The sequence below is a fragment of the Oreochromis niloticus genome, linkage group LG18 (genome assembly GCF_001858045.2).
Source record: "Oreochromis niloticus isolate F11D_XX linkage group LG18, O_niloticus_UMD_NMBU, whole genome shotgun sequence".
In the NCBI taxonomy this organism is placed as follows: domain Eukaryota; kingdom Metazoa; phylum Chordata; class Actinopteri; order Cichliformes; family Cichlidae; genus Oreochromis; species Oreochromis niloticus.
In genome coordinates, this window is record NC_031982.2 from 14,443,290 (window position 1) to 14,585,229 (window position 141,940).

Consider the following 141,940-nt stretch of genomic DNA (forward strand, 5'->3'; position numbering starts at 1 on the left):
CACGTCCATCCCTTTATGACCACAGCGTACCCATCTTCTGATCGCTGCTTCCAGCAGGATAACGCACCAGGCCACAAAGCTTAGATCATCTGAAACTGATCTCGTCAACATGACAATGAGCTTATTGTACTCAAATCGCAACCACTGTCACCAGATCTCAATTCAACAGAGCACCTTTAGGATGTAGCGGAACAAGAGATTCACGATATGGATGTGCAGCCATCAAATCTGCAGCAACTGTGTGATGCTCTCATGTCAGCATGGACCATCTCTGAGCAATGGTTCGAGCAGTTTCTTGCCATGAAGAATTAAAGCAGTTCTGAAGGCAAAAGAGGGCCGATCCTAATCCTCGTAAAGTGTACCTAATAAAATATATAATCACACAATATATAAATACAAAGAAAGGTTACAGTTGTTTAACATGGAAAATAATAGTAGGAAAGCTTAAGAGGTGCAGCTAATGATTGTTTATACTGTAAATCAATATTTTATTGATATGTATAAAAATCCAAAAGCACTGAAAAATATGCTTGACAGATTCACTGACATCCTTAAATCACTTGCTTTGTGTGACCAACACAAAGCAACAAAACTGAAAGATCCCATTTGCACATCCCACTGAATCCCACGGACTTTCACTGCGAGTTCCTTTCAAATCGCTGTAAAATGTAAATAAAAGCGCAATGCACTAATTTGCAAATCATTTAAACACTGTTATATGTGCAAATAGTACAAAGACAAGCTCTAAAATGTTGCACATACATATACGTATATATGTGTGTGTGTGTGTGTGTTAGTTAAGTGATAGAAGTGACAAAAAACTGGAAAAGCTGTGCGTTGCTAAAAGACTCTGAGAATCTGGAAAAAAAAAGAAACCTCCGCACGTGCATCAGTGATGGAAACAATTATTGAATGGCTGTTATTTTCAGGCCCGCAGGAGGCACTGCATTTTAATACAGAACATTCTGCAGCAGAAGCGACATGTTCTGAAATCCATCACCAGTGATTGTGGTAGGAGTATGGATGCCAAACCTGGCCTTCCTTTAGTCCAGACAAAACATCTGGCAGCATATAAAATAATATATGACAAAGTTGGCACTTAACTGCTTAATTCTTATATCAAGCAAGCACGATGAAACATTTTGTCTTCTCTGGTTGCCAAACACTTAAAAGTGTTAAAAAAAAAAAAGGAGGTGATGCAACACAGTCACAACTTTTTTGCAACCAGCTGGCATCAAATTCCAAGTGGAAAATTATTGTTTTATCCACATAAAATTCAAATTCTGTTTCACTTGTCTTTGCTTTACTTTTAATTTACATTTTTTTTTTTTTTAAATGATTAGCAAATCATAGCATCATGTTCTTATTTACATTTTACAGCTCATCCTATACCCCTTTACGTGCACCACTACACAGTTCATATGTTATCAGTGATTTGTAATTATCAGTTGGTTGCTTATGGATTAATCAACTACCTGTTTCAGCCCTAAAGTTGTTTACAGTGAGAGTCAGATTGAAAACACCCCGAAAGTATAACGCATATACACATCCTCAGCACAGACGGGCACAGCACACAGCGTTACGTAAAATCTGTTTTGTATTACAAGTCTTCCAAACTGACAGCTGGATTGGCAGAATTGTCCAAAGAGAGAAATACAATTATGGTAAGTCAAAGAATATCACATTTTAGAAAGGGAAAAAAAACAAAACAGCTAGATAATACATACAGACATGGCTTCCATTCACTGAACCAGAATCGCAGTGAGTAAAGTTATTCTGTTGTTCTTCTTGGAGTAGTACCTCAAGAAACGGCCTGAATCTGACCCTTTGGACAGCAGGTCAAGGACAAGCGAAGCTTCCTTACAGTAAATTAGGAAGAAGCGCCTCTCATTCTCAGCACAAGTGAAACTAGACTGTAAATTGAAAACTGCTAGAAAAGTTCTGATTGCCATCATGACGCACTGCAGAGGAAGTAGGGCTCATGAGTTGGCACAGTCACAGATTTCTTAGAAAGGCACTTGACATGGGGTCACGGCGTCCCCCATGCAGCGACAGCAATGCACTAAGGTCCTCGTTTGTGCACACTGGGGAGGGACACCGTCAGCTAAGTGCAAGTTCCACGGTAAATCCACTTTCACCAAACCAGAGACGAGGGGGGGGCGGGGAGAAAACAAATAAGAATTTGCTGGCAAAAGAACTCCACCACAGTCCACGGCTTCAGTATTAGCGGGTGGGTCTGTGCCTCTGGGATCACGCTTTACTGCCTGGAGAGATAACGTGACATTGATTTGAGCAACCTGTCCAAGGCTTGAGTGGTGACTGATAATTTAATCAGATTTGTCATTTTTTTTAAACACTTTCAGGCCTTCCAAAAAGCCAAAAGACCCTAAAGGTAAACAATCCCATTTAAGCCTAGGGATTTGGTGTAATAGCCCCAAAACACAAGAACAACCAGTCTCCAAGACAGAAGAACCCAGCCCAGAAGATATAAACAGTACAACCGAAAAGAAGAAAAAACACACAAAAATAACCAGAAATCACGTGTCTCTTAGGTTTCACAATAAGACATCCCCACTGAGGCACATTTCCAGAGAAGTGTCATATACAAAGCTATAAAAAAATCCCCAAACATTCAAGTACTTTGTCATGTAAACACTTTTCCAGAATATGATACATATTTGATTGTTGTCATGGATTTTGTGTGTGTGTCTGTGTGTGTTTGTGTGCAACAATAAGACAACAGTGTGAGGAGAGAGAATACTTTTGCAAAAACAAAACAAAAAGGAAAGCCTGCAGGACAACTTTGAAAGCTCAAACAGCCCGGATGCACAGTTTCTGTTTGTTTGTTTGTCTTTTAGAGCACGACACATGAACAGCACTTGTCTCCACCGCTGGGGACATTTGTATAGTTCATCTGTCTGACTATCTCTGCAAACAGTTCGTCGACTGATCCTTTATTTTTGGCTGAAGTTTCCATAAACGGGCAGTTCCACTCTTGGGCCAGAGCCTTGCCCTCCCCGGAAGACACCTCTCTCTCCCCCTCCAGGTCCACCTTGTTTCCCACCAGGATCATGGGCACCCTCTCGTACCTCTTCACCCGGATGATCTGGTCTCTCATGGGCTTGATGTCCTGAAAGCTCTGCTGGTTCACCAGGCTGTAGACCAGAATAAAGCCCTGGCCGTTCTTGATGTACAGGTCTCGCATGGAGGCGAACTGCTCGGTCCCCGCCGTGTCCAGGATCTCCAGCACCGACGGGGACGAGTCCACCTCGATCTCCTTCCTGTAGAAATCCTCTATGGTGGGGTCGTACTTTTCGATGAAGGAGCCCGTCACGAACTGGACCGTGAGCGCGGATTTGCCGACTCCGCCCGACCCCAAAACAACCACTTTGTACTCCCTCATGGCCGCGGAGAGGTATATGTATATAAATTCTTAAAAAAGAAAAGGCAGACACCTCCTTTTCCGCGACGAAGCCTCCTCTCTCTGCCACCCGCTGGCCAGCCCCGATGTTTTCAAGCCGAGCAGGCTGAGAAGGCTGCCCTCTGGCTCGGATAGGACTCAAATCCCACGCCGGCAAATCGCCCTCTCGTGCGCTGTAAGGGCCGCGGAGCACGGATCCGGGGAGAATGGCCGCTCCTGGGCATCAGCGGGCTCAATTAAGACACATTTTTGATAGCGCTATATTGTGCAACGGCAGCCGTGAAGCGTGATCGCTTCACTGCTCTTGCATGGCGTTTCCTGCCCACATCCTGAGCAGCGTCAAAAGCCGAGGCTTCAGTTCCGTTTTCTTAAAGGAGCCGACACCCTTCAGTCACAGCAATCAGATGACCAGACAGAGCGATACTGCAGGCGTATGCACGTCTGTGGCCTGATCGGCTTGACCTCTGCCCTCATATTCATATTCACGGTCACTGCTCGCAACTGTAGACTCTGTAATTATGTGTCTGGTAATGGGATTATCCAGTTAGTCGGTAATCGGTGCGCATATGTCAGTGTGCGCCACATGGGCATAGATACATAGTTAACTGATCACAAAGGAAATCCAGTAGCTTGCAAAGCACGAAATCTGAAACATAACAGGGCAGCAGTGAAGTGACGGAGTCACATCACTCAGCGCTGGCCCAGGGTGTTTGCATTGTATGCTTTGTGTGTTAAGTGTAGGTATTGCAAAGGGTGTAATTATACACCAACAAGCAGTATGCACAATGCAAGAGTTGTAACCACTTTGCATAGTTTATAGGGAAACGCTGGCACTGTAATCACACAAAGCTCTACTAAAATAAAATGTCAATCCACATATGCATGGGGCTGCTAATGTGCTGCAATCACAGTTATGCTGAAAAGTCAGTGTCTTTGTGTCCCCGCCCATTCTGTGATGCACTGCAGAGCTTTGTGGCTTTTCTGTGCACTTTAAACTTCCCACATTTGCTTCCAGTCCTGTTTAAATAAATGCAAATGCAGGTGAATTATGGGTCATTTGTTGTTCCTCATCAGCTGCTATAACCTGAAAAGATCACGTCATGAGGATGTACAGTCATAGGAAGTACAAATCACACAACACTGTTTTTAAAGCCTAAATCAACATAAATAAGACACATATGTTCAGATAGAAACCCTTAGACTGTCCACAGTTACATAAAAAAAACCCCCTTGCTCTCTGCTGGGGAGCTTATGTAATGTGAAACTGTTTTGGGCTCCTATTGGTACCAGTTCCTCCTGCTGTCTGCCTCTGAGTGTACAATGACCCTTGGACAAATTCAGGGAACACCGACTTACACGCTGGCTAAAGTAGTGCAGGTCTTAGTGGGGTTTCCTGGATAATTTGCACAGAAACCAAAAAACTGATACCTCTTATCCACCAATAAGGTGTCTGTGAGCTCAAAGTTGGAACCTCTGGCTGCATCAGTGGCTAAGGGGCTACTACAAGTCCACCATTGATAGATAGATGGAGCTCACAGAACCTATCCACATCCAACTTCCCCTATTTGCTTTCAAACCTGTCCAAATGCAGGCTACTTCTTTAGAAAGGCTCAGAGGAAGCAGGAAAGCTGTGCACCAGCTCTGTTGGAGCTGCAAGGTATCTGACATGCGGAACGCAGCAGGGCTAACTATGGTGAGATTTAAATTATAAAGTGTGCAAACATCTTCCTGTTAGGTGCTTGTGGCGTGCAATTTACACACACTCACTCTCCCTAGGAAGGGAACTACATGCACTAGGAAGCACAGGTCTTTATGTGAGATTATATAGGCATCATTCAAAAGCACCACTATCATTTCTGACCCAGATAATACACGCAATCTCATGAAAATCGCCGTGAGCACAATTAATGTAACCTTCAACATGTCATATATTGCTCTCCACGGAGCTGCTCCAGAATTGTTATCTTGATGGCCCCGAACCCTTGAGGAGAAGACAGCTGTAATGACTATAAGCTGTCCTCTTCACCTAAGAAATCCCTGTTAAAAGTGAAATCAGATGATGAGGTGATTTGATTTTGCATCACTTGAAATTTCCACCTTTGTGGCATTCACTCACATCGATGCAGAGAACCACACGGACGGTTTGCGTGAGCAAATCAAATATTGTTTTATTCAGATTTTTTTTTTTCATCCATACAGCAAGAGTCAATTAACAATAAAATGTGCATAAACAAATATGAAGACAGAATAGTACATTATTGTGTGGCAACTGTTAGCAAATACATAACTGGGTGGGTGCACTTACAAGTAAAAAGCAGTCAAAGCGTACATGTGCGCCCAGCAGGGAAGCGAGACCTCGGTTGCAGCCTGAAGACTGAACGTGTGGTTTGGAGAAAATGGTGCTTTGGTTCTGTAGCAACTATACAAAGCAGCCTCGAGTCAGAAACACGTCTGATGTTGTCTGGCGACTGTTACATTCATTTTTTTAAAGACTAAATTTGCCAAATAAGCATTTGGTGTGATGAGCCTTCACCTGCTGAGTGCACAGCTATAAGAGCAGGAACAACTGCCCCGTGAGTCAGCGTGGACTGTAATTATACGGCTATGAGAATGTATCCGGGGGGTGGATGAGTGCTAATGTTTTCTCATTCTTTAAATAACAAGTTTGCTTGGAAAATATTTTATTTTAATCACACAAGAGTAAGATGACTTGTTCTAAAGTATCACTTCGTCCCACTGTGGATGTTATCTACTGCATGGATAATTTGAAAAACAAAGAACAAATGTTGTGTATTCTGTAGTCTGAAGGTGTAATCTTATTACCTTACATATCTATCTTTTGTTTACGTGTTTGTACTTTTACATGCAGTCAAATCAAACTATAATAGAATACACATTTTTGACAGGTTCATGTATCAACTGTACCATGGGAGCAGCAATACTGTGTGACCAAGTCCAACAAATGGTTTATGGATATTACTGGATATGTCATCCTACAAGAGGGGTGGAGTTAGCATGACATGGGGGTATCTACTCCCCTACAACATTCCCTGGCAATACTAGCCACTTATAAAATAAGACAAAAAGCGCATAGCTTTCTCTGAATGCATTGGCCAAGAAACTAGTGCCCTTCTTTGCAAGCATTTTTTTTCTTTTAGCTGGTCTTCTAATTTAAGAATTTAAATTAATCTAACAAAATTCCTTATAATTATAGATCTTTTTTTATTCAAAATAATATCTCAATATGATACACATTTTTTTCTCTGTTCATTTGACTATATACAGAAGTGCAAAAAGACAACCTTCGTCCCTTAGGTTCGAACTCATAATCTGCAGCATTTCTGATTCCTCTGGAAAACAGACGCCTCTGCTTCCTCGCTCCTAATCCCGCTATCTACCGAACATCCGAACACCCGTCAAATCTCAATGCTCATTTTGGCCTGACATTCAGGGCAAACTTAAGAAATATTCAAACAAAAACAAAATTACATATCTCTTTGAAATGGATACAGTAGAAAATAATTTTTACTCTAAAACATGGACAGTCTGAATTTCAGTACAATATAGTATTTTCAAACATGATCTCGACATGTTACAAGGAAAAATTTAAGTTGGTTAAAATAGTTTTTTGTGTGTGTGTTTGATTTTTTTGTTGTTTTTTTTCTTGTTAAACTCAGAGACCACTGCTGTGCAGCAAATCAATTGATCTCGTTCCTCGTATCAAAAAGTCTTCTCATCAACAACAACAACAAAAAAATTAACTGACAATGTAACACAACTGAAAAAGACATCCAGCTATATGAATGAAGTGAATATTTAAAACTAACACATTATCATTTATATGGTTTGAAAAAAGTTATGAATGTCATACTACCTCAACATCTACAACGGCTATATCAATGTTGTCAAGTAATATATAGTAAGGCAAAAACAAAACAACAAAAAAAAAAGAAAAATAATCTAAACCTACATACATCAAATAGATTCAAATTCTTAAGTAGTACATAACACATAAGTTCGATGAAATTTAAGAGAGTAATTGTTATTGTTACAGAGAGAGAAAAAAAGATCATAAGCGGCATGTGAGAGAACTATAAAACATCATTGGTGTTCTTTACCTGCACGGTGATTGAGAGTACATTTGATTGGGCGAGGACCCATTAACTGTAATCTAAGGCTTTGTTAGGTACATTACAATCGGTAAAGACACGCTGCTGTGAAAAACATAAACCAAGACACATGAATGAAAGATGATAAACCTTTTTCCTTAATTGTTTCAGCCTCTGCAGAGATGTCTCTGTATTCACCCACTGTGGATACGTTTGAGAGAAAAAAAAGAACTGTGCTTTGGTTTCCATAGTCAGATCTATGCGTGGATGAAAACCTTTGTGTTTTTGCATGAGATACAAGGCAAACGTTTGAACGTGTTGTACTTCCTCAGAAAATCAAAAATGAAAGTTCACTTGGGATGGGATGTGAAATTAAAATATGGCGACTGGACAAATAATCGTTCAAGTGCACATGTGGTTTAAATGACCTACTAGACCTTTGGGCTTGTTGTTTAAAGTTCGCATCCACAGATGGCTCAACAGTGCTTCTTGGGAGACACAGTTTAAGAGCTGCTCCTCTTTACAAGAGGGGGAAACACGGTAACGCAATGTCAATTGAAGCTACACCCTCTACTTCGCCAGGCTTTAGAGTCAATGGACTTAATTCCAAGAAGGAAAAACAACACTAGTCTATGAAAAAGAGGTATGACAAACTTTAGAAAAACCCTCCATTACTGATTCTAAACAAACAAAAAGGAACAAAAAAATATCAAATACCAAACAAATTGATTTGGCAAGAAACCCACTTCTAAAACTGATTAATTTGAGAAAAGAAAAAGTTAAAAAACACTCACAATGGAGATTTTTAAAAACAAAACAATACAAAAAAAGGAAAAAAAAGAGCCATACAAAACTTTTACCTTCGGTAAACAAATAACACTGCTGAGATAACACTCTGGTTTTAGCTGTATGGCCTTTATAGCACATAACGAGGTGAGAAAAGCTAGTCTGGCTGTGCTTTCAAGGTACACAGGTATGTTGGTTTACCCAGAACATTCATATGTCCAAGACCCTCATGTCAACATCTAGTTTCACTAGTAGCTGTAAAAACACAATACTGTACATGCCTAATTCATTTGGTGAATAAAATCCTGTTAAAATCATTGTGCCTTTCAGATTTCAATTCAAATTCAAGGTGCATGTTTGCATTACTCTTGTAAACGCTGAAATATGGCTATCAATTAAAAAAAACAAAATAAAATAATAATAATAAAGCAGAACAAATAAAAAAGGAAAGGAAATCTTGGTCTACTATTGTACCAGCACTTGATGTCGTCTCATGTAACAACGCTCTTGACCTTCTGTGCATGCGGTAATAATAATAATAACTAGAAGAAACTGAGTGCTATGATTCAATCCGACACAGAGGTATCATGTGAACGTTTCCCCCGCCGAGGGGGGGAGAGAGACACGCCGACCCTGGCACCAAGATATGCTCTTCTCTCAGCTGGATGTTGAATTTGACAGCAAATTCTTCTTGACATTGATATGTGGGAAGATGGCACAGATCATGTGTTGTACCCTTGATGTTTTCACGTGTGATGAGACGTGGCAGACCCTCCTTGTCCCACTGCTTGACATTCTGAAGGTTATGTACATAAAGGCTGAACTCTTTTGTTTTTGGCTTGGACGGTGCCAGCACACATTCATTTGATCTGCAAGAGACGGTGGATTTAGCTTAAATCAAACTGATGGTAAAGTGTGGTTAGAAGCTCTGTGTGCATACAAATTCAGGGAAACTTGAAGCAGATAATATGAGTCACACAAATGGAGAAAAAAAACCAAACAACTTGTGATGAATAGAGAGAATGTGAGGGTTGAAATAGGAACTCACTGTTCTTGAGAGGAACTACATCTGAGTCAAGTACTTGTGACTACTCAGATGATCTGCAGATATTATTGGAATCTGGGGATAGAAAACAGACAAGAGATCAAATGAAGGATGCTGACGCAAAAACGGACAAAGCTGACGCTGGCCGACGCAAATAAGTACAGATCAACACATTTTAACATCATCTCCTCGCATTAAGATGAAGTTATTGCTGGAAAAAACAAAGAGACAAAAATGACAAGCTGGGGGAAAAAAAAGCAATTTGGCTACAGTTGTGGCACAACTGATGCAGACACTTCTGGATAGCAGGGAGAGAGGAGGGTTGAAAGGAAGGGAGACACGAGGTGGGAGTCTGGGGCGGGGCAGGTGGATGGGAAACTGTCAGTAAGGTGGCTTCCCCCATGCAAATCTAAGTCCTCCATGTTGTTGACCTGCACGCCTCGATAAAATGCATAAAACTAGTCCAGGATGAAGAACAGCTGCATAATGATTCATCTCGACTGTTCATCAGTCCTGTTTAATGGAAACCTACGATTATGCAATGCAGCTTGCTGCTTACAAAAAAACGCCTCCAACAGAACTGAACTTAAACACGCAGCAAGTCATCTTACAGACTGATTTTATAACTTTTTTTCTGACAATAATAATGAGTATGTCCAGCTTTTTAACACAAAGAATATGGTAAAGCTTTGCTTTACGTGCTGGAAGAAGCAGCAGAAAAAAAAGAGAGGGGAAAAAAAAAGCAAAGCACCAAAGGGCACAGATAGCGACTATTGCACAAGCTGTGCAAATGGCTCTAAAAATGTGGGAAAAAACACTGCCTCATACATACCAATTGCATGTATTCGTTGGAAGTCAACTTTGATAAGGAAGAGTCCTCAAAATGGGAAAGGACAAAAATCGAGGTTACAATGAGGACACACATTAGGATACAATACAGAATGTTTTTGTTGTTGTTGATGTTGTTTTTGTTTGCTCTTTTTAAACACAGGTATGTAATCTAAGAAAAAAAGTTATAGTTAAAGTGGACAAGTACTACTAGTTTATAGCACTGCTTGTGTTCACAAAACTTTATGTTGGACTGTAGTGTAGGCCAACAAGAGGGAGTACTGCTGTTTACCCAACCCTTGCATTAACACACAAGCATTCCCAGATTATCCATGTGCACTGAGATAGATCGATAGAGAGAGAGAGAGAGAGAGAGAGAGAGAGAGAGAGAGAGAGAGAGAGAGAGAGACTGAGGAGGTAGAGGTGCAAACCTGATTGGTGGAGGCAGTTGCGAAGGGAACGCTTGTGGCAGATGTGGTGGCTGCAGACACAGTGGCTGGATTACCACCGTGCATCATGGGAACTTTTTTGGAGGGAAAATCATGTAAGCAAAAAATATACAGGAGGAGCAGTGTAGCCACATACACACCAGGCAAATGAGGGAAGGAGAAGGAGAGAGAGAGGAGGTCAGAGAGGGGTTCGATTTAACTGGTTCCCTTTCTTCCCTCTGCCAGCACTGATAAGGATCAAACAGTCTGAGATCGCAGTCTGGCAGCAGCAACTTACTTCCATATTTGTGTGTAATAATAGTAAACTGCTGCTGCTGCTGTACTCTTCCAGTAAAGAAAACAAAAACTAGAATGTGGCAGAGGGAGACAAAGGTCACCACTCTAACAAACCCCCCTCAGTTTTGTTTAATGTTTTCAAAGGGTTTCTACAGGTGTCAGGTTAAACCAGCCAAAAGCCAAGTTTAGAACGAGCATGAGGACAAGTGTGGTCGAGCAATATATACGGCAGAGAGGTCAAAATAACGAAACTCAGTTAAACCATGAGGATGTTTTTATACATGTAATAAACAACATTTATATAAAACATTATTTGCCTTTGCCTCAAATCACAAAAGGTTTCCTCACGTAACCAAAAGAGTGACTCTCGGGTCACCAAACAAAAATGATTACAAATTGTCTATGAACACAACAAAGTACATTTCACTAAAAGTGCGACTCAAAGACATGAAGTTACAAACAACTAAAGAAGGAAAGCCGGGACCTACCAACGCTGGCTGCAGGTGTCATGCACAATATTGAGCCTGTCCATCATGCAGTGCAACAGGAAGTGGATTGGATAGGGAAGAGAAATCAAAACAGCCCATCACAAGGTTCGTTAGAGTGAAGGGAGAGATAACGTGGGGGAAAAAAAAGGTTAATATCTCTTGGACACAGACATCAGTGATTGGAAAAGGCGAAGAGGTGAACTCATCATCAGAAAACCAGTTAATTAAGTGAATCTACAGTTTCATCTTTGGTGTGAATGACAGAGTGAGAGCAGGGCTATGAGTGTAACTACTGAGCATTAAACATTACGTACATACTCTAAAAAGAAGTGAGAGGAACAGCAGATGTGTGCAGAAGCCAGACTCTTCAAACTGCTGTTTGTTACCAGATACCATTACCCAGCCCCATTCATCCCAGCCCAAGCCCAAGCCCCTCATCGAAATATGAGTGATCAAACCGTGAAAAGTCTAACAACCTACTAAAAAAACAACTAAACTAATACAAATTATTTGGATTACCAGTATTCATACCTATCATCCTGGGCCTGCATTTAATATGGGGTGAAGGTAGCTATAAAGAATTATATTAAGGCAATTAGTTGACAGATTGAAATAGTGACCCATTCTAATACCTACTGGCCATGCAAAGCCGGACAAAGCATAAAGCACATTTTTTCAAAGCTCTCTTTTAACACTGAAATACACACATGCAATCCCTGCAAGCCTAGATTAAAATCTAGAGTTATCGATTGCCTATTTATTTTTTTATTTCCCTCTTTATAAAACAAAAACAAAATCTGCTCTGTACTGCAATCTGCCACTCTGTCCGACCCCAGCCAAGCAGGAGCCAGGTTAGACTGATCCAGGCATCCACTCAGTTGGTAAGAGCACTCGTGGTAGTCGCTTTGGGAGCCATACCTGATGGGAGGAAAGCAGCCTGCTGCTGAAACTGCATGCTGGCCAGGGCCTGTTGGTACTGGAGCATGCCGGTGTTAAACACGGCAGAGGCCCCGTTGGCCTTCTCCAGGGCTGCCCGCTTTGGCAGGGGAGCCATGACACTAGGGGCGATGCCCTGCCCATCCAGAAGGAGGGAGGTCAGTGAAAAGGAAAATAAAATAGCCAGAGAGAGACAGAGGTAAAAAAAAAAAAGAGGAAAAAGTAAGAGAGAGAGAGAGAGAAAGAGAGAGAGAGAGGGTGTGTTGAAAGAGGCAAAAACAGGAAAGAAAACAAAAGAAGGTACATACGTTAGAGGACATCCGAGGAGCACTGTCACAACATCCTTGTGTGTACAACAATAACAATATCATCATATCATCAGTAGCAAGCAAGCAGCAGTCTGACACAAGTACTACACAAGCAGGAGCATGGTGCCTACTGGAGCTACTAGCTAACAAGCATTCATATGTTCATTACATTGGATTGTTAACTCTGCAGTCTTAAGGCTGACTAAGTGCAACATAAGCAAGCATTAACTATTAAAACAATAGGGCTGCTAACAAGTGGTGTAACAGGTAAGAAGCACAGAGAAAAGGGAGGCTGCACTGCTAGCTCCATGATAAACTGTGTAAGCATGTTTAAGTGATGGTTCACTCGCAGACAAAAACGTCAAAAATGGTCTTAGGCCAAGGGACGTAACTCAGAAAGCGGATCCCTGCTGTTTAAAAACCATGAGCGCTCTCGCGTGCGGGCTTCATCTTGGCTTGAGGCCATTCTTGAGGTCTGAATATCCGTGACAACATTTGGTGATGGAGTGAACTATCATTTGAACTGTAATAATCTGTTACGGTGGGATCACTCCTGTATGGTTTTAAAGGCTTTCCCTCTTAGCCCGCCCACCACCACCACCACCATCACCACCACCCCCACCCTTATCCATCTGACATGCACTAGCGACACAGACATGCACACATTTGATTGAGCTGCTCCACAACACTGAACACTGACTTAAGACGTTACACTGAAGCCATGCCACCGTTTATAGAAATTCTACTTCCTTAGCCCTCACTGACTGTTGTTAGAAAAGCTACGGGTGATGAACTGATTGTGGCTCCGAGAAAAATGACACATTTAGACTTGGTGCTTGAGGTGATCTCTACAAGAAGAAAAGCTGTTTTCGATGTGACCGTTGTTTTTTTTGTAACCCCGGAAAGCCACAATCACTTTATCACAGCCAATCATGACAGATCAACAAGAGGAAAAGACAGACATTGCACTGAGACAACGACAACAGAAATAGCTAGGTATCATTGGTTAAAACACTGCTCTACACAAAGCCACATGCCAAGCTAAAAGGTGAAAGGTCATAGTACCAGGTCAAAGGTTGCGTCGAGGGGTCGCTTCAGTGATTTGACAGCCGACTGAGTCTTAATTAGCAGGCAGCGAGCACATGATGGCAATGGGCCAATGGGGTTCAAGCGCATTAACATAAACCAGCAAGCAGAGGTGCATCATGGGGGCAGCAGTGCAGTTTGGGTATAGGTGAGAAAAACAAAAACAAATAAAAAAACAAATCATTGGAATGCAAATATACAAGGGGATAACAGGACTAAGGCATGCACAGTGTGGACACTAGCTCTACTGCTCGACAGTTAAATGATCATCAGGAATCGATGACAGCTACTCATCTACATTAGTCATTGTCACACAGAGATGGATGAATATAGCGAGGAGAAAAATTATTCAACCATTACTGTAAGCGATTCTCAGTGACTGAACAGGAAATCATATGGAAGCACATATTCACAGGTTTCCATTTCACTGTGCACATCATAGTCAGGTTCACATTGCAACGGTTCACCCCGAGCTTTCTGTTTCGCTACGTCAATAAAAGCATGTAGAAAACACTTTGATCAGCACGCACTATTATTCACCCGTGCTGTTACTGTAAGACAGGACTGAAAGCACAATGAATCCTTTATAATAATGTCAAGAGGAAGAGAAGTTATAGGTAAGGAAGCACAGAAACAATGGAGTCACAATTAAGGCCAGGCCATCAGAGACAGAGAGAGAGGGGAACTGGACTCTCTACTCGTGTTCTGCGCTGATAGAAAAAAGGAACAACAATCAAAAAAAAGGCTTAGCATGGGAATAACGAAGCTACTAATGCACTATTGTCCGATCCTTCTTCTTATCATCCGGATATGAGCAGGTTTTACCTACATGAACATGCAGACCTTTAAAGTTGGCCTGGCAAAAGCAGAACTGAAAACGCTACATTATACCAACCAGGAAGGTAAAGCAAGTTGAGTATGAAACACAGAACACATCTGCTCTACAGTCGCTAACCCTAGCGTAAATATAAAGCCTGTTGTGTGGGTTGTAAATGAGTGTGCGCACGCTTCTGCAGACTGCTCACCATGGCTGCGGCGGCTGTGGCCTGGTTCACCTGGTGCTGGGCAGCCTTTATTTTGGCCTGCAGGTGAGCCGGCGGGTGGAAGTACTTGCACTTTTCTCGGGAGCACCGACCCTTGATGTAGTCCATGCATACAGTGACGGTGTTGTCGTTGGTGTCGATCATAGTGCTGTCTGCGGGGTGAGCGAAGCGACAGTCGTTCTCCCCCCGAGAGCAGTTGCCCCTTTGATACTCCCGACAGACCTACAGACAAATGGGATGAGGTGAATGATAACGTGCAGGCTCCACGTCCAAATTCAGCACCGCGTGAGAACAGTTTGTGCAGAATATTTACATGAGATTTCTTTATTTCTTTTTAATTTAACCCGTATTTAACCAGGAAAAAGAAAAATAAGACCTTTGAGATAAAAAATCTATTTTTTAAGAGTGTCCCAGCTAAGAAAAGGCTCAGTCCAATAATAAGTCGCATAAATAACTAACACACACACACACATCTGTCAAATCCACCCAGGCAAAAAATAAAACTAAAACACAAAAACAACCAAAATCTATCAAGTTCACTGTCAATAAAAATGACGACCGTAGTAAAAGTAATAGTCTATGTCCAGTTCACTTAAAATTGCCTTAAATTCAGATTTGCAAAGAACACAGAAAAAAAATGCTGATTTGTGTACTCGTATCTCAAATATTAATATTATAATACAAATGGAAGTGATTTTATTTAAACCAGTTAACCTGTGAAAGCCTTTACAAATCCTTTCAGCCTGTGCTGAGCCTTCCTCTATCCAACATAACAAGATCTATCTGGATACTTCCTGTTCAACTATTAGTGAGATCCTGTAATGCATTCAGGAAGGTCCACGCTATGTTGAACCATTTCCACATTAACACAAATACGTATAATCTCATAATACATTTTATCCCCTATACACAGCTATGTGTTGCATCTCAGACATTTGTAAGTACGAGAGACACCAGAGGGCAGCACTTTCTTTTAAATTAGGCACACATAACGGCTGTTGCTTTCCTGACATCAACTCTGCCTTACTCCTGTGAGCGTTTCAGCAGTGTATGAGTGAACATGCTTCATACCGCGCTATGCTACTTTTGTGACATGATGCTATTAAACACACAAAACCGCTATTTTAAATGGTGGCCGTGTGGTATTGACACATAAAAGGTGCTATTTAACGACAAAGTGATAAAAGTGTAATTTTAGTGCGGTTTGTATACGTTGAGCGCTGATTATAGCTTCAGCACTCTTCTAAATAACACGGCTCTGTTGTTATGCTCGTCTTGTGCCATTTTGTGAAACGCAACGAGCGAAAGCACCATCTCCACGGGAACTTAATTGAGATGCAGTTCATCAGGATTACACGAGTGATAAACCGATGACATTTCATCACAGTTTATCAACCTGTTTTTTATTTTCTTTCAGTTTGGTTTCTACTTTGCATAATTGCACCAGCTATTATAATTCAATTCCGTTTCAGAAACTGTTTATGCAAATCAAGTAAGGGCGCCATTATTCTTATGCTTGTTAAGCTGCTTGCCATCAATATCTGTCTTGTTTACAGGCTCATTATCATTGAGGTTAACTCTACTCTGACTAACAAAGAGATACACCACGAGGAAGAGTTTGTAATGGAGTTTGAAAGTTTTTCGGAGAAGAGATGACATCACAGTCTGTCAGTTTGTGTCTTACCTCAAGTCTGTCTGTTCTCAGCAGTTTCTGGGCTGCAGCGGCAGCGTTGGGGACTTGGCTGACTGCAGGGCTGGAGGCCATGAGGACAGGGGTGCTGGGTAGGATCTCTGGAGGCATCAGGCTTGGTGACACAGGGCTTAAGTAGGGATTAAAGGCTGCAGCTGCAGCTGCTGCTGCGCTTGCGTTGGTGGCCAGGCCTGGTGTCACCGAGAACATGGGCTGGAGCAAAACAAAATAAAGGCAGAGGAATTAAAGGACAGCGGGGAGCGCAAACTGCGAGCTTTCCGTAAAGACACGCACTGACATGAAGGGGACTCGAAAGACGGGAAAGAGCCACGCAGACAAGAAGGAGCCGTATATGTGCGAGCTTTTACATGTACGTAATCTCACCGTGGGCAGTAGCTGTGGTGTGTTCATACGTGTGTGTCCTCTCACCATAGGTGGTAGCTGCGTGCCAGGCATCATGGCATTGGCGAGCTGCATCTGCTGGGCGAGCATGGCCATATTCTTCTGCTGGATCAGATTGTTCCTGCCGTTGATCTCCAGCTGGGTCTTTAGATGGGGAGGAGGGTGCAGGTACTTGCAATTCTCCCTGGAACAACGGCCCTGAGAGGGGTGGAGAGAAATCACAGCATTTAACGCCAGATTTAGAAAGACGCTTATATGGCAACAGGGTGGAGACAAACATTATTGACTTTATATTGACTTTGAATTGATCAGCTTGAGAAGTTTGCCTGTGCTCTGTCAAAAATTTTGGCAGGTTTTAGCGTTTTAAGGTTTATGGCAATGTTCTTTTATTGGACTTGATGCTGATTTACATCAACAGTTATTAGTGTCTAATGTCTTGGCAGCTACCAAACTGGTCGCTATAAAATTTGTATAGACATCCATAGTCTTGAGTAACAACTATGAGGATCGCCAGCTCGTATACGATCATCACGATGCCAAGGTTTACCCAGTTAATTGGCCTAACAACCAAATACCTGCTAAACTAATGTCATTCCGAACAGTCTCAGCTTGGTGAGGGTGGTAAACATTATATCAGCATTGCTTCAAGGCTTGGACCACTAAAAAAAACAAAAAACCTCTCATTATTCACAAGGGGTCACCACAGCAGCACGGTGTGTTTGATTTGGCAGATTTTTCCAATCCAGACACCCTAAAGGGATTTGTGTGTCCTCCTAGATCTAAACAAGCTTTCACTTGTAAACCACTACACTGCGCACCACCTTTTGCATGTGACAATAAAATATGAAAAATGAACACATGGTGCATGTTCAGTCATAATCCTAGTGAAATCCTGCATCCTTGTTTATAGCTACTTCAACGTCAGACACTCAGTTTCACATTGGGTCTGGCCTGAGTCTATCACTAATTGTTAACAGCTTGCTATTTCTGCCAGTCCCAGCTGGGACATGTGTGTATGTGTACACTAGCCCCAGGAGGTCAACTGATGCTGCGCTGCTTTTCTCCAGACATCCAGCTTGGCTACATGTCTAAACGGTGCTAAAAATACCATCCACTCATATGATCTGTCTATATTATATCAGCAGTCATCCGGAGGTCACGCTTCAAAACCTCTGAATAATAATCTAAGACAGGGAACCCTTTCTGCTGCCTGTTGCGAGTATCCAATTATATCTTCAGTCTGGAGAGGAGTAGTCTAGGAAAAGGTCTGACACACTCAAGTGCATTCTTGTGCAGGCAAGAATGCATACGCATTAATGCATGCACATTGGGGTCAGGTTCATCTAACAGGTGGCAGATGTATGTCACGCAAACATAAGAGCGCGCACACAAAACACGTCCGCAGTTTAGGAAAGGCGCGTATTTCCTTTCAGCTCTGCGGTACAGCTGATCTGACTGTGCTCTCCCTCACTGACAGAGCTGACCCCACTGGGATTCATGTCTATACTCTGTCATGACTTCATCTCACTTTTTCATCTCCTTTGCTTTCACTGACACTGGAGCACCGGACAGGTGCAAAGGAAACAGGAAGGAGCACTGAGGGGAACTTTAATGGCAGGGGGCCCTTTTTGAAGGTATTTTGTTTTATCCACTTGTCTGAAATTGCGATCTCAAGTTCTACTTGGAGCTCCTTTTAAAATGACAGCAGATTGTGTTGCAGATAGCCGGGTAAGAGCAATTAAGACGGATGCATGGACTATGACTACCTGCACGTCTCCCTTATGCTCTGTGCCTGTTATCTTCTCTTCTGCTTAGATAACAAAATGGAGCGCACAGATAAGGGGCCTGATATTGTCATTGGTCTGTTTTTGTATCAAAACTCTGATGAACAGCTATGAGACAGAAGACAGCACTGTGTCATTCAGAAAATATGTTAAACTTGCTACGAAATTCTAGCAGTGATACCAGATAGTAAAGATTTACTCAAGTTGATTAAAAATGAACATAAGACTCATTTATTTAGTGAGAAGACAAACAGGCACAAAGACAGAGCCATAAAAATGGCTTATGCAGATTAGCTATTCACATTTTATGTCACACAGTGTCAGTGAGTCAAAAAAATGTGTTGCTATTTCCTAATGCGAGGGGTAAAATACATGTTGAATCAGCTTAAAAGTTTCATAGTGATCTAAAACACATTATACTCACCAGTCACCTCAAGGTGTTTTATATTGTAAGACAAAGACTAAACAACCCCTATATGAGCAAGCACTTGGTGACAGTGGGAAGGAAAAAGTCCCTTTTAATAGGGAGAAACCTCCAAAAGGTGAATGAAGAAGGAACACTCAGTGCACCAGCAGCCAAGAACTATTGCAGCATAACTATGGAGGATTCAGGTTACATGATCCAGCCCTACATATATACTATCAAAAAGGAAAGTTTTAAGTTCTTAAAAGTAGTGTCTCCAAAAATCTAAACTGGGATAGGCCTGAAAGCCTCCCATTCTACTTTTAAATGCCCCAGGAACCACAAGTTAACCAGCAGTCTGACAGTGAAACGCTCTATTGGGGTGATATGGTACTATGAGATCTTTAAGATAAGGTCTGAATATTCAAGACCTTAATATGAGGAGAAGGATTTTAAATCTGGCACTAAGGTGTGTGTGTTCAAAAAAGGAGGAGATGAAAGCAGGTTCTAATAGCACTCATCCAGAGAGTGACAACAACATCCAGAGAGGGGAGGGAGAGTATGTGTGTGTGTGTGTGTGTGTGTGTGTGTGTGTGTGTGTGTGTGTGTGTGTGTGTCTGTGTGTCTGTGTGTGTTTGTGAGGGGTAGGTGAAGGGGGGTGGTTGTAAAGGCATAAAAGATCATGTTGCGCTCACCTCACATGACCCCAACCGTCAACTGCTGGATTTATTATTGCAGTTGTGTATATGGACGTGTTTTTGAGTTAAGGAGGGTAAAAAATAAAATGCTGCTTTGATTTTTAGTTCAATCATTTTGAGAAAAGAAAATGTCATCAACCATCACTGGCAGCCATTTTGAATTTTAAAAGCAGGTCACGTAAGAGAAAGCACTCTGATTGCACGGAGAGAGAGAGACGGAGAGCGTAAAATGAAAGTCATGGTGACTCAACAGCTGTATCAGTGAAATCTTAGAAGTTGCAGAAGTGATCAGTTTAGACCATCGCGAGCAGTCCAAAGCAGGGTGGGAAGAAAAAAAAGAAAAGAGATGCAGACAGGGATGAGAGGGAAACGTTGCCCCTCGCGTCGTGTTTTTGTCTGTTACTGTGACATCACCAGCCTCGAGGAGCAGCTACAGATGGTGTCCACGGTAACAGAGCAGTCAGACACTTCTCCTCTAATACACAGTGACTCCTGAATCCGCCTGCTCGCTGCCAGAGAGAGCTCGGCAAAGGAAACGCTACAGATAGAGCTGGCCCTGCAGCCACGACTAGTTAAGGAGCATCTTTCACCGATTGTCTGCGTTTCCATCGCGAAAAAATTCAAACTATGTCGATGAAAGATAGATACATCACCTCCGATAATTCTTATCACTGACCAGCTCTTTCGACTCCACCATGGGATCTCAGTCTGAGCAGGACATTGCACTGTCTCATGATAATGATGGGATTTAAGGATAATTATGCAAATCAAACGTGGGCTGGGCTATGGAAGCTTCAAATCCTTCTTTTTAGGGATTTTTCATAATACCTGATAATGAGAATGGGATTAGTGAATAGATGAGTTTGTCACTGCTTCATGCAAGACATGTAAAAACAATGAAAACTGATTCATCCACATCATTAGCTGTTTCCCTCATTCTGTTTCCCTAGAATCAGTATAGGCATTTGTCTCCATTGTTCAAAGTGTGTTTCAGGAAAGTGTTTCCAAGTTCAGGTGACAGAGCTATGAGGGGGGTTAAACTGCATATTATAGGTCAGAGTCATGATTTAATAGAATAATACGACGTTAATACAGCAGGGTGTTTTCACCAAGCAGCCGCTGCACTACTGAACTTTCCCTGCCTTCTTTAAGTTCAATCCAGGCCATGTTTTATTTTAATAGTGAGAGTCTGCACTTCCCCCGGTGAGCTCAGACTTGCCAAAATCCAGGCCAAACTGGGAACAATAATCCCACTGGCTACTGGGCAGGCTGTTTGATGATAAGTTGCAATAACATGTCCCACCCTGAGCGCACTCTCTTCTAGCTCTCTGTCTCACACTCGTAGACACACACCCAGCTTTGGTGATTGTGTGGGATTTAAACAAACAATGAACCAATGAGTAAAGAATGCTGGGTGGGGCTGTATCCCATCCTTTTAAGGAGCAGACGTGAAGCATGCAGCAAGATGTTGCACTGTGCATGTGCGCCAGCCAGCAAGAAGGAGGGAAACACGAGACAGGTGAAGAAAAACGTCTCTCCCGTGAAGACTATAGTTAAAAGCATTCAGTAAAATGGGGGCTTTTGTATCCATTTGACTTGCAACCCTTAAATATAGTTTGTTATAAAAGTCTGAATGGTTTAAGGCCAAAATACCAGATCATCTCTGAACTGCTGCTACATTACGAACTGTCCACACATGTCTTAGACGAGCCAGTTATTCTTGCATGCGGCACAGCTAAACGGCGATATGCAGCATTCAGTTATAATTGTGCTCTTTTTAGGAAAACGCCTGCAGAAAACAGGTAAACTGTAACTTCAAGGTCTTTTAAACTGAGGCTAAGGAGATTCCTAGCTTTATTGTTTTTGGTTTTATTTTATTTTTATAACATAACATATTCAACATGGTCACTTTTAGATTGTTTCATTTTTACTGTCCTATTTCTGGTATCGAAATTCTGATTTCGTGACAGCCCTACTTGGTATGCGTTTTACATTTTGTATATGTCAACATGCAAACATCAGCTCAACCACTCTGTCTCTTCAGTTTATTAAAATATTTCAAAGAATCCCAAAAAGGTTCAGATTTAATCAATTGAAACTGTGATTCTGTTTGGATTATGTTTAACCCAGACTAACTATATGTTTGCCAGACGCATAGTTTTTGTTCTGTATAGTTGTGTAATTTAAATACATCACAATCACTTGAATTCATTTTGTGACCTTCTGGTATGGTGGCCCTGAGAGGTCAAACGCACTGCAACTTAAGACACCAGAAAATAGAAAAACGCCACTAAAGAACACAAAGCACAATGGACGCGGTTTTGGGGAGACAATTACGTGACTGATGAGCTACAGAAGTGACAGAAACCAAAGCACGTGAAAGACTGCACTGAGACACGTTTCAAAGAAGCAGAGGACTCATCGGAGATGTGTGTTTTAATCACGACTCAGATAATACTGTAGACATGTTTGCTATTAGCCGTTTACTGTTAGCTTGTCACTTGCGCAGCTGTTCGATCAACACTTCTGTTGTATTTGTCCTCTCAGGGCCACTGTATTTTGGCCCCCCTCAAAAAAACTGGAAACTCTGCAGCACAATTTCCCAAGGACATCAATCTGTCCAAACCTTTTACTAAAAAAGAAATACCTAAAAACAAACACACAATATTCTAGTTACTGCAGGCTAACCCATTTGAAGCGTGACCATGGATGTATTTATATCCTGCATATCATAATGTACCGTTAACCTACATCCATTTAAACACACTACAGAGACAGTTACAGTTGATCCAACTTCACTTGCCCTCTTATCTTTGATGCTCCAGCGTTGTGGTGTGATGTTATGGTGTAAGATTCAGTTGTGTTGAGTTGCTGTGAAGCTACTCTGTTCTCTGTACTGCGTTCCACTGACTTCTGTCTAAACATACACAGAGATGAAAGCCCTTTCTCTTCACACACACTCTGAATGAAGCTTTGTTCTGCTGGGGAATAGCACAGACTCAAAGGACCGGACCCAGCAGTTGGTCTCTTTGTCTACCGTGCACCCAAATATGGCATAAAACATAAAATACAGCAAACTCAGTCAATATACTAATGTGCACGTTGACTGGAATTTCCTGGTAAAACAGCAAGCACGCAATTACTGGAAAAAAGAGCGAGCCAGAAATATTCCGATGTGATAGCCTCATCTTATCCCCGCTAAATTTGCAAGCATTAAGTAATTAGCAATTCACAATCAATAACACCCATTTAGAGAAGAGAAAAATTGATTTTCTTTTCTTTTCAGTCACTTAATTTAGCATCAAATTAACAGCAGATTTTGAAGAAAGCGAAGAAGACGGCAGAGGTCTTTGGAGTCTTAGTGATGTAGTGCTGTTTCTTTGCTGAGGCATGCATGTCTATATCAGACCATAAACACGCACTCGTACTCATGCCCACATCTCCTTATTGGGGCTCAATGTACCCAGTAATCTGTGTTGTGAAGATTAGTGGTCAGTGAGTTGATGTGACCAGCAGGCCTTGTGGAGATATGAAGAAAGGAGGGAGTGTCAATCTATGATAATACCCATACTGGTTACGCATCCCCGCCCTCACCCAACAACGACAGAGAGAATGAGGATTACAGGCTAGAATAGAGTTACAACACGGACCACACAGAGTGCGATAAGGTACGTCGTGTGGCTGTGGGAAAAATGTGAGCAGAACGCATCAGCGGATTTTCTGGGTTTTAGGAGAAAAATATTTCGCAAATTGCAGCTGTGGTTCAAATGTAAACACCCACATGCATGTGACACAGTAGCATCCACATAAAACCTAACTATTCATATAGACACAGACAGACACACACACAAAATGCAGGCTGAGCAATGAGTTATTCACACTCGAGAGGGTGTTGGTTCTCAGAAATCCCTCAGGTCAGATGTCACGTACACAGGAGCTCTGGATCCAAACTTAGACCTCCCTCTGTTTTTTTGGGTTTTTTTCACATGCCCCCCTCCTTTCTCTCGCTCTCTCCCTGTCTGCCTCTCTCTCTCTTGCCATCTCTTGAGACACAAACCAACTTTAATGTGACTTTGTTTACATTAAGGTTTCTCTACGGTCCCCCTTTCTCAGTTTAGCGATGCTTCTCCTCCTGCGAGGTCAGTTTCTTGCTTTTCATTATCCGTGATAACAGAACAATCACACGAGTATTGATTTGAGCGGCAGCACTTTATGAAAGCCATCCAGTGCTCGCGACGTAGCCCGCTAACGTTCATTTAATCATCTCCGAGCTCTGCCTCAGAGTGAGAAAGAAGAGTCGCTGAGCAGAAATCGCAAGTCTCAGGCAGCAATGACGCATCAATAGCAACACTGTTTCTGAAATGACTGAGGTGGGCTCTTTTTAATATTGGGCCTTCTGGGTTGAGAAATAAAGACTTTCTTTTATCTAAATGAAACATTTCAAAACTTAAAGCATGAGTAATGCAGTGGGATGCAATATATTCTCACTAAAGAAAATCTAAATGACTAGTAGACTTACAATGCCCCGTATATATACATATTTATTTATTTGTTATAAAATATATAATACAGTCGTGGTGTATAATGAGCTTAGATTACAAAAGCAATCCGGAGACAGACAAAGAAAATGGGGAAGTGATCTTAATACAGAGAAAACAAAGTCACACACAAATAAAGCCCTTAGCCTGGGATGAGCTACGTGTACCAAACTCCTTCCACATTTTTTTGTCTTTCAAGCAAGACTACATCATTATCTCTACCACTTCAGAGTGGCAGCGTTGTGATGCATTTCAACCCTAAGCAAGACCTATAAAAGGAGGAAAAAAAGTTTAAAGGGATATGACTAATCATTTTTCTCTTTTATATACCTTTCTTTGTTCCCAGCTTTCTGCTCTCCCTTTTTTAACCCTCGTCACTCCCACCACCAGACAAGGCTCAGACAACAGGGGAAAAAATCCTCTTCTATCAGTAGCCAAGTAATAACCACGGGGAAAATGATTAGTTTAGTTTGCAGCACTAACAGATTTAATCTGGTATGTATTATGCTAATCTGATCTCACAGTCTGTAATCCTATCCACGGCTCTAATCCCACTGTCAACTGGCCTAATCCTGTTTCTGTGTGTGATTATGTCTTTTGGGCTTGGCACCAGCACGAGGACGATTTCACCCTCTTCCTCTCGTACAGCATTTTATCAAGTGGTTTAGCCTCATACTCTTTCTATTATGGAAGATAATATTCTGATATTCATAAAGTTTGTAAAAACAACAGCTGGAACTAGCAACAGCTAACTTGCAACTTCAGAATTAAATCCAGCCTAAAAGATTTTGCAAGCAAGGCTAAAGCCACAAATGCAAGTCAAATGCAAGACAATGCTGTCTGTGAGCATCATATAAATTAATTAGGGCTAATACTAATTCGTGTTCAGATTGCGCCACTGTTCCAAGTCAAGAAAACAACAACACATGAATAATCCTGCCTAAATTAAGCCTTAATTTGCGAGGGTGTTGACTGTGACTCATTGCTCAATAACATATAATGAAATAAACAAATGCATAATGGAGAATATTTGAAGTTTCAGATTCACCAAATAAGGTAAAAGAAGGTTTTCCTTGCTCAGCAGCGAGCGATGACAATGAAAACTGAATTGAAGACAAGCAGAAAGTGATTAAGACTGTTGCCATGAGTCTGACAGGCCCAGACACTGCGATTCTGAGAAGGAATGCACTTAAAGAAAAACAAGACAGGCACACAGAGAGCAATTGAGAAAGAGAAAAACACATGGACAGCTATCAACTATTTTTTTTCCCCTTTTTGCCTCACAGTCACCACCAGAAAGCATGTGAGTGTGCAGCGCCTGACATAGCCTCCTTAATGTTTCGGCATCGACGGAGAGAAAAGAGGCAGGGTAAACGTGACTGCTGGACCGAGGAGGGGGAGTGGCAGAGTGAAAAGGTGTTAAGAGAATTGAATCTAAGTGAGTGGCTGTGCCCTCAAGCTACGCTCTCACCTGTCTTGTGGGATTGATGATAGCCTAGCTAACAGCAGCATCTGCTAATACTGTTATCAGGAACTATTAATAAGGCTGCAATAATTTTGTTTCTTTGTTATATACTATATAGTGTCAAATAAATGTAAATGAATGAGCACACCTTGCAGCAGTGGCATTACCAACACTAATTATAAAGTATTGTGCCAAAGTCTTGACCCACCTCTCCATTTTTAAAAGATATTTTGCTTCCAAGGAGCCAGAATTTCTTGTAATTTTTTAAAGGTGGACTTGATCAACACTTCTCCAGTGTTTCCAAAGTGCTTTCCAAGTTTCTTTATTTAGACTTTGGCTCATTTTCAGTCCAGTCCTTGTACCTGACCATTTTCAGAGGAATTAAGCCACTTAACACTGACCTATAAATCATTCAAAAATTATAAGGCCGTCTAGTTCAAGGGATGAACCTTGTCTACATGCAAAGGACAATTTTGCAAAAAGCGCTTAAATACTACCTTTGTTACTGCACAAAAACACATAATTTGTTCTTGCTACCTTATTTGAATTTGAATTTGACAGATATGAATTAAAAATACCAAAGATATTTGGTATTTTTAATGACATAAAATAGTAATTTTGCATCAACAAGATGATTCTCAAAGGGCTCACCAGACCCAACACAGAACCTGAGACACAGATGTTTCAGTTGATCCATCTACTGTTCACTGAAGCCTTAACAGAAATGGTCTTAGTGGAAGGCTGGCTATCAAGAAGCCATTCTTAATGAAATCAAGCAGGAAGAAAAGGCTGAGTTATGCCAATTTAAACAACAAGTGGACTGACAATCAGTGGCAACAGTGCTTTATGAAGTTGCTTTGAATCCAAATGTGAATTTCCTGGTTCAAATATTGTCCCTAAGAACAGAGGAAGTCAGGAGAGAGGTGAGTGTCTACAGCCATCTGTAAAACACGGTGGAGGCTCTGTCATGGTTTGGTCCTGAATTTCAGCCAGTGGTGTTGGAGATCTTGCCAATTTGATGGAATTATAAACACAGAAAAGTCGAACCAGATTTTGATACCATCTGGAAAGTATCTGATTGCCAACAGCTTCATATTTTAGTATGACAATAATCCCAAACATACTGTTAATACAGTAAAAGCATACCTGGCCTCCCCAGAGCCCAGGTCTCACATTACTGAAGCAGCGCGGGATCATCTGACAGATAACAGAACAAAACGCAGCCAAGATCCAAAGAATAGCTTTGAATGTCCTTCGAGAAGCCTGGAGAACTATTCCTAAAGACTACTTAAAGAAATTACAAAAAGGTTTGCCAACCAGAGTTCAGGCTGTGTCGAAGAATAAAGGTGGTCACACCAAATATTGACTTTTGAGCTTGTTAGAATTGTACAAACACTTTTTGCCTTATATACTGTGTTTCCATATATGCACACATTTCAATAAATCGCTGCACCTACTTCCCATTTTCCCAACAAAATATAAAGAAATGAGGGTGGACTTAATCGGCTCAGTACAGATTATGTTTTACGAGTTTCGGATAATTTAACGCTTGAATCGTGACTTTGATCTGTCAATATTTGTTACTGGGTGGAGCAAACAAACCCTCGGGCTATTTGTGGCTTTCTGTTAAGTCTGTACGTTAAAGACAGATTCAGAAAGGGCAGCTAGAGAAGTAATCATTGTATCACTGGTGTTATAAATGGGCCCAGTGTGATGCCGGGACAGGGACGGCTGACACTGAGAAGAAAAGACTGTTGTTGCTGATCTTCTGTCACATAAGCTCACAGACAAGATGCATAGATGCGCTGATGTGACAAGGATGCACACACAACCTAAAACAAGCAGGCCAAGGAAAAGGCTCTATGTGGTTTAGTGTGTGCAGCAACCAGGATTAGCGTGGTCCAAGCATGAATGTGACAAAGACTTAAGAATAGGCCCATTGATGCCAGGAGAAAGAAAACTAAAAACGCCTACTTACTGAAATAAAATCCCAGTTATGAGTCTCAGTTTATTTTAATAAGCTAGAGGAAAGACTGAGCACAGCCACGCACAGCATCCATCTAGCAGAAGCTGTATCGTACAGCTGAATAAATCTACCCCTTAAATATATTTAAAGAGGAGAAAGAGCTTTTCTGCATGCAGTCATAGATATCCCATTAGGAATGCAATTAAGATGAAAGGTCTGCAAGAGGAGTTACATCATTCCGGAATCCGACTGAAAATTTGCACCATGCCACTGAAAACAAACCTTGCTGTCTATGGCTTGCACTTTTTGAAAGTCAGTGTATCAAAAGCAAAGTGAGTACGGCTGACCAATGACCGACTTTGGATTCCACGTGCTCATCTGTGGCTGCTGTGTTGGAAAATGGCACATCTGTCTGTCTTTAGTGTGTGTGGTGTGCTTACGTTAACCCTTGCAGTTGATTTAACGTGGCAGAGTGCTCCTCAGGTTATTGTTGGTGAAAAAAAGTGACAGGTATTGAATTCACGTGGCCATATACAGTCAGTCATTGCGGAGACTGGCAGAAAAATTTGTTTGAAATCACAAAAATGCCGTCAGCTAGCAACATGGTTAATATTTACCAGAAAAGTCTGTCTGGTGTGTCTGTGTGTATTTAACCTCACTGTACTGGATCTAAATGTGCTGTCAAAATATGACCAGCGAAATGAGAGGAAAGGCAGATAGAGGAAAGAGAATGAACGGGAGAAAAAGCCAGACAGATGCAGTCCAGACCAGAAGTTGTAAATCAGGTGTAAAATAATGGGTAAAACAAAGTGTCAGGTCGCAGCTTTTATGCATGTTTACATTGACGTAGACAGAGCCATGTGAGGAAATGTAAGCGGCCTAATAAAAAGAATTACCACCAGCGTGAGGGGTTGAAAAGTAGCTGGACAGCAATGCATAAAGTCAAATAAATCAGCATATTTAACAGTTTGTGGAAAATCCTGTGGAGAAAATGACTAATTTAAGTATTCAGTCCCTAGATATTAACACACGATATATGTTCACTGGGGACGCTCCCTCAGCCTTTTACCGCTGCTTGTTGTGGCATCTTTCCGTGTTTAGTCTCAGCAGGGGGAAACCATCTGCAATCAGACTGATATCAGGTGATGCTGGCGCTGTGACTTATGGGCAATTGCTTTTTTCTTTCAGCAACTTTTTTGCTTCATCATTCCTGTAGTTCACTAGTTACTTTTTTGTATATTTTTGAACTGCAATCTGTTTTTTCTGGATTATCGGTTTGCGTGGGAGGTATCATGAACAACAGGGAAACATGTATGCCTACATCCTCTGTCTAGCAGCTTGTTAGGCATTTACATGAGTACTTCTGCTTTTTTTTTTTTTTACAACATTTCTAGCAGCTGACTTTGGCAAACCGATTACCTTTTGTGTACCTCTGATTGATTTTTTCTTTTGTTAACCTCTATTATTGTTTTCTTCAAGTGAAAGGTGAACTCTTAACCCATATTGACAGAAAAATTCACATGAGTCTAATTGCCAACCTCAGTCACACAGTTCCTTTTATACGGATGTAAAGCATACTTGAGACTTGGGCTTTTACAGTAGCACCGGCTTTATGTCGAATTTAATGTGCCGAAGCGAGAAATCAAAGAAAAAACAGTCCCTGCCCAAATAATTGGTGTGCAGATGGTAAACAAGCAAATATTTCTCATTTAACATCCAGCTCTCCTCAAACAGTGCAGCAACACAAACGAAGCGGCTGCAACAGCACCACAAATACCAATGTAACGCACGTGCATGTGCTCAGAAACGTGATGACAGCGGGTGTGTCGGGCTGGCAGGTAGACAAAGCACAAAGTCTATGCTGTGTGAAAGCATGCGTGTGTGTGTATCTTCAAACGGTTCTCTGTGGTAGACGATCACTGCCTCCATTTTTTAACATTTTGGATGCCATCCGGGGTTAAACAAGGACCTGCTCCTGACCTAATTCCACACGGGTTTGTGTTGTACGATACGTGTGTGGTAATAGCTGTGCTAGTAGGGTAGTTATCCAGGTGTAATGTGACCCATCTTGCCCGGGAATGGGTGTGTCCTGATGGAACAGACAGACCGAGCGGAACAGCACAGAAGGCGCTTTTAATGAGCATTAAAAACAAGCAACAACAAGTTCATTTACAGCAGAGAGCAACTTGCCTCATATACTAATGAGGCAAGTTGCGCACTTGTTTCTGCAACCCTAAGCCCCTGTTACACTCCTATCAGCTTTAGTGTACAAGCAGAGAGAACAAGTGGTATCAACTAGAGTGGGTTAAAAGTAGGTTACTACGCTGTACCTCCTCGAAGTAGCGGGTATATTTTAAACATCTGCCTCATCAGTTAATCTGTTGTCTAGATTAGTTTTAGCTATGAGGCGCGTTGTTTATCCAGATTCCAATTTATTACACCTCACCTATCTGCTCTGCAGTTAATCATTGACGGGCAAAGTTACAAAGCTGACTTTAAATCAGGGAGTCCAGGCTACCATTATCCCTCTCTAAATATTTACCCTGCTTCGACATAGCTGAGCTGTCTGTGCTGCACCAACCAGATAGACAGGCAACAGAAACGGCTGCACTCTGGGGTTAAGGCCAAGTGTAAGGCCAGCAAACACCCACACGCATCTTGTTCAAGCACGGACAGATTCAAAAGCACCTCAACTCTGTTACGGGTCTGTGGCCTAGATGGATACGTGGTTCTAATTGATTTTCTAGCTTGAGGGAATGTGGTGCACGTATGATTACTGCCATGAGAAATCATGATTTAACTCCTTTTTGCTATTTCTGGTATCAATGTATTATCTACAATGTCATTTAGTGCCGGACAGATGTTATTCAGTGTGTGAGGCCGCGACTGTATGTGTGCATGTTTGCGTATGTGTGTGTGTGTGCAGCATTAAAAAAAAGAGGCCGAAAAGAGAGCAAGAGTGGCTGTTGGGGAAATGACTGGGTTTGGGTGTGACCTGCTCAGCTATGCACTAGTGATCATGTGAGACCTGTGCTAATTATACACTTCTCAAGAAGAAGGTCGATCCTCTCTCATGGGCAGAAAACATGTGCACATGTGTCCAGGAGGGCGCATTAGTGTCTGCGTGTTGGGGGGGGGCAATGTGGCTTCATGTAACACAACTCATTCGAGAGTTTGTCCTATTTCAACCTCTCAATCTGTGTTAAAGAGAATTAGGGCAGCTGATTTTTCACTCAGTGCTGCTGCGGGTCTGTTTAGAAAGACTAATTTAGAATGTGTGTGTGTGTGTGTGCAAAGCTAGAGGTTTATGCCTTATTATATGGTGCAAACATTTATCTGACAAATCCACAGGTTTTCTTTCTGATATTCCCTCTCTGCTCTTTTGCTCTTTCTCTGTCTTTTTACTTTCTGCTTCTCTTTCCATTGTGGGTTTCAGAGACCTGCTCTGTTTTTCATTACCAGTGGAAAAAATGGGGCGAGTGGTTAAAAAAAAAAAAAGTATTACCCATCTCCATTAATACACATATCCTAGTGGAAAATGAGTCCAAACTACTAAAAAAGGCCTTCAGAGTCCTTCAAAAAGCCACCGTATACTTGCCAGTCACTCCTTTTTAGTGGCAACCTCTACCTCAGTGTGACAATTTAAACATCTGCCTGCAGATAAAAGCACCACTGCTCTCTCAGTCAATATCCTCTCGCAGTCAGTAACACTGAACTCAGGAGTCTGTGACATGTAGGTAACGTTGTGTTATGTCTGTAGCAGTTATGCTGCTGCTCCAGTTTGCTAAAACTTGAATATAACTGGATGCCACCTGTTTTTGTTTTGGCTATTTTAAAATTTTAATCCAAATTATTTTCTGACATCTGGCAACACAGATGTCAGAAAATAATGTGAAGCTGAGTAAATTAAACTGCGTATGATTATTATGACAGTGGCTTATGTTCCCCTTTTGCAAAGTTGCAGTGTTTTGAGAAGATTTCAAGAAATTAAACAATGAAAATATATTAAATTTTCATGTGCACAGGTGAAGAAGCTGCTGGAGAGTCAGCTAGGGCCTGACAATGTTCTTTTGTCCACATCTGGCTGTAACAACTCTTCCCCTGAGTTGCGCTGCGCACACGCTGTCCTCATCCTAACCCTGCTCACACGCAGTCAATGACCACGAGTCACCAGTATCTGCGGGACAATACAAACACGAAAAACATACAGTGCCAAGTCAATGCTGGAAACTTTGGGTTGAGGTCCACCCATCTCCAGAGATCTTGTGCTCCGATAAAAAGAGTCATTGTGAAAGAGTGAGAGAATCGACGAGAGTGAGAGAGAGAGAAAAAAAAGAGGTGTTTGCTTTCCTGCTGCTGCCTAAAAATGGAAAATTACTGCATACAGTTCCCCAACTCTGCTCTAAAGCAGACACACATATAGAAACACACACAAACCCCTTATAACTGCCCTTAGGCCTCTGAACAGGAAGTGGTTTCAGCGAATGAGAGCTACATGATGACGCTATCGCCTTGTTCCCTTCTAGCAGCTGAGCTTTGCTCAGGGCCTCCGTATGAGTTTGTACATCTGGCTATTCATCCGACTGTTCGGCTGCTTTTCTATTCAAACACTGGCACACAGCAAACATGATCACTTCCAGAATAACTGCGCTATTGTAGTAAATTCATGCAACTGTGTTTATGTGCAGTGTAATCAGTCGGAAAAGCAGCTGACTCTTGAATGAATTCCATTTGGAAGTAAACACTACTCAAAACATTTCGGACTGTCCCAGAAAATTCCACAGCTCTGCGTTAAATATGCCGGACTGCTTCACCTAACCCCACCGCCAAAACCCCCCCACCCCCCTCCATTCTGCACCCTTCATCACATGTTCCAGTCACCTGACCAGAAATAGGTCGGACCAAGGAGAGCACATGCTGTGGCCAGATGGTGCACTCCAGTTTGTTATTTCCAGTTTGCAACACCATAAATTCCCTCAAACCGCCTGTCAGACCCAATGTGCTCAGTCTCTTATCCTTATCTCCTTATCGACTCCAGATTTCCTGCACGCCACTTCTACTTTCTTACCTTGAGCGAGTCGAAGCAAGCGATGACCCGTCCGTTGTCCACCTGGCAGCTCTTGGCTGGGTGAGCGAACTTGCACTCCTGGTCGGAGCGCGAGCACGTGCCCCTCTGGAACTCCCGGCATACTTCCAGTGTCAGCCACTTTGTGTCACGGATGTGTGTTATGTTCATCGCCATCTCAAGACGCCGGCAAAAAAAAGTATTCCGAGCGGAGATCTGTTCGAAAACTCTTCGAAATCTGTTCAAATTAAGTACCTATAGTGTTGTTATCCACAATCTTTTTCTTTTTCTGTTTACTTATCAGTGTTGTCACTGTCTGGGATACTTGTCCGTGAAGATGAAATGAAACACTGAAAAAGAAAAGTTCCTACTGATTGACTTGACTCCTTCTCCAAAGTAAAATGTCGCAGGATGGCTGTGGATGTAAGCGGGTTCTTTTCCTGATCAGACAGCAGCTGATAGAGTTATTATATCCAGGGGAGACTACTTAGCTTAACAGTCAAGCTGCCTCTCTTGGTTAGACTTTTCTCTCTCACTTTTTATTGCTTACTGAACTGCGTCATCTATAACATTCCCAGGCGAAGGTGACAGCCGAACTGAGAGCCCTCTGGTTAGGTGCAGTGAAGCAGGCAACAAAGGTGACAGTCTGGGTGTAGCCTGCTACAAGAAGGTTAAGGACACTGAGGACTAAGTGGAGGCTTTAGAGGGTTGAAGGCGAAGGTGAAAGGCAAGGTGATGCTGTGTGGGCCTGGTGGTGTGTTGGGCTGCTGTGGTAAGGCTGGTCAGCTGGTGGATAGTGGCTGGCAGCAGGGCCGTCTTACAGTGAGGAGAGCGGAGTTTGGAGTCAGGCTGCGTGGAGTGGATGATGATGGTACAGTGGATGGGGTCGGAGCGAAGGCTGCGAGGAGGGTGTGGTTGCTGTCCTTGTACTCGTGTTGCTGTGGCAGCAAGCGAGCGAGGCAGGGGGGAGGGTGGAGCTTCAGCTGTAGAAGCAGGTCAAAGCTGCAGCAGACATCAGGGAAGGCACTTCCTCTGGGGAGATAAAGAGAGAGATAGAAGAAAGGGGAAAAAGAAAACGAAAGATTAGTCTGATGCAACACGTTAAAAAAAGAAGATAACAACTGTCATGTTTGTTTTCCCGCTCGTGTGTCTTTCAGAGAAGATTCTGACCTGCAGGATTTTTAAAGTGGTGCCACTGCTGAGCTATGCAGCTGTGGGAGTGAAGAATATGTAAAAATCTCAGAAATGCAGGGGTGTCAGCGAAAACAAATAAAACTTTCACCCGCCCTGCGCTCTAAACACACACAGTGCAAGCACACCTTCATCAGGCCACGCTACGCACAAACAGACACACACACACACACACACACACACACACACACACACAGAGAAACGCACAAAGCAGCCATTCACAGCTTTCCACATCATCTGGACAACGCAGAGAAAAGCACATCAAATCCCGTATCACTTACAGTCCAGTACAGCAAAGCCGGCCATTGCAAATGTGTTTAGAGGTGAAAGAAAGGAAGAGAGTGAAAGCAAGGGGGAAGTTGAGGTTGGGCATGAGGGAGAAGAGTTTAGTCATTTCCTTTCTTGCGAAGCCTTGTGAGAGCGGCGGCCAATGAGAGCTTGCGGAGTTGCAGCAACATTCTGGGCCAAGCGCCAGGTGAGAGCAAGGGGGAGGAGCGAACAGGAGGCTGACCTGCCCGCTTGCTGTTGAAAGACACACAGGCTGAACTGTTTCTGCCTTACAAGATAACCTGTTTCCTTATCAAAACAATAAAATTCATGGAAGAGTCCAGAGATAACGTTATTTTATTTTTAAATAGGAAATACCACCGTTGCAGTAAGGCGATGCATATTGCAACGGTCTCACACAAATGCAAGCTCGCACGCGGTAATTGTGCAGAACACGATTGAACGAAACAGCCTGGTTATATTTCACTGTCAGAATTTTCCCATTTATCACTTTTAAATGAGTTTATAAGTTTAAATGAGTCGTTTTTTGCTTTGCGTTTGTTTTGCTTGTTTGTTTAAATTTTGCATTGCTGCCAGTGGCTTCTATTTTTGGTGAAACCATTGTATGGGGTCTGTTGGGGGAATCTGCATGATTGGGATCCCAGGGGCCCATTCTGCCCTTATCGCTAAGCCAGAGTAAGTCACCACACCCTGAGCAGTGAAATCGCTTTCCCCAGAAAAGCATGTGCACCCTCAGCAATGCCACCAACCAACCACTGCTAACTTTACAACCCTGCAACGCACTATATCAGAGCCCTGCAGTAGTGCAGCGCAGCCCATGATGACCCAGCAACATGGATAAACAGTGTATTTAGAGAAAGAGAGAGAGAGAGAGAGAGTGAATGAGAGGGAAAGAGAGAGCGAGAATGACAAAACATTTCAGTTTCACCTTGGATGACCCTTATGATAGCGAATGTAGCAATGTAGCAATAGAAATGACCTTTGGCGTGTATTTGGAATGCAAATCCTGCAACGACCATACTCGACGACTACACACATACCCAGCCAATTATCTTTCATATCATGCGTTATATGGAGATCAAAATAAATTAACTTTCCAATGAAACACTAACATAAAATATCTATCTTCACTATAACTAGTGCTGTGTCAGCTTTAGGATCGATCCAAATGAATACATACACACGGCCAGTATTGCCGATACCAGTAACGATAACCTATAGTGGGAGTTTATGTAGGGGAAAGCAGTGTGTCATGATTTATGAGCTGAATCATCATCTATTCATATTTTAATAATTTCATCACATTTTAATGACCCCCTAAGTCATTATGATGTTTTACTTTCCACAGTAATTAGTTGATACAACAAAGCACACCTTTCAGCTTTTCATGCATTTTAAAACTGTTTGTTTTTAGAACTGAAATGTAAATGTGCCTTTATCTGAAGCACTTTTGATCAACTTCTGTTGTTTAAATGTGATGTGACACAATTCAGTGGGCTACATATTGAGAGGTTAGAAAAAAAAGTATCACTCCGATACCAACATCAGCGTTGGTATCAATAATAACGATATTTAGATCGATCTGCACACCTCTCTTATCTTAGTAAATGTTGCGCAAGAAGCAGTAGTTTTCCTGCTGGTCTAAAAATTCTTTTATGCCAAAAGACATTTTTGAGTAACAGAACTTAGATTGAATATCTTCGTCAGAGTGCAACTCTTCCAGCATGCTGCATGTCATACTTTTGTTTGTGTGACTGGGGCCATATTTCTGTTCCCATGAACTCTATTCACGTGAAGTCATTCATCAACTTGTGCACACTGCTGCGTAAATGTCAGGTCAGTCGAGAGTAATCTTTATGTGTGTTCATGAATGGTCTGTTATTATCACTAAATGTTGACCTTACATGTACCTATTACAATTGAGTCTGATGAGGCATTTAGTGACACACTTTTACTACGAAGTACACTTTGTGGAGTTCAGCTGAACCAAAGCTATGTTGTCTGGACACTAATGAGGTGGAACAGAGACATCTAATTCAAATTTTTTATTTTTTTTAACTAAAGGCACCTGGAACTGTCTTCAATCAAATGAGAGGGCGTGACGACTTGACGCATTAAAAGCTGACAGCCCCCTGAGTCTGTCGGCCTGCCTAATCAGTTTCTGTGGTTTTGGTCAGATGAGAACACAGCTGTGAGGGAGAAACAATGTAATATGGTGTAAGACGAGCCAGAGTAATAATGAATCCTCATTATGATCCATCATGTCTGGACACGGGCCTCCTTCCCTTATTGATTTCCTCCTCTCTACAGTTTTTTCTGTTGGTGTGCCACTCCCTATATCTAATACCACTTTAACTGTCAGTGCTCTTTGAGTATCCATTTCAAATCAGCGAGTGTTTAACATTATCTTCTTCTCTTCCACAAAATTTATAACAGTAATATAATTTGAACAGGTGGATCTGTGATTTCCTTCCTATTGTTTCGGCCACCTCAACTCCACCCACGTCTCTGCCTTCGTGCCCTCGGTGTGATTATCTGGCCTATGTTCTCGTTCAGCATCCTCGGCAGCCCTCCCTTAGACTCCAAGGTCTTGCAAGCTGGTGCAAGGTCGATCAGAGTGGAGGAAGGGGAGACTGCGAGAGAGCGCAAGCGAGACATTCTTCCTATTGCCCTTTTAGGACACGTGGTGGTAAGACTTTGGGCCGACAAGAAGAGGAAGCGGAAGAAGAATCGGTCCTGTGACAACAGCATACACTTTTATGGCATAAACAGTTTTGAAAACCAAGCCTCCACATCTTTTACTTTCTCTTCCTTTTGAGCCATGAAACAAATCTGTTCTCGCTATGAAAAAAACAGAACACACTGTCAAAATTCACCCTACGTCGAAAGCCCATACAAATCATAAAACCTGGCACTGATGTGCATGGTGAATAGTGCTGAATGGCGGTCGTGCATGAAAACATGCCTCAGCTGACTGAAAAGTGGAATCTACCAAAGACACACGCTAATCTGGCAGCTGGTTTTGGGATTTTGGAGTCCTTATTGCAACCAGAAAACTCAGCAGGACCGAGAAAACAAGAAAGAAGGTGTGGCTCACAGTTATGATAAGACTTCCTGAAAAAATGAGCGACACATTATTAGTTTAGATAAACGTGGCTTGATTTCACAGCCACGAAATACTGAAGGCTCTTTATTGCATAGCCGCATAAAATAGATTAACTAGCGCAGTATTAGCAGAGATTAATCTCAAGAAAAATGCAGGTATGCTACTGGTTATATTGCACCATCTGGTATGGCTACCTAATTAGCAAACCACAGCTTCGAGGCGGAGCTTCTATTTTCAGCTGTGACAGCGGAGAAAGACGCAGTCATCCCTTTTGGTTTGCTGCTGTTCAGCGCAGGGAGTGGTTTCAGCATTTTGCCAGAGGTGGTGTCAGGGTGACAGTGTGCTGATACAGGTCGTCACGCTGTACGAAACACAACACCTCTGGACTTGTTGCTCAGAAGCTAGCATGCCAATACTGCCCTCGCTGACCTTTACACACACTTACACACCGGTGCATATCTGGACACATATTGATACTTTCTTTATCTTTTCTGCATTGATGCACAAATGTAGAGACTAAATGATGCTGCTCTGCCCACCATAGAGCTTACGTGCAACACTGAGTAAGCTGTATTTGCGAGATCTCAGTTGGTTGAGAGACTGCATTCAGTAAGGTAACCAAAAAAAATTGGTGCAAGTGCCAGGTATACAGGACACACTATTTACTTACACTTCATTTATGAGTTTGGTTTAATGTGAGTACAGATCACATGGACAGAGAGCTGTGCAAATATAACATTGCTGTTCTGAGCTGTGCTACATCTGTTACTCTTATCAACTTCATTGGCATGCTCATCCTCATCATAAAGTCATTAACTTGTCTTATTTATTAGTCGCATCAAGTTATGTATTTGACTAAGGTTTCCTGAAAGTAACCCTTTGGCTAGAAACGCAAAACTAACAATGCCTATTGATTCTCTAGAGGAGCAAACCTCTGGAGACAATGACAGCTCTTGTGTGGCACACATGGACAGCGCTAAACACACACACACGCTGACAACATACACAAACGAGAACCTGTGTAAACACACAAACCTCTATCCGACTCGACACTGGGCATTCTTAAACTGTGGTGAATATCTGATTGTGGGCAACACTGCATCTTTGTGCGCACATGTGTGTGTAAGGATGTTGTGAAATCAACGGACAGTGAGGATAATGGCGGGCCTTATGGTTTATAGAGTGGCTCGCTGGCTCGCGTTTACGTCGTCTGTGTCAGTATACAGAGAGACAGGGGCTAATTTCTACTGAAACGCACTAGGACGATTGCGAATAGCCAAAAGTAAAGTAAGATAACAAGTGAACAATTCACAAGTTTCAAAACAAGAGAATCATATGCTCTGACCTTTGCAGTCACCGGATCTCAATCCGACTGAGCAATCGTGGAAGATTCTGGGTGGGTATATGGGAAAATATCCTTTAGAACTGCAGTGTTGATTCCTTTGGGAGTTTAGGAAAGTGTAAAATCTGGGCTATGTTGAACTTATACCATTACTCACTACTTAATAAGACCCTATTTAAGCTGTTATTGAATCCCCAATTATATAAAAGTACTGCTTAACCTACGTGCCTTACACCCATAACAAAAAAATGCATACTTTATTTTGTTTCAGCCGATGATCAGGAAGTGTTGCCGTGACTGTGTGACTTTGCCCAAAAAGACCACAGCATTATTGTTAAAGCTTTTTTTTCCTGCAAAGTAGCACAAACTGTCAGTCTGAAATTTCTCTCCTCATTATTTCCTTTTAAGGTCACAACTCTGCAACTGTCAGCTATATTTTTCATTTACATATTAGCAGAACAAAATTTTAATTCCTGGACAAACACTAAGGCATCTAATCTTGTTTTCCACTACTAATCCCACGCTAAGCACCTATATTTGGCTGCGTTATCTGTGTATTACATGCAAAGACACATTACCAGTCACCAATTTTATCTTCTGCCCTAATCACCAGTGACCACGTCATGCAATGTCTCATGCCTGCATTAACTGAATATTACTGGGGCCCCTTCTCTGCTAGACTGAGGCAAAGGTTGCTAGAAAAAGCCTGAGCGAGAGAATCAGACTAGTGGGACGGCAGCGTTATAAATGTTACAGCCATCTGACACGCTGTCGGAGATGAAGAGGCCTAAGATGTCATGGCTGTCGAGAGAAACAAGTAGAAGCTTGTGTTGACATGTGTACCTTCGGACAGAACAATAATGAAATATCTAGACCCTTATTACTGGCAGCACAAACAGCAGCTTTGACACATCAGTCATCCTACATACTAGCGCTGCTGTGTAGCTCCGATAAAATGGGCACTGCTGCTATCGTGTGATGTCTAAAACAGAAGTCTGAAAATAAGAACAGGAAGAAACATGTATCAAGTCAGGTTAAAACCTCATTTATTACTGGTGTATTACTTTGTTAAGGGCATTTCTTATTTTTAGCTTAGCTTAAAGTGTGTCATGCTCGGGCAAAACTGTGTCAAACTTCCTCAGAGAGGATGAAATGTGGTTGTATCACCAGAAACATACAGAGAAGCCCTCGTGTAATAAAGGCTTAACCTGTCAGCGCACATTCAGCCATGCACCTAATCCTATCTGTAGGGCAGATTCTAAATGATAGGAAGCACACATAAATGCAGAGTAATTTGCACCTGAATGTATGCTCGTATGCGGCTCGACGCAGAGACAGTAATGTGATCTTACGACTTCCTTATCTGCCATAATCGCAGTGACACGTTCCTCGGCCAGACAGAAATTGACAGTCTACCTGCAGCGGACCTATTGTGGAGATTTTTACAAAGTCTCTACTAAGTAATCTGCCACACATCTGTCTTTGTGCGACTGCTCACATGTGTGCACATACTTGGGTGTGTGTGCTACTGTCTGAGCCGCCATGAATCCCTCTAAGTCACAACAACAACATTCCTCATCATTGCCCCAACCACCAACAAGCCACCGAGAGTATACTCAGAGCAGGGGGGGCAGAGATCATGAGGAGAAGGACAAAGACAGGAGAAGGAATGAAGGCGTCAGATACTTTTAAAAATAAAATCGTGACCAGCTGCTGTTCACAAATTGTTTTAAAGCAACAAACAAACAGCGAAATTAATGTAATTGGTGCTGAAAGATATTATTGTATGAATAAAAATGCTTTTCGTTCCTTATAAACTAGTCTGATCTACAAGGACAAACCAGGCTGGTCTGTAATCGCTTGGAAAAAATGTACTACAGTACGCTGCAAGTCACCCAAACAAAGTAAACTCTTAAGTCGACTTACTTTCACTCCCGTTTAAAGATCAACAAGTAAAACCTTCTCCATTTACGCGGTCTCCTTCTCCCATGTTTCTCTGTCCTTCTTTCCACTCTTTCCTTCTCTTTGCAACTTTCTTCCTCTCTCTCTCTCTCTCTCTCTCGGTTACTCCCCCCTCTGTCAGACGCATGCAAACACTTACTTAGAGACACACACACTCCCACAGACAGAGTCACCCCCTCACACACTCTCTCCTCCCGCGACCCGAAATGCTTGGCAAACATTCTAACGTACTGAAATACTGCTTGCCATATAAGGTAGCACCAGCTTCACATGTCACACATAATTTACATACAGCGGGGCGGGAGTTTGCCTTACACAGGGCAAGCATGTTAAGGAAACACGCATGTGGTAGATCCATGCTTTCGCTTTGGGCTGACACAGCAAGAAAGAGGGAAGACGTATAGGAGAGTCAAATGACACCATTCTCCCTGTTAACCAAGCCCTGAAGGATAACTCCAAACATGTCCTATGTTGAGTCAGGCAGAGGGAATGAAAGCTGAGTGGGCGATCTATTGATCCTCTCCACTGCTTCCTGGAACAACCACGGCCCTCTAAACACACACACACACACACACACTCACACACTAGCAAATTTTCTTGCTAACTAGCACTACCCTCAGGAAGGAGCTATTGTGTGACTGTCTGGTGTGAGCCAAGAATGTGTCTAAATGTGTGCGTGCCTCTATATATATATGTATATATATACACACACACACACATAACAAACCATAACAAATGGAAGTTAGCCATGTGGTACACACACACCCACACACACACACAGAGCAGACACCAAGGCAAACAATCTCCACATCTCTACCTATTCTCCATTGCACAAGTGCTTACTTTGGAAAGTAAAGACAGCAGCACACACACACACACACACACACACACACACACACACACACACACACAGGAGGAAAGATCTAGATAAACCAGTGAGGCAGGGAGGAGGGTTATGAACCAAGCTCTTACCTCTCACATTGCCCTCCAGTTTGTGTGTGCGTGCTTCCGCGTGTCGACTGGCTCTGTATGTTTATGCGTGTATTCAGACAGGCCGCGACAGCAGACCCCCAGGCACCGGCTGGACCATTCTCAGGCAGGCAGGCAGGCAGAACACAGCAAGGCAGAGCGACTGGCAGAAGAGGAGGCAAGCGAGTGAGCGAGTGAATCAGCAGCGAATGAGTAAAGGAGCTGTGCGCGGAGCCGAGCACCCAGAGTGAGGGAGAGCAGATAGGGAGAAAGCAAGAGAGAGAGAGGAGGAGTGTTTGTCTGTGCGGTTGTGTGTGTATGCGTTGCAGCGTTGGCTGTGTGCGCTAGTGTCTCCCCTCCCCTGCCTCTCCAAGTGGCTAAGCTGGGTTGTGCAGAGCTGTGCTGAGACGGGGCTGGGCTGTGTCTTTACTGACTCCCCAGCCTCTGGATCATCTGTCTGCTGCAGGAAAGTAGTGCTCACTGGGCGGCAGTGGCAACAGCTGTGGAGGAGGAGGAGGACGACGACGAAGAGGAGGAGGGAGGGAGAGACCGGACTGCACTGGGCATACAGACCCTGCAGTTCCCTCTCCCTCCTTTTCTTCCTCACTGAAGCTGGCCACGCCCCCCCCCTCCTCCAAAAACACCAGGAAGTGCTGGCTCAGTTACAGCAGCACTGTCCTTGCCTATTCAGTGAGGCTGAGGTAGGAGAGAGGGAAGAGGCAGGAAGGAAAGATTGGGAAAACCCAGCAACAAGAAAAGATGAACATTAGTAACAGGATAAACATACCAGTGAGGAAAGGTCATGCACAGCGAGGAAGGGCTTTAGAAATAAAAGAGAGTGATGTTAAATACAACCAGAAAGGGAAAGAATGAGTGAAGAAAGGGTCTTAATGAGGTCAGGAAGAAAAGGAATAAATGGCAATTGGAAAGAATGAATAGAATACGGGGTGTGGAGGAAACAGTTATGGAAAGGTTTACAGGGTTTCTGCAACAGATTTGGCCTGGCTTCTGTCCAGATCCCCTCTCTCACTTTCATACTGCTTTTCATCTGTGGCATGCAGCCCTTAGCTCACACTAGCTCCTGCCCACATTATAAAAGCACTACAAAGTGAAACTGCAATAAGTAAGTGGTTATAGTTTTAAAATTACTTCTTTAAAAAAAAAGAAGATGCAGACCAGGGCGGTTTGGTTGCAGGTCAGCAACATATTAAGAAAAAGGCTAACTCAGAAAACACAGAGGCGGCTGTTCCTGCCAACTCTCCTGTATTGTTGTTGACACCAGGCTTCTGCTGCTGCAACCCGTGCATCCAATAGAAGCCTCCAAGAATTTGATTTGGACCCGATTCTGCAATATCCGGTAGCTATGGAGATAGTGGCCCTGGCGTCTGCAGGAATCCTTGCAGATTTCGAGCGTGTGCTGACGCCAAGTTTTGCGACCAGTTCGTGCATATTGTCTGTGACTCACTTTCATTTGAGTGCCATCACATGGAAAATGCATTCATATACCCAAAATATCTTTGCAATGTGTTTTCATATACAAAGCATGTTAATGCTGCATAGCGCAGAATGTAAATTAACTGAGCTCACACATATTCACTTGGAGATGTTAGAGTCCATTCTTTCTTTGGCGTATTTGCCTACATGTACATGAAAGACTGCTTAAAACCATTGCCTCTCCTATGTAAAACTGTCACACCTCCACTGTCTCTCTGTTCCTAGCCTTCCTATCTCGCTGGACTTGTTTCAATGGCTGCACAGCTCTGTTTAATACAAAGCTGGTGATAAGTCATCTCCAATTTACACAGCAGCACTGTAAACCCAGGGTGACAATCTGTGGCTGAGCCGCTGCAGCACGGCTAACCCTTTACCTATAGCTAAAAACCCTTCTGCAATGTGTTGGTAAACTCAGAGAGAGCAAAAACACAGTGCGCACCGCAGACAAAAGAACTGAGAGCATTGATGCAAGTTCTGATCGACAGTGGCGTTATTAACTACAACAGCAACGTGCATGCCTTGATCTATTTCCAGCAATCATTCATTAGTGAAGGAAGGATCTATTTCCAAGCATGGAAACAACCCTGCTAGACTTGTTGTCTTTTAGATTAGAAGGCCAATCTGTTTGACGGCACTGAGCTTTCGTTGACCCATAATAAAGAAACACGGTGATTGATGATCTGGCTCAATAGGAGACATATTAGCAACGCCTCCAAAGATCTGGGCTCTCTGCGAAACTCAGACACTAATGTGGAATTTCCCCTCTTCCACTGCAGTTCAGTGTACACTGTGTGCATCTTTTTCTTACTTCTCTTCTTTATGATATCGCTAAATCTGTCCTTTCATCGCTTTATCTCACTTATGACTGCATCTTAATTCCCCTAAACTTGCCTTAAAGGCTTCATAAGTGCTTGTCTATTTGTAACAATCCCCTCGATCATACTCCTCTCACCAACTTCAAGTATGAGTGCAGAGCCAAATTGCGCGGTTACCAAATGTTCACTCATTGTTTCTGACAAGTTTCATTCTGATCGAGCGCACAACAGGAGCTTACTTCTACTTTTATAGTTCATATTTCTTTTCGTGTCACACCGGCCCAATGATTTGCCTTCTTTCTGCACATGCCTCGTATCTCACAGAGATGTTGTGCTCTCTAGATCAGTGAAGCTGTAGAGCTGCGAAAGGATGAGCAAAAAGCAACAGGAATAAACACACTGAGGTCGAGCAAACTGTTAACACACATACTTATGGTACAAACCGAAAACAGGAAGAGGTAGGTGTGTGTGTGTGTGTGTGTGTATGTGTGTGTGTGCACGCTTGAGAGAGTGTATTCAATGTGCTTGAAGGGGAATTCCACCACTTTTACACACTAAGTTCAGCAAGTTACTCATGGGGAGTATACTCAGCCTGTAAAAACACTTGTATAGTTTCTTCTGTGGCTCTGCATGGTTAGGGAAGTCTCTAAAGTAGCCTAAGTAATGCCACTACTGGGAAATCCCTTTGCCACATCAGTTTATGTGTATTTATATTTATAAATATATGAAAAGAAATCGGTCTTTTGCATGTCTTCCTCATTTACTGAAGTAGAAAAGAAGATAATAAAAATATTCAGAATATTCCAAAATTCTGTTCAATTCAACGCTAACACAGTCTTTTCTTGATGTCTCTGTCACATAAAAAAAACATAACGGCTAACATTTTATTTCCTTTCCTTCCTCCCTGATGAACTCAGCTTTCCACCTTAAGCATCCCTATCATCTCAGCACTCTGCTATTTCTCAGCTGTCTGTAAATGACAGTAGCTGGCTGATGTGAACTCTCACTCCTCTGTGGAAATGTTCCAGAGCGTTTATATGCCAAACTCCAATAGTTCATTTATCCCTTAGTCCCCCCCACCCTTGAAAAAGAACCGCACAAAAAAACAATTACACTCAATCGTATAAAGTCTTTAAGAAAGACCAAAAAAACCAGGAAATTGCATTTAACATTAGCGATTTCACAAGAGTATATATTGGAGGCTGCAGAATGACAAAGCAAAAATATCCCCTTGAGGTAACTTCTACACTTAACAGAGAAAAAACAAAACAAAACAAAGAGTCCTCTTCTTGTGCAAATTTGCAGTCATATTTCCCTACTGCATACTTTGTGGTTTTCTCTTAACTTCTTTCCATTTTGACATGGTGGGGGAAGCAGGTGCAATTCAAGCTGTCAGGTTTGAAATACACAGAGAGGAAATAGCTGTCTTGTCCCTATCTGACACCACAGTGCACATGTATGTGTGTGCAGACCTCAGGCTTTAAGCTTATCTTGGAGCTAACGAATGGAAACACCCTCTGCAAAGAGGCCTTTCATTTCAGCTTTTATCTAATTTTCTGTGTAAATGTAGCCTATGGGTATGTATTGCTGTGTTTATCATATAAAGTCTCCTCCCATATTAAACTCTCAACACGCACCCCACTGGAGAGACAAATTTGACAAACTTGAACAAAGAACAAAATATTGCATGTTAACATCAGACGGAGACTGACATTTCCTTCTTTGTGAAGCAGAAAAGAAAGTAAGTTAACCAGCTTACAGTTTAAATATTTTTAAAAAATGTAAACCAAACCAATTGGAAGCATTAAATAGAAATTACAAACAAATTTCACTTGGAACCAGTTAAAATAACCTAAACATATCAATTCTGCAGGGAAAATTTAGAGACAGAGAGCTTACCTGCGTGTTTGTCTAACGCTGATGTGCCTCTGGGACCGACAAAGCCACTTCAGCATAGGTCATGCTGCTGCAATGCATTGTGGGATTTACTAACATCTTCAGTTCTCTCTTCCTCTACTTCTCTAACTCTGATCTCTCTCTCACTCTCATAATAGCACCTTCTGCTTGGCAACGGCTATACCACAAATGTGGTCAGGTTTACAGCGAACCATCACTGCGCAACATCAAGTCTCCATGACAACCACTCTTTATCTCATTTGCATCTTCTGCTTGCATTATCTACTTATGCCAAATATGGTCGCCTTGTTATTCTCCCCGCCTCTCTCTGTATCCCCTTTCTGTAACTTCCTCTTTTCGCCCATTTGCACAACTACGTGTCGACACACTGTGCAACATATATTGTACAGTATATATGCGCAATGACATGTACAAATGCTTGAAAAGGTGCGAAAAAAGGAACTGATTGAGACATTATAGTTTGCAGACTAAGAGATAAGTTAGATAACTTTACAAATGAGGAAGTGGAGTGTTGAAGAGGCTGTTTTTGAGACTGACTTAAAAAAGAAAGGGGGGTTTCAGCGCGACAATATGACCTCACCTCCTTAAAAACACGTATATCATAACAGAGCACCATCGATTCCTCTTCTGCGAGGTTGTTGCAGGCCCTACCTCTTCCACCCGAAAGCCCGTGTCTATCAAACTATCAGTGGAATGTTGAACCAGGCCCCTGGGGCCCACACACGCAGCAACACTCAGCAGCACTCAGCACCTGTTTCCGACTGCCAGCACAGAGAAAGAGACGCGGTCAATCACACAGGACAGCTCAGTGCAGGGGAAAGAGCAGAGGAGGGTAGGAGACAAACAACAAGCATTTTATCAGCAAAAATACACAACTGAGTAGCTACAGTGTTATCTTTCACAGCAGAGTGTGACTGCATGTAACTTAGCAATATTATATGAATTATATATGTTATAAATAGGATTTAGGCCAGTGCAGTTTCCATTCTTTGTCTCATTTTGGTACTTTTCAAAATAAACAGTTTTTGCTTCAGTGTTAAAGTGCTAACGTTGCTTGTGCACTGCTTGAAGCTACTCCTTCAATACAGTAAAAAAGAGCCACAAAGTATTTAAAAGTGATATATGGTGTTCTTAAATATGGTGTTCCTTCATATTTTCAGCTTTTTAAATCTGAATATGGTTCACATGAAGAGACTTCCAGGCCTGAATTATTCAGCTGTAGTGTACTGAAACATGTAATTGTACAACCAGTTAACAGCTAGTAGACTTTAAAATAACCTGCTAGTATTAATTGCCAAACAAGTGTGTCTATCCACCCTTTGGGTCAGAATCATACTTATGACAAAATTTAAAATACATCCTATGAGTCTCAAAGTAATTCTATCAAAAATAATCCGAAGAACGTACACAGTAATAACTAGTACACGCCCGTGCTCCAGTAACACTTAATGACACCGAGAGAAAAAAACAAAACATGGGTGGCTGACGTTGTTTATACACTAAAAATAGGTCCTTAAAATCCATTGCTAGGTGGGTGCTTTGCAACATGATTTAGTCATAATATATTGAACTTCACCTTTTATGGATCTAAACAAGACCTTAATATTGTGCTTTTATAAGGCATAAAGGTGTATAAAATCAAAAAGGGGTCATTTTAGGCTGTTACTACGGGGTTGGCAACCAACATGACTATGGTGATATAGAGATGTTAAAATAAAAAGCCTCACAAACTGTGAATGTTTCTGTTGTATTCAGATTTCTCACTTCTCTATCTGACTTCAGTTACCCAGACAGTGTCAGGGAAAGCTCTGAGGAAGGATCAGAAGCACTGATCACCACTGGGCCTCCCCTCCTATGGGCTGAAGGGCTGCTGTGAGTCGGTGGATTGGAAGTCAATGAAACCAGGCCTAATTTAGCCTTCGCTCCTCCACGAGCTGCCAGGAGTAAGAGTGAGACTCCTTCCCTTTTTAGGGCTACCAGGACACTGCCGTCTGCAAGTGGCACTACTGCATACCTAACTAAACTAAGGAGCTGGAAAGAGAGGGAGAGAGAGAGAGAGAGAGAGAGAGAGAGAGAGAGAGAGAGAGAGAGAGAGAGAAGCGAAGGGGTGACAGTCAAAATTTGTTATGCAGATGTGCCATTTTAATGACTGTCTAGATCTAAAAGTCATAAAGCATCACAGACAGAACTGCGTAAATATTTTAACAAACCACCTACTTGAATTACTCCAACTCAAAGTTTATTTAACAAGCCAGTTTAGACACTTTTACAACCATCTTATCTTTACACGGCTTTCAGTAGATACATGGACAACTTGGCTTTGTAACTGACTTTGACATGATGGTCCGCTGAGGGTATCACAACAGCTTGCAATAGGATCACACCAGTAATTAGGTGAGAAGAGAGAACTAATCAGCGTCTATACTTACACTATCCACTCAGCCGGGTCCAGACACTGTGTCATGCAATCTTTAATAACTCCAGCCTACACAGAAAGTAGATAACTAGATGCTGCAGGCCTGGAAGTGTTTTTTTTCCTCCATCGTGATCTGGCTGATATTCATGTGACAGAGAGGAAAGGGGAAGACACTTGGCTTCAACTCTAGTGAGACTCAGAAAAACATTTTGTTTTTTCAGTTTATAAGTATTTTCCAATTTGTGTGGACTAAATAAACCAATGACTGAAAGAAATGCAAATTTGCACTGGCATTCAAAGCTTTTGCTTTGGAACCGGGGTGTGAGATACGTCGAAGGCAGTGTTGCAACTATGTGCACACACGAAAATGATAGACACATCACTACTTAATAACCATGACAGCCCATGTATTTAAAATAAATGGATTATAGGAGGATTACTCACTGAGCCCCAACTCCTTTCGCATCTCTGTGTTTATATAACTACACATGTATTCTTGAAGACAGTGATCACATAAGCCATGGTATGGAGCACACAATAGGATTATGTATGGTGGTGTGCTCAAGTATCGTCTTCAGTTCCCACCACCTATAGTGAGCAGACAAACACTTGGCTTCCGTTTCACTGCATGCATGTGTAATAACCTCAACAGAGACCAATTCAAGCTGACATAATCCCATCAGCCTATTCAAGGTCCCTGTCTGACCACCCCTACATAATGAGGAGATAAAGACCCCATCACTGACTGCTTTTATGAAGAGAATTATGCACGTCTCTTGTGTTATGGACAACTGTTAATTGAATTAATCTTCCCTCACTGGAGTTGAATACTATAATTTTGAAAGTAATATCCATTCATTTCTGCTTGTATCTGACTCTGAGTCGGTCTTCTCACCGGCTATTAAAGCAGTCGTTGAGACTTGTTTATCTTTATTTTCATATCTAGCTTTAATATCCTCACCTCTGCATGTAAGCAATTCACTGGAAATCATTGCAGCTATTTAAAACTCCCTTTCCTACTAACACTATCTATGTGAAGGATGAAATGTCGCTACCAAACCAAACCAAATTCAGATAACAGAAAAAAACCCTCATGTAAGCTCTCACACTCATTCAACTTGTCCGTTACACCTTCCTAGCACGTGGCTGGACCTGCTTTTACCTTTAGAACTGCTTTAATTCATTGTGGCATAGATTCAACAAAGTGCTGGAAACATTCCTCAGAGATTTTTCTCCATGTTGACATTTTGGCATCACACGGTTGCTGCAGGTTTGTTAGCTTCACATCCACGATAAGAATCTCCTCTTCCACTGAATCCAAAAGGTGCTCTGTTGGATTGAGATCTGGTGAGTGCAGAGGCCATTTGAGTACAAGTAATTCATTGTCATGTTCAAGAAACCAGTTTGAGATGATCTGAGCTTTGTGACATGGTGCGTTATCCTGCTGGATGCAGCCAATGAGGAGATGGGCACACCATCAAAAATTAAGACTCATTACAAACGCCAACATTTCTCCAGTCTTCTTTTGTTCAGTTTTGGTGAGCAAGTTATAGCCTCAGTTTCCTGTTCTTAGCTGACAGGAGCAGTAAGCGATGTGGTCTTCTGCTGCTGTAGTCCATTTTGTGCATTCAGAGATGGTCTTCTGCATACCTTCATTGCTGCAAGTGAATATCTGCGTTACTTTCTATCATAAAAGTACTTTCACCCTGACAACGACTGCACACCAAATATTTCATTTCAAGCCTGTCTTAAAATACCAGTCAGGCGTCTTTAGAACTGAAACTGGCTTTGGTTGCTGTTTCCATTCCTCTTGTTCAAAAAAAAGTTCTAAGGTAACTGATGAAGGGACAGCATTTGCTCGCCTCGTTTTGTACAAAATTCTGAATTAATCCCCAACACGACACAGATAACATCCACACACTATCTGGGCACATCTACAATTAGCAACAATGAGTTACTGAGTAAGAATTGCATCAATGGGCCGAGGGTAAGAACAGAAAAAGTTCACTGACCATCAAGCAAAGGCTATATGAAAAAGAAATTTTTCTATACAGTACAAAACCTTTCACTTAGTAACCTAGCAACCAGTGAACTCAACACGGCACCTATTGTAATTCTAAAAAGCGCCAGACATAATTACATCTCTCTTCAGCCAATCACATGAGGCCCTGAGCCATAAATAACAGACTGCTCCCCTACAGAGCACCAGTCTGTGCCGAAAAGTCAACAAACACTTTCTCCAGTAGCAGCTCTGGCGTCCTAACTGGATTCATCTTGCTAAGATGAAGATAAACAGAATGGTAAAACGAAGGCAGAGGCCTAAAAGTTTTCAGAAAGAAAGAGGTAGAGAGAAAGAGAAGAGAGAAAAAGAAAAACAAATGTAGCCTATGATTAGTGAGTCATAATGAAGGGTGCTAAATGGGACTGTGGCTATGAGCTATGTCATTAAAGACCATGCCAAATGGCTGGAAAACCTACAGGTCTCTATTTGAAACACTGGCATGCTGGAAAAGGAGTACGCTGCTTAAAAGCTTCTTTTAAACAGCTTGGTCGAAGTTGCTGCAACATTTCACACGCATCATAATAATCTCAAAAGCAGAACATCTCTGCAAGCAGTAAACACGCCACCTTCAAGCCTTGTTACCCCTGCGTGTGTGTTTTTGCCAGACAGTTAGAGCAGCTCTATGTTAAACAACTTAGTCTCTGAAGCCTTATATTTAGACTTTACGACCAATATTAAATTCTGACCAGGGTGATATAAGATGTCAGCTCGATAGGGCTGCAGTTACCATCAGATCGCATCACGTCACATCACACGGCTGCAAGAGGTCATTAGTACATTTGTTGCTTCTGGGTGATGAGAGATAGGATTGGGAATGCGCTCTCCCTCGGGACCTTACTAATGTGTAATAAAGTAACAGAACACTTGGGGATCTGAGAATTTATCTAACCTATCAGTGTCATATCATCGTGGTAACTGTGGCGACAGCTCAAAGAGACAAAACAGCTGCACAGAAACGCAATGACCAAGCAGTTTCTCTGCCTCTTTTTTTTTTTTTTTAAATTTACTGCGAGGCCTTCTGAAACAACCCTTTAAAGGTGTTTGATCCAATCAAATGAAATACTGCCTCAACACTTTGTGAGGTATGTAAACATGACAGACAGAGGCATCGGAGGACTTGGCATGCATCACATAATAAAAGCCGATGCGCCCTACATTTCTCATGCCCTCCTTGATTTAGAGCCTCTTGCACAGGGAAGTGACACTTCAGTGTAATGTATCTCCCGAGTAATGACGCTATTAAGTTCATGCAGGTGGACATCTTGACTTGGATTATGGTGGTACTGCCTGTTGACTGTATGCTTTCTGGCAGTCGTGTTATCTGTTGCTATGATGGTGTTTACTCCCTGGCTACAGTATTTTTTTTTTCACTTTAAGGAGGAACATTTTTGGTGAAGGACAAGCACTGCATACTTGTCATTTTTCAGATTTTATGCCACAAAAATAGATAGACACAGAGCACAGAATACTGCAGTTCAAAGACTGAAGTGTTGTGTTGCTATACTCTTAAAGATCTGCTGTTAAAAGTCAAATTAAATCATGGGTAATTTGATCACCTCTGCCCTTAGAGACAGCGCCCCAGTACCTTTAAAACAGGAATAGACATTCATTAATCTCTGCATGCATACCTGAAGGACAAATGTATTCCTTTAGACGTGAGGGAATGGGTGTGATGCTTCAAGCAGAACAGTCTGACCCCCTCTCTCTCTCTCTCCCAGCTCCCAGGACATTTTCTTGAAGCCTCCCTATTGGGATTCTCGTAGCCTACATTCCCTGCTTCAAGGTCGGCGGTGGTGACAAATTAAATTACTTGTCCTGTTTTGTAGTGCTGGCGCCAGGTCAACAGCAACTTGGCTAAAATGATGAGTGCGGTATTCTGAAGGGAGCTGCATTTGTCCTGACCCTCTGGTGTCAAATTTGCAAAGCAAGGAGCAGTGATGAAAGGGCTGCAATCAAAAGCCACGTATTAAATTCTGCTTCTGTAATCACTTGCAAAGGAAAAAAAAAATCAATTACCTCTACTTTATACCGTCGCCCTTTGGACTTACCCAGAGCCCTCGGTTAGTAAGAGTCGCGTCATCTCCGTTCACTCCAATGGAGCATTTTGGGGGGGGGGGTAAAGCGCCAAAAGAATACTGTATGCTATCAGCACATCTAAATCAAACTCACCTGTGCAGTGAAACATGTTAACTGATTATCCACCAATACATTTGTAGATATGCCAGTTTAAGCTAGCAAACACACAATATCAACCAAGAACAAGTAGCCTAATGAATTCAAAATTATGTTTTGTATATTACCCCCCACCCACCCACACAACTAAATAATTAAATATTGTATTAAATATTAATTAATATTAATATATTGTGATATAACATAATGTGGCGCGCGATGATTAGCACTCCAGGTAAGGCCTGGACTTGAACTCAGCAAGAAGGTGGTGAGTTTGATTCCACCACCTGGCCGGGATTTTTCTGTGTGGGTTCTCTCCAGCACTCCAGCTTCCTCCCACAGTCCAAAGACATGCAGTCAGTGGGGTTAGGTCAGTTGGTCATTTTAAAATACCCATAGGTGTGAATGTTAGTGCGAAAATAACATTATGGCTTATTGTTGTCTGGTCTATTTTAACAAATGTATCGATTCGGAGTAATAAAATAATAATCGTACAATAATCAGGGAAACAGCTAGCTATTTTCTTATACATGGCTAAAAATAAAGAGTCGAGGCATACTGTAGCAGTCTCATAAATACTGTTTTTAGGCTTATGGTTCTGTTGACTGTTACACGGTGTATAATGTTGCATCTCAGCAGATGGTAAAATCAGAGGGAAGGAAAAGGAAACAAATCAGACTGAAAAAAACAAGGTAAATTTAAAATATGGAAACCAGCTCTGAAAAAATAATCACATAAGGCTAAATAGAGAATTTAATAAATATATGTATTTTTATAGAAGTGAATTCTGTGTGTGTTGTCATACTGATCCTGTATTTTAGTATTAGTGTATACTGTCAATACAAATTCATGAATTCATGACTAACAACATTAGTCACACCTTGTTTAACATCAACAGCTAATTCATTTCTAAAGTTTTACTTATAACTACACCACATGCCGTCATACATTTACCCATCTAAACCTACAAAACCTACATTTTCTGCTTTTTTTTCTCTCTGTTAACACTCTCTCAACACACAAACCACAGGTCTGAAGACTCCCTGCAGTGAAACAGCACCCTAACCTGGAGATTCATCTCCCTGAGTTTTTCCAAGATTTACACTTATTAATTTTTAATGGTCTGGACTTTGTAAGAAAAAAATGTGCAAATGTGTTCTTGAATATGATTGAATTTGTGTATATGTGGATGTTTTAATCCATAGTTACAGTCATTGTTCTTTTAAAGTGAGCCAACTATTTTTCTCCACTTGGCGTCAGTGGGATGAATGTACACGTATGCTTTTATCTCTGAGTGAGTGCAGCGTCCCCATGCAGCACAGCACACAACAGCAGAGAAACATGTTTTAAATATATGAATATGTATTAATCCCACTAAAGTGTCTTATAATAGCAAAAGTCTTATAATGCCTGTGAAAATGCTCTATGAGACATGATACACAATAATGAGTGTTTTAATGCAATCTGCCCTGTGTAGATGTGAAGTGTTGAGTAGCAGTTTTGTCCACATGTAAGACATAAATTCCTGTCTCTGTCACACAGAAAGTTGGACTAGATATTTGTTTTGAATTTGAATATTTTAAGCTCTGGAGACCAAAATATTTCCAAAGCAAACACAGTTATTCTCATGCTATCATTGAAAGTCACATGTCAGTCTCATTCTGCCATTAAGATTATTTGCAGTATGAATTTATCATGGCATTACTGAAGCCACAATGAAGAAACTCTGACAGGTAGAAAACAACTGATTTTGAAACGTTTACCCAAGTCCACTAAAATCTAACAATAAATGTTCAACTGTGGCTGCTGTTGGTTAGCATATAATGTTGAAAACACATTAACAAGCTCAAAAATTGACAGAATGGTAGAGGAGTACACAAAGACTTAACCACATGCACTTTACTGTGGTATAAAAACTACTGCAGATCAATGCATTTACTGCATTTGGAACCCTCTCTGCTGATGCGACTCTTACTATTAGAGGGCTCTGGGCTTACCCTGCTGCTGATGGAGGATATCATGTGCTTGCACATGGAGCTTCACAACATTAGCCCCAGTTTTGTGTCACAAAAATTAGAGTGCACGCCACCTGCTGGACATTTGGGAATCTATAGTAAATATTCTTTGTTTTTAATGATTTTTTCCTTCTTCTGTATACAACCAAGAGTTAAAACACAACCCATGTTGTGACACAACTGTCTTGCACACAGTCTTCACTTACACAATCGTCTGAAGGGTGTCAGTGTGTCAGCAGCACATAGAGCTTATCTGTTGGGTTGTTATCAGCAAACAAACAGCTCACACACCACACTGTGCAATGGGAGGAACTTAGAATATGTAGTGCGGTGTGAAAACACAAACAAACAGACAGCTTAATATTGAGACAGAGGTCTGTGTGCAGTTTAATATCTGCCATTGTTGTTGAGTCTTACCTCCAATATCACACATCACGAGGACACCATGAAGTAACGTCCTCGTGATGTGTAATTTTCAGTTAGATGCACAGCAGCTGGCATATTTCGTAACACCTGCTTACACTTGAAGTGCGCTGGGTTCAGCTTACAAAAGACTTATGAGAAAATCTAAAGCAGCATTATTTGCTGTGGTCAGATATACGAGATACTAGTTTCAACCAAAGAGGTCAGTGTTATGTAGGTTATTTTGTAAGCATGATGCTACTGGACTACTGGACACTAGAGAGCAGCAAAGCAGCATAAAACCCAGGCTAGCCCTCTCAAATGTATTTTTTCCTTTTAATTTTGCACATTTGGTGCATTTGTACAATAAATATTCCATAAATCTTTCCATTTGTAAGCGCATGAATACAAGCAGAAGTCATCTGCTAATGCACTTCATATATTTTCACTCTTTTATGAATGTAGGCAATTTTTAGATCTCTGTGAATTCACTTGCACTACCTCTGCAAGCCATAATGATTTAGAAAGCATCAGCAAAGGGGCATAGATGGCCGTTTTGACTTTATAATAAATTATTACTATTATTGCCACATAATCCAGTCCAGTCTTTTGGGGCAGAAAAAAAATGATTAAAGTTAAGACACAAAAAAAGTGTAAACCATAACTTGAATCATTTATTCCTCAGTTTATATGAATTTGCACCATGTTGAGAGGTAGACTAAGTTCATGGGGAACAGGTTCACTGTATCTTCTTGACAGACAGTTAGACCACAGGCAAGCCTCTCCCAAGCACCAATTGTTCCTTTACATTGACAGAGCAGATGAATATTTAACAGGAGGAGGGAAAGTGGTAGGCATCAGATCACTAAGAAGAAAATAGCACTCACCCCAGGTGACCCCACCACCAACAGTCCGATGACAGACTAGATTGCTGCTGCTGATTGGCTGCTTATATTGTTGTTGACCCAAAGGAGAGCTGTGTAATGAGCCTTAAATGAAAGCATATATGTGGGAATAGAACATGTGTCTATAGGTGGGCTGAGTACCTTCATGAGAGAAGCAGACAGGGTGGAAAAGACTGCGGTCAGCACCATGGACAGCAAAAGGAGAATCATCCAGGTGATCAGCGCCATGCAAGCGGATATCAGAAAGCTGGAGCTGGAAAACATGGGCCTGAAGAGGAAAGCTGGAAGTAATCTCAGAAAGAATGCATCAGTTCCCATCATGGCAGCAGAATGCAGAGGTACACTCATATCATTATTACTCTGTGATATTAGGTAGTCCAAAAATATAGTGATTTTACTATAAAATGTGTGCTCGTGAGATGTTTTTGTCTCTTTACTGCTCTCTAAGATAAGCTCATAGTATAATTTTAGGGGCTAATAGATGTAGTTTTCACTACAGACTTGATTTGGACTTTCAGTGCTGTGTAAAAACATCTGGCCCCTTCCTGATTTCTCAGTTTATTGCATCGTTGTCAAGATGAAATGTTTCAGACCAAAGAAATTTTAATATTAGACAAAGGTAACCCAAGTAAACCCAAGCAAATACAAAATGCATTTTTTTGATGATGATTTTATTAATTAAGGGCCCTATGAGAAAAAAATTGCTCCCAAGACTAATAACTGGTCGTGCCACCCTTGGCAGCAGGAACTGGAATCAAGTGTTTGAGGTAACTGGCAATGAGTCTTTGGTGGCCATGGAAGAGCTTTTGACCATTCTTCTTTGCAGAATGTAATAGAGCCACACTGAAGGGTTTTCAAGCAAGGATGGCCTATTTGAGGTCAGGTCAAAGCATTTCAATCTGATTTAAGTCTAAGCCACTCCAAAACCTTCATATTGTTTGTTTGAGCCATTCAGAGGTGGACTTGCTGCTGTGTTTCAGATCATTGCCCTTCTGCATAACCAAAGTGTTTTTGAACTTCAGGGCATGAACTGATGTCGGACATTCTCCTTCTGGATTTTCTGGTAGAGAGCAGAATTCATCAATTCGTCCAAGTCCTGAGGAAGCAAGGCAGCCCCAGACCATCACACTACCACCATCATTTGGACTGTTGTTATGATGTTCTTTTTATGAAATGCTGTGTTAGTTTTACACCAGATGTAATCAAACTCAAACCTTCCAAAAGTTCAACTTTTGTATCATCAGTCCACAGACAAGTTTTGGGGATCATGAAGATGTTTTTGGCAAATGTGAGACGAGTGTTTGAGCTCTTTTTGCTCAGCAGCGTTTTTTCCTTGGAACTCTCCCATGGCTGCCATTTTTGACCATTTTTTATCTTTCTTATTGCTGACCTCTGACCTTAACTGAGGCAAGCAAGGCCTGCAGGTCCTTTAGATGCTGTTGGGATTGTTTGTGAACTCCTGGAGGAGTCGTTGATGTGCTCTTGTAGTAATTTTGGTAGGATGGACACTCCTGGGAAGGATCCCCAGTGTACCAAGTTTTTCTCCATTGGTGGATTATGGCTCTCACTGTGAGTCCCCAGGCCTTAGAAATGACAGATGTCAGTGACTTGGTTTCTCAGTTGTTCTTAAATTTCTTTAGATCGTGGCAGGACATGTTGCTTTTTGAGATCTTTTAGCCTACTTCACCCCAGGTAGTTTTGGATAATGCTTTATTCTTAATAAATGAAATCATGAAAATTGAAAATTTGCATTCTTTTAAATTTACACGGGTTACCTTTGTCTAAATTCATTTGATGACAGTAAATCAGGAAGGGGAATAATACTTCTTCACAGCACTATAGAGGTGAATAGGTTCATTTATTTATTTCCTCAGACATTGAAACAGTGCTCTACAGAAGAGGATTAGGGCCACTGGGAAAAAAGTTGGCACGTCTTTTTTTTTTCTTTTCCAGAATTCTGGGGAAAAAGTCAGAATTCTGACTTTTTTCTCAGAATTCTGAAGAAGAAAAAAAAAAAAAGACGTTCCCGCTTTTTTTTCCACCAGTGGCCCTAATCCTCTTCTGTAGTGCTCTTATATCTGTTGTTGAATTTCATTTTCTCTTTCAGAAAGCGTCGTCATGACAGTGAGACGATATTCAGTCTTCCAGCTGCGGGTCAATCATCGATATTTGACCATGGGCATTTCAAAGAGTGAGGGAGGGACCGGAAAGAAGCAACGCTGACCCTGAGCATAGTCAAACCAGAGGTGGAGCCAGACATTTTATACACCCAGGGCTTAGCCCTAAAGGGTAGTATGCATGTGGGATTGGAGGGGGGGTGGAGTTGCTGTGGATTTGCTAAACCCCAATTCAACCAGACCCACAACTGACCCGGAATTAAAACAGGACTACAACAGTTCAAAATCAGGACTACTTTAGGACTTAACCAAGATAGAACCAGAATCAAAACTAGATGATAGTAGCACTGAAAATCATCATAGACCTGCACTACACTGACAACTTCGACATCTTCGAGACTTGAGTTTTGCGAACCTATCAATGACATTTTCAGGGTCAATATTATTCAAGTATTCCAAAAAGATACACTAGGTACTAGATACATGTTCTAATGAGTTTTGGCAAACAACCATTTGACTAACATGTCTGTCTCACCTGGCTCTTGTTCCATTTCTCTTCTGTCCTTATTATCCTCTCTATCTCCCTCTCTGTTCCCCTCGCTCCCTCTTTGTGCTGAGAATCAAGCCAAACACCACCATCATCAAATATACAGTTGAAACCAGATATTTACATACTCTTCAGATAAAAATACAATCACTTTTTAAATTGTAAAACATCAAATCAGACTAAATGTTTTTTTTGTTTTTTTTTTTAGATAAACACTTAAAATACATGTTTGTTAAATTTAAGAGTAAAGAGAGAAATTGTCTGTATTTCTTAATTGCAAATGGAACCCAAATTGTATTCAAAATTGAGCCACACTTATGGAGGTCCATAATTCTTTTCCTGGTGTCTTGGTTGACATCTTTTGATTCTCCCATGTTTTGGGGGTGCCTTATATGCATTCACAGGTCTGCCACCAATTTACTCAAATGGACTCTACTAACCTATCAGAAGCTTCTTAAGCTCAGAATTGAATTGTCTGGAGTTTTCTTATTAATTAAAAAAACAAACTTAGTGTATATGTACTCCTAAATTTGATGAAAGTGAAAAAAAATAGACAGCTCTATCTCTCTTTATTCTGACATTTAACTAATTCAAAAGATATTTCAATATTTATTTATCTAAAACAAAAAAGTTTACTCTACATTGATGTTCAACAGTAAAAAAAATGTTTTCATGTTTTTTTCCCCCTAAAGTGTATGTAAATATCTGGTTTCAACTGTGAATATACTGCTGTGGATTGAAATTCCTCTTGTTTTGCATAGAAATATATGGAACAACATACAAAGCATAATATACAAAATAACATTTACCTGAGTTTTTTCTTTGAAAGAAGCCCCTTATGTCCATTGTTGTGTAAATCAGTACATTACTGAAACCGATTTAGAGTGCTTTATTTAGCCGTGGAGGGTGACAACTGAAAATATGAAATAAACACATGTAAGTTAAGACTCTAAAAAACAGCATTGTTGTTCGGCTTTTCATTTCGCCATTTGTTGATTCACTCGAAGAGCAAGTAACGTAATATGGGTCAAGTGATCAGTTTGATATCAATCTTTTGTGATACAGCGTCATATTTACATTATTTGTACAGTACGACTGATTTGCTTTGGTACCTGGTCAAACTTTAGCTCTCCTCTGTCTGCCTGTCTGCACTTCTCCTACAGCAAATTCGCACGCAGCACCTTCTCCCCCTCGCAAGTGCTGTGCTCAGTCGGCTAGTGTCCGAGCTCGGATCATACCAAAATTAGGGGGAATTTACGACTGTGCCTATGTGCTTCGAGTATTGTGTGTAGTTTTTGTTTTATACAGTTGTCAGTCAGGCATCTAACTATGAAACAAATTACACTCCAAAAGACCCCGGGCTTCTGAAACAACAACCCGGGCTTAAGCCCAGTAAGCCACACCCCCCACCCCCTCCCTGCGGTCCGCCGATGAGTCAAACTACAATATATTTCACAAAATTCCTATATGTATCTTCTAGCAACCTGTCCTCGTTCACAAATGGCCGTGGGAGATGAATAAAGTTGACGGTACTATGAAGGATTGAAAAGGTAATCGAATATTTTTTCTATCCATTGTGCTTTCTTGTGTTTTACTTTAAGATGAAACTGTTGATAAAATACTTTAGTCAATACTTTACTTTTTTATTGTCTAATTATTATTGCCGATGTAACCATCAACGTATGTAAGAACTATGAACCGCTAACCGAGCCAAGATGGCGACCGAGGTAGACGCTCTTCTCCGTGGCTTAGCAGGATTTTGCAGTTTTACTTACCTTCCAGCCGTCGTTTTTTCTCTGAATTACAAGTGAGTTATCCTACTGACTGTTTCTTCGGTACACTTATGCTGTACTTCTAAGTAACGGCTTCCTGAACCATACTTAAAAGAACTTTTTCGTGACCCTAGCTTCCTTGCAAAGCGATAGCTCAGCTAACAGTAGGAAAGCTCCGCCACCTCAGGGTAGTAAAGGGAAGGAAAAAGAAACACCCATGAAATTTAAAAGTCTATCGAAAGGAGCAACTAAGGAAATGGAGAGAAATACAGGTGTAGCTGGCTCAAAAACCACCCCCAAGAATGCCGTGGCTGCCGAACATGACTACAACCGCAGCAAAAGTGCTGAACTGATGCCACTGCCGGATTCGGACCCCGATACACCAGCCAGACCCGATGGTAAAAAACACAAAGACAGTGATATAACTCTTGCTGATGTGCAAAACAACATTGCTACTTTCATTAATGAGCGCTCAGGCTATGATCAGCAAGAATACTGTTAACATCGAGGCCATGAAGAAGTCTATTGACTTCATGTTCTTGGAAGTAGAATCTTTGAAGAATGTCACCAAAACAGTTAAAGCTACTTGTGACAAAACAGCAGATTGTCTCAAGTAGAACTGAAAGTCATGAAGTTGAAAGATATCATCGGAGATGGAACCTCAGGCTCTCAGGTGTCCCTGAGCAAAAGCAAGAAGACATGGCCAGAAAGGTACTCGACATCTGCTGCGCGGTTGCCAGGGAAACTAGGGCAGGATTCAAAAACAGCATTGATGTAGTTCATTGCCTGGGCCACTACAACGAAAATCAGAAGAAACCAAGGCTGGTCATCATTCGATTTGTGATAAGATCAGCTTGCGACCAGATCTGGAGGAAAGCTAAAAACTGCTCCTTTCTGAAAGAAAATCACCTGAGGTTCACTGAAGATCTGTCCTCTGCTGACAGAGCACTTCGAGTGAAGCTCTGGCCTCTTATTAATGCTGCAAGAAAAGAAGGAAAAAGAGCTCACTTTGCCTGGGTTGGTGTGATCATTGAAGGGAAAGAGGTGCACCCAGCGCTCACTTCACCCGATGATCAAGCTGCACCTGCACTGATGGCGGTTTCATGCCCTCCTTGAGGTATAAAGTTACAGATGTCACAAGGGAGTTATTTACAATTTTGAGGTTCAGGATAAATGTTGTTAATACCAGTTCTATGTTAACTAAGGGAAGTAAACTGTTCATTATTTTGTGTTAAAGCCGCACTGTCTAGATCACTTTTTTCTCTCAATGTCAGGGGTTTAAGAGACACTGTTAAGCGAAAAGCTTTGTTTTTGTTTGCAAATCAGCAGAATACTGACTTTGGTTTTTTCCAAGAATCACACTCTGTTATTAAGGATACTGCTTTGTGGAAAACGCAGTGGGGCAAGGACCTATGGTTCTCACATGGATCAGAAAGATTGGCAGGAGTTATTACTCTGAAGAACAAATTTAATGGGAACGTTATGCACTCTAAAATGGACTCAGAAGGACACTATGTGTTGTTAATTGTCAACATTGATGGTACACTTCTTCTTGCCAACCTGTATGGTTTTAATTCTAAGTCTGATAATGACTTCTTTTTGGATGCCCTTGAAACACGCTTTTTGATCTGGTTATCCAAATACCCTAACCTCCTGTTATTAGTTGGAGGTGATTTTAACATTGCTCCAGATCCTTCACTAGACAGATGGCCACCTAGCTCAAATAACACTCTGTCCTGTTGTTTAAATACATTTATGCAGAAATTTCATTTAATAGACATTTGGAGAATTAAAAACCCTAAAGCAAGACTATTTACATGGAGTAACAAATCCATCTCTTCTAAATCTTGTATTGACTTCTGGTTGGTCTCTGATTGCTTAGATAGGAATAATGTTATAGTCAATATAATGCCTACTCCACTCACGGACCACAAAGCGGTATCACTTCACGTCTTTCTCAATCCTAATGCTTCCCAAACTTGTAGGAGCTGCTACTGGAAACTTAATAATTCCCTTCTAAAACATGAAAAAGTGATTGAAGATATTTTGTCATTAATCAAACGTTTCTGGGATAAAGCCCTAACCAGTCATCTCTACTGTCAAAATTGGGAACTCTTCAAATTTGAAGCCGCTAAATATTTAAGAGAGTATGGCTCATCTGCAGCAAAACAAAGGAAAGCTGAAGAAATTAATGTAATTACTAGGATATCTGCTCTCACTCAGATCCCACCAGAGAACCTATCTGAAGAAGATAAAACTGACTTAGCTTTGCAACAAGTTAAATGACATCTATAAATTGAAAGCAGGGGGAGCCTTTGTGAGATCAAGGAGAAGATGGTTAGAAGAAGGTGAACAACACTCATCCTATTTTTTTTAATTAGAGAAATCTCGTTCTAAACTTAGTGCTGTTCGGAGATTTAATATTGACGGTATCATAACTGATGACCCCCGAAAAGTCTCCACATATTTCTCCAATTTTTATAAAGATTTATTCAAGTCAGACTTTGATGAGAGTGCTGCTGTGAACTTTATGGAACAAATCCCTGATACGTGAACAATAAAGGAAGATCAGATGAGTTTCTGTGATAGGCCGATATCTATTGGTGAAGTGCTACCTGCTATTCGACGTCTTAAACTTAATAAATCCCAAGGAACCGATGGCTTAACCTCTGAATTTTACATTAGTTTTGCAGATCAACTGGCTCCATTTATTCTTAATGTATACATTGAAAGTCTTATAAATCAGTCTCCCCCCCCACTTTATCACAAGGTCTGTTAACCTTAATCCCAAAGCCAAAGAAAGATCCCACTTATATTGACAACTGGAGGCCAATTTTCCTTCTTAATAATGATAATAAGATCCTAGCTCAGATCTTTGCCAAAAGACTGAAAGCTGTTTTGAATGTTAATATTGATGAAACTCAGTCTGGCTTTATGGCTAACAGACACATCTCCAACAACATTAGACTTGTTTTTGACCTCATTGATTATGCAGATTTGTGTAGGGATGATAGCTTTATCTTATTTGTAGATTTCTGCTAAGCATTTGATACGCTTGAACATGGTCTTATTTTTCAGGCTTTGGACAAATTTGGCTTTGGTCCTTACTTTCAGAATGCAATTAATACAATGTACAAAAATGTAAATTACTCCATCAAACTACAAGCAGGTACATCATCTAGGTTTAACTTGAACCGCGGTATCAGGCAAGGCTGCTCCATCTCCCCATACTAGTTTCTCATCTGTGCTCAACTCCTCTCTGACTATATTAAACGCAGTCCTCTGAAAGGTATAACAATTGCGGATAAATAAATATTCATTAGTCAGCTTGCTGATGATACCACTCTCTTTTTAAAAAATGCTTCACAGGTGCAGATAGCTATTAACACAATTAATGCCTTTTCTTTAGCTTCAGGACTCCACTTAAACATTGGCAAATGTGAACTGCTTGCCCTTAGAAATTGTACCAGTCTGTCTATTGCTGGCATCCCAGTGAAAGAGTCTGTCACTTACCTTGGTATCATCATTAATAAAAATCAATCCACCTGGTGCTCCCTCAATTTCACTCCAATTTTGGATAAAACACAACATAAGCTAAATGCTTGGCTGCAGCGGGATTTATCCATTAAAGGGAGAGTTTTACTCGGAGGGATTATCTCGTCTAATTTATTCTGCTTTGTCTCTTGGTGTAAATAAAGAGACCCTGGCGGATATTGACAGACTTCTTTATAACTTTATATGGAAGAATATCATTCATTTATTAAGAGATCTGTTTTATCCAACTCATACCAACATGGTGGAGTAAACTTTCTTGACTTCTCTACAATAAACAATGTGTTTAAAATAAACTGGATAAAATAATTCTTCAGGAACCCAACTTCAATTTGGAACTTTATTCCCAATTATATTTTCTCAAAAATTGGTGGTCTTAACTTTCTTTTGCTTTGTCATTACAATATCGATAAAATTCCCTTAAAACTATCCAACTTTCATAAACAAATGCTTCTTTCCTGGTCATTGATTTATAAACACAACTTTTCGCCACATAGATTCTATATTTGGAACAATAGAGGCATTTTATACAAACATAAATCTTTGTAGGTAACTGGTTTGATCATGAGATTCATCTTGTTGCACGACTTAAATCCTGTTGGAGGTTTACTCTCTTACTCAGAATTTTTGAATTCATACAGTCTTCCTGTTCCACCAAAAGAATATGCCATAGTGTTTGATGCTATCCCTGCTGGGGTCTTAACTTTGCTTAGAAATCCTGTTGTTAATGATTTGACCCCTTTACCACTGGATCCTACTGTTACCTATTTTGGTCAGGTCTGTTTCCCCTCTATAAAGAGGAAAAACAACTGTGAAATACGAACTCTGTTTCAAAAAGACAGAACTTGTGTCCCAACAGCTGTCGCTTACAGGAATAACTTATACCAGGACCTGGAATGGGAGAAGATTTGGACCTTACCGTCAAAATTTCTATTAAATAACAAAATAAAGGAAATATCTTTTAAAGTTATTCATCGTTTTTCCCCAACCAGATCTTTTCTTGTACGTTATAAAAAGGACATTAATGTTAACTGTTCATTTTGTAATTGTGTGAAGGAAGATATTTCTCATTTATTTTGGTCCTGCTTGTACGTGAATCTTTTCTGGCAAGAATTTTGTGTTTTTATTGTTTCTTTTATCCTTTCTGAGTTCTCTCTTTGTTACGAGAAAATATTGTTGGGTTTCTTTAAGTACCCCACGGACAGGACAAACTAATTTTATTTGATTAATTTACTGATATTACTGGCTAAATTTCATATACATAAATTGAAATTTTCTAACGCAAAACCATCCTTTCAGTGCTTTTTAAATAAAACCAAACAATATGTTAAAACCATACAACATTCCCAAAACGTAAAAGCTGTCAAGACAATAAACTTATGTTCCCTGTTCAATATTATGTGATTCTTTACGAGACTGTATCTATTTTTTTTTTTCTTACACTATCTATTTTTTTTTTTTCTTACGAAAACCCTCTGACACTGTGTTACGTTAATTTTTATCTGTAGTTTGTGCTTTGTCAATAAAGAAAAAAAAAAAAGAACCGCTAACTTCCAACCTGTGGAATGCACCTGTTAGTGACTTTTCTCCTCTCGCGAGATTTCGGATTGCGCAGTGGAGAACAGCCGTCCGCCATCACTGCATACAAGCTAACACTAGCCAAAACCACTGAGGAGAACGACTGACAACAACACAACAGACACACAGGGCGACCTAATTCCCACAGGGGAGGTCACCGAGTTTCTCTGTCGCTTTCCGGGCGCTGAAAGCAAATTAGCAGCTGCCTTTCATGTAGTCTTTAAGTCAACTTAGAAAGGATAGTCGTTGCAACTAATCATGTCCAACATCAAAAGCACCACCAAGAAGGACACCAAGATGAGGATACGAGCCTTTCCTGTGAGTACTTAGATCTGTATGAGCTTTGTGAACCGAGCCGAAACTATGAGACGAGTCAGGGGATGACAGATCTTTATGCTAGTAATTGCCTGCTAACTAGTTGCTCAATCGTAAAAAAAAAAAAAAAATGTCACTCAAGCGAAAACTGCTTCAATCTGAGCAGTTACCTTGGGCGTATTATCGTGCAGTTTATTTAATGCCAGCTGGCTTATTGGTTTGTAAATGTCACCGTCATTTGTCATGAGCTAATGTTAGCATTAATTGAAACTTCAGTGAGAAGATGGCTAGCTAAGTAGCGGGCCTGGCCGTGTTAGCTGGCTTGACATTTGCTAAGTCAGTCTGCAGGTATCAGTGCGCTATGGTAACGATAAGCAGGGTTGTTTGTTGCTATTTATTCACGCTACGCGTTTGCTTCCCCCCGCGGAGAATGTCAACACACATTGTCATGCAGAGTTAGCTGGAGAACTAGCACAACTTCATCCCAACAAGGTGCTAAAGTAAACATGGCCAGTAACTTGAACAGGTTATGGTGTTGATGTTGGCCAACCCATCACAGCCACCCCTACCACAAATTCACACTTAGACGTTTGCACATAAGCATCTGATCAAGCTTGATACATTTGGGACAGTTTAGGGGGGAAAAAAACAAACAAACCCCAAAACAAATGATGAAGCAAAAATAAGAATGATTTTTGGCAGTAGTTAGCGAGGTATATTTGGCAAAAAAAAACCCAGAAAAAATGGTGCATTGTTTGATGAACACACAACGAAGATATAGATGATGATCCTAAACACCTTTTCAAAATGCATAATAGACTGCCTTAAGAGATGCAAGCTTTACCATGTCATTTACACTCCCGGTAATCAACATGCAACTGTCAGAAAAAAAGGTATTTATAGAAGGGGGCGGGGAATGAGAAAAACATTTCTAGCAGATTGAACAGCTTGGCTCTTGTTCTCCACTGAAATCAGGTTAAGATTTCCACATTTCTGCTGAGAGACTTCAAATCTACTTTCTACTTACCTACCTCTTTTATAGATACAGTTGTTTTCAAATGTTATGACTCAATGGCCTTATTTCTTGATTTAGAGAGTGTAACAACATGTTTAATTGTTTGTCATGAATTAAGAAAAAAATTAATTTTTTTATGAAGCAGGAAGCAGGGTGTTTGGTAACCTGTTAAACAAGCTGCCCTTGCTTGTTTTTGGCATAATTTTCAGGTTGCTGAAGTAGATGGTACACTCTCTCTCTCTTTGGTAGAATATTGACAGATGCCACATGCAGAAATATGACTGACAACAGAATAGTCCAGGCATTGTTTCCTCGTTTCAGAGATGTGGCTTTCAACATTCCTACACTAATTTCCAACAGAAGTGAGAAAAAAGTTATGTCTTTATATTTTTACAAAACAGTTACTGACCATATACAAGAGTATACAAGAGTATACAAAAGACATTAGATACATCAGATAGACCTGCTTTGGAAAGACTAATCCTTTTTTATTGTAAACAAAAAAGGCATTAATCAAAGTATCTGAATTTAATATTTGTCTCTCACAGATGACAATGGATGAGAAATATGTGAACAACATCTGGGACCTTCTAAAGAATGCTATCCAGGAGATTCAGAGGAAAAACAACAGTGGACTGAGCTTTGAGGAGCTGTACAGGAATGCCTACACAATGGTGCTCCACAAACATGGAGAGAAGCTGTACACAGGCCTGAGGGAGGTGGTCACTGAGCACCTCATCAACAAGGTAACGAAACTTTCATCAGTTTCAAAGTATTTTATACAAAGATGAGAATTGATGTGAAAGAAAGCAATTATTCGTAATACCACACCAGATGTTGAGAAGACTTTGACTATTTATATCTTCAGGTACGGGAAGATGTCCTAAACTCCTTAAATAATAATTTTCTGCAAACACTGAATCAGGCCTGGAATGACCACCAGACTGCCATGGTCATGATCAGAGACATCCTCATGTACATGGTAGGTATGCATTTGTGTTTTAGTCATACGCCTCATGTAAATTGTTCTGAAGCTGGATATCAGTAATGGTGAGAGATCTTTAAGATTTCGGAGAGCATTTGTAACTGTTGTTTGGTGTTTTTGCACATGGAAATAATTTTGTGATATTTAAGGGATGGCCATTTGTGTTAACCTCTGGCCAACCTTTGCATGCACGCTAATCTGGACTTTGACATTCAGATTTAGTTTTATATGTAGACTAACAATGAGGCTTTGTTGCTGTATTTATTTGTTTTGTCAGAAGACTGGCAGTGCTAGTTGTTTACCTTTGGCAGGACTAAGGTTCAAAGTATGTGTTGAGCTGTGTGCGAGTGATTGAGAGGTCACTGTAAGCAAAACAGTAGGCTAAACAATGGCACCGTCAGTACAGAGACTACACAGCTGTCCTGGAGGTCTTAAGTTCTGTACTGTCCTCTTTCTTTAGCCCAGACAGTGTTTTTTTTTGTTTTTGTTTGTTTTAATCTATTGAAGGCTGACAACCTACCTTATTGGAAGCCACTTCTTACTTTGTAAATGTTACATGCTACTATGTATTCGTATAATCACAGTACGGCAAATCCATCCCTTTTTTGATACCATAGTTTATCATAGTACATATTTTCATAGAAAACTGCTTCTTCTGTTCTCATGTCTTCTAGGACAGGGTCTATGTTCAGCAAAACAATGTGGAAAATGTCTACAACCTCGGCCTCATCATATTCAGAGACCAGGTGGTGCGCTACGGCTGCATTCGGGATCACCTGCGACAGACCTTACTAGACATGATTGCACGGGAAAGAAAGGGAGAGGTTGTAGACAGGTGTGAAAGAATAGTGCTTCACTACTTGGTCTTTAGAACACCTTTACTGCAGAACTGAAGTTTGTTCAAGTACAAAATTGAGTGATGAGCTAGTTTCCTGTCCTTATTTCGAATGCTCTACAATTCATTGCAGGGGAGCTATCAGAAATGCCTGCCAAATGCTGATGATTCTAGGCCTGGATGGCAGGTCTGTATACGAGGAGGACTTTGAGGGTCCTTTCTTAGATATGTCAGCAGAATTCTTTCAGGTGAGTCTGTGCTATGCACTTTTTACTCCGTCTTTTTGTTGCTATTCTAAATAATTTCTATAACAACACATAATATGTGCTTGTTTCAGATGGAAAGCCAAAAGTTCTTAGCGGAAAACTGTGCCAGTGTCTACATAAAGAAGGTAGAGGCCAGAATCAATGAAGAGATTGAGCGAGTTATGCATTGCCTGGACAAGTCCACAGAGGAACCCATTGTCAAAGTAGTGGAAAGGGAGCTAATTTCAAAACACATGAAGACCATTGTGGAGATGGAGAACTCTGGCTTGGTCCATATGCTTAAGAATGGAAAGACGGAAGGTAAAAGCATTAAATCATTCATGACTTTTCTGTGCAAGTAATTCAGAAATAAAAAAAAAATAAATAAATAAACCACCAAAGAATTTCCTTTCTCATTGTTTTTTACTTCACGTTTCACTCTTAGACCTGGCATGCATGTACAAGCTGTTCAGTCGTGTGCCAAATGGCCTGAAAACGATGTGCGAGTGTATGAGCTCTTACTTGAGAGAGCAAGGCAAAGCTCTGGTGTCAGAAGAGGGAGAGGGCAAGAACCCCGTTGACTACATTCAGGTATGCCTCTGGTATCTGAAAAAAGTGTAGCATTAGAAGACTTAAATATCAGGTTAATCATGCTTAAAGTACCAAGAGAGACTTGTATCGTGCTGGATTACATAACTTCTTTTTTACCACCTTTTGAACAGGGTTTGCTAGACCTGAAAACACGATTTGATCGGTTCCTCCTTGAGGCCTTCAACAACGACAGACTCTTCAAACAAACTATAGCTGGAGATTTTGAGTATTTCCTGAACCTCAATTCCCGCTCTCCAGAGTACCTTTCACTCTTTATTGATGACAAGCTCAAGAAGGGAGTCAAAGGGGTGAGTGGCTTCTTCAAAAACATTAACTAGATCTGGGAGTCATTTAGAGTTTTCTGTTGGCAGCTAACTTCTACTTTTTATCTTGTTTCTCCCCTTTTCTTGTTTGAATAGTTGACGGAACAGGAAGTGGAGTCGATTCTTGACAAGGCCATGGTGTTGTTCCGGTTCATGCAGGAGAAGGATGTTTTTGAAAGGTACTACAAGCAGCATTTGGGTCGTCGGCTGCTCAGTAACAAGAGTGTCTCAGACGACTCAGAAAAGAACATGATCTCTAAGCTCAAGGTAAAAACCATTTAAAAAGTAGTAGTTTTGTATATAGATTTATGCATGGGACTTGTACATTCTCATATCATTTATCTCATGACTCCACTCTTCACCCTGTCTAAATCTTTGTCAGAGGGTTCACGTCATTTTCTTCGTCTCTTTCTGTTACAGACAGAGTGCGGCTGTCAGTTCACCTCGAAACTGGAAGGGATGTTCAGAGACATGAGCATCTCCAACACTACCATGGATGAGTTCAGGCAACACATACAAACTACATCAGTAAGTCAGTCAGAAAAACAAGGCACATAGGAAAAACCCAGCACAGCTGACGAACTCTATGATAACACAGCAGGATTTAAGATATAGAGCATCATACACCCACACATCGCACATTCATACAGCTACACAGCACATCCTTGCATGTTCAACTCACACACACACACTTTATTTTGATGAAATATGCAAATATGTATCTGTCAGTGCCTTATCTCCACACTTTGTGATGTTTGGTGTCATGTCTCACAATAAAATTAAAAAGCAGAAGAAGTCATTGTTTAGGTTTATTTAGAAGTCCTGTTTTAAAGCATGAATAGAGAGCGTTAACTTGTGGTCACAAAGCACATTTAGATTAGAAGTCAAAGTTCTACTCATGTCCAGAGTGCTGATGTGATCGTCTCTGCCTCACCCCAAAGGAACATTTGAACATCTCAAATGCAAATTTACTTTATGAACACAGTAATCTCAGAAAGATAAGTACACTGACCCACATCTTTACTTTTACAATAGTAGACATGCCTTAAACTGCACAGTGGAGGCTTTTGTGTATATGCATTAGTGCAACAACATGATTGGCTCATAGGGTCATTAATTTGGCTGTTGATTGTCTCTTTTGGGGCCGAATTCTCCCAGGGATTTTTTTTTTTTCTTTATTCAGGATTTGTTGAGTACCATCTCTCTCTGTCTCGCTCTCTTACTCTGTCTGATACCAGATATTCTGCATTGAAGCTGTAATGGGTTTGTAGTCATGTTATCTGCTTTTCATGTACGTGTTCCAGGCATCTTTAAGTGGTGTGGACCTCACAGTAAGAGTCCTAACTACTGGCTACTGGCCCACACAGTCTGCAACACCTAAATGCACCATCCCCCCTGCTCCCAGACACGCCTTTGAAGTCTTCAGACGGTAATCCTCTTTCCTCATATGTTTTGCAATACAAAGAAGATCTCAGTGTACTTTTCATTTATTGGTTTTCACTGCCTTTGTTTTTATTTACCAGATTTTACCTAGCTAAGCACAGTGGTAGACAGCTCACATTACAGCATCACATGGGTGGAGCTGACCTAAACGCAACTTTCTATGGAGCTGTTAAAAAGGTAGATTCTGCAGTTCAAAACTGCTTTAGTATTGAAATTAAAATGCATCTTATTGTGATTAAATCAGTGTCATTGAGGATTTTCATAATCTTTCTGTTAAGCAGCAAAACATTTTTTTAAACCTTCTCCATGTGCAGGAGGATGGTTCAGAATTGGGTATGGGAGGTGCCCAGGTGACAGGGTCTAACACTCGCAAGCACATACTACAGGTCTCCACCTTCCAGATGACCATCCTCATGCTCTTCAACAACAGAGAAAAGTGCGCTTTTGAGGTGGGAACACACTTTTTATATGGCAGCACCCTACCATTATATTTTCAGGCGATAACGATATATATCACGATATAAGCCAAATAACTATATGTGTAAGATTTAAATGTGCCGTTGCTCACAAGTAAAATGTGAAATAATCAGCAGCTTGTTTTGATTTAAATATTTATTTCCCATAATAAGTTCAACAGGGTAGATGTACTTAAGGAACATGAGACTTCAGTTTCAGATAAATAAAGGCAAATATTGCAAACTACACAAAAGGCAGCCGCTAAAGGGATTTAAGTTTCAAAACAGAAAAAACAAAACAGACTACTAAATTGTCAATTCCACTTAGAAACAAAATTTTAATTCTAAAAATAAATCTTAGGTCGTTTTACAGAAGAACAGACAAAATTGACTAACTTTTGTCAATATCAAATAAACTGAGAACTAAAAGGAAATTCTCAATCTCTCCTTGTTGTATAGCTTAGCTTTTCAAACAGTTTTAACAGTTACTTTAGTCTGACAAAAGCCGAATGATGAATTAGCGCTTTCAGTCAGAGATTGAGCATGCACCGCTTTATTGTATTTCCAGACTTGCTTTTGGCACAATTTACAGTGCGCGCTACTCTGTTTTTTGTCAGACTTGAAATAGCCGAAATACCTTCACACTACGGAACTTCTGTGGCCTTTCCGTTCGACAAGCTCTCCAGCATTGGAACCATCATCGGTTTTTTCTTCGGTAACCTTCGCTCACGCTTTCGGTTGATTTTTCTCTAGTCGGCAAACTCATTTCCTCCATTACCCGGGCAGCCCGGCTGGCTGCTTCCCAAACAAATACACATGTGCGCCTTGGCACTTGTGCTGTACTTAACAAGTCACGTGACGTGACGCTGCGGCTGTGATTGGTTCGGCTCTGCGCTACTTAATTTGGATTGGCTGTTCTTTTTTTTCTTTTAAGAGGACAAGAGATGAGGCCTATCGCAATACTTAAATTTTTCTATCGAGAAAAACTTATTTCGCAATACATATCGTTATCGTTCTATCGCCCAGCTCTAACTTAAAGCCAATTTCTTTCTTTTCTACAGGAGATTCAGCAGGAAACAGATATTCCAGAGCGAGAGTTGGTGCGAGCATTACAGTCTTTAGCGTGCGGGAAACCCACACAGCGAATTCTCACTAAGGAGCCCAAGTCCAAGGAGATAGAAAATGGACATGTGTTTACAGTCAACGATCAGTTTACCTCGAGACTGCACAGAGTCAAAATTCAGACAGGTGAGCAAAGGCTGTGTGTAATGCACCAGAGCTCGCTGATGTCTTGTGTCATTTCCGGGACCCTTTCTGTCCGTTACGGCTGACACTCCAGGATCTATGGGTCATCACCGCTTTGCTTTTTAAAAATATAATAGTATTGCATATTAGTACTTATATTATCTAATACTGACTGACTCAGTACCACAAGTAGAATATCATACAGCTCTTTAACTCAAAATAAAAACACAATCTTTTGCTGTTTTCAGTTTTGTTTAGTTTTTTGTTGTTGTTTTTTTTAGGGATATGCATAAATAAAGGCTTCTGTTCTGAAATACTTACTGTGACATGGTGGCTGTGTAACCATAGCAATCCTTGAAGTGGAGTTAGGACACTTCCTTTCTGTAATACAGTTCCTGTATCCAATTTTTCCAGTTGCTGCTAAACAAGGTGAATCAGACCCTGAAAGGAAAGAGACTCGGCAGAAAGTGGATGACGACAGGAAGCACGAGATTGAGGCAGCCATTGTCCGAATCATGAAGTCGAGGAAGAAGATGCAACACAATGTCCTGGTTGCAGAGGTAAGGAACTCGTCCATTTTACAGAATCCATTTTCTTTTTTCAAATAATGAACAACAATTTTAATGCTGTTACTTTTTGTTCTTCTTTTTTTTTGTGTGTTTGTTCAGGTCACTCAGCAGCTCCGGGCACGTTTTCTTCCAAGCCCTGTGGTAATCAAAAAGCGGATAGAGGGACTTATAGAAAGAGAATACTTGGCGAGGACACCAGAGGACCGTAAAGTGTACACCTACGTTGCATAGAAGACGAACTGTGAAGGAGACGACGAAGAGACTGGATTGGAGGGAGGGGGAGGGGTAGTTGTTTTTCTTTGGACTGTTGTTACGCATGGACTGGAAGTTTCTTTTAGAGACAGACACTGGGAACCCGACTCATCGCCCCTTCCAAAAAATACAGTAAACACATAAATGGGGAATAAAAATCTTACTACAGGAAAAAAGAATCCATCAAAATCTTCTAGATGATTTTTAAATCTGGCCAAACTTCCTGTTCCCTGAGAGTTTTAACATGGATGGATCCAGCTTCAAGCTTTTCACTGTTTTACCCTTGTAGAGCTCAAACTTGAAAAGAATCCCTTGGGAAAAATGTGAATGCACCACTTATTTTTTTGGTTCAATACTGTATAAAAATAAAATTATTTAAAAAAAAAAAAAAAGGAAAATGTGGATTCTTACAAAATAACGATTGTGAAATGCTGGAGTTTTTCAAGCAAGCAATCGCAAGAAGTCTGCTAATTTACTGGTGTTTGTCAACCAGCTGTGACGGATCAGTATGAAAAGAAGCAGGCTGAGAGGGAGCGTTTACTGCTCTCTGCTGACCCTTTGTGGAAATAGCATTTACATCCACACCCAGACAGTCAAGGATGAAAACATCTAGTTTATCCCACTGCTCTGCAAGAACACAAGTATTTTCTCCCAACGGATATGATGCTGTCATCTGGTGTTTATATAGAGGAAAGCGTTTCCTTCCCAGCACGCTTGGTCACGGTTCAGTTATCTGAATTGGAGATAATGAGGGGTATTTTTTTTTTCCCCCCACATTCCATCTGTTAGGCTGGGCTTTACTGCCGTAATATTGTGCAAATATGTAACAATGTGGCATCATAAAAGAGACTGAGCACCCAGGTGCAGAGAAGCCATTTTTTCCTATTTCATCAGACATCAACTGCACATCTGAGATTTAAGCACTGTGGACATTTGTGCACATTCCCAAATATAAAGCACGAGTCAGAAATCTGTTTTTGTAATGTAAATATACAAGACATGAGTGCACATGCAACCAAGTCAGTTATTTCGTCTTTAATCAATATTTTGTGACAGTACACAATGCAGTTTCATAAACATGCAACTGTTGTTGTAGACAGGAGGCCTGTTAAGAATTGACGACATCTTTTCCAGTAGCTGGTCATATGGTTATGAAGTGGAGAAGCAGACAAACTAGACAAACTGCGGTCTACAAGGTCCAGCGGGATCTGCATCAGCTTGCAACTGAACAGCTTTGGACAGATTTTCCAACTGAGTCATGAAACTCTGAATCTCCTCAGCCGAACTGTGAGTCCAAGCCAGAGGGAGGTGGGTGGGAACAGGCTTCCGATCTGCAACACATGTAAGCTGTCAGAACTGGTGGCGCCAGACGATGACGATGCTTGAGTTGACCTGAGAAGGTTAAACAGAAAATATGGAGGAGCCCGTCACATTTCGTGTTGTTTACCTTGAAAGAACTGCCCGCTGCGTGTTCTGGAAGCCACCCTGGACAAAGCCAACCACACGACGGTGTCGGCTCCTTGTTCTACAGTACGCAGCCTGTCCTCCATCATCCGGTGGAACTGAGGCATTGATGTAGAAACGGCTGGAAACAAGGAGAAAATAGATCTAGCTGTTAATTGTATTTGCGGTTTTTGAGAAAGGAGGAAGACTAATTAAGATACAATTCAAGAAAAACTGCAACTGTTGCTCAAATGAGCGTACCTGGTGTATCTACCCAGCCTGGATGCATGACAGAAAAGTGAATGACAGGATTGGCTTTGGCCCACTGTTCTGTCAGCACCACCTGCTGTCTCTGAAAAGGAACAACACAATGTGGCCTCTTTATATCTTACCTCAATCTTCTCCATGACTTTAAATGACCTATATAACCAGTCAGACATGGTATTGTGCAATGTAAAGCAGAGTCAAACCTAATTTTAAAAAGATCTGGACCACACCTTCCTGTCTTACCTTGTTCTGCGCATAGACCATAACTGCATCAAAGTAGCCCTTCATTGACTGCAAGTCATCAACCTCGAGTTTCTGTACCAGCATGCCTCCTGAGGACACAGTGATCTAATAGAGGGCGGGGGGGAATAAATACATCAGTGTGCTTACAACACCATGACCCACTACAACGTGGACAAGAGTGGCATTATGCTGTCTGCACTACACAGATGAACACTTTGTTTGTGTGCACTTATGCGTGTAATCATACCACTCTTGGATCCCGGCTCTTCTGTAAAAGTGGTATAAGAGTCTGTGTGAGAATATACACCCCTGAAAAAGGAAATTAAAAAATTGAAAAATTGTTATGCAAGATAGCGGTCTGACCATCAGAATAAAATCTCACCCATGGTGTTGGTGGCAAAGTTCTTCTCCAGCCCTTCAGCGTTCAGCTCTCTCTTGTGCACCATACACCCTGCATTGTTTATCTGCCAAAGCAGAGAAAAAGTCCAATCACACAACTAAGTCTAAACCATTAACACAGTTAGCTTAGGAAAGAGGATTTGAAATCTATTTATTGTAATAAAGAATAAAGGTGATACATGCCAAACCATTCAGTGATGGATACTGCTTCTTGAAGGCCTCTGCAAACTCCCAGACTTTGCGTGATTGGGCCATGTCCACAATATGGATGTATACTTCCTAGAATATGAAGATTAGGCATCACTTTGTTTCTCATAAATCAGTTGATTTTTTTAAAAACTTTCTTTATTCAAAGTCAATATTCTCACCGTGTTCCCAGATTTAGTAACAATGTCTTCTTTGGCCTCTTCTGCTTTATCTTTGTTCCTACAAACCATGTGGACCGTGCCACCTGGAGACAAAGCATCAGGTTATATTTGCTATCATCATGTGGTGGTGTTTGACAGATAACACAACCCTCCGGCGTGTACCTTTCTTGGCTATAGCCACGGCTGTTGCTTTTCCAATTCCACTGTTGGCTCCAGTAATCATAAAAGACCTCCCCACCACAGACACATCCAGGTCCCGGGGATCAAACTCTTTAGATGCCACCTCGTATCCCTTCCTACAGGCGTGCAGAAAACATGTAATAAAGGTAATGCTACAAAGCGAGGACTGATCATTTCTCAAAAGGCGGCTTGTGATCGACAGCCTGTTTTGTTGTTTTTCCCTCCACATTTTAGTTCGAGAAGAGTCGGGCGATGAGACTGTCATCCTCAAGACACATGAGCTGTCAATAGAACTATTGTAACTGTACATAAAGGGCAGTTTGTGTGATGATTGTGCCACACAGTGATCAGACCTTTGATATGGCTCTGCGGAGCAACTTTTGGGGTGGAATAAACAACATGAAATGCATGTCACAGGGCAGAAATCTTAATTTTAGTTAAAAAAAAAAAAAGAGAGAGACAGAACAAAACAATACCAAGTAAAAAGGTTGATATTTACCAGGCATCTTTTGACAGCATCCCTACACACAGCAGATCAACACCAAAATGATATCCTACTGACCTTGTATATTGCTGGATTCCATTCAAAAACCAGATGGCATTTCGGTACAGAGACATGATTTCAAATGAGGAACAATCCCAAACAAAGTGCATCAAGTTTTCCAGTCCTTGTTCAAGCAGCTGTGTGACAGATCATAATCACATGAGGCGGGAGAACGATCCGCTTGCTGCTCTCTGCCGACTCTGACCGGGAATAACATTTAAACGCACATCCTGACAGCAGTCAAGTGATGCCAGTTATCAGTTCATTCATTAACAAGGGTCCCACAGTCACGTGGCAGACGTTTTTGTTTTTTTAAAGGGCGCTCCTGGTTGGGCGGATCCCTGGAAATACAAGCCCAGGATAACCAATCCACGATGGTTGTGAGTACCGATGACGCGTCACTGCCCAGCGGCAGGGTGGGCGGAGTTAGCCAAGTTTCACCCTGTACTCACTTCACGGAGGATAGATATGTGTCCATCCGGACAGTTTGACCCTTTGTGAGGGTTAAAGTGCTTAGTTTTTAAATATTTCCACGGTGTTTTGTAGCTCCTCGGCCTGGTGTTGAAAATGGTAAGTTTCTGTCGAATGTGTTTGTTTTGTGCGCTTGACTGTAGGTATAAAATACCCCGACTGTTCACCTGTTGCACCTGCTGTCGCTGACAGGTAGCTAAAGCTAGAAACTGCGCCTCTAACAGCACTTCCTGGTACACTGGGGCAGGTTTGTTTTCCGATTCAGGCCTGATGAGAGTCTACTTGGTTTCCACTTTAAGTTTTTACTGTGTGTATCCTGCTTTTAATAACACTGGGAAGTAAGGTGTGTGCTCTACCAGTCGGTCTATTCTGTAGGAAAACAGGTTTTGTGACTTCTCGTCGAGCGTTGCCCTGCTGGCTGTTTAATGCTTTACATATTAATTTGCCTGTGAGCTCTTAAGGGGTGTACACACCTGTAAATGACCCTACACGGATTGTTTAAGTATTACTGTGTCTCTGGTGTTTAATGCTTGACTATCACTCAGTCTAATAATGTTATCTCCATCTGTATTGTTCATTTCCGTTCAGTTTCCAGTAGTGGAAGAACTGGTACGTCTTCATTTTATTGGCCTGAATGGCTATAATAGAAGAATATGTTTCTTCTTTAAAGATTGTATAACAGTGTATTGTGTTTTCCCTCTGTCTTTAGTTAATGGGTTTTTCAGATATTTGAATACAGCTGCTCATTTGAATGACACATAAACAGGCTGGTTCATAAATGTTGTGCAGCACACACCAATTGTGTCATACTACACATACTTCTTTATGACTGCAGTGGTGTTCACTGGCTTTTAAGTGTGCTCTTTGTTGCACATCAGGGTTTAGCCATTACAGCCTCACTGGTGACCTAAATGGTAGAAAATAATTGACAGACCTCACTACTGAGACAACCCCCTGTTTTTCTCTCTCTCTTTTTTTCTTGCAAGCAAAAACCTGGTGCTCTTAAAGTCGAGTCTGATTTTGGTTTTTTCTTTAAATGAAACCTAAAATCAGGATGATATTTCAGAGGGTCTTGCATGTTCTCGCTTCTGATTGGGAGAAAAATGCTCCACAAAGCCTGAAGACAAAGTAATATTTATTCTTGAAGCCTAACTTTAACAATGAGAGGAAACGGCATTGCAGTGTGGTCCCGACAGAGCGGGGGTGGGGATGAAGGAGACTAATGTCTGTTTTGATATGTACTCAAACCTGACCGGTGCTCGGAAACACTTTATCCAAACATCCAAAAGCTGGACTCGCTGGCTCACTTGAAAACTGCCACTTCCTCAGTTGTCAGTGACCTTCACTATTACTCCCTGTCAAGCCCTTTATTTCCCCCTTGTGACGGTGTTTGGTCAGTGAAGTTACTCGCTAATGAACCGTGCCAGCAGCACAGCCACTTGTTTGATCCTGATTGTGACTGTGTGTGTTGGTGTGGGCGTGTGGGCGCAGCGCCGGCTGCTTAATAAAGTTTCTCGGGATTAACTTGACGTGGATTTGTGTTTGTTTGCGTGAGTCATCGTTGCTGCCTCGACACGCGCCACGATTTCCCCACTGACAATGCCCTCTTGTGTCGTTAGATGCGCTTCATGCTGCTCTTCAGTCGCCAGGGGAAGCTGCGTCTGCAGAAGTGGTTCACGTCCATGTCGGATCGTGAGAAGAAGAAGATTATCAGGGACATGACCACCATGGTGCTGGCACGGCAACCCCGCTCCTGCAACTTCATGCAGTGGAAAGACCTAAAGATTGTTTATAAGCGGTAAGATTGCTTCACGTGTTTATTGACACTTCTCCAATGGGTGTTGATCCCCACAATGCCACTGTTAATCACCTGTGTCTGATTCTCCTCAGGTATGCAAGCCTGTATTTCTGTTTGGGAGTAGAGAGCCAGGAAAATGAGCTGCTAGCCCTGGAGATCATTCACCGCTACGTGGAGCTGCTAGACAAATACTTTGGCAATGTATTTCACCTTCTCATATTCGTTATGCAGCTGTAGTCTGAAGTAAAGTGTTGCTAAAAATCAATCACATTACTGCTGAACTAGGCTGCAAAGATCGGATCTAAGAATATGCTCTGCTCTGTAGTTTCTCTAATTTAATAACTGCGTCATCCTCTCAGGTGTGTGAGCTGGACATTATCTTTAACTTTGAGAAGGCCTATTTTATCCTGGATGAGTTTCTAATGGGAGGAGAGGTCCAGGAAACCTCTAAACAGATTGTGAATCGCTCCATTGAAGCCTCAGACATGTTACAGGAGGTGAGATTCACTGATATGCACGCACACACGCACAAATGCACTTAGTAAAACACTGTGACTTGCACCTGTGGTGTGAGCACGTAACATCTGTTGCATGGCTCAGTGTATAAAGCGAGACACTGCAGGCATAGGCATGTGTTCTTCATGCACTGGTTGATTTTTGAGATTCTGGCCTATTTGGATTTTTTAAAAATTATTATTATTATTATTATTGTTATTTTGTTCAGACATAAAAAGAAAATGTCTAAAATATGCATTTTGTCCACTGTGCAAATTAGTGCATGTTTAAGGAGGCAGTGCCTATTTTTTAAATTTACTCGCAGCTCTTGGGAAGTTTCACGGTTTATGTCTGTTGGTTAATTCTTATTAGTAAAAAAGACACTGAAATGCTGTTTTCTTGTGAGTTTTCCTCAGAAATCCCCATTTCAGTAGCATTTACATACAGCAAACCTTACAGGATGACAGGCTGGAATAAATCTGTATCAGCTCTCTTCAGTGTTTAGTTAAAAAGTTGCAATACCAAAAAAATATAGTTAATATAAGTGCTCAACAGGAGAAGGTTAAAGGTGATACATTGTATTTAACAGACTTCACTTGTAGTGTCTCCTTTTAAACCAATGTTGCCATGTTTTCAAATGTATTCCAAAGTTTATTGATTTATTTAAATCATGGTTGTGGGGTATTTTGAAAGGCCCAGATACCTGAAATTAGTGCTTACTGTTACTTTAAGAAACACTTACGAGATATGTATGAGGCTCTGACATGGGAACGTGATGTGTGTGCGTGCGAAGTAGTCGGTGCCATGGAGAGTCCAATCAAATGTGGTGATCCCTGTTGTGCCTTTGTCTTCCTCATAACTAAAAGGCATGTGGATAGTAGTGGCTGCTCCCTCTTTGTTTTATAGGTCTGTGTTTTGCTGTTTTTCTTACCCCTTATGTCTCTCTCTCGCTCTCTCTCTCTCTGGGTGTTAGTGTGAGACAGATTTTCTTTAAATGTTAGCGTTTGGCTGATGCTTCCTGCTCTCCCTGTAGGCTCGTGGCTCTGTGCGTAGCTGGGTGTGTTGTTTGGTGCTCCTGAGTCAGGCTGATTAACACTTTTCATCTAGAGTTATGCAGTGTAGTCTCCCATTCATTTTGACCATTATCGCTTCAGGATGACAGCAGTGAGTGGTATGAGGTGGAGCTGTTTGGATGACCTTGAATATGGAGAGAAAGGTTAGATGTTCCGCTTATGTTAGTGTATTGGTGTGCTCAGCACTTTGTAACAGGTGATGTGTAGATGTGTGACTGTGGATATGATTTTGTATTATACTGCACTTTTTGGAGTCTGGGAACCTGATTATTTTTTCTCCCCCTTGTGCTTTCTTTTCTAATTTTTTTTCCCTTAGACATTGGAGGAGTACATGAGCAAACCTGCATTTTAGCTTGTGGGGGTGGGGGACAAAAGGACATGAACTAACAGCAAGGAAGAAGACGGGAGCAAGATGTGCTATATAGGAGTCACATACGTTTCTGAACCTGGAAATGGAGCGAACTTCGATTCTACGGAACATTTTCAGAAGAGAAAAATCTGGCTTTACTTGAATGTCTGCGTAAATCATAGCTGTGTGTATCATGTCTTTTGTAGCGACTCTGATATACATTAACAGTAATGCATTCAAGTGAAAGGAGAGTTTGTATGGGTGTGTTTCTGTGTGGAGGATATGGGTTGGGAGGGGGTTTTTGACGTCAGTTGCAGTTATTAAATTTGAAGTAATAACAAGATGATGGGTATTTAAAGGAAAAAAAATCATGATCAGGAAGTGATGTTTAGATTTCCAAATTTCCTGTATTTATCGTGTATTAAAATGTCGGAAATTAATGTTTGCAGTCTGTCTGAGAAGTGTCTGATATTTTTTTTTATTTTTTGTGCCAATCACTCAGCAACTTACGGAGTTACTTACAGCACATAACTCGTTTTGATATAACACTGATACCAATGATTACCTGCTGTTTTTAATGTGTATGACATACAACGTCTGTTTGACTGTTAGTCTTTTGAAAAGGGCACTTGCTATGCTAGTGTGGGTGTGATTTCTTTTTTTCTTTTTTTTAAAAAATATATTCATTTGATGTGCATTTTCTGATGTTACAAATAAAATGTTTTTTGATAAGCAATCTGCTTTGAGTAGTCACTTGTTATCTTGGCGCTGAATGTTTCATGTGAATGAATACGCGTGTTTATGTTGCTGTATCCCCGCCCCCCAAAATAATGCACCTGCTGCTTTGGCTTCCTTTTATATGCAACATTTATATTTGTTTAATAAGGCAACACAACTCAGAAAGAAGAAAAATAATACCGCTGATGCTTTATTCATCTGTGATTGATCACACATTGTTGAACATGTACAAAAATGGTTTAAAAATGAGCATACATAGCACAATCACTGGTAGGCCAACAATACAGAGCTTCGCAGTATGAAAGGGGCTGGAAGGCAGGCGACGTTCTGATATTGAGACTTGGAAATAATTATCTGTAATAACAACATTAAATCCACTAACCCTGAATATATCACGAGTCACAACAACACTCGCTCTGAGGCCAGCACACTGCCCTAATGAAAAATTCCTATAATATTCCAATAGTACTCCAAATACGCCGTGTACTTGTGTTTTTAAATTCCCGGTCAGCATCATACTGAATAATTTACATGAATATTCACATATGTAATTGAATAGTATTGACATGGATGAAAAATAAGCATCTTCACCGTTACTCATTTGATTACAGTTGAAAATATAGTGCTGTTTACAAACACATTTAATGTAAACAAACCTTCAACAACATCACAAATCTTTAATAACTTGGGTTTGGTTGTTAATTTATTCTTTTTTTCCATTTCTTTATTAACTGGCAATTTGAGATTGGTAAGAGGTTCACATCCTAAGGGAGGGACCTAAAATCTCTTGTATAACTATATATTAATAATAATATAAGGTTCTTGCAGCAAGTAGGGACTATTTTTTTTTATATTATTATTTGATTTGTAAGAGTGCTATAGTTCATTTTTGTTAGGGAGCTATTAGTCATACCGGCTATAGTTCATATAATAGAAATTTGTAAACTAGATCACGTCCACCAAACTTTATTTTTCAGACAGTATATATATTAAATTCATAATTTCGTGCGTCTGGCAGGACATCTGGCTACATCCCGGCCACTGTTTTTTCACGGTGCTCCTCCTCTTCGTTTACGGTTTGAGGGGCCGAGGTTTTGGCCGTTATCTTCTCTTTCCCCTGCATCTCTGTGGGCTTTACGTTCTCCTCTGTGGCCTCCTCGGTTTCCCTCTTGACCAGTGGCCTTTTCTCACTGTCCGCTTGCCCCAAGTAGTCCATTGCGCGCTCGTACAGCTCGTACGGAAACTGCGCCTTCAGCTGCGCCTGGGTGTCCCGCTTGGTGATGGTGTTGGGGTACTCTGTGAGGATTTTGGCCGCCAGGTATGTTGTCACCTCGTCTTCTACGTCACCGCCATCGTCGTCGTCGTCGGCACCGTCAGCCTCACGCTTCAGGGGCATTTTGTTGAGCTCGGAGAGAAACAGGTTCTCCCTGCGTCCGGAGGGAGGGGGGATTTTAACTGGAGCTGAATTTGCAGCAGGGTTGGACGCAGCAGGCATTCTGTCTGAGGGCTGAGAGGTCTTCATGGGTCTCTGCACCACGGGGTACTCGTTACTGATTGTCTCTACCCCGATGATGTCTAAAAAGTCCTCTCTGTCCATATCATCGGGGACAGTCTTGCTTTTCAGCGGCAGTCTGCGGCTGAAGTACCTTATCTTGGGGGTTTGGCCAGCATTCGTGTAACGAGCCACGGCTTGTGGATCGCGGTGGAGCTTTCGGAGCTCCTCGGTGAGCAGCATATCGATAAGGTCTTGTGGAGGGACGTGCAGCTTCAGGGAAAGCTCCAGCAACTCCTTCACGGTCCGAGGATCCACGATAGAGGGACGGATCAGTCTCTTTTTCTGCTCACCGGTCTTATCCCTCTTCTGCGTCTGGTCGCTCATCTCCAGGACTTTCAGCAGGTAGTAATCTACGAGCTTAGTGTCATCATCAGCCTCCTCTTGGTTCTGGTTGGCCCGGCGTTGCATCTCCTCCCTCTCTGATTCCTCCTGGTCACTGAGCGCCCTGTCCATTTCTTCATGGCTCCCGTTGACCATCTCCTCCGCCTCTTCCCTCTCCTCCACGGGGACCCACTCCTCGCCTCCGGCCACATCCTCATAGGCCTGGTTTCTCAGGCTGAGCCGGTCCTCTTCTTCCTCCCCGTCGTCCCCGTCTCTCTTCTGCCCACCGATTGTGGGCATCCTCCCGAGCTCATCAAAGATGGACCGCAAATTGGCGAGGCTCTGGGGTGTGTACTGCTCATCCAGGTCCTCGGTGGCCCGCTTGGAAGCGTCAGTATTTTCCTCGTCCTCAAACATCAGCGGGTACTTCTTGTGGGGTCTCGGGAAGTTACCGTAATCTACCGGTGCGCCCTCAGGCATTTCAGTATCTTTGGTGCGGTGTCTGTGAGCTCGGCGGTCATTTCTCGGCGCCGTTGCGGGGCTAAGCTTTGCGTCCTTCCCGGTCTGATCCTGGAGGGACCTGACCAGAGCTCTCATCAGCTGCTCAGCGGTAATGTCCTGCCTCTGCATGCCCGGGGAAGGCTGGTGATCCCCGGGACCTTCGTCCTGCTGCGAGGCGAGCTGAAGCAAGACCCTGAACTTCTCCACTTCGTCGTAATCCACAGGTTCAGGCTGGCCCCCGTTTCGTTGCTGCTTCAGGTTTTCAATGTACTCCAGGGCTTTCATCATGTCGGCGCTGGGTGGATACGCAGCCGGTTGCCCCTCACTCTCCCCGCCTCGGAGCCTGTAGTGACGGGGGAGAGACGCAGCCTGCACGGCGCATCCATGAAGGAGGAAGGCGAGCAGGACCACGGCTCCCCCCGCGGGCAACTTGTGGTGAAAATGCAGCATTATAGGCAAATTATTACCTGGAAAACAAGAGAGAGGACAATGATGGTGAAGCAGCTGGGAGGGGAAAAAAGATCATAGATTATTTCCCTCTCTTCGGTTATCTTAACTAAAAGCTTATCAGGAAGCAGCGAGCACGATCGTAAACAATTCTGTTTTGATCTGGGGTTTGTGCGCCTGTCGGGGAGTTACGCTTCGCAAACTGAACGATGTGTCGGTGTGCGTGTGGAAAAACATTCACATCGCTGGATGAGTCACTCCCCGCCTTGTTATTGACAACGTCTTAAAAAATCAAATTTCCTCCCGTCAGCATCCACATTAACTAAAAAAATCCTCCGTTATTACAACTCACTGTAATCCCCGACTGTAGAAGGATCTAGTTTCCTTTCTATTTCATTCTTTCTAACGGAACGTGTCGAAATCTGCGAGAAGCTGTGACTTAAAAAATAGAAAAAAGACTGTCTTTCAATTTTACGCGTCTAGATGTGAATCAGAATTAAAAACTGAGTCAAATAAATAAAAAAGAAATTGCGGTTTACCTTTGGCAGTAAAGCTCAGACAGCAGTAAGGGTGTATGACATCTCCTCAGTAGCGGTGCTGTTCTCTTCTGTTTTCAGCACTCGGACAGCTCCCCTGGTTATATGAGGCAACACCTGACCACCGCGTCATCACACAACACACGCAATAACCGGCCCTAAAAATCCATATAAATGATTCAGGTTTATGATATGGCATACTAATAGCTGCGTTTAAAAATAGCCTTGGACGCTGTCTGTTGCACAGCAGCGCTGTGTAGAAGATGCTGACAGGAAGGATGTTTGGAGCTGCTGCTCGGGAAAAACAAAAAGAAATAAAACCGTTTGTTAGATTCAGCTGTGGAAACAATGAAAATGTTAACTTTGCATGTACAGGAGAGCTGATTTGATTGAAGTGAAACCAACTCTTAGGCGCCAGTTTTATGAGATGTAAAGCTAAATGTGCCAACGCCAAATCCCTCTTTGTAACGAGAGGTTCTTAAAAACGCACTTTTGGTCATGAAAAACAACATCGCTGCATGTTCCCAACGTGGCATCGGAAGAGTTAAACCCTCTAGCGATGACTCACAGGCTAAAACCACCGCGGAGTTGCTGTCGCAGTTGAGCAGCCCCCACCAAACCCCTCCTCCTTCTCTCTCTTTCTCTCTCCCTTCGAGATGTGATAAACACCGGGCCTCTGTTGGGGGCCAGAAGCTCCGGCATTCCGCAGGATCACAAGATGTAAAGGTCTACAGCAGGCGAGATAAAAGGTGGCGACAGGTGAAGTTTATGGTGAGATCAAAAGCCTTATTAAACACTTGGGCTATCACTGTTATCGCACAGTGACGCCTTCATGCTAAACCAATCAAGAGCACTACACACGGTGTCCAAGGTTCTGCAGTACATGAACAGATGCCACACAGACTTGTTATACTTTATCCACATGTTTGAATACCTTAATATATTTAAGTTGATGTGAACATTAACATTCCTGTAGTATTCCCGTTTCATGTTTTCCCCAAAGTCCTTGTAAGTGTCTCCTTACAACCCTCCTCTGATGCTCCAACAACATCTCAAGTCTCTAAAGTGCTCCAGGTCACCGTCCTCTGACACCCCACACACAGAAGTGCTCTTCCATTTCAGCCCAGCTCTGCCTTTCCCGCCCTATTTCCATCTCACATCTAATTGCATCTGCTGTCCTGCTCTATTGTTTCATATTTTCCATCCTTTTACATCTCTTAAAGAAAGAAAAACTGGTCACTTAATGCTTTTACTTTATCCTCAGTACCAAACGTCACAGAGGGATGGGGGAGGGGTGAAGGTGCTTTTGAAACTCGACTGTGCCGTCAGCTGCCTGTCATGTACGGCTGAAGAGCTGCGGAGAGCCTCGTGACGTTGAAAGACCCACTGTGCTGCTGTGCCTGCTGCCTTGTCCATCTCGGTGTGGGTGTGGGTGTGAGAGGGGGGAGCAAATGGAAAAAAACTGAATCACAGATCAAAACACAGTTAAAGGGAAAGAAGGAGAGGCGTGGTGGTGTTTGGAGAATGTGTTGTGTTAGCTCTCAGCATCACACACTGGACGTGGTGACTCTCCATTCAGAAACAGCCGTCGCCATGGGGGACGGCAGCGGTGTCAGAGGTCACAGCAGTCAGATCACTGCTGTATAAATTGAGTTGAACTGTGTCTCTCTTCAAAAGGGCACATTCTCCCGCGTGCATATTAAGAAATCGATGATGGAACATGCTTACTGTCTCCTGTCAATTTTGCTGAAAGTGAACAAGCACACAGAACTACTTGAAGATGAATTTTTGGCTCATTTGTTGGCCGTGACGCTGACCGATGTCTTGTGTGCGTGAGTGAAAGTGACAGGGCGAATGAGAGCTGTCTCACATCATGTTTGAAGGAAATGGTCCCCTGCTCAATCTCCTTTTAAATTTTTGCCTTGTGTCCTTTTACAGTGTAAAAACAAGAAAGCAGATGTGTCAGAAAAGCTCAAATGTTATTTAACTTCCAAAGATAACTTCTGTAATGCGTGTTTAAGCAACAAGCAACATTTTAGTAGATATTTCTCTGCCAGTGTCTGAGCTGTGTGGGTCAGTAAGAAAAACAGCCTGGTGGTCTGGATGTTGTGACGTGGAGAGCTGTTAAATATCTGGTTGAGTTTAAAGGATGTGTGCGCTTCTATTTGCGTGTTTATTTCTTGTTGTGGAAGTTATACCAACCCCCCTGGGCACTGTGATGATTCTGAGTGATGGATCAGAGGTTTCTAAACTCATATCCCAGCAGGCTGCTGCTGGTAAAAGATTCACTGACTGAATCTGTTATTCGTCTCCGGGGCTTGTGATGTGCTGTCTCTGTGCATCATTCTGTACTGATTAATTACTTCAGATGCTAAAAAGAAAATAAACATTCCCAGTGATCGGCACTATTGCATTCTCTCTGTCTTTTTCTCTCTTTATCAATGAGAGTAACAGCAGGGCACGGAGAAAATGATAGTAATTAGATTACAAGTCTTTAGTGCCACTGTCATCCTCTCATGGGCTTTGTTTCCTGCTTCTTCAGTGCCCTTCTTCTTCTTCTTTTTCTCCATTGAACTCTATAAGTCTATCGATAGCAAAGCCCATTATTAGACAAAACAGAAGTCATTTTGGCAAAGTATTGATGATACCGTTCCCTCCTTTGGTTGCTAAGTTACACAGAAGTATGCTTTGGAGGCGCCCTTCCATTAATTCAGTTCTGAAGTTTATCTTTCCACTGAAATATTTCTCTGAGCCTCCTTCTACATCTGCTCCCCCTTCAGATAAAATAACTCAAAGATGTTCTGCAATATCCAAATAAATTAAAACAAAACAAAACGTGGCAGTCAGGGTGTCCTGGCAAATCAGAAGACCCGAGGTCAGGGCACTGTGTTCCAACCCAGCTCTTTCACAGCTCCTCAGATTGTGATCTGGAGATCTCACCACATAGAGTTATCATCTTCAGCTCCCCCAACACTACCCCCAATTAAAAATAAGCCTCATAAAAAAAATTAAAGAGCTAAAAGAGCCTCCTTTAAAAGACCCGTAAGTACATACTTTTGCAGGAAAAGTTTTTCGTCTGTTTTGATTGTGAACCTTTTTTGTATTCGGCTCTTACTCAAGGTGCTTTTCAGGGAGAAGAGAAAACATGACATGAATTCCTTTTATGAATCGTGGATTTTTCAGATTCTGGACTCGTGTCATTTTTCTAACGAAGAAAAGACTCAGAATCACAGATGTGCAGTGCAGACTTTATTAACTGAGCTGGTATTTTTCAGGGTGGGGGTCCTTTAGGCCTGAGAGAGAAAAGCATGAAAACAACACATTTACAGGTTTCAAGGCAAACAGATGTAGAGTCACAATGTTCCACCTGTTTTAATGTAGTCAGAGAATACTGAGAATTAGGCTCTTTTTCTAGGAGGAAATGATTTGCTTAATGGACAGTCTTGGTTGCATGTTAAAAATGTTATTCTTTCAGCAAGTGACTTCATTTTGCTTCCTTTCTTCCTCAACCTGACAAGTTCTCCACTATAATCATGAAATGATATATTTCTTTCACTCCTGTTTAAACCCAGCAGCCCTGCTGTTCTGGGTGATACCGCTGCTGTTTGCTTGCACATGAGCCAGAGATGTGGGGGGAGAAAATTAGACTAGCTCAACAATGGCTTGCTTCCGTCATTATAATAAAGGAGTACACACCCATATACGAACTCAAACACATACACTGTGTGCCAAAGGGTCTTTTTGTTTGTTTGGTTTTACTTTTTCTTTATGCTCTGTGTTCAGATTCTTGCATCAGTCAGCTCAAGGACCTGTGACTCAGCCGAGATCTTCAGCAATCAACACCGATTTCCTGGAATGGTCTAGCATTCAGTATTTGCGCTTAAATAATGTTGTGTGTGAAAAAAAAGAAAAAAGAAAAAAAGAAGAAGATATAGATAGAGCTGCATGTAGTCAGCCCCTCCTCCTCCTTTGTTTTGTTTCACTCCTCCTCACCTCTTCACCCACCCATCCCCCCCCGTCACCACATCATGAGGCGGGAGGGCACACGCAATGGCGCGCCCGTTGTCATGGCTCACCTTCCTCTTAACCAACGTCTCCATGGTGATGCTGTCTCACTTGCCTTTCATCTGCCTCCACCTTCATCTCTTCCCACAGGTTGGTATCCTCGTCTCCTTCATTAGACTCTCCAGTTTAGCTGGCCGTTTTCTCAGTGACGTGCATTCATTACATTTTCTCCTTCTGCTGTACCCATCTGGCTCATCCTTCTCCTTGAGCCAATTACTGCAAGTAAAGCATGGTCCTTGTCTTCAGGAGGCAGGTTGTTTCAGGAACAGAGATGATGGTGATTAGAGCCACAATATGTTGTCTGAGCCATTAGGATGGAAGGACAGAAACAAGGAGAGGAAGCATGCTAGCTGAGCAGCATAGGGAGGGCAGAGGAGAAATGAATGAAACAAGGTGGAGATTCAATACAAGCTTAGCCTTTCTAAAAGGGCAAATGTCCACGTAATGCTACAGGAATGCAGCAGAGGACCTGTGGGATTGGATCAAATATCTCTGCTTTAATGAGACTGGCTTCAACAGCCAAGCCTCCATTCCTCCTCTGCTAATGATCATCTTTGGATTCCTTCCATTAAAAAAACAAAAATAAATAGTTTGACATGTTTGGAAATGTGCTTATTAATTTTCTCGAGTTAGGCTATATGAGAATGTTGTTGCCACTCTAATTTTTCCAGTTAGCTCATGAAAAGGACTGGAAATATGAGGGGTCTTGCCAAAACAAGCCGTTCTTCCACTAATCAATTATATACCTTGTTCCTTTAATCAGTACAAAACCAGAATGTTTGGGGCGATTTCACAGGTTTTGTGCGCCAACACTGTTTCTTGGCTAAGTGTCAGGAATACCCTGGAGTCCTGGCCGGGTTCATGGGAACTTGCTCCCAACTGATAAACAACATGCGCTTAAGTTTAAGCATGACGTTGCCAATTTCCAGCTACGCGTTTAACAAACGGTTCCCTTCACTCTTATTTAAGTGCATACTTCTATTTAAAACATATATTTTTGATGATTTTGTGCCCTTTTTTTAAGCTCACTTAAGCACAGTGAACACCAGGCTTTGTGCCATTCTTTTCCTCTCCTCATCTCATGTTTTTTTTCTTACCGTCTGACAAAGGTGCTATTTTAGTCATGCCTACCTGGCTGTCTCCACCATCACAGCCTGATTCTTTAGCAACCACATTTTTTTCCCTTCTCCTTTTAACTTCTCTTCAGCCCTTTTCAGCAGTGCCTCCAACTAGCCCCTCAACCTCAGCATCACTCTTTTCACTCCTTGTTGTTACCTTTCATCCCCCCATGCTTCTTTACACTGTACATATTAATGAATGCGAGCGCTCGCCATGTTGTTCTGAATCATACTGAGAGGATGTGTGTGGCTGCGCATGCATGTGTATGTGAGCACACATGCTCAGATTCGTGTGTATGGTGAGGGATTCAGCATGACGCACTGGCTGACGTCACCAGAGGCCCAGAGAGGATGTTTATTGATGAAGAAATCCTGTCAATGAAGAGAGAAGAATGAGAGCGAGCACACGCCACAGTAACCTGTATTTAAATCTGTAGAATATGAATCAGAAAACATTCAATTTAATCAGATTTATTGTGGCCATACAAGAAGCTGTTTGGAATTAATAATGCACATATTTACAGAAAAAAGAAAAGGAATGAGCCATCAATATTTTTGCCTTTCCAGCTGCTCTTTTTGCCTCCCTAATTAGCTGTTCTTAACAGTCTAATATGTTCCTAATTTGCTTAACTGTAGCCCACACTCTTGGTAACAGAGATGATTGTCATGTTCATTAAAGCGTGACACCTTTTCCAGTCTACCTCTGCAAACACAGTTTTTTTTTTAAATGCAAAGCTGCTGGGAAAAGTGGGGTTTTTTTGCAATGTGAGTCATTAAATATGTTTTGGGTGTTGCTCAAATACCAGCTCCAGCACAGAAATAGCCTACTGTAGCTTTGTTGTTCTATTAGAAAGCCAGCGCCTGTGTTTCTTGCGCACCACATGGAGCTCGCTGGATGTTTAACAGTGTCCCTGCAGCGTGGCACTATCAACAAGACAAGCCTTTTTTGTTCTGAGAATTTTAAATGTGCATGCTATTTCTGCCTCCTCTACTTCTCCCCACAGTTCGTCCTCTGATCTTTCCGTTAGTTAGCCTAGTTCCGTCTCATTCGTTGACCCTGCCACCACTCCCTTCTTCCACTCTTCCACCTCTCCTCCATCTCTTCCTTTCCTCTCCTGCCCTTTTCCTTCACCGATGCTTCCTCATCTCTGCAGTCTCTGTCTCTTCCTTCACCACTCCCCGTTGGTGCGATGATGCTGTCCTGGCTGCCTCCCAAACCCCACAAACTTCGCTCCTCCACCCCCACACCTCCCTCCCGATGCTATAAATACCCAGCATCGGTGAGTCATCGCCCAGACGTATCAGTTGCTTCTCTCTCTCTCCTTTCTGCTTCACCATCCTCACCCCCCCACCACCCGCTATCTCTTTGCTCAAGCTCATTACCAGACCTCACACATTTTCCCACCTCCACTTTGGCCCCGGCTCCACGATGACCCAGCTGAGCTAAGTCGAGGCGCCCAGGCCCGGCACGGAGCAGCCAGCCGTCAGAGAGTGTGAAGCCAAAGGTCAACCTAACACATTACCAGCCAAATAAACAAAAAACAAAATCAGCATGAAACAGAGGATTAACACTATCAACCAAAACTTTACTGCATCACATTCACCGACTTCCCAATTAGGCAATGGAAAATGTCACCATTTACCAAAGAAACATGTTCATATTTAACAGTATCAACTAATCTGTTTGTTTCAGGACTTAAATGCAATTATACCACACTATTAATGAAGTGGTATGGCCTACTAATATCTAGTATTATTTTTACATTTCACTGCATTTCACCATAAGATATTTTTGCTTTTTTTCTTGTAAAACCTTGGATCTTAAATGTAATTGAAATTATTTATTTATGTATTTAAACCCACACAGTGGGAGTTTAATCGATGTAAATGCATCATTAAACCCTTACATTTAAAAAAAGAAACTTTTTCTTTCACTTCACCTTTTCCTCGGCTGCCTCTAATCCACAGTTCATTGTCTGTCTTTGTGTGCCAATAGTGGGCTGGGATACCTTAATCCCAGTCCTCAGCCTCACATGTAATCATTTTTTTTTCCAGACACCACCCACTTCTCCAGAGTTATAAAGCCAGCTAACGTTCGGCTTCGGCTCCTTGTGTAAACTTCAGTATGGCTTATTGGCTTGCAGTAGTGTGTGCGCACAGAACACAGAAAGTTTTTTGCGCACCTCTGAGTCATAAGTAGGCAGAGAGAGAGAGGGAGAGACGAGCGAAGCGAGGAGAGGGAGAAAGAAAGGAGCAAAAAAAAAGTTGGAATAAAGTGTCAGAGAGCAAACCGAGGACAAGCACGGAAACACGCACATATACACACACGCACACGCGCGCGCTGACAAACTAACCACATTCATATAATGTGAAAGATGTCCTTCACCGTTTCCTTGCTGTTGTTGTCTTTGTGGTAGAGCCACTCTTCTGTGTGTGTGTGTGTGCGTCAGAATCAGTGGGCTAATAAGGGAGCATTATGCTTCTGACTCACTCACTCGTCCCATAGGGTTGGATGGAGGGAATAAAGAGGAGGAAGAGGAGGGGTTGGAAGAATTGCTTGACTCTCTGTGGTCTCGTAGATTCATTTTAAATGAAATGCAGGAGCAGCAGAGATGGTACCGGCAGAATGAAAAGTGTTCTCCCTGACATTAAAGACTGGCATGCGGTTCATCTGATTTCATCTCTTGGTGTGAATGAATATGAACTGTGATATGAATTGTAATGCAGACTCTGGTACTGTAAAGTTTACTTGCACCCATTATTAACTTGTGCTTTGCTAATCAGAGTGAGCACTCCAGACGATAACACTGAACTAGTACTGGCTTGTGTATAGAATAATTGGGTGCAGTTGTGCTTTTCTCTTATTTTTTTATATATTTCTCTTGTTTGCTATTTATTCCTGCTGTCTACTATTTATATTTTATTCCGGCACAGTTGGTGTGGAGCACCTACAATTTTGTTGTACATGTACAACGACAATAAAGGCCTATTCTACTCTGTTTCTGAAATGGCCACTTGAGGCTGGCTCCACAGTTGAATCAGTCCCCATATACTCTCATACTAAAATCCCCAGGTTTATAGCAGAACAGGCCCACTTAGAGCCTGGAACAAAATAGCCTTTCTTTGAATGAGGCTTCACCTCCGCTGTTTTTAGTCACTGGACCTCTCAACGATGTTGTGCTGTTGCTGCTGTTTGGGGTATTTTTTTACTACACTTGCTTGATAGATGGTACAGTACTGTGCAAAAGTTGAGGTGATTTATTGAAATGTGCAAGCAAAATAAATGCATAGGAATGCAGTATATATGGCAAAAAAAGGTATGAGCACCTTTATTCGTCAACACAGTCTGAAGTAGTGTTCAGGAGTAGCTCTCTGGGCTTCTTGAAGGACATTTAAAGCTCTTCTTTGAACTTTAGGTTCCTTTTGTACTTTTCTCTGTCATATGACCCAACACTGCTATTGGGTTCAGGTTCTAGGGAGGCCAATCCATGACTAATAGGATTCTAATGTGCGTTTCTAGGTATGGTTTCACTGCACTAGCAGTGTGTTTGCAATCATTGTCAAACTTAAAATTGAAGCTGTTGCCAATTAGACGATTTCCAGATGGTATTACATGGTGGATCAGGTCTTTGCTGGATTTTTTCCCATTTCTTAAGGATGTCACTTACAGATACTGTTCATCAGCTGTAAATATCTTTTTTAAGGTCTCCCACTTCTTGTTTTGTGCTCCAGTTTCTTCAGATTCTTTAAAGGACACACTGCAAACCATGCAGAAGTATGCCAGATGTTTGGCTAATAGCTCTTTGAAAATCACCAGTTGAGTGAAACTCAACTCAGTTTTTCTACTTAATAAGAGAAAAAATTCTGGTAGCTCATTACGAGGCTGTCCCATATTTATAAAACGCTAACCTTTTGGCTTCCAACCAAAATATAGTGAAAAACAGGTGAAAGATTTTCTGTCATTTAATTGTGTATCTGTTTGGTGTAGTATGAATGGCTGTGGAGGAAAAAAACAAAAGGACAAAAAAAAAATGTATGCCCTCCTTCCTATTTTCAAAACTGGCTAACAGGCTGATTTGAAAAGGGGCTGATTCTGGCCCCTGGGCCTTATGTTTGACACTCCTGGTCTATTAAATATAATAATTGAAAAAAACTCGAGAAAGCCCGGAGAGGTATTGCTTAACACTTCTGGCTTCAAAAACAAAAATAAAACTTAATAAACATAAACAAAAAACAATGGGGTGACAGTCGTAAAGCTCAGCTGCAGGCTTTAATAACAGCATGTATAAACTCATGCGTGATTTGTTGTTTTATATGTGCAGTCTGTGATTCTGGAGAATCCAAATATGTCAGCTGAGGCTCCGAGAAACTGAATGGGACAACTTGCCAATGTCATGTTTTTTTTTGTTTGTTTTTTTTAGACTAAGGCTCAACAGTGGATCAACAAAGTAAAGGATTATCTGCAGCCCTGGTGTTAAATAATGGATCCCGACTACATCATCTACATTAATCAGCAGGTGTGTTTTTAGATGGAATTCAATAAATGTATTTTTTTTTTTTTTTTTACAGTTCTGCGATTCAATTTCTCAAGAAAGGGTGAAGAAAAAACAAAACAAACATTAAAAAACCCCAAAACAAAACACACCTTCCTTTGTTTACTAGCTTTAAATGAAGGTCGACTTCCAGGACTGCATGTTCCGCTTGCGTCGAAGCGGCACACAGCCTTTCACAAACCACATTTGCACACGCACGCACACTGGCCTTCGTTGCCATAGAAACTCTGCTTTGAGGATGATTCCAATCAAGCTGCTGATTATTAGTCACACGTTAAGCCTCACAGACTGCGTTCAGGTGTTTGACAGACACACGCACAGAACTCCAAAGCACACAAACACCAGCAGTATTTACAACACAAACTTGTTTATTTCATGACATAATTTCCAAGGCCAAATCACAAATAAATAAAAGGAAGAAGACACTTGCAGTAGCTCAGCTTTCAGGGCTACTTAACCACCCCGAAAAAAAAAAAAAAAAAAAAAAAAAAAAGTTCAGTTACAAAGATTACTAAACATATTAACAGGAGGATTTACACCTGTACAGTTATTGGTACTTTAAATGAACTTTGATCTGTGAGACCTGCCCCAACCACCCCCACCTCCCTGATATTTACAAAGAAAGCGAAAATAACAGGAATGGTGAAATTGATCTCTGCACCACCCCTCAGTCTTTGTCTTGTTAGTTCAGATAATTCTTGTTGGTATGAGATGACGTGCGCCATCAAGAAAAAAAACAAACAAACAAAAAAAAACAATGCGTGGAGTGCTTCACATTCTAAAGACCCCTGAAGATAGCTCGTGTGTGTCAGAAGGCAACCAGCCGCCTCGAGCCAGGCAGAGAAAAAGCAGCAAACAGCACACACAAAGGGAGGCACGGGTCCCCCCCAACTTTATCGCGATAGTTTGGTCAAAGTTATGTATGAAATCTGATGACAGATGCTGTTAGGAGGACCCTACTGTACCCTTTATTAATGTCATCTTCGTTACAAGCAAAGCAGGGTTTGCATTCAGAAAAAGGCGGCTGCAAGAAAGATGTAAACCTTACAACAAAATAAAAGAAATCTAAGAACAGGGAAGAAGGAAATAACAAAGCTTGTAAAATTCACTTTGCACTATTGCCATTCAGAGTATATCAACCACCAGCACCAAATCCATAAACCTACATTAATTAATGCATGTTTTTTTTTTTTTTTACAACATTTCAAATAAATGTCAGGTGTCTGTAGCATTGGAGACCCTTTTATATACACACTGCACAAATATTATACAGATCAACCAATTTCAAGATACAGAAATGTGAATTGAGCTTCAGCTATGCGTACACTCCCAACTTTAAAAAAAGAAAAAGAAAAAAAGAAGAGAACAGGATTGGGTCCATAAATTATTTCTTCAGTTGTCTGAATGGAGTGCGATTCTCTCATACTGATGTGCTTTGGTACATGTGCACTTTTCATCATGCAATTTTCTACAATGCCAGATATAACTTTTTTTTTTAAAACTTTACAGTCTTATTAAAAACATTTGCAGCACAGTACGTTCAAAAGGAGCTACATCTAGACTTCCCTATCAGTGTCTCTCTACCATCGCCCACATTTCTACATTCCTACAGGCGTTCCATTATGCACTGAAGTCTAGGCCTAAATGTTAACACGCCGTGAAAGGGCCGCTGCATGTGCGCTTTTTTGTTTTTCTTTTCGGCTTCCTTCTTAGATACTTTTAATATTTGAGTATAAATATTGCACATTCACTTTGCATTTCATTTTTTATACATAAAAAGGTAAAGTAATAGTAAATAGACCTATGGTAAAAACGTGTACAGTTGCACCAAAAAGTAACTGGGACAGCAGTCTATGAAAGGCTAACTAGTGTAACTATTCTTCCTACGGTAAGCAACTAAGTTCCCTTGAAACCATCCATTTGGTGCATTGGTCGTGACTGGAGGAACATGTGGGATGGCTAGTGTATGTCAATAAACCACGAAAAGCAACTGAAAGGAAAACAAAAACAAAAACACTCCCAATTGGTCCTAATGTTTGACAATCCTGTGTAGGCAGGGAACAGCAGAAGGGATAACACTCCATCATTTGTAACTAGGTCAAGTCAGTAAGTCAAAATTCAAATGTACAGACCTTATGACACAGGCTAATAAAGGGAGAAAAAGATTACAAAAAGGAAATGAAAAAGCTTGTAAACAAAGACCATTAAAGTACAGGTAGCATGAACAAATCAGAAATAATAAAAAAGGAAAAGAACCCCCACCCCACCCCTTACCAAATAATACCACCATAAAGTAACAGTATGAAAATGTATTTGAAGACATCCTAATGCTCAAATCTCTCATGGCTTTGGAACACCCATTCCTTACACAGAAAACTGATCAGATGGGTTTAAAAGCTAACAAACCAAACATGAAGGAAATGTTGAAATGTGGATTTAAAAAATAAAAGATCACAGAGATCCCTGCAGACCTGAATGTTACTTTGAGCCCAGGAGGTGTCCCCTCTGTTGGGCTCATGCTACCCCCCCCCACCATGTCTCTGCCAGGGGTGCGCACTTCATGCCCCCCACCCCCACACCCCCCAGGTGGCACAATCCAGCATGCAGGGCAGTGGGAGGAGAAGCAAACAGAGTGTGGTCGCTGACATGGGTTCAGCTGCATCAAGCTTGACATTTGTTTCACTTCGAGTCATGCAAAGGTCTGACTTCATTCGCTGTCTTGGTCGTCACAGCAACTCAAAGACCTGAATTCCTTGAAAGGGAGTGTTTGGTGCATTGCACACGTCTGGCTGGCTCAGCTGTCTGTTCAGCCTCTTAGGTTTTGACAGAAACCATTAAGCTGGATTCAAGAGTCCCCCCCCGCCCCCTCCTGCTTTGATCGAAGCTGGTTGCAGGGAAGCCGGGAAGGAGGTGCATGGGTCCCTGTGGGTGTTTTTGTGTGTGTGTGTATGTATGTGTTACTGTTATCTTAAATGTAACTCCTCAGGAAGTAGTCTTGGAAGTAGTCTTGGAAGTAGCCTTTGAGCGCTGTGTGAGTGTTTGCAGGTATATATGTGGATGTGTTTACTGGTTGCTGGGAGTGTGTCTGTGTGTTATTTTCCTCCGTACAGCCTCTCGATATCTTCCTGGTAGTGTGTCTTTAGCTCCTTGCGTTTTAGTTTGAACGCGTCGGTCACCAAGCCTGTCTCTGGGGTCCAGGGCTCAGCGCTCAGCCGGATCTTCTTGGGAATCTCAAATCGCTCCAATTTTGCTGGATGTGAGAGAGCACAATCACAAGTCAGCCTGACAGATAAAGTGTCATCTTAGTGCAAAGTCTGACACAGGGGACGGGATGCTATCTCACCAAATCTGAACAAACTATTCAGATGTCTCACTTGAGTTTTGTTAATGATACTGTACTTGGGAGATAAGACTTTTTCCCTCTACCTGTGATAGCAGCCTCAGTGATGATGTGGAGGACCTCCTTCTCCATCAGGGAGTTGTTGCAGATTTCTTCCCACGAGCCCTTTATTTGCATCTGCTCAGCCAGGGCCATTAGCTGCTTGTGGTTAGGCACCACAAAGCTGATCACATATGACTGGTCACTAAACAACAACAACAAAAAAAGATTAGATTACAGATTAAAGTTTACAGATTAGGCAGCAACAATGAAATAAACAGATCCAGAAAGTCTGCAGGGCTTTACCTGTTGGCATAGGCACAAATATTGTCTATGAGTGCACAGTTTTTCAGAGCAGCCTCCACTTTTCCAAGAGAGACATATTCACCTGCCTGTAGTTTCACCAGATCTTTCTTACGGTCTGTGAGAAAAGAAGAATTATTAGAATCCTGACTGATGTTCCCTCTTGTATCACATGCAATCTAACTCATTTTTGCATTTCTTACCGATGATCTTGAGGCATCCGTCGGGGTGGAATTCTCCAATGTCTCCAGTGCAGAACCATCTCTGGCCGTTCTTGTCCACAAAGAAGTCGTCTTGGATCTTGCCTTTGCTTTTGTAGTAACCCATTGTTACGTTGGGCCCACCAATCAGAATTTCCCCTCTTGGGTTGGGCTTGTCTGTGCTGTAGTAACCACCTAAAAAGAACCGGATTTTTTGATTATCAAGAAACTTTTTTTTTTTTTTTAAATGAACTAAGGACTGATTTTCTAGCTCTGTACTCACCCTCTTCCCAGTCCTTCAGTGTGATCTCTGAACAAACCAGTGGAGCACCAACCCGCCCTGTGCTGTAGTCCCAAACTGAAAATACCAATAAAGACTTATATTAGCTTTGCTTGTCATTTCTAAGTTCTTTTTATAATTGTTTCTCTTAATTACCCAAAGGGCAGCAAAAACACATCTACTCTTTCACATTTGCTTACATTCACTGATGGTGCCAGCTCCACAAGTCTCCGTCAGACCATAGCCTTGCCCCACAGGGCAGCACATACAGATGTTCATGAATCTCTGTGTAGCAGCCGAGAGGGGAGCTCCGCCAGACAGCAGCACCCGTGTTTTCCCTCCCAAGAGCGCACGCACACGTTTGAACACCAGACTGAGGAAAAAGACAAGAAAACAGAGCAGGGTGATGATGACGGCTGCGAGTGGAGGAGACTCAGACAGCAACTCCAGAAACTACTAAAAGAGCTTTGAAAAGTTAGCCATAAAGCCCCATAGCATCCAAATATTGATTCGTACTAAAAAATGTTCTGTGCAAGCACAATACGAGATTCAATACTACCTAAATACTCATACAGGATCCAGAGAAATTGCTCTCTTTTGTTATGATTAGCCAAGAAGGAGCAGATACACAAGCAAACCTTCACATAACTCAGAAAGCAAGCGTCAACTGTCATTAATACAGAATGTCTGAACAGCAGGTGGGCGGGGCTTCTTTGCTCACAACCTAAACTGTGTGCCTGATATCAGCACCACTGCACATACCCTCTCACTGACATTGTACAGATCCAAACAGAAAAGCATAAAGGGTCCTGTTTCAGGTTCACGTCATGTGCATGGGTATTACCGGTCACAGAGAGGTGTGCTGTAGCCCTTGGAGATCTGCTCCATCTTGTAGTTGTAAGCCAGCACAAACAGCGTCCTCTGGAATTTGCTCATCTCCTCCACTTTGGTCATTACGTTTTTGTAAATCCGATCCATGATCTCCTGCACACCAAGCAGATGAACTCGCAGTAAACATTTCTGGCATTTTAAAAGCCCCCAGTACTTTTATCTGGTGTGACTGTGTTAGCTGTACTGTGATAAATGAAGACTTACTGGTACAGCAGCCATGAGAGTGGGTTTAAGCACACTGGTATCACCTTTACTGCCCTTCTTGATCTTGGTGGACTGTGAAATAAAACAAAACAAAAGGCAACCTCTTTAAATCTTTAATGGATTATGAATTTGCAGTTTACTGTTAGAGAGACAGGAAACGCTGGCCAAAAGATGCTGCTGCCTGTTTCCCCACTGACCTGGTCTGCTAGAGTCTGAGGAGAGGAGTAGCCGATGCGACACCCATGAGAGATGGACACCAGTTCCGCGCTGAGCTCCAAAACGTGGGCTAACGGCAGGTAGCCGATATAGGTGTCTGTCTCACTGCGAGCACAGAGATGATCTCATTAATTACTTCTAGATACTGACATAAAACTGAGATTTAAGCAACAAAACTGTCCCTCTGTGAGTGACAATCAACACACACGCTGGCAGAGAATGAAGTGACAGTGGAAACTCTGTGCACCAGAACGTGGCAAAACTCAGCGAGAAAATGTCAGAGAACAGCGAGGAATCTGATATCGACATACTTGAGGTTAGGGATTCGCTCCGCCATGCCTGTGATGCCAGCAATGAGGTTGCCATGGGAGATCATGACACCCTTGGGGATGCCTGTGGAGCCGCTGGTGTACATGATAACTGCGATGTCTGAGGTCTCTGGCTTTCTGCGGTCTACTGCAACTACGGTGGACAGAGAGAAGAGCGGTAATGGCTACTGGGGAAATGGACCGTAAATATAACATTTACAGAAATGAAACCGTAGCAACAACAACTGCATGGTGTGAACAAGTTTGAATATTTTTTGTAGGGCTGTAGCTAAAAACGGTTTTCAATATAAAATGATCTATTGATTTTTTTCCTCTTCATTGTTTAGTAAAACAAACAAACAAACAAACGTATTTTCCCCAATAAACTGTTCACAGATTTAAAAACAAAATTTATTATAGAAATATATATATTAAAAAAATACTCCCAGCAAGTTCTGGCATATGCTTGCCAAGTGATGATTAAGGATTGATTTATCTTTAAGGTTTAAAAAGGAAAAATAAAAACACTTTTAATTGCCTATAAATTTACAGTGCTTCAATCATGCCTCTTTCAATTCATATTAATGGGTTTAATTATTGAGAGACTGAATTGCTCCTCGTTATGAGCCCGGTCTTCAAATGTGTGAAGACAAAGAAACTTGACTAGAAATTTCAGATGACTGCTGTATATTTAAAAAAAAGAAGAAAATAATAATTTCACACATCTATTGCACGCAACAAAAATGCAATTTTCAGTTAAACCAGACACAGCTGAGGTGTTTCTAGAACGTTTCCTTTCATTTTCCTAGAAAGTTGCCCGTGATGGCGTTGGGTGTTTCGTAAGTGGTGATTTGACCTCCTTCCGTCACGCAGAGCACATCATTCTAATTACACATTAGGGTGCTGGCTTTGTATTAAGCCTCCATCAGAGCACTTCCACTTTCCAGACCAAATTAGAAACCTTTTCAATCACCCTGCTCAAACACTCACTATTGTCAGGCCTGGATCCCATCTCCTTCACTGTGTCCATGTTGTAGACCATGATGCCTTTAGGAATGTCTGGCCAGCTTGTGGGTTTACGGTCCACTACGATGATATACTGCAGCCTGGGCACGTCACACAGAATGGCCTATGGCACAGAGGTAGATGCAGGTGGGAGGGAGGAGGAAGAAGTTATTAAGTTGCACTTGTTATCAAGCTCTAATGTTGCACACAATAAACCAGCAGCTGCAGGTTGACTTTGTTAAACAGCGTACATGCGATAAGTGTCAGACGATAAGAAGTGTCAGAAGGTGAGCAGTTACCTTGAGACGGCTCTGCAGAAGGTCTTTGCTTGTGATGATGTGCGTGACTTCGGTCTCATTCAGCCCATGTGCAATGGCCACGGGTCCGAGAGTAGCGTACAAGGTCACAACTGTCAAATTCAATTACATCCATTTTAGTTACACAGTCAAAACAAGATATAATGGTATCAGCTTATATGCTGAAAAACTTTTCTATACGTCCATTTTCTTAACTGTTTCTCCAGTTCATGTCGTTGCGGGGCTGAAGCCTATCCTAGCTCTCATTAGGTGAGAGGTGGGCAATTTAACCAACAAGGACACCTTTGGACTGTGGGAAGTGTACCTGGAGAGAACCTGCGCAGTTACTGGGAGAACATGGAAACTCCCAGAAAGGTCCCAGCTGTGTGGCAGGTTCAAACCAGGAACCCTCGTGTTGTGAGGAGACATTGCTAACCACTGTAACGCGGTGCCATTCAAATAGGCTTGGGTTAATTTTGAAATGATGAAAATCCCTTTATTGAGCAAACAGGCTCTGACTCTACTGCCTACGAGACCTGCAGCCCTGTCTGTGGGAAGTAGCGTCACAGCTGACTAGGATACACAATCAAATGGTACCTTCATAGTAAGATGCTCACTAGTCTGAATCAACAATTCAACAATTATATCAAATATTTTTACTCAGTAAATATCTGTATTGGAATCAGTCCCTAAAAATAAAAATCCTCTGAGCTTTATGCAATATAAACAAAAAAAAAAAGAGCAAAATAAAGAGAATGTATATTTTATTGAAAAGTGCCTTAGATGTCTTTGATGTTTTTTATTATTATTATTATAATAAATATACATTTGTCCTTCTGTCACTCACGTGGGAAATTGTACATGAAGCAGGCTTGTGCTGCGACAATCCACTCCGCTCTGGTCTCACAGAAGATGGCGATGTTACAGTGAGGCTTCTGATTGAGAGCTGCCAAACCACTGCCAAAACACTTTGCTGCCTGGTAGGCTTCCTCATAAGACAGCCAGTTATAGTTCCCGAGAATTACCTGCAACAAACACGCAAAAAAAACATGCAGTCTTCAGCATTTTTGTACCACACCAAACATTAAAAGAAAAATGATGGTGGTGCATATTTTCTACAGGGCCGGGAACTGTTTCAGTCAATTGGACGAAAATGAAATGAATAAAGGGAACCATAATATCCACATTTGTAGGATCAGCGCTGCTTTTTATTAGAAGGAATAATGAAATGGTATCACTGAACCCACATGAGAGGCTGCAGATATTGCTCTTATATGCAATACTGAAAAAGCCGAACACGATAGTGTCTCCTGGCAGCATACAACATTATTTACAGTCTGCTAGTGCCATCTACAGGGCTTCTGTTGCTTTGCAGGTGTTAATTGAGCCTAGAGACATAGGAGCAGAAAATTTGCTGCACTTCCACCCACGTTCATCACACTGTGCACAGCAGCTGACTGCACTCTTATAAACAAACTTCCCGTTATCTGACAGAGTCGCCTGGTGCTACATTTCTAAACTTAAATGAAATGAGGGGATCTTCATCTTGACTGGACTCCAACCTCGATTTTCACATGACATAAATAAAACTAATTAAACAAATTACAAGGGTAGCAGGTTAACGTCTCACCTTTTTAAAGATCTTGCCGTTCGGCTGGCGCTCATCCTCCTCACTGAGCACCTCCCTGGTTCCCAGACAGTCTCTCTTAGGAAACTTTTTGGCAGCGTATTCAAACATTTTGTCCACGGTGTCCACGCCAGGGTGGAGCCACGCAACTAGCTCCTTTTGGCTGTTGACTGCTCTGTAAGGCCCTGCTGGGTGCCCGCTAACCGAGCGTGCCTTGATCCTGCGGGCTCGTTCCAAGCTGTTGCCAGCTCCAGAGAAGAAGTACCAGGGTATGAAGGTGATGACAGAATAGACCCAGACCACTGAACGGAAAACCTGCAGCAGCAGGGGGTTCATATCCTCCTTCAACTTCATCTCTGAAGATGAAGTAAGCGCTGGAAATATATAAAACTTGGACCTGCCCTGAAAGTACCTCGACTTGCTGCTGCTGAAGGTTGGAGGCTGTGAGTTCTTTTGCGCTTTTTCTTTCTGCACAGGAAATCACCTAGACCTGCGAGACAGAGACACACACACACACACACACACCACATGAAACTTTGGGAACAGAGTCTGAAATAAAGACGTATCAGCACATTTTGATAGCAAGGAACTGCTTCCTGGTAAAATAATCTTTGCTTGGATGAAGGCCATCACTTCCTATTCTTAGTATCACTTTCAGTCAGCACCATTCAGACCAGCAGGTCTGTTTAGAGAGGAAACATGGTGCTCAGTTATAAGATAGTGAATCTTTAATTAATAGCTAACAGAGCTGATATGAACTTGTAATTAACTCCTTAGCTTGAAGACAGCTGACTGCCTCATGTGTGAAACTGCTTCATTTCCCCATTTCATTTCTTTGTAATTAATTGTTGTTTAGCACACTAAATTAGTATTATGAGGACAACACTTTGATCTGGAAACAATACAGAAACAGTCCTCATTTTTTTCCTTTCATCTTGTCATTTTTCAATATTTTGTAGAACACTGTTAGATACACTTATAGAGATGATAGCTACAGCTGCAGTCTTACATAAAATTAGAGATAAACCAGGCCAAACAAGCTTTGGTATCGCTGGAAATGACAACAGTTAACCTCACAATCGCTGAGTGCAAAATCATGCAGTGGCTGCATTTAAGCCAGAGAACAACGCCTCTCTAATTTTCTTTATTTCTGACTGCATCCAGTGTACTCAACCACTTGTTTCCTACCGGATCATAACATGCACTGTACTTTTGTACTTCTCCAAGTTGTTTGGCTATACAACAAAACCAACTGCCAAACGTCTCTTGGAGAGCTTGGCTATTTGTAGCATATATTTAAAGCCAAAGGGTAATTTGCAGAGTAGCCCTGCTGCCACACAGCCAGACCACATGAGAGTTGGTGACAAGCAGTGACTCATTCTGCAGCTTAATGCAGAGATGTTTGCAGACCCTCACATAACTCTAAAATGACTGAGAAGAATCTTATCACTTCAGCATTTATTTAAGAGCTGGGCTGGCCATGTGCAAACAGAAGCTACAAGACAAGAGGAAAAGGTCCTCAAAAAGCCTCTAATAGCTCCACAGTTCCATTAAGGACAATGAAACATGGCCACTGCACCCTGAAGCTGAATTGGAAGACTTCTGTGCTGAATCTGAGTAGAGCCCACTATGCAGACTGCGCAAGTGGCCCGAGCCATAGCCAGAGTCTGCAACTGTGAGGCTGTGATGAAGCGACGTGTAGTTGCAATCCCAGGTAGCTGTATGTTAGATAACTGCATAGGTTTTAAGAATCAGGATCTATGTTTTTCATTGTAAAAGTACAATGAAACCGATATAAATAACATATACAAAATAAATAAAAGAAAATAAACAGTTAAAGCTAAATAAATGACATGCATTCTGCAAATGTGTGTGTCAGCCCCTAAAGGGTTTGTGGTTACAAGGTACCTAGGCCGCAGATTAAACACAGAAGCATAAATAACGCTGTAAAGGCCATGTTTTGATGACTCCTCGTCAAAAAAAAAAAGAAAAGAAAAGAAAAGAAAAAAAAAAAAGCAGCTTGTAACAGTGTAAACATGGGAATGTCATGGCCCCAAGGCCTTCTGGATACTTCAGTGAAAACAACCAAAACCCAAGAAAACTAGTCTGAAATCAAGTACCACAGGCAATTCTGCCCGTATCTCCTATTACACTCTGTATTTTAAAGTCATGGTAAAGCTGTTTTTTCCCCATTTGTACCTGTATATTTACTGGGGGCAAAAAAAGACAATCCTAACTGTTACTTTAATACGGTCCAAACTCAAATCGCTTCTGCTACAAACACGTCTCACCTGTTGTACAGCAACCCAGACACCACAACCAACTGATAAAAGTCATCCGTTATCTGGGCAGAGCAAGTACACCAAGAAGCCCTTCCAGCTCCAACACGTAATACAGGTTCAGCCATTGTTGGATTTGAATGACACAGACACACCCTCTCCTGCTCACTAGTTCAACAATATAATGCATGAAAAAATGTGTCTCAGAGGGGAAAACCTGCAATGTCTTAATACACAGCTGCAATGAATAACTTTTTGATCAAAAATTAGACCTTAATTGTTAAAACAAGCCAACAGAGACTACACAAAACCTCGTGCTTGTTGTAATAACACAATTTAACAAACACAGCAACTAGCTGCCACTTTAATTATAGAGTATTGTTTGTTTTAACACTAAATATGATAGCAATAGTGGCAGTAAGTGAATCAGCATCGAGACAGTAGTATAAACTCAGCAAATCCCACTCTATGATTTAATCTGGTGACGAGTGCAGCGTTTAACCTGGTAATTATCATGTAATTCAGACTGCAGCAGTCAGATGAGACGCATGACATAGTGCGGTGTCGGTGCTTTGGTTTGGGTCCTTAACAGTATTCTGTATCAACATCGTTGAATAAAACCGGCACACATAAAATATCCACCGCATAGGTTTTGGTATTTTGAGCAACACTATCGCTGGATGACACACAGTAGGTCACATTTTTCTACTCCACGTTGCTTGTTACCGATGCTGCGATGCTAGCGAAGTAGCATCCAGATTAGCGGCTCAAAGACGCGCTAGCAGCTAGCATTTAGCTATAGCTAGCCGCCACCGTCGCTACTACTACTGGTGCCGCCGCTGGTTTTAGTGAAGCCGGTTTTCCCGGTGGACATTCACTGAAATTAATTTAAAAAGCATATAAGCGTCGCCCCGTACCGACGTCTGGAGAGAATTAAAGGCTACGAGCCACGTTGCTTAACAAACCGGTCGCTGACAATAAGCCCATTTCTCATCAACATCTGCAGAGCGCTCACACCGCAACACATTCTCACCTCTTTCCTCTGCCGCTACGCTTTCAGGCTCTGGAGCACTGGATCAGCTAGATTAGCCACTGTAACCACAGCTCTGAAAAGGATGAAGACATCGTCTGTTAATTCGGCGTGCGTGTCTCTAGATTACAACCGCTGGTCCGCTTTAAAAACGAATTTAAAATTAAGTCAAATTGTAAATCAGAGCATCACCGGGCCACTACTGCCAGCCCGGAAGATATAAGGTGACGTCACGGCGCTTTTCCGCCTGCGATTGGAGGACTGGAGGTGGCGCGTGCTTGGGCCAACAGAGACGTCAGAGAGGTTATTATCGGTCACAACCGTCTACGCTGTGCTACAGCAGCAGCAGACACAATGTGGCTGCCCGTGAGGTGATACGTTTAATGGGCTGTTAAGTGACCGCAAGTCACATATTATTGTGTTTGATTAGCGAGTCAGCGATTTACCAAAGAAGAGACAGACAGCTGTCGATAGGGAGAAGGGAAACGAGACCAAGGGAAAACAAGCTATACATACCGCAATAAGTGCAAGAGGCTACGTTGTCTTGAGCAAGAACGGTTTGTTACCAAAACCACCGAAACTCCTTACCTTCCTCTTTTTGTCGACAGCTTTTTAAAACCTAGCAGTGTAAAGACTGACTATCTCCTTATCATCTTTAATTGACTGTATTTCATTCCAATACATATCAGAGACCATCAAAATTATACACTGAAACGTATATGAATTAAGAACACGATGCCATACATTCAAGCACCAGACTAAGGAGCACTTAGTGAGTAATCTAACTCAAATCATCGCCTATTAAAATTTCAGTACCTTACCAGATCAGTCAGCCCCCACCCCCCAAAAAGTATTTAATTCAAATATGTAACTGCATGTGATTGGTGCACAGTTTTATTTAAGAGTTCTGACTTCTTGAAAATAGCACACTTTTACCACAATATATTTCCCGAATTAAGACGACGAAAGAAGTGTCTGAACTGTTGTTTCATACTTCTCCATAAGTTTTTTGGAGTTTCTATTCCTCCAAACTATCTGGCTCACGTTGTACTTGTGGTTCTTTACTGATCTATTTCCTCTCAATAGTGTGTTTGTGACAGGATAGAAACGAGAGAGTAGAGATGTGAGGAAGATGACTCTGGTTGAAGCTGCAGTCAGTGATTAAAGTTAGGAAGGGCAAACCTTGTTCCATATCAGCTGCTCCAAACCAGATTCATCTATAAAAAAAGTTTATTTCCATTTACCTGTATCATGTGACAGCCAGCCAGCAGCCTTAATAGAGCTTTCCACAATAATGTATTGATAATTAATGGTGCTACTGTTGCAATCAGTTCAACTTGGTCACTGATATTCATGTAAAACCTGTTTTTGGGGCATCAGCTAATGCATGGTTTGCGAATTCACTTATCAGAACAATAAAAAAAACAGCTGCTGCTAAAAAGATCACATGACTTGATAATGTGGTTCATTCGTGTGTTTCACACACATAATAAATATATATGTGTGTTGTGTTTATTCTAACAGGCAGACATGTAAATGCAATAATCACCAACACTGGTTGACTTTTAAATGTCTTAAAAAAAATCAATTACTATATATTTATAAAAAAGAAACTTGTCTGCAATCTCATGTTTACACACCAGAGGGAGTTGCATCTCTTATGTGAGGGCCACGCATTGCTCTCCTGTTTCAACTTGACTTAGATGTTATCCCAAAATGCTGCATGTGAGATAGAGGCAGAGGACAGATAGGAGAGAAACATCTCCCGTGACTGCTAAAAAGGAACACGATGAAAGTGAAACGGTTAGATGAGCCGTGTGCGACACTTTGACCTGGACATCGATTTCTTCTCACTGTTCTTTAGAGTTTTTGCATGCTTGTTGGGCCATATGTTTTTACTGCCACTTTCTGAAAAATACGTGTACATGTGCACACAAAGCCACACTTTCTCCACCACATACACACAGACTTGGACTCACACAAGCGTGTGGTCACATGATGAGGCAAACTGCACACAGAAGGGTGATAATCTCACTCCTCGGGCTGTGTCTTTGAGGTCATGGCGGGACATGGACCGTCAGGGGGCAGATGCTACAAGTACACACACCACTTTCATCTGCTCTGTGAAATATGTGTGTCCAATGTGATAATGACACAGAGAAACACTCTGCACACACTTAAAACAAGATACAGGAAGAGAGAAAATGTATCCTGCAACTGTCCGTCTCTTTTGAGTGTCCACGGCGTCGAATCGCTGTTCCCTGGAGATTCACCTATTGTGTTCTTTATAATGTGATTCTTTCCCATCAGTGTGATTACAATGTGATTACCTGCTACTTTAGTTATTCTGAATTCCTCTACTTCAAATCACAGATGAAGTATTTTAAATTCTTCTCAACTTTCTGTTACTTGTGCACATCAGAAACAGCACTTCTCATTTACAAAGGGTTCAGAATGTTAACCCTTTATTTAGCACGGGCCCGCCGGTGGGCCCATTTTACAAGCATTCTTGAATCGGTTACCATTTGAGTTAGAGACAAAATTCAAATGGTTTCTGAAAAATCTCAATTATTTTCTTTTTCATTTTACAACCGAAATTTCAAATTAGGTCATTTAGCCTGTATAAATCGTAGTCAACAAAGGGTTAAGGTAAAAGAAGAAGCACAACTGCTTACAATTTGAACACTTATTGGTTATACATGTGTTTGATTTCTCAATTGCAAGGTCACATGCTGTATGATCTATGTCAAAATCTGCTGAATCCTATGCAGCATTGTGTACGTATGAGCATTTGTGAGTGAGTTACAACCTTTTGCAGGTTAATTGTAGTGTTTTACTGCAGGTATTTCTGGGGAGATTTGTGAGAGCTTCAGGGCTGCAAAATTTAAAATGTTTGGACAAATACACCAAAACCCACCGAGCAAAACTGTGGAGAGAGTCATGACCTCAAAACCTGTTCCTTTTTGTTAGAGATGTTCCACTGTTTCAATCTGTTCTTTTAAAGGTAAAACTGGTAAACTAATAACCCCCGCCCCCCCAGCTGATAATGAAAATCTCTGATATGTAGTTGGATGTATAAGGATGAGGAGGGTGTGTGTGTGTGTGTGTGTGTGTGTGTGCTGTGTAGGGATTAGAGAACAAAAGGATCCTTCTCTGTCATCAAAGAGGATCTGCTCTCGACTCATCCCCTGCTCTGTAGCGACAGCTTTTTATTTTTCGGAGAGTGGGAGTGATGGCTGGAGGGAGGGTGGGAGAGTCTGATGGCAGGGGATGCAGATTTCAAAGTAATCTTTAACTTTAAGCCCCACAGTCCCCATGAAATGAAGCCCTCTGCCCCAGACACACTGTTGCCTATGGCTCCCAGTGGAAGCCTGCTATCCCTCTTCGTTTTTTCCTCCTCAGGCTTTTGTCATGGTGGCACTTAAGTGGCATTACTCACTGACCGGATGACCAAATGAAGGAGTTCCTTTGAGAAACCTGAAAGAGATGGATTTTAACTCCCGAGACCAGTGTCGCCTCTTAAAACAACACTAAGTGGATATAAATGAATACTGTGTTACTGGGATTCAGCAAATACCACAAACCAAATGGAGTCATCTCCTTGATAAGGATGGATTTAATAACCCAAACCCAGTGCACTGAAAGTGCTGCTGTTCTTATGATATGTATGAGACACAGCAAATACATGCAACAAATCCACAAAAATCCAATAAAACACTTGCTCTAAAAGTGATCTAAACATGATTTTAATGATTTGATAAAGATAACTGAACCCCCATCAGGTTATTTAAGACAGCCAGGAGGTTTCCTGCACTTCCATTGTGCCATCACTTCAAAAAAACTACTTATTTAGGCCCCCAACCCCAAAGTTATTTTTCTCATCTTGTTAAGGCCCATGTCCCCTCAGGGTGACTGACCTGGGATCCCCTGCTGCTGCCCCGGCCCACCATGGGGAGTCAGTGTAATCACACAGAGGTAGTTTTAAGGTAAACGGGCAGAGAAGATAAGAATAATTCTGTCATGTCCCATTAGCTTTACTCATACAGCTGTTTCGATGCACCTTGGGACATTAAGCTAAAGCCTGCTTTAGATTTGAAGTTATTATTAATGGCTCTGTTTAGTTAAAGAGTCCCAGTACAGCATGACAGTGTGGCAAGGAGTCTGGACAAGTTCAAACATAGTTTGTGCACCGTTTACTGATGTTATTACAATTATCCACAAACATACCTTTTACTAAAGTGCCATACGGGATTTATAATCACTCTGAAAAAATAAAATGATAACCATTTCCCTTTGAATAGTTCTCAACAGGCTGGGTTTCGTTGGTGTATCCGGGTGATCACGTGATATTGAGATAAACTGAGTCGCTTGCCTCGGTTTCAGGCTGATAAAGCATGCAGGCTAACCAAGTCAGTATGAGCGAGAACAGGGCGAGAATGCTGGCAACAGACAAGCAGACAGGGACGAGCGACCTGATGTGGCTGAGGTTATGCACAAAGACGAGGCCCAGAAACAGGAGCAGCAGCGTGGAGAGGAAGGAGAAGATGGCGCACACGCAACTGGTCTTGAACGCAACGTGTTTGCACGCCTCCCATCCGTTGTGGCCGGTCTCCGTGGAGGTCGCAGGAGAGGCGGGCGGACCCGGCAGCCTTTCCGCGTTTAATGAGTCCTCGGGCTCGTGCTTTTTGTGCGAGAGCTCCTCGGTGAAAGCTGTGTTGTCGGGGAGGTTGCGAACCCGACGTTCCGGTAAAGGAGTTCGCTGGCGACACACGGGACAAACGATTCTCCAGCCCCGACCCTCCCGGAAGTGCAACGTTTCGAGACATTCCAGGCAGAAGGTGTGGGAGCAGCTCAGCAGTTTGGGACTGTGGCGCTCCAAATCGAAGTAGTTGTAGCATATTTTGCACTCGCTTTCCTCCCCATGGACGCCTCCTGCACCGAGCGCCTCCGCCATGTTCTCCATTATTGGACCGCATTAACTGCTTTATTTGACAACACTGTCAGTACACCGAGGCTCACATTTCACCATCACACATAAGAGGATCTCCTGAAGTGGATCGCAGCACTGCAGGAAGGCAGTGTGAAGTGGAATAAATAATATTCCTGGTTGTGTTGAAATCGCGTTCCTTTCTGAGCATCGCCGTGATCTCAACACCGGAACTAACTGTTAAGCGAAAAAAAAAAAAATATAATAATAATAATACTAATAAATCGATAGACATGGTCAAATTGATTTCTCCATTGGTCTCTGTCACCTGGCAGATTTGTCTCAAGCGTGAGTCACGTGTATAAGTTGGATCTAATAGGCCTATTTAACCGTATAATTAGAATTTAGCGCCCGCGGTGTCAGTAAAGGGCACCATGTGTTGATTCCTCTACATTTCAGCACCACATGCAGTGGACAGCGCCAAGCAGGATGATCAGCGGTGACACCTTCAGCTCGGCCCTGATCCGATCTTGTGCAACTTTTAGCTCAGAGAGCACCACATGGGTTAAATACCAGCAGCCGGTTTAGATTTTAGTGAATGTTGTTTTTTATTATCATGTTTAATATTATTAATAATTATAGCAATTCCTCCAGGAGACTCTCATGGAAATGGTTCTTTTTATTGCAAGCATAATGACTCATACTACAGTTTTAAACTTTTGTCCACCATAGTAATACAAGGAGTATCTGCTCAACTTACATACATTTACACCCTATTTGGTTTGTGTGGAGAAATATTATCATCATTATTTTATTTAATGAGAAATTATGAAATTATTTAATTGAAATAAAGTCAGACCACTGGTATGATGCACAAATGTGTGATGTCTGTCCTTAAAAGTTTTAACTCTCCATCCATAGTATGGATCTCTGAATATGGATTTAAAGTATAATTGAAACGTTTCAGTGTCAGTAGAGTCATCTTAAAGGAATTCCCTGCCAACATAGATAAAGAAGATTACATGCCTTTTCCACACAGAAACTATGTGTTACATGTTAGGACAAGCTTCTGTCTTCAGGCTGTATCTTTTCACATGACAGCACACACACACACACACACACACACACACTGGTCTGCAGAATGTGTCGACGTACAATGGGCCCTCTTGTGGCGGAATCTATGCTTGCATGTTTAGTGAAAGCAGTGTTAATCTATATAAATCAGGGGTGTCAAACTCAAATACACAGTGGGCCAAAATTCAAAACTGGAACAAAGTCGCGGGCCAACATTAATATTTATTGAAAAAAAAAAATCTTCCTCCAGATATAAGAATGAATCTTTTCTTATGGACTCAAACAAGTTTTGCTGAAAAACTGAATATGGAACAAGCAAAACTTAATACTAAACAATATATATATTAGCTGTATAATACCAGTAGGCCAGCATTAATAGTAATTTGGTATGGCTTCGCGGGCCAAATGTAATTAGGCTGCGGGCCAAATTTGGCCCGCGGGCCAGAGTTTGACACCTATGATATAAATGAACAACTTTACATGTAGTTAAAAGTTTTAACAGCACGGTAATTAGATTATTAATAATTGTAAGGTAATTGTAAGCAGACATTAATGAGGACAGAGTTATGTTGGTTAGAATACACTTGCTAGTTATATCAGTGCTCCTTTATAAATCAGGTTAGTAAGACAAAAAGATAGCAATTTATATATAGGGGAAATAGTGAAAAACTTCACTCTAATCATGGATTTAATAATGATTGGTGTTTCGCTTTAGTGCCTGTATGATTCAGAAGTAAAGTTTTAAAGTGATTCATCAGTAAAATATATAAATGAAGAAATGTGTCAACACATAATGAGAAGGATTTCTGACAATAGAAATGTTAGTGCCAAGATTTTAAAACAAAAACATGCAAAATGCATATAATTGAACTCTTTCAAGCTCTGTAGCCCCCTGCACTGGGACTGCTCTGTATCTGCTTTTAATAAATCAGTAAAGGGGATGTGAAATACTAGGACTAAAATTGATTTAGCATTGTTCTCTTTTTCTCTTGCATCACACAGTTACACCTAAGAACGTAACACTGTAACTCATCACAGACTCATTCATTTAAGGCTGTTATCACACTCCGGTTCTCTGGCTTATGGTTGTTATTGGTCTTAAGCAGAAACATCAGTTGCTGTTTTTTTTTAAAGCTCAATCTGGCCCTGCGATGGAGAAAATGACATAGCAAAATACTTCTTGCAAATCATATTAATTATGGCAAAAGTCACCCGAGTGTTTCTCATCCAGAGAGACCAAGGTTGTTTGGCCCTCTTGTCGACTGAATTCATCCTGCATGTATTTTCAGGGAAATTAAGAAAAAGCCCTAGGGCTTGATGGCGTCTTGGGTTACTGCTTCAGAATATCTTTGACATATTTCTTCTTTTTTTTTTTTTTTGCTGTACCTTAGAAAATAAAACTGAACTCAGAATATGTAATCCTTGAAGATGTGCAAAAATGAACAGATTATGGGTAGGATTCGCTTGTGTTATATATTTTGTGATTTTAAAACAAAAGCCTATTGAATGATGATTTCCACATCACACGTGTAAAACTAGTCATTGCTAATCATTAAAAAAATGTATATTGCACTGGATTTGCTTTGGTGAAGCAATAATACTGCTCCTGTGTTTTGTCATAACACCAGATATCATCCCTCCCCCAAAGATAAACACACACACACACACACACACACTGAAGTAAGAGCACAGTGTATTGCAGGTTAAATAATAATCTTACTGAAGGTGACAAATGATGGTTCATCATAGAAGTGTTTGGGTCTGCATTTACTCAACTATTAAAGCAACCCCGTATGCCCCGAGGTTGTATGGTTAACAAATGCTTTGCTTCTCTTTTTGTTTGTTCTCCCTCACCTAAGCTCACCTTATAGGTCTTTGTTATGATAACTGCACTCAGCGTGAGTTCCCACTGAAGTCTGGAGAGTCACACATATTTGATAAGATCAAACACACCAGAAAAACAGTGCCTCTTTTGGTTGTGCCTTGTAACAGTAACATCCCAAAGGCTGTTCCTCATTCTAACGCTGCTTAGATGTTTATCTAATAGATAAATTGGGTATTCTCCTAATCTGTTTCTCACTTTTCAGACTATGTCCGCTCATGTAAAGCTCTTTTAAATTTTCACCACTGAATGCTTGAAGCTTAAAAAAAGACAGGATGCCAAATATAAATCAGTTACGATTGATTTCGTCCTTATGAGAAATCACACACACACACACACACACACACACACACACACACACAGAAAAAGAAAAAGAAACTGATGCGGTCCACCTACACCACTCATTCTTTCGAGTCAAGCTCTATGCAGCGTTAACTCAAATCCAGTGTGCTGCATTTAAACGTTGGACGTAAAAATCAAAAATTTGAAAAATGCATCTTTTTATGGAATAAACAGGAAACAGTTAAATTCAGATTCGATTTAAATTGCTCATGAATAAAATGTGGTTTCAATGATATAATATCTCAGCTTAATTTCGAGATGTGGTCGTCATAACAAGTGAGTAAGTAAACTACAATTCTGTGTTTAAAATATTAGGAAACCAAAACCCCCCCCACCAAAAGAGTTGAAATAATGATAAACCCTTGCAGGCGTCTGCTTTACAGACATGTATTATTACACTTAATTAAAAATTCCCACTCACAGCAGAGGCATGATTCTCTGAGGCCTAATAAAGGTTAAGCACATGCTGTTTTACAGCTGGCTGTTGTTTTAACACACTGAAATTATGATAGAAAGTCAATGAATAATCCAAATTAGGGTAATCAAGGTTATCAATCACTCTGCTTGTCAGGATAAGCAGTTACAGTTACAATATTTTTTTTTAAACTAAGGAACTGACTTTTTTTTAATGATTTAACCTTGTTACTTCAGCAGTTGAGTCCCTATAGCTCATGGCCAGATTATCAGTTATAATTTAATTTCCTCCAGATGTCCACCTATATTTGAACTGATATTGTGTTAATCTCGACTATTATGCTGTAAGTGGCTTTGCAAAGAAAGGAGATTTTTCCAGTGCTGTGGTTCAGCAGAGGGTCTTATCAGCCAAGAACAAAACTGCCTATAGGTTATTAGGCAGCTATACTAACTTTATCTTTAGTGGAGACATAGAAGGTTATTGAGTTTCAGTAACGTGTATGATTCCAAAATATAGCCTCAAAAGACTCTGGCTGTGTATCTGCCAAGTAAATGCTACATGTTATTTAGTTTTGCGTTCATTTTGTTCTATATTTTTGATGCATTAGGTTCACCGCTGCCGCCACCACCACAGCACATTTCTGACTCAGCTTACCCCTCTAATTGATTTGACATGGTAGATCCAATATCCTTTTCATGATAGTCGAACTTTAGTATAATAACTTTCTATCTCCCCCATTCTGCTTTTATGGACGTATAATGTTTCCACATGTTCTGTGTCCATTGGATTTTTTTTTAACACAGGGTCTTATAGAGTGAGTAAAGATATGTTGAGCCACATGCTGTGGGAGTGAAAGGACCAGAAAGATTGCACCAAGTTGGGATGTAAATGAAATAAGGATACAACAACCTCTGTGCCCCCATCCATTGTTTCTTCATTTAACAGTCAATAAATACATAAATTAGTTTATTATTAAATTAAATTAGTTTCATTTAGTTGAGATTTTCACAGTGCTCCTCAGGATCATCATCGTGTTTAGGTAAATATTCACAAATATAACGGTGATCACTGCACTGCACTGTTTTATTTGCTGCACAGTGTCCTTGGGTGTTCTGAAAGGCGCTATTTTTAAATAAAATGCATTATTATTATTATTATTCTTATTGCACAGAAAATGTAAGTTATGATGTTGCCTAATATTGTCTTGACCAATCAGTCATTCAATTCAGCAGACTGAGGCGTCCCATAAGCTCAGTCACCCAATGTGTATTCCTGAGGGGAACAGAAAAATAAATAAATAAAACCGCCTATTTATTGTAATTATTAAAACAACAACAATAACTCAAGCTTTAGAAAAATCAAGTGATCCAACATGTGGCTCAGGGTGTCCCTAATGGAGCATTTGCACGGATGTGTTACACTGCTCCATTGTTAAATTAGTGCAACTATTAAACGACAACAGAGTTTATTACAGTGTGTGTGAAGAAACTCGTAGAAAAAGAAAAAAACCCAACTAAACCCCCCCTTCTATAATAACAACACCAAGAAAATGTCCATAAAAATATGTATGCTATGTATAAATAAAGACATGTTTTTTTTGTTGTTGAAATAAGGTTATGATTAACTGTGTTAATATACTGTGGGCTGATTTGATTTTAAAGTACTCACTGCAAAGTCTCAAGGTAGCAGAAAACTTACATGACTTCAAAAAATATCGTCAGATTTGAAAAATCTAACCGCAGTCGTGCTGCTTCTGTAGGCTAATCGGCTCGCGCTGTTCATTTGAGGCCCAGCAGTGGCATCATCATCTCAGCAGAGCCAGGAAAAAAAACTATTAATCGAACAGATCTGCTGAATTTGTTTTGTTAAGAGTTGCGCTCGCTGTGAGAAGTTTCACGCACAGAAGCTTGTGACGTGACAAACTGACCTCGTGAGGTCAGTCCAAAGACAAGAGAGGGCCCGACGTCCAATCACACAGCTCCCCCTGGCCCTGAACGTCCGGATCTTTGACCAATCAGCATGCGCGCGGTAGAGTCAGAGGGGACAGCGAGCACAGATAAAATGTTTGACTTCAATCCATCCTCGCACAGCATCTTCATAGTCCCCGCAGGACTGCCAGGGCAACTTTGATTTAAACTCACCCCTCAGCCCACATCGATCACCGGAAAGCAACCAGTAACTCTTATGAGGAATTCGGTGCGCTGTGGTCGAGGCAACCTGTTACTCAGCGAATAGGAGACGGCCGGCGACTGCAAAGAGGGCGAGCTGCACTAAACTAACAAAAGAAGGAGCGTCTTGTTGGATTAAAATCGACCAAGGCAGCTACGTTAAACGTGTGAAGCGACCTGACAGAAAGTCAGGAAACATGACAGCACTTGCAGGAGGTTTACCGAGGATGATGAGACCTACTCCCCATCAGAACTACCCGCGAGGAGGATACTCTCTAGAAGGTAAGAAACCACCTCCAGCTGCTGCTGCTCCCACATCTAAAACAAAACTTCAACTTAAAGCAAAAAAGCTTGAGCAAAGGTGGATAACGTGACTGCGGAACATCTTTTAAACTGTAAAAAAACAAAACAAACAAATAAAAAACAAAACAAAAAACAACTTTACTTTAAATGTCTGTTACTGGAGAGAAAGTCTGACTGCGCTATATGGTGATTGGTTTTGAATTTGTAATATTTCATGTCTATTTTATGCCTACTATTTAAGCATAAGTGCAGTTTTTGTGTCTAAATGTAACCTTTAAAAACGATGTGTTTAATAACACAATTGTCCAGCTGGCCAATATATATTTTATATATGCTTTTACATATTTCACTGCTCTTATTCCAACATAGCCTGTAACATGAGAGTTGTGAGTTGTTGTTGTTTATTTATTAATTTTTTTTTATACATATACAGTTTCCAAAGTGTTTTGTTGAAAAGATAAGAGGCACTTTGTCTAGTTTTCAGGTCTTTCACAAACTAAACCCCTTGCTGTCTATAGTCTCGACTCCGTTAGGACAGGGTCGGGTCAACCAGCTCGGTGGTGTCTTCATAAACGGCAGACCTCTTCCCAACCACATTCGGCATAAAATAGTGGAGATGGCCCATCACGGTATCCGGCCGTGCGTCATCTCCCGTCAGCTGCGGGTGTCCCACGGCTGCGTCTCCAAAATTCTCTGCCGTTACCAGGAGACGGGTTCTATCAGGCCGGGGGCCATCGGAGGCAGCAAGCCGAAGGTGAGAGACGGGGCCGCTAATGTTCTGTCTGATTAGTGTTATTATATTATTATACAACAGCCAGTGTCCACAGGTTATTTCAGCAAAGCTTTTCAGAACATGCTCAGACAACACATTCCCGTCAAAATAAAAATCTCCACTGTTGTTAAACTCACAGATTTAATCATCTGGACATTTGCAATCGTTATTAAAAAAGTCAACAGCTGATATTAAAAACCCCCCCAACCTTTTCTTTTTAGACATTCAGCCCAAATAAAACGTGTCTAGAAATATATTTTTTGTAATATGTAGATATAAAAACACAAATCTCCTCTATTTAATTACAAGGCATTTTAAGTTGTGTTGCATCCCAAGTATTAAACTCAGCAAATAATTTTTGTTTTTTTGTTTGTTTGGTTTTAAAAAAAACTTTATTTAAAACATGATTTCTCCTTTTTCCCACCGAAGCAAACCGCTTCTCCAGAGGTTGACAAGAAAATCGAAGAGTATAAGAGAGAAAACCCGGGAATGTTCAGCTGGGAAATCAGGGACAAACTACTGAAAGATGGAATCTGCGACAGAAACAACGTCCCCTCAGGTACAGGCAATTATAAAATATTATAACTATAACCGGAAGGAACGATGTGGAAAAATAATTTCATCTTCCCCGCTTAAAAGTGCTGGGACCATTTTAATCAACAAAAACGAGCGCAAAATTTGTTGGTGTGGGGGATTATGAACATTTTTTGTTAATTATTTGTGAATGAAGGAGTTTTTTTTAAGAATGATTTTTTTCTTTGTTTCTGTAACTTATCCGAACTTTTCCGTCTGACTCAGTGAGCGCCATCAGCCGCGTCATGCGCTCCAAATTCGGTGGAGCTGGTGAGGATGAGGAGGAGGATGAAGAAGTGGTGAAGAGGGCGATGGAGGAAAACGAGCCACGGACGAAACACAGCATCGATGGCATTCTGGGAGACCGATGTAAGTTCTTCATTTATGATTTCAATGCGCTGTGTGCTCATATTACTGTCCAGGAGAATGTAGAAAAAGAAAAAAAAGGGGAAAAAAAGAAACGAAGTTGAGGAGAAAAGTGAGATCTGGTTGTTTATGGCTTTTAAATTTTTAATTGTGTGTGGTCGGTTTTGTTGTCTGTAGCTTATGGGCAAGGCTTTTCAGGCAGGTGAAGCCCGCTTGTGTTTTGCTGTTTGTTTGTATCATAAAGAAAATGTTTAATAACAACAATACTACTACTACTACTAATAATAATAACAATAATAATAATGATAATAATAATTTCAATATTACTTTCTAGAAATGTTTGCATTTTTTAAATCTCAGGTGCTCACGCACGCGCCCACACTTGTGAGAGTTAAGCAAATAGTTTTTTCAAAATCAAACATTTGTGTAACTCCCAAGCCTGAGAAACATTTTTTTAAACACTTAATCGGACACTGCGAATGAACTTCTGAGCACAAAGCATCGCGAGTCCATTTAGAGTCACACCTCGGTATGACGCACAAAAAAGCCAAACTCCAGTGAGCGGCTCAGTGGTGTACAATAAAATGCGAGGCTCTTTCAAAATAGGGAAAGAAAGGAAGGAGGAGAAAAAAAAGCTGCGCTGACAAAAGGCCGGGAGAAGACATTATGAACCCGCAATGAGCGATGAATTATTCAGGGACACCAACAGGCCCAGTGCGACCTGGTTTATAGACTCCTCCAAAAAAGTGCCAGTTTGGAGGATTTCGTCAGTGTTTACAGAACAAATCACATCAAAGTGAAAAAAAGTGAAGAAACCGGAATCAGACAAACACCTGTTGATTTTCGACCTGTTGAGGACTGAATGAAACTGTTGCTATTGGAGTGATTGAATTTATAGTTGATACACGAAGAGCAATTATGCTGCTGTTTTAGCCTAAAGATTTTCCTAATATATTTCCGTTGAAATGCGAACTGTTGTTCTATTTTACCAGACGGGAATCCTTCTACGAGGAGAAAATAAAATTAACACGGAGTTAACGCATTCGGCAGCTCACAAAAGGCTCGCGGTTTTGTGAAATGTGGAGATGTGTTAAATTCACGCCAGTCAAATCGAACGGTTCCGTTACTGTTGCGCACGGAGCTTTTATCGCCGCTTTTTGTCTTTGCGCAGCGAGCATGACGCCTTCAGCGAGCGAGCGCAGGGAAACTCTTCACTCTTCACTAGATTAAACCCGAGCCCTTTTATTTCTCTCCACTTTCATCCCAGGAAAAGTCCGCCCCTTTCCTTTCCGCCTAGGGCGCACACATTTAATGGAGTGACTGTGGGCACTTCCCTGCACCAGACGAGGAACATCCACAGTATTGATCAGGCCAGCTTACTTGTTAAACCTCTTCAACTCATTTGTAAAAATACAAAATAAAAAATCCGGTTAGATTCTGATTGTAGATGGATAAACCAGCAAATTATAATTTCATACGCATATTTTTTTCTTGACCCTGGTTTGCTTCATCGCCCCAAGCCGAAGAGGTTTTTTTTTTTTTAGTTAAACTAAACTTAGAGCAGTCTGTTAGAAAGGACATAGAAAAAAAAACGTGTAACAGGTAATAGGGAGACAAATATTTTTAGGAAAAAACGTAATTTGAATGATTTGTAAGAACTTTTTTAATTGTCAGAACAAAACAAACAAATAAATGGCACTCTCTCCGTTTTTTCTCTCCACCAAATAGATGACATCCTACACGCAATCATCTTTAAAGCACATTTCTCTATTGAGAAAAGTACAATTTCATTCTTGTCTCTTTGTGGAAGTAGTTGAGTTTTTCTTCTTTCCCCCCTCTTTTATGAGACTTCATTAGAATGTGAAAAGGGTGGTTTGGGGACTGAGAGAGTGTCTTCTGGCCAAATATTGATTAAGTAGGTGTTTGTAGAGGCTATTGTTGTGGTAGAGAGAAGCCTGTTGCTCTCTGCCCCTTTCTCTTCTACCACTATTGTTGGCTTTCCTTAAGTGCTAAGATCAAAGCTGACTCATTTAGATTTATTTGTCTGGGAAAAAAAGGACTGCTAAGGTTTGTGGGTTAAAGTGTACCGGGCAGGCCCATGGCATTGGTGAGTGGCTGGAACATTGTGGGAAAGGGTTTGATAGTTCCATTTGCTGCATCAGTGAAAGTAGACTTGAAAAAGTTTAAACAGCGCGTACGGTTGAGCAAGTTGGTTTGCAATTTATATATATATATATATATATATATGTAAATTTGTTAATAAAGCAGTCAAGCAATTCATTGTATCTTGGGTGTGTGATATTTACAGGAACACTGAATTGTGCAACGCTGTTCTTGTTCTTGGGATGTGTTAATTGATAGCATCCTTTCCTCCATACTCTTAGCACTTTAGCCTTTAGCCTCATATAATTAATTAAAGTAACCAAAGTCAGGAAAGCAAGAGCAGCAAGTCTTGCAGGATCCATTTATGGCAGTGGGGGTGAAAGGCAGAAAGAAGAAGAAGAAGAAGAAGGAGGCGGGGGGGGGAAAGAAAGCTCAGAAATACAAACAGTCAAAGGGATAACTTTTCTTTAAAAAGGGAGTCCCGTGGTGCCAAAATGAATGAGCTCAGTTCTTTCAAATCTGCCATGGTGAACGCAGTCAACATGTAATAATTGGTTTCATTGAGGTGCATTCCAACAATCTGCTGCCATTCTCCTGCCTCTATTGTCCAGAGGCAGGCAAATAGCCAGAGGGACAGGAGGAATCAAGTGCTGACAAAACATGAAAGATTTAGCTGCTTTTGTCAAAGGAGCTGAGTAGGACTTTGTTTGTGTAAATAAACTGGGTTACTGGCTCCCTGTGATTTTGGCATGGCTTTTGAATGAGGGGGAAATTTGGAGAGCGAGGAGAGCAGAAAGTCTGCAACTGCGTTCAGGCCTGTGCCGTATTTTAAAGCGGTCAGAAATGCGTATGTAATATACGTTGAACCACCGACAAAGGAGAAGCTATTGCAATAACAAACTTCCGCACGTAGCCGGCTACATACAGGCTCTTTAATCCAATTTTCAAGTTTCATAACTTAGACTCTCATGAGGCATCTAAGTATATAAACAGATAACATTTCGGTCACACACAGGGAGCAGAGGCATCCAGGCAACATGGCAATAACCCTTAACTGTAAACAGAGAGAGAGATTTTGTAGAACATGCGACTGGAGGTTTGGAGGAGACGGGAGACAGAAGGCCTCAGTGCAACCAGAGGAATGTCTGCTATAGCCACATTTCCATTTTCCTCTCAGGGCTGGATAATGGAAAAATTTATATGTGGGCCTCACTCTGTGTTTTCCTGTGTTGAGAGTGCTTATGATGCTTATTTATCCTGTTAGACTGCTGGGAAAACGGCCCAAAATTCATAGATGGATGGATGGATAGATACTTCTTTGCCGTTCTACTCTACTTTAAATACTCAGCACTTTCACATTTTGCTAGTCGGCACCACTCTCAACGCTCTCTCCTGCTCCAAAAAAGAATGGAAAAAATCCACACTGGCTGATCTGCAACTGAATGCAGACTCTATGCTTCATTAAAGCCTCTTTCTCTGTTGGCACCCACATTGTGATCCTCCAATATTAATTCAAAGGACAATTAATGAATGCGGGCCAACTTTGAAGTAATGGGCTGGGGTCCTGCCCTGAGCCGGCCCCTCGGCGCTGATGTACTCTCCGCATTCTCCCCACTAACCCCAAAGACACTGTGAAGTTACTGAAAGAGAAGCAATGAGCAATAGAAGGTCAAGGAGAGGAGCCCCAGTAGAAAAAGAGCTCTCTATTTTCTTGGAAGTATTAGCCAAGCAAAAGTCTGTGATGGGGAGGATAAAGGAGCGAGGAGAGAAAAGGGTCGGGAGCGAGGGGACTCTCCAAAGAAGAGCCACAATGGGATAGTTAATTGAGTAAAGCCAGACAGCGTTGTCAATCACTTAACTTTGTTTAGCCTCAGGTTTTGTGAAGCCGTTTCATCCAGCACATTGCACATTACGGACGTGCCAACACAACTCTGTTGCTGTTTTGATTTATTTCTTTTTTCTCACTCTGAACAACGAAGGCAACAATTTTTTTTTTAAGTAAAGAAATGTGTGTTCTAGTTTCCAGCTTATTTCCTAAAATGTAAGTTAAAAAAAAAAATCATAGACATTTGTAGGGTCTGAAAAATTAAAGCGTGGAATGTGTCAGTGGTTTTTCTCTCTGAGTATCCGTGAAGTTTTGTTGCAGGGTCAGTGGCGAGGCCGACTTTGCTGCGGTGCTGTGTGTGAAAAGGTCAGGGGCTAACCTGGGGTCACTTCACTGTTAAAACTATCAGGCCCCAGGAAAGGAGGTTATGATAATGTTTGGGAAAAGCTGTCAACGGACAGACCAGTATCAGGATGTTACACCGAAGGGTCCATGGCGCACAAATAACCTTCTTTTTATAACACGTACGTCTTTCCTGCATCCAAGAACCATATTCTGGCTTTCCTGCGTCAGGTAATTGGTTCGGGTGTCTGTTTTGCCTAACAGGCCAGAGCTGATGGGGAGCTCTGCTGGTTGGTCTCTGTGTGACTGGAACGTGCGGCAGACTGGCCTGTTGCTGCAGCCCTGCGTGGGTTCTTTGCAGTTGCTTTGTCCGTGCCCCGAGGGTGGAAATGCCACCGTGAAACTGTCACCTAACTGCACCGCGGTGGAACTAAATAATAACCACCGCACACTGGGCACACATAATAGCCACACAGGGCCATTTGTGCTTTTTTGTCACCCTCACCGATATTAGACAGAGATACATCTTTCAACTTCATATTGCCGGCTATTTCTTTGTCCGTTAAGTGCCAACCTCCTCCGCTTATTCACTCCATTTTTTTTTCTGTGTCCATCACATCATCATCTCTCACTTTTTCCCCCCCCCCCTTTTTTTTCCCAGGCAGCTGCGGGTTCCTGGGGGCTCTTTAGCAAGTCAAGTGAGCAGCCCACTCACTCCCATTTCCCCCTTAACTGTTAACCCCAGCTGAGCCCATAAGCTGTCAGTTAACCATTCTTTCCCTCAGTGCATCTGCTCGCTCTGGCTCTATGTGGCATGCCACTATTTTATTCAGTGGCCCACTCGCACTGTGCTCTGTGGCCTGAAAGGGCCACATCTACTTCCTTGGGCAAATAGCTAGTTCATTTGTCTCTTCTGCCCTTTGTTTTGTGTTGCGAACACATGTCACCAGCTCAATTACCTTCTCTATTAACAGCCCCTGGAGGAAGGGCTAAGCCAGCCCCTATCAAGATGAGACTATAAACTGCCACATATGCTCTGCTTCGCTTTCTCTTTCCTCTGTGTTTCCTCATCCCCTCATTTCCCTCCTCATTTGAGACTTTCTCTCCTTTTTTGATTTCTTACTTTATTCCTTCCTTCAGTATCTACTTTGAGTCTCTCTCACACTTTCCACCTCTTTGGTTTGTTTCTCGTTTCAAAGTGCATGTGTGTAAATTTATATGCACGTATGAGCGCAGTGTCTCTTCATATTAACATCTCTTGAAAGGGTAAGCGGAGGGGGGTGAATGCTTGGCAAGGCAAGCCCTGGCCGAGGTAGTTTCTGCAATACACAAGAGCAGCCTTTATTCCTAACAGTCGAAACCCTCTCTTGGTTTTTTTTGGCCTGTTTGAGGCACTCCTGCTGCAGGTGAAGCTAATGGAACTGGACATTCCCTAAGTTCACATCTGTGACCCTCTGGAGTTTATCTTCCCTGCCTGTCAGTCTCCTCTCTCGATCAATACGTGGTTGGGTTTATCTTGCACGGTGGGTCTGCAGCACTGTCCTTGCCCTTTGCATTTTATGTGCCTGCACGCTCGTCTGTGAATACACTTGTTTTTTTTTATTTTTAGTTGTGAATTTCTGATCAGGGAAAGGAACCTGTTGAATTCACTTGTTGAGCTCCCTAAACTGCGATAAACGCCATCATATCTGTTCTGCTATCTGAACCAGCTTCTTATTAGTTTATTATCCTACATCTTGCTCTCTTTTGAAACAACTGTTTCGTGGATTATTCTTCAGCAACCTCAATTTCCGCTTGTGGGATAATAATCTATCTTTCTGTTAGGATGCCCGTCAGAGCCAGAGCCAAACTGTGAGGAGCGATGGAGTATTTTCAGCTCCCCGGTGCTTTAGCTCCAGCGTAAAATTTGATTTGGGTGTTTAAGTAAGGAGGTCGAGGCCTTCCTTTGTGCGGTTAGTATCCTCTTCTGTCGTTTTGTTGCAGGGAATGTGTGGGAACGAGCCTGCTTCTGCATCAGCATGCCTTAAAAACTGATGGCAGTGTAGGAAACTTGTTTATTTAAAAAAAAAAAGTCAAAGATGCAGATGCGATGATGGGAGAGCAGAAAACAAGAGCAGTGAAGTAAATTGATGAGATTTAAGGGACAGGTCCTAAAGAATAACCAGCACCCCAATTTGCCTTAGCTTGGCACCCAGCACGCCTTCCCCATCATCTTCTTCAGGTGCCTTCAGCCTCCCATCTCCTCACCATGTCAACCCTTCAACTCCCCATCCCCCAACTTTGTGCCCCTCAGGCCATGGAGGGAGGGGATGAAGGGGTGCTCCCCTGCTGTGCCCCTCCACAGCCCTCAGTAGCCCTTCTCTAGACTCCTTTGTGCCCGCCCCCCTTCTCCCTCCCACTCTTCATTCCCCCACTCAGCCCCTGGCTCTACAGCCCCCATCTCACCCTTCAGCCCCCTCCACTCCCCTGCTGGGCAGGTGACAGGCCCCTGAATGCGGGCCCGGGCGTCCCTGATGGCTCCTACAGATGGAGCGTGGTAATCGGTCCAATAGAGCCCTGCCACAGGCTTTTCCCTGCAAAGATACAAAGGCCTGGCCACATACCCCCCCCCCCCCAAAAAAAAGAAAGACAGTGAGAGAGGAAGAGAGAAAAAGAGAGAGAGCACGCTAGAGGATGACAAAAGCAACACTGTCATTTACCATTAAGAAGACTCTGTGACGGACTGTTTTCTTAGTAGTTACTAATAATAAAAACAGGGAGGGAAAGAAGAAGGAAAGACAGAAATAAAAGGTGCAGGCGAGGAGATCCACCCCCAACCCTGTAGTTAACATGATATACAATGCCAATGGGGAGCTTTCTCCTCTGAGGAGTTTTATGAGTTCGCCTTCCCTCCCTCAAGAATTTTTTGCGTTTCTTTGCCGTCATTCATTGTCTTTTTCTTTCTTTCCTTCTCTGTTCGCCCGTTATTAAAATGGTAATGGCACTGGATATAGCTGTGCTTGCTTCCTCATCTCGAGATGTACTCTTCTCATGTTGCTGATTTATAAAAAATGCACAGAGAAATACAAAATAAGTTTGCTTTTATAAGCAAAGTTTTACTTTAATCCGAAGTCTCTCTTTGTGTCGGACATGTGTTTTACATATAAAATGTGCTTCAGTGGGTCTCAGGCCAAACTTTTACCTGGAAAAAAACAACACAAAAAAACAGCCCATGCTCAGAGTTGCACTTTCCAAACCTAGTGAAGCATCCAACCAATCCCTGATGAGCCTATACACCTACGTGGCACCCTCAGTCCAAATGTAATAAAGAGCTCTTCTCAGCATCAGAATCTTGTGTGCTGGCGGTCCCTATCACAGCAGCATTCCCTCAGGCCAAATCCGTGTGTAATGCCTGGTCAGACACACACTGGCAACCAGCACAAACATTTCCTGCTTGGCTCCAGAGACTCCAGAGGCGAGGGGAGATCTCTGCCTCTAGCCCCACCCCCCCTTGTTGTCTGACTTGGCACTTTTTAATTAAAGCTTTAAATCTGGAGGGCAGAGGGAGAATGTCTGTCTGTCTGGGGGGAAATAGCCAAGCTTCGGTCTTCTGCTGAAGCCTTTCTGCTGCTTACACCTGTCCGTCTGGTTTTGAGCCACTTATTTCGTCTCCCTCAGCGTAGAGGTGTTTGCCACATAGTTTGAGTGTCGAAAAGGTGCAGTGAACCCTCCTCATGAGCTTTAAGGGGTCCCTCTGGGGTGGATTTGGAAGTGGATTCCAAGTCTGTCTTATTTCCATCTGTTTTTGACACATTGTCACAGTCTACATTCACTGAGTGAAAGCCCGTAGCTCAGGCGCAGCAGATGCATGTTTGTGAGTGTGCATATGAGTGAGAATGATGGGGGGGGATTGTGCACACGTAATGGTGGACAATGGAAGACTGTCACGCTAGTTTGTGGAGCCTAATCATTATTTAATAGATGGGCAACCTCCCCCTCAAAATTCAGAAATGGTCGTCTATGGTCTCAAGCATTCAATGATTCCCTTCTTCTGCTGAATTAGATCCCAATGGCTGTCTCCCAGTTACCCAGTTGCTCTCTCCTGCCCTCAACTGAACAAACAGATTAAGAAGCACCTGCAAAAGGCTGACTGCCTTTCACTATGGGACCCTATCGGCATAGGACTCAGCATGGCTAAGACTGGAAGAGACACAGTGTCCCAGGGAATGGATACCCCAGAGAGATGTAGTCCTCTTTAATCCATGTTCAAGCAGCCTCTGGCTTTTGATCCCCTCAGGAACCACTGAGGAGTTTAAGGGAGCAGGAGGATACAATCTAAAGTGGCTCTGCACCATGTGTTGCACAGCACAATCTATTGTATCAGATCCAGCTATTGTACCCCAGCTTAGCATTTACTACAGTGTTTCATTCTGTGTCAGCCTGACTCCTCTGAATATCGAATTAACACAGAGTTTGTTTCCTGATCCCAGCCAGTCACTCAGACGAGGGCTCCGATGTGGACTCCGAGCCGGGTCTGCCTTTGAAGAGGAAGCAGCGTCGGAGTCGGACTACCTTCACGGCAGAACAGCTGGAGGAGCTGGAGAGGGCTTTCGAACGCACGCACTACCCTGACATCTATACGCGAGAGGAGCTGGCTCAGCGGGCCAAACTCACCGAGGCTCGAGTTCAGGTTAGACCCACGCACACACAAGTTTTGGAGCCTTGGAGACCTGAATCTTGACAGTATAGCAGTGTGTCAGTCCGTCGTGACCGTGTGTCACATGGGCGTTAAGTATGTTGCCACGCATTCCTCACAGCTATTAGACATGTGTTCCTCTAAAAACCCTTGACCCCTTGCCCTTGCACATGCAGACAGACAAAATGCAGATTCACTGCAGCCACCATGTGTGAAGGCAGTGTCCTATTTTTGGCTCCTCAAAAAGAGCTATGTTAAGATCACCAAATATCACAAAATAGACGCTTGTTTAAGACGGTTTCCTAATATAGGGTTTAAAAACCGTAACAACCCTCCAGCCTTATCTGAACCCAGCGACCAGCCATGGCGCACAAAGCAGTAATGTGTGTCATTTCACTTTACTTTACAAATGTTAAGATCTCTGTCAGTTCAGCTCCCTGTAATCACACCGACTAGCCTCACATGTGCACATATACCTTCACTGGCCTGATGGCAAACCCTATTGGGTTAGGAGAAAAATAAACACTTGCCTATGTTACTCTCTCAGGTGTGGTTCAGTAACCGAAGAGCCCGGTGGAGGAAGCAAGCAGGGGCTAATCAACTGATGGCGTTTAACCACCTCATCCCTGGTGGTTTCCCCCCATCAGCTATGCCAGGTTTGCAACCCTATCAACTGTCAGACAGCCCCTACCCTCAGACTTCTATAGCTCAAGGTGAGCACAGCTGAACAAATCTGAGCATACCCGAGTAATGATTTTGCAGATTTCTTCTTATCGCACATGTTTGTGTTTTTTATAAGAATCATGGGATTTTAAATAAAATGTTTCATCTAAATTTATCCAGCAGCTTCTGAGCAGCCCAGCACAGTCCACCGACCGCAGCCTCTACCACCCACCTCTGTGCACCAGAGCGGGCTCAGCTCCTCAACCACTTCCCAGGATGGGAGCTCTGCGTACTGCCTGTCTTCTGGTCGACACGGCTTCTCAGGATATTCGGAAAACTTTGTGGCTCCAGCAGGACACACCAACGCCGTCAACCCGACCATCAGCAACAGCCTCTCACCGCAGGTCAGTCTGGCAATCTATTATTAAAATACACAGTAATACATTTATTGGCAAATCACCGTAATTCTGCAAAAACACAAATTAATTAGGCTGAAACACAAGCACACACCTATCCACACATAACAAAAAAAGACGCAGTCCTTTGCCGCGGTTCGAGAAGTCCACCATATGTTGGAATAATGACACACGAGCACCCGCACTTCTGTGTGTGGCCTCGTAGACAGCTTTGCAGCGACACAGATGACACCTTGTTAGGCTAAAGAACTCGGTAGCTTTTCATTTTTGTTTATTCCGACGGATAGCTTGATGAATTTAAAATGTGGCAAACGTCAGTCTTTGGGGGGGGCAGAAAGGACCAGACGTGAGGAAGGATGTACGGATGTCGGATGATGACACAAATCAAAACTGAAAAGACAATTATGGTCGATTACACAGTCATCAGTGTCCATCAGTGGCTCCCTACCAGCTCAGAAGATAGACTAACAGGCGTAAAACGAGCTTTTAACCGCCACAAAGGGTGGCGGGCTCACATGCAATGCATGCTGAGTCTTAATTCCCATGAGAGAGAATCTCAGACTCCTGTCAGGCTCAGATAAAAAAACAGCTTCGGGCAGGTTTCTTACTTTGTGAATGCCCGAGGATGTATATACCGAGAAAAAAGAAGAAGAAGAGCTTTGTTGTGGCCACTGAGGTGCACAGTTAGAAAGCAGTAGGTGGCACCATTGTGGATGAAGCTATAACTGACTACTTTGGCATATGAGCTCTAATTATAGAACAGAATGTTCTCTTTTCTCCTAAATAACCAACCACATAAACATTTAAAACATCTGGTTTTAAATGCATTCAAAGTTAGCCACGTCTGCTAACTCATAATTTGTACGCAAGCTTGCTGGTAGCAGCCTTCCTGTAACTGAGCTCATGCTTGTGGGCTGAGTTTCCTGCACCCACAGGGTCACCAATGGACTTTAACTCCAATAAAGAGGCCAAAGGTGCTGTGGCCTCATGGATGGTTTCAACATTAACCTTAGTGGGCCGCTCTGCGTTTGAACGGACATCTCATCTTGCAAATCGGACGGCATGCCTCGAATGTTTTCTCAGTCTGGAATTGCAATCACTGAATGTTCCAGTGTCTTAATTGATTGGAATGAAGTAATCTAGCCCTTCGTAACAAGGTGTGTAATTTATGTAAATGACTCACTTTGTTGGCTAATTTGTTTTAATTTATGTATCCATTGCAGCTGTTTGAATGTACATTACAATGCGTTTTTCTCGATTTCAGATGAGGATAGAATTAATTTCCCGATTTTAACTTAATAAGGCAGAGAAAATGAGAATTTATTAAATTCTATGACATTGATAGTTAATACCTCAAGACCTCTCTGCACTCAGAAAACTTTACTTCTTCAGTTTCGTCATATAGCTACATAGCTTGGTCAAATTTGTATCAAATCCTTGCTGGATTTATCCGTTTATCTGACCTCCAAATTTGTCTACAATATCTGATCTACTCTACTGGATCCTTCAGAAGATTCGGGGTTTCATTCAACTCCAGATATGGCCACCTGAGAGGACCATGGAGTTTTGATACGGATAAGGTTTACTTTAGATAGGTGATATTCTTGTCTGAACAGTTAGCTCTGCTTTGGGAGTAGCGTTCATGCCAGTGGTTTCCCTTTCTCCTGTGTCTCGCTGCTGATCTGGTGCATACCAAAGCAATCCTTTCTCACCAAGGAAGCAAGTGGCCAGGATTTGCCCCCCCCCCCCGAGTCCTAATCTCCGGAACAACCTCAAAACAGACACATACTACCAGGACCTGCTGCTGTTTCAGTTGCAGACAGAGAGGGCATGAACACATGAGCACCTAGATCAGACAGAGAGCCATGCAAATACAACGCAAACTAACCTTTGCACACACACGGTGCATGCATTTCAACACAATCATGTGTACTGTATGTTTTATTTTGTAAAGAAACACCACGTGGGGAAAAATGTTAAAAAAAAAGACAAAAAATTATCTTAATTTAATCAGGCAGTCTGAGAACAAAATCTCTTTTACAATAACAGACTAGAGAACATGAAAGACTCACAAGAACAAAACTGGATGAAGACACAATCAAGGAATCCTTAATACAATTCGTAGATTCATAGCAAAAACATGCATGGGGAATATTTAAGATTAAGTATTCATTGGATATTGAGCTGCAGTTTGGTAGGAATGGGGGAGAGGGATGTGAGAGTGTAAATGAATACCAACAGTGAGACCTTAACAGGGAGAAATCCATCCAAACTTTTCATACAGCGAAGAACGATGGTTGTGAAATTTGTCACCTAAATTTTTTTTCTTTTTTTGGGCTACATTACAATACAAATAATCTCACATGGCCAAAGACATAATAGCTTTAAGGCCGAAAGTACTGCGACATCCAAGGCCTAGTTTCATTCATTATTAATCAAATATTAACTAAAAAATAAAATCTCTTAATTACTAATACGTGACTGAATTGTATTGTTTGAAATCTACGTAAACAGAAGTTGAGATATCAGCCTTGTGTGTTCAAAAATATTTAGATGGCACAAATGGAAACTAAATACTAAAAGGGGGGGAAAAAAAAAGAAAAAATATGTAAAAATAACTGAAGAAATTAAATAGTTTGAACTAATATAGCAGCTTTTAATCTTAACTAACTTCAATGAAATGCATGGCAGTGCATTTCTGATTGACAAAGGACTCATACAGCAAGGGTGGAAAACAAGGTGCTGGCCTGCCATTTGAATTAAATGGAGTTCAGTGTCTTGTCCAGTATGTTGATAAGCTGGGGATCAAACTGGCAACCATGCCACTAGAAGACTGCACGTTTTATCACCTAAGCCACGGCCACCCTCGAAGCTGCCTCTGTAGCGTACATGTGCGTGTGTGCGCCAACTGACTGTCAGCTGTGAAAGCCTTTGTTTTTAAACCACTTGGCGTTACTCGTTCTTCATCTTTTTCTTTTCAGTTAGACGGTTCCTGGTTTTGCTCTTGGCTTCGGCTCTGCGTCCTCCTACACGGACTGTAATTCTTGTTCTCCCTTTTTGTCCATTTTTAGACATTTTAATGACTTCACTTCGCCTCTCACGCAAACCTTTGTGCAGCTGTTCCCAATGGATCATTGATACCCCTACATCCCTGACATCGGAGCAAAAAACGGCTAATACACATACTCGTGCGCACGCAAACACCTACTGCTGCATGCTTGTAAGAGATGTAGCGTTTAGACACATAGGTGAACACACCCCGCCCCTCGATCCCACCTAACCTTTGACCTCTTCACCCTCACAAGGACACTGTGGTTTTCGTCTCATGAGAAAGTGAGACGAAGGAAAGTGAAAGAGTGAAGGTGAAATTTGCAAAATAAACATCACGTTCTCACCATTTTTGTTCTTAAAATCAACACTGAGCACATTTAGACACTTTCTTTTTTTGTTGGTTTAATTTCTAGGAAATGCTACGAGTTCACTACTGTAAGCAATACTCCAAAAAATACTCCAATATTTTTATTAACCTACTTCTGCAAATACGACATAAGAACTATAGCAGATTCCACTAGTGGGCTAAAGCCTCTTTGGCCACTGTCAGCTTCCTATTCCGAATAAAGAGAACCACATGTGTGACGGAAGCTAGTAATAATGTATTTATTACAGTGAACAGGGGAAAAAAAAGAGAAGGAGCGCTTACACTTCAGCCCACCTGAGTGGAGTGGATAAAATGAGTGTATGAAACTGCCTTGGGATTTTTCAAAATTTACGTTGCAATATATTTTATTTTGAAGGTCACGGTGCAAGTAGAAAATCTCTTCAATTAAATCCAGTTCCTGTTCTAAACACTCAAGTCTTCCTCTGTCTGCCTTCAGGTGATGGGCCTATTGAATCCAGGTGGAGTACCACATCAGTCCCAGAGTGACTTTGCCCTTTCCCCATTGACCGGGAGCCTGGAGCCCAACGGTGGTATGGCTGCTAGCTGCCATGGTTCCCAGCGCCTGGAGGCTCTACCAGGCCTGACCAGCATGCCCGCCCTGCCTAGCACTCAGTCTTACTGCCCGCCCTCCTACTCCTCCTCAGCCTATGTGGACCACCACCCTTCCTACCAGTATGGACAGTACAGTCAGAGCAAGGTACAATTTAATTTTCTACATTTTTGTTATAATATAGTGACAAAAACACTAATTCATACCGACTTCCAACCTGATTTAGGTTTGTTTAAAGACCTAAATCATAACCTCTGCTTTAATTGCGCAGACCCCTCTGATGAGTGAGCTTCTCAAATCGCCCAGCGCCGCGCTGAAATTACATTAAAGTTTAGGGAATGCTTGCAGCTCGGTTACCTCAGTTTACATTACCATCATCGGGCTATCCACGTGGCCCGAAGCTTATCCCAGCACACACGTTTTCACTCACTGTCCTTTCGTGACCCCCGCGTATGATGAGCTTGCCCATCAAATCCTCAGTCTAGCTCACCTAGCCATGTAATGACCCCCGTGTAACAAAGATCGCCGCCGAAATGAAAGGACTCGTGTCTCGAAGAGCGTTTGACAGGCCAGAGGGGAGTGTGCGGTCTGAAGTACACTACCAAAATGTTGACTGGGCCATCAGTGGCAACATCTTGATGTCATTAATTTAGTCAGTCCTGGGAGGGACTCATATGTAGCTGGGGGGGGGGGGGGGGGTTTGGGCGAAATGGATGTGTGTCTACGTGTGTGCAGGCGTGTACGTGTATCTGCATAAAAGCAGGGTAAGAGGCTTTTTAACAGGGGGTGATTATGGCCCTTGGCAGGTCCGGATTAGAACCATGTGTCCCACTGGAGGTCAGATTTACAGTTGTTATTGATCAGTGAAGCAGTGCCAGAGATCCAGGCTAAGGCTCTGTCTCGGGGCAGTATAACCAACCACACCAAGTACAAACTATGTCCAGACTTATTTTCAGAGCTTTCTCAAAGCTTCTCATTCCGAAGTTTACCAAAGGATCCCAGACTTCTTTCTCACCTGCTCTCACCATCCATCCCTACCAACATCACGTCTCACATTTAATTGCCCATTTCACACTTTTCACTGTGTAAACCTCCATGAGATTATCTGTTGAAAGTAAATAAAATAAAACAAACAAAGATAAATAAACTTCATATGTTCCCCCTCAGGTGCCTTTTATTATTTGAAGCACTCAAGGTGGCGTGAAGAAGAGGTTTGCCACGCCTTGCTGACATTCGTCCTTGGAAAACACCACCAGCCTCTGACAACTTCCCCAGGACAGCAAGACATAGTGTGGGGGCTAAAGCGATTGAGACATTCTCCTTTGGCAAGAAGTGAACGTTCTGAGATGAAGATGAAGTGATGCCGATGAAGGTGGTTGTCTGGAATACTCAGAACCAAAGGCGCGGTCGCTCTTGTTACCCGACACTTGCTTTGCTTGAGCGTCACGTCATGCTCCAAGAAACAAGCGCTGATCATCCACCATACTTCAAGAGGAAAAGTAGGAGGAAGTTATTCCACTCAAGACCTTTTAGTATTTTTATTTTTTAAACATGTAGGAGAGATGCAAGCTAAGGTAGACTTCATAAGAACTTCTGCTCTTCTAAGACTGTCTTCATCAAAACCATGTTATGGAAAATGATATTAACTGTAAGGAGCTCAACGTGTGACTACACCGGGAAAACCAGCAAGAACGCATGAACTGAAGCCACGTGGAGTCATTGTGAATCTGCTGCAACCCAAAGAAAGTGCAATACAGTCATACCTCATGTAATGTAAATGAACACGCATCAAATGTTCCCCGATTATAACCTCGACAAACACGCTCTGTCTTTGTAATGTCATTCATTTTGGGTTGTATGCACTGAGCAATCAGGGGAAGTCATCAAGCGATGAATGATAGAAAATATAGTTGTGATGTCATTAAGCCAAAAAAAAAGAAAAAAAATTCTCTGCCAGTGAATACATTATTCAGTTTGACAGTTAATTTTTGCTTTTGCATGTGTTTAATTAGTTTTTTTTTTATAAGGAACTTGCAAATATTACTTCCACTTCCTATTTATTTAGTCTTCATGTGTCTTTGCTGTACGTCCTCCTGTACAAGCACATGTAAGTGCTTCAGTAAGTCTTACATAATGCTCATTTGTTATGTTTTTTCTTTTTTTTACACTCTTCATTTACAATGGCGTAAAACTGTTTTGTTGGAAAAAACATTTTGTGTAAAATATAGCACTATTTACTATTTATAATAAATGCATAAAAGCGGACAGTTGTAGCACTGAATTGTGTAATTTGTGGAATGCAGTTAAAAACATAGGCATGGATAAACTGTTAATCTGCACCTATCTACAAGAGAGTAATATATGAATAAATCAGGCCCTAGAATTTTGCTACCTTTACAGAGAATAAATTGGGGGGGAAAAAACCCCTAAAGATGGTAACAAGAAGGTTAAAAAGAATCTGATGGCGTAAAGCACCTTGGAGGGACTAAAGGTTCTTTCATAATGTTTCATAGTTTCTTTCTTTCTTCGCTGTTTCCCACCTGCTTTTTAAAGATGGGGCACATTTCTGCATCACTAAATCATAAATATATCTCCTTTCATGAACACTGCTTTTGGCTCCTTCACACCCTTTAATGACTAAAGCAGAGCTGCAGTAAATTATAAAAGCACAGAGTGGGGCATTAGTCAGTCACATGGCTATAGATGGTTTGGAAGACTTTTGGCTCTCACTGCTAAACAGAATCCCCCCCCCCAAAACAAGCCAGTTGGTACATTCTTTAAAAGGTTACAACTTTACCTGCCTTTTTTTGTTTCTCTGGGCTCAGCTGTGCAGCTGTCCACATCATTCATGGTACATGTCTAAAATGAGAACAAGAGCATCAATGAAAAACATGAACATTTGTGCTGTGCTTTAATGTGTTTTCAGTACTTTGTGTCTTGAGAAGCGTGTTTAGATTTGTTTGTGCTGAGTATTTGTGTCGAACGTGATAAGATCAAGGAAAGATTTAATTTCACTGCTTTCTTTGCTCTCTCCAAACTTTTTTTTTTTTTTGCAAGTGTTCAACTTGTAAGACACAGCCAGTGAAAAAGCCAAAGGGTTCGCTTTGGAGCTCTGTGTCAGTCAAGCTGCAACACACTGGAGACAACTTAACCTCTGACCCCAACACTCTTTGAAATGAGTAGACTACTTGACCGGAGCTGACAACAATCCAAGTGTCTCTGCAGCATCCAACCCCCAAATTGAAAGTGAAGGAAAGAGTACAAAGAGGATGAGCTACAAAAAAAGAAAAGAAAAAGAGGTTATTTCTGGAAAAAAAAAAGGGGGGGGGGAGTGTATTCTTAGAAGGACTCGGATTAATTTCTGGTCAAAATGACATCTTTACAGAAATCATTCAAAAAAACAAGAGTGCAGTTGTGCATGTTATGGCTGCAAAAGGAAAGGAAACAAGTGGGCTTCTTAATCTCTGAAACACCACCTTATCAAGTCTCCACAAGAGTGGGTGGGAGGCTCATGGCATGCCTTTCCTAAAGCGGCGAGTGACTGCCTCTAACACTTGCCATTCGCTGTCCCCTTTAGTTCTCTTTCCTCCCTGTGTCTTTTGCTTTGTTGTGATTATTGCTGAGCCTCTTTTCTGCTGCTGATTTGAAAATGAAGAGCATGAACCGGACCCTCCTGCTTTCTCTTTTAAGCAGATGCAAGCAGATTCTCGAGGACACTGGGACAAACATCAGCGAGCGCCAGTTCAGCGGGACCGTTTCCAACACTACAGTGAGCTCTCTCTCCAACATCGGTCCAGCTACCACCGTCTCCACCTCCACTTCTAGAGACACCTACGACAACGCTCACTTCTATATCCTGTTTGTAATGTTCTTCTACTCCTTTCTCGCCATGACACTTTTTAAATGCTTCATAGACAGCGACGAAGAAAAAAAGGATCCCTACGAGGAGTTCATAAAAACTGGGCAGTCGTCAACACAGGCATTCAACGCAGACCACATGGCAGAGAAGTTTTACTTTGAAGAGGAGAACAGCCTGTGAGCCACGGGCTTTCTAAGGAGAAGGAGAAGGAGGGGTATGGATGCATACGGGGGGGGATGTTTTGACAGTCACCAAGCCAGAAAAACGTCAGGGCAGACTACTCAGGCAAGACCTGCTAGTGATTTTGAAAAACCTGTAGTAGATTCATTCCCCCCCTTCCATCTGACAATCAGGAGCCTTATGCAAGCAGGCTGTTCGACAGGCAGGAGGAGACGGCTGCCTCTGATGATCTGAGAGATGGGTGGAAACATAGAGAAGTGTGGGTCAATGGCAGGCCGGAATCTCCTCCTGTGAGGCCCAATCAGGATCACTAACAGCAGGGCCTTCAACATGGGTACACCACAGGGAACCTGGGATTCGCGGCAGACTGAGGGTGGTGAAGGGCAGAGACTCTGTGAGTGTGTGTGTTAACCAGCCATTTAATTATCTGTAAATTCCGCTTGAACTTTATACAGCATTATTTTCACTTTGTCAAATAAAAACACGACAAAAACTTTGAATCCTGTGAGAGCAAACAGATAAGCGTTATTTAAAAATATATATAACTGTATATTCCATGTATTTAGACAAACAAGTTCAACAGTAGCCATATGCTTGTGAAAAGACTGTATTTTTGAAAAAGGCGAAATGACATCCAATTCTCAAATTGGTTCTAATTAGACCCAAAGCTCCGTGGAATATCCAGGACCGAGCGACATTCCTTTGCCATTACATTGTAACTGATCTGTGGAGACTTGACGCACGGCTACAGGGCCGCCCCAACCTCTCTGTGACCCCACATGATCTAAGTTTACAAAGCTGTGGCGAAACGTGAACCCACGACTCACTCTACAGAATTAACTTCAGGGATTGTGCGGAGGACTGTGCAAAGAGAACACACGCTTCTCATTTGCGCAGCGCAAACGTTACCTTTGCGGAGAACAAGAGGACGCTTCAAATTAGCAGACCGGTGTGTGCCAAAAAGTGATCGTCTGCCAAAAACGGATTTCCAATGTTTCCATATGTTGTTTACGAAAGATTTATATGCAAATGTAAAAGTTACCTGTTTTTCAAGTTATGAATCTGTGTTGTACCTACATTATAACTAATCTGGTCTTTTCTGGCAACTTAAAATATGTTTACAGAACCATTCTTATATTTGTTGCAATTTCAGGTACCTTCTTGCCCAGATCACGCTTAAAAAAAAGACATTTTTTTAAATGTATTTTTAACTAGATATATATAAGATATATAAAATCCTCTTTACCAAAAACTGATTGCGGCTTCTACCTTGTGACAGTAATGCTGTTTGTGGCTCAAGTGACTTCCTATCATTCATAAGTGATACATTTGACATAGCCTATATTTCGCATATAGGCCAACAAGTCCTCTACAGCAGTTTAAATACGGGAAGTCACTTTTTTGGCAAATACTGGAAATCAGCTTTTGGCAGACGATCGCTTTTTGGCAGCTACAATGTGATATGCACCTCGCACCTCGGGTCATCGCGTAGACGCGGAGTAAAAGTAAAGATACATAATAATAAAAAACTAAAAATGCAAAAGCCTTCTTCTGGATCCTGCAGAAGTTAAGTTTCCGGGGTCAAAGGTGGGTCTGGAGTGACACCGGTCTAATTTGAACTATCCGCTCCAAAAGGTTATGCCAGTCCCCGAGGCCATGTGGAGCTGTTTCCTCTTCTTCACTCATAATTACATTTTTTACTCATCCTCCTGGCATGAAGAGCTGGGGGTCACCACCTGTACTAGTGTACAGCACCGTCTTCACGTTTAGAGCATGACTGCGAATATTTTCTCTCACCAAACAGTTCACTCTAAACAGATGCGTGGGTTTACATCATTTTATTACCCCGTGATTTAGCTGTTTTACCTGAACAAAAATATATGCAAAACATATATATGTTGTTTGTTGTTTACTGATAATGTCACTTCTTTTGTAGCTTTGGAAATTGTATAAACGACTCAACCGAGGTCTTTAAAAGAGAAAATATTACCTGTTATGTCATCTGACGAACGAAACGTGCCAATAAAATCCACACAGATCTTTAACTACAGTGCTGGATTGCACTAACATCTGTGTCACTAACGTCAAAGACCTGGGAATATGCTGCCATCTGCTGGCGAAGATTACTCACCACTAAACCGTTTACTGGCAATATTTTCTCCTGCTACAAGCGTCACCCTCTGCCCATTAATTGTGATTGAGGGGCGGCACTAATAAAACGAGCTGAAAAAAAAGTTTGTGGATGTTCACATTTGCATTAATCAGTGTCATACCATTAATCAAGCTGATTGCTTGAGTATCAAAATGGCAAAAGATGACAAATATGCCGAAGGGGAAATTGGCTTCCACCTGACATTCGTACACACCACATAAAAACGATCAGATCACCATAAAAAACAAACAAACACAAAACAAAAAAATGAACAAAAAACAAAACAATATACATAAAATTTCGCTCTCCTTGGACCTCGGGGATGATTGTCGACCATTCTGCAACGTATATGATGCTCATGTTGAGAAATTTGATGGCTGGAGGAATAATGGATGATTTTGACCTGTTTTTCTTTTCTAAACAAAGGGGGACAATAACACTGTGTGGACAGTTTAAAGGAGAGGAAAGATTCCTGAAACAAAACCCTTCTTTCAAAAAATTTAAATTCCTTTGGGATTACATGAAGCTAGGACAGGCTGGAATAAAGGTGATACTTAGGGAACAGAAGCTCAAACAAAAGAAGCCGTGCTTCTACTTCTGATGTTCACTTCATATTTGTGATGTTTAAAAACTGAAACTTTTCTCCATTTTTCTCCAGTTTTGTCCAGTTTAAAAAACGTCTTTGTCTTTCTTGATTTGATCGGCCTGTTGTTCCATTCAATCTAAATGATGATCCCCCTTTTAGATTAGCTCCATAGGAACTGCAGCAAAATACATCAGGGTGTTTTTTCATGGGAACTTTGAATCAAAGCTGGTACTGTGACGCAGTGTTAGATGAAGATGCTTTTGTTTTCTCTCAGAAGACGGGCCATTAAGATCCCCAGTCTTGCCTGCTCTAGCATGAATGTTTATTTTTTCTCCCAAGACAGTGATCAATTTTACCACGTCACAAATGTCATTCTCATCCCTGTCAATTAGAGCTATATATTTGTATTAATATGACTTGTTGTCCAGGTATTTCCCAATTCCTGTCTGAATTTGGCTTCAGACACACCGGTGCGCCTTCCCCACACCATTCGGGAAACACTGCTTTGCATGCATGAAAAATTGATTCGGATGATTTATTTGGTTTTATTGAACACACATAAAGAATCTGCAAGACATCAGGATAAATACATGGGGGTTAATATCATCTACAGAAGGAAACCGTTATTTCTTAGTTATTTAGCACAACACACACAGAAAAAGAAAACTAGCACAAATCAATGAAACCAATCTATTTAACACAGCAGAATATACATTTTGAAAGATGAAAACACATATGAACAAAAAGATGGATTTCTGTTTATTTGCTACAATGAATGTGTTTATAATTATGCAAGATTACATTAATCATAGCAGAAATGGAGGCGAAGTCATTAATGTCATTGATTTTCAAATGAAGTTCAAATGAATGATATATTACACGTGGGTTTAATGTAATTATATCACACGTCATGTGGAAAATTCTAACAGCACTAAAGCCAAGCCTCAGCAGCACAGACATGTGTGAGAGTATCATATCTTAGTAAGTGTGGCTATTTCCTTGACCAGAGCAGACTGGATTTGTACGGTGAATTATTTTTCTGCCAGATAATTGTGAGAATTTCTTCATTTTTTCTTGATTTTTACCCATGAAATGGGAAGTGAAATCTGTTAAAAACCCTTATAAAATAATATATAGTAAACATTCAGATCTGTGTAAAACATCC

General features: G+C 41.7%; 9 protein-coding genes and 1 long non-coding RNA gene across 43 annotated transcripts; 4 read left to right on the top strand and 6 right to left on the bottom strand.

The window, feature by feature from the left end:
* Positions 1-1,312: 1,312 nt before the first annotated feature.
* Positions 1,313-3,925, bottom strand: LOC100698007 (ras-related protein Rap-2b). The gene has a single exon (XM_005476231.4). The coding sequence runs from the start codon at positions 3,401-3,403 to the stop codon at positions 2,855-2,857; it is 549 nt and encodes a 182-aa protein (XP_005476288.1). The 5' UTR covers positions 3,404-3,925; the 3' UTR covers positions 1,313-2,854.
* A 1,638-nt stretch (positions 3,926-5,563) lies between these two features.
* On the bottom strand, positions 5,564-45,987 carry mbnl1 (muscleblind-like splicing regulator 1). 24 transcript variants are annotated; one of them, XM_013269314.2, is made up of 12 exons: positions 45,853-45,987; positions 32,790-33,818; positions 16,850-17,065; positions 16,460-16,678; positions 14,758-14,997; positions 13,712-13,765; positions 12,321-12,474; positions 11,403-11,438; positions 10,621-10,712; positions 10,194-10,238; positions 9,365-9,436; positions 5,564-9,185 (listed from the first exon to the last, which is right to left on the bottom strand). In XM_013269314.2, the coding sequence occupies exons 2-11, from the start codon at positions 32,961-32,963 to the stop codon at positions 9,380-9,382; spliced, it is 1,287 nt and encodes a 428-aa protein (XP_013124768.1). In that variant the 5' UTR covers positions 32,964-33,818; positions 45,853-45,987; the 3' UTR covers positions 5,564-9,185; positions 9,365-9,379. The 24 variants fall into 24 exon arrangements, with proteins under 24 accessions (XP_013124768.1, XP_013124780.1, XP_025755915.1 ...); XM_013269326.3 differs by lacking the exon at positions 45,853-45,987 and adding an exon at positions 41,648-42,147; XM_025900130.1 differs by lacking the exon at positions 45,853-45,987 and adding an exon at positions 41,648-42,144 and having other exon boundaries at positions 10,194-10,220.
* LOC112842789 (uncharacterized) lies at positions 44,995-58,511 on the top strand. Of its 3 annotated transcripts, none has more exons than XR_003214815.1 (3): positions 44,995-45,694; positions 53,551-56,180; positions 57,950-58,498. It is a non-coding gene; the product is annotated as an uncharacterized LOC112842789 (long non-coding RNA). The 3 variants fall into 3 exon arrangements; XR_003214816.1 differs by having other exon boundaries at positions 45,027-45,694; positions 55,956-56,180; positions 57,950-58,511; XR_003214814.1 differs by lacking the exon at positions 44,995-45,694 and adding an exon at positions 46,163-47,813.
* A 1,403-nt stretch (positions 58,512-59,914) lies between these two features.
* LOC100712163 (cullin-3) lies at positions 59,915-73,926 on the top strand. Of its 3 annotated transcripts, none has more exons than XM_005476242.4 (16): positions 59,915-60,056; positions 67,287-67,484; positions 67,607-67,720; positions 68,398-68,558; positions 68,692-68,806; positions 68,896-69,124; positions 69,249-69,394; positions 69,526-69,702; positions 69,814-69,984; positions 70,138-70,245; positions 71,022-71,146; positions 71,241-71,337; positions 71,475-71,609; positions 72,677-72,863; positions 73,275-73,420; positions 73,529-73,926. In XM_005476242.4, the coding sequence occupies exons 2-16, from the start codon at positions 67,287-67,289 to the stop codon at positions 73,658-73,660; spliced, it is 2,241 nt and encodes a 746-aa protein (XP_005476299.1). In that variant the 5' UTR covers positions 59,915-60,056; the 3' UTR covers positions 73,661-73,926. The 3 variants fall into 3 exon arrangements, with proteins under 3 accessions (XP_005476299.1, XP_005476300.1, XP_003438209.1); XM_005476243.4 differs by lacking the exon at positions 59,915-60,056 and adding an exon at positions 60,190-60,313; XM_003438161.5 differs by lacking the exon at positions 59,915-60,056 and adding an exon at positions 65,427-65,726.
* Positions 73,927-74,701: 775 nt separating this feature from the next.
* Positions 74,702-77,405, bottom strand: dhrs12lb (dehydrogenase/reductase (SDR family) member 12-like b). Its single transcript, XM_005476247.3, has 10 exons — positions 77,144-77,405; positions 76,564-76,697; positions 76,402-76,484; positions 76,217-76,312; positions 76,017-76,098; positions 75,882-75,943; positions 75,635-75,739; positions 75,386-75,476; positions 75,129-75,266; positions 74,702-75,012 (listed from the first exon to the last, which is right to left on the bottom strand). The coding sequence occupies exons 1-10, from the start codon at positions 77,233-77,235 to the stop codon at positions 74,855-74,857; spliced, it is 1,041 nt and encodes a 346-aa protein (XP_005476304.1). The 5' UTR covers positions 77,236-77,405; the 3' UTR covers positions 74,702-74,854.
* A 96-nt stretch (positions 77,406-77,501) lies between these two features.
* ap1s3b (adaptor related protein complex 1 subunit sigma 3b) lies at positions 77,502-82,047 on the top strand. 2 transcript variants are annotated; one of them, XM_005476245.3, is made up of 6 exons: positions 77,502-77,695; positions 79,216-79,394; positions 79,487-79,595; positions 79,754-79,891; positions 81,044-81,105; positions 81,279-82,047. In XM_005476245.3, exons 1-5 carry the CDS (start codon positions 77,693-77,695, stop codon positions 81,083-81,085), a joined length of 471 nt encoding a protein of 156 aa, XP_005476302.1. In that variant the 5' UTR covers positions 77,502-77,692; the 3' UTR covers positions 81,086-81,105; positions 81,279-82,047. The 2 variants fall into 2 exon arrangements, with proteins under 2 accessions (XP_005476302.1, XP_005476303.1); XM_005476246.3 differs by lacking the exon at positions 81,044-81,105.
* A 167-nt stretch (positions 82,048-82,214) lies between these two features.
* Positions 82,215-85,566, bottom strand: scg2b (secretogranin II b). The gene is made up of 2 exons (XM_003437936.4): positions 85,413-85,566; positions 82,215-84,893 (listed from the first exon to the last, which is right to left on the bottom strand). Exon 2 carries the CDS (start codon positions 84,874-84,876, stop codon positions 83,077-83,079), a length of 1,800 nt encoding a protein of 599 aa, XP_003437984.1. The 5' UTR covers positions 84,877-84,893; positions 85,413-85,566; the 3' UTR covers positions 82,215-83,076.
* Positions 85,567-95,495: 9,929 nt separating this feature from the next.
* acsl3b (acyl-CoA synthetase long chain family member 3b) lies at positions 95,496-107,390 on the bottom strand. Of its 2 annotated transcripts, XM_005476248.3 has the most exons (15): positions 107,167-107,390; positions 103,858-104,344; positions 103,075-103,252; positions 102,231-102,340; positions 101,917-102,055; positions 100,930-101,080; positions 100,600-100,723; positions 100,403-100,474; positions 100,152-100,291; positions 99,508-99,680; positions 99,311-99,385; positions 99,031-99,222; positions 98,831-98,945; positions 98,572-98,729; positions 98,238-98,395 (listed from the first exon to the last, which is right to left on the bottom strand). In XM_005476248.3, exons 2-15 carry the CDS (start codon positions 104,206-104,208, stop codon positions 98,238-98,240), a joined length of 2,136 nt encoding a protein of 711 aa, XP_005476305.1. In that variant the 5' UTR covers positions 104,209-104,344; positions 107,167-107,390. The 2 variants fall into 2 exon arrangements, with proteins under 2 accessions (XP_025756251.1, XP_005476305.1); XM_025900466.1 differs by lacking the exon at positions 107,167-107,390 and having other exon boundaries at positions 95,496-98,395; positions 103,858-104,208.
* Positions 107,391-111,502: 4,112 nt separating this feature from the next.
* On the bottom strand, positions 111,503-112,117 carry rnf228 (ring finger protein 228). The gene has a single exon (XM_013268815.1). It carries the CDS (start codon positions 112,115-112,117, stop codon positions 111,503-111,505), a length of 615 nt encoding a protein of 204 aa, XP_013124269.1.
* A 5,669-nt stretch (positions 112,118-117,786) lies between these two features.
* pax3a (paired box 3a) lies at positions 117,787-138,537 on the top strand. 5 transcript variants are annotated; one of them, XM_013268595.3, is made up of 9 exons: positions 117,787-118,253; positions 118,793-119,028; positions 119,476-119,605; positions 119,845-119,988; positions 128,725-128,924; positions 129,478-129,643; positions 129,777-129,997; positions 133,885-134,145; positions 137,689-138,537. In XM_013268595.3, the coding sequence occupies exons 1-9, from the start codon at positions 118,169-118,171 to the stop codon at positions 137,821-137,823; spliced, it is 1,578 nt and encodes a 525-aa protein (XP_013124049.2). In that variant the 5' UTR covers positions 117,787-118,168; the 3' UTR covers positions 137,824-138,537. The 5 variants fall into 5 exon arrangements, with proteins under 5 accessions (XP_013124049.2, XP_013124048.2, XP_025756394.1 ...); XM_013268594.3 differs by having other exon boundaries at positions 117,788-118,253; positions 129,774-129,997; XM_025900609.1 differs by having other exon boundaries at positions 117,788-118,253; positions 129,774-129,997; positions 137,692-138,537.
* Positions 138,538-141,940: the final 3,403 nt, after the last annotated feature.

Excerpts from the sequence above, each read along its gene's own strand:
- LOC100698007 (XM_005476231.4), bottom strand. The coding sequence starts at position 3,403 with ATGAGGGAGTACAAAGTGGTTGTTTTGGGGTCGGGCGGAGTCGGCAAA.
- mbnl1 (XM_013269314.2), bottom strand. The coding sequence starts at position 32,963 with ATGGCGATGAACATAACACACATCCGTGACACAAAGTGGCTGACACTG. Across the intron at positions 17,066-32,789 it reads CTTGCTTCGACTCGCTCAAG|GGCCGTTGTTCCAGGGAGAA; the intron begins GTAAGAAAGTAG and ends CACCCCTCTCAG. Across the intron at positions 12,475-13,711 it reads TCGACGCAACCTTTGACCTG|GGCATCGCCCCTAGTGTCAT; the intron begins GTACTATGACCT and ends CTGGATGGGCAG.
- LOC100712163 (XM_003438161.5), top strand. The coding sequence starts at position 65,667 with ATGTCCAACATCAAAAGCACCACCAAGAAGGACACCAAGATGAGGATA. Across the intron at positions 69,395-69,525 it reads ACCCCGTTGACTACATTCAG|GGTTTGCTAGACCTGAAAAC; the intron begins GTATGCCTCTGG and ends CCTTTTGAACAG. Across the intron at positions 71,610-72,676 it reads GAGAAAAGTGCGCTTTTGAG|GAGATTCAGCAGGAAACAGA; the intron begins GTGGGAACACAC and ends TCTTTTCTACAG.
- dhrs12lb (XM_005476247.3), bottom strand. The coding sequence starts at position 77,235 with ATGCACTTTGTTTGGGATTGTTCCTCATTTGAAATCATGTCTCTGTAC. Across the intron at positions 76,313-76,401 it reads TTACTAAATCTGGGAACACG|GAAGTATACATCCATATTGT; the intron begins GTGAGAATATTG and ends TTCATATTCTAG. Across the intron at positions 75,013-75,128 it reads CAGCGGGCAGTTCTTTCAAG|ATCGGAAGCCTGTTCCCACC; the intron begins GTAAACAACACG and ends CATGTGTTGCAG.
- ap1s3b (XM_005476245.3), top strand. Across the intron at positions 79,596-79,753 it reads TAGACAAATACTTTGGCAAT|GTGTGTGAGCTGGACATTAT; the intron begins GTATTTCACCTT and ends TCATCCTCTCAG. Across the intron at positions 79,892-81,043 it reads CCTCAGACATGTTACAGGAG|GATGACAGCAGTGAGTGGTA; the intron begins GTGAGATTCACT and ends TTATCGCTTCAG.
- scg2b (XM_003437936.4), bottom strand. The coding sequence starts at position 84,876 with ATGCTGCATTTTCACCACAAGTTGCCCGCGGGGGGAGCCGTGGTCCTG.
- acsl3b (XM_025900466.1), bottom strand. The coding sequence starts at position 104,208 with ATGAAGTTGAAGGAGGATATGAACCCCCTGCTGCTGCAGGTTTTCCGT. Across the intron at positions 99,223-99,310 it reads ACTGAAGGACTGGGAAGAGG|GTGGTTACTACAGCACAGAC; the intron begins GTGAGTACAGAG and ends GGTTCTTTTTAG. Across the intron at positions 98,730-98,830 it reads ATTTGTGCCTATGCCAACAG|TGACCAGTCATATGTGATCA; the intron begins GTAAAGCCCTGC and ends GTTGTTGTTTAG.
- rnf228 (XM_013268815.1), bottom strand. The coding sequence starts at position 112,117 with ATGGCGGAGGCGCTCGGTGCAGGAGGCGTCCATGGGGAGGAAAGCGAG.
- pax3a (XM_013268594.3), top strand. The coding sequence starts at position 118,169 with ATGACAGCACTTGCAGGAGGTTTACCGAGGATGATGAGACCTACTCCC. Across the intron at positions 119,029-119,475 it reads TCGGAGGCAGCAAGCCGAAG|CAAACCGCTTCTCCAGAGGT; the intron begins GTGAGAGACGGG and ends TTCCCACCGAAG. Across the intron at positions 129,644-129,773 it reads TCAGACTTCTATAGCTCAAG|CAGCTTCTGAGCAGCCCAGC; the intron begins GTGAGCACAGCT and ends AAATTTATCCAG.